This window comes from Magallana gigas, chromosome 3 (assembly GCF_963853765.1).
Source record: "Magallana gigas chromosome 3, xbMagGiga1.1, whole genome shotgun sequence".
NCBI classification, from domain to species: Eukaryota; Metazoa; Mollusca; class Bivalvia; order Ostreida; family Ostreidae; genus Magallana; species Magallana gigas.
In genome coordinates this window covers 23,077,828-23,222,006 of record NC_088855.1, presented here as the reverse complement: position 1 = coordinate 23,222,006, position 144,179 = coordinate 23,077,828, and the positions used below count along the sequence as shown (strand labels likewise).

The 144,179-nt window shown below is 35.0% G+C and overlaps 9 protein-coding genes across 19 annotated transcripts in view; 4 read left to right on the top strand and 5 right to left on the bottom strand.

Moving 5' to 3' along the window:
• Positions 1-23,787, top strand: part of LOC105328648 (syntaxin) — a 24,439-nt gene extending 652 nt beyond the window's left edge. The window contains exons 2-10 of one of the 2 annotated variants that reach the window (XM_020067373.3): positions 349-435; positions 11,701-11,800; positions 12,497-12,571; positions 13,185-13,258; positions 14,010-14,118; positions 14,709-14,782; positions 15,009-15,146; positions 16,107-16,217; positions 23,408-23,787. In XM_020067373.3, coding sequence (XP_019922932.1) covers positions 349-435; positions 11,701-11,800; positions 12,497-12,571; positions 13,185-13,258; positions 14,010-14,118; positions 14,709-14,782; positions 15,009-15,146; positions 16,107-16,217; positions 23,408-23,482 — 843 coding nt within the window. In that variant the 3' untranslated portion in view covers positions 23,483-23,787. Of the gene's footprint in view, positions 1-348; positions 436-11,700; positions 11,801-12,496; positions 12,572-13,184; positions 13,259-14,009; positions 14,119-14,708; positions 14,783-15,008; positions 15,147-16,106; positions 16,218-17,146; positions 17,894-23,407 lie in introns of those variants that run through there. The other variant, XM_011429617.4, reaches the window with a different exon arrangement.
• A 5,622-nt stretch (positions 23,788-29,409) lies between these two features.
• On the bottom strand, positions 29,410-33,971 carry LOC105328647 (uncharacterized). Its single transcript, XM_011429616.4, has one exon. The coding sequence runs from the start codon at positions 33,677-33,679 to the stop codon at positions 30,380-30,382; it is 3,300 nt and encodes a 1,099-aa protein (XP_011427918.3). The 5' UTR covers positions 33,680-33,971; the 3' UTR covers positions 29,410-30,379.
• Positions 33,972-36,631: 2,660 nt separating this feature from the next.
• On the bottom strand, positions 36,632-42,420 carry LOC105328646 (large ribosomal subunit protein uL29m). Its single transcript, XM_034481947.2, has 5 exons — positions 42,193-42,420; positions 39,915-40,000; positions 38,956-39,016; positions 38,720-38,816; positions 36,632-37,053 (listed from the first exon to the last, which is right to left on the bottom strand). Exons 1-5 carry the CDS (start codon positions 42,315-42,317, stop codon positions 36,661-36,663), a joined length of 762 nt encoding a protein of 253 aa, XP_034337838.2. The 5' UTR covers positions 42,318-42,420; the 3' UTR covers positions 36,632-36,660.
• A 350-nt stretch (positions 42,421-42,770) lies between these two features.
• LOC105328645 (prohibitin-2) lies at positions 42,771-47,601 on the top strand. Its single transcript, XM_066078982.1, has 8 exons — positions 42,771-42,946; positions 43,113-43,194; positions 44,000-44,079; positions 44,339-44,463; positions 44,646-44,831; positions 45,703-45,812; positions 46,504-46,579; positions 47,279-47,601. The coding sequence occupies exons 1-8, from the start codon at positions 42,826-42,828 to the stop codon at positions 47,381-47,383; spliced, it is 885 nt and encodes a 294-aa protein (XP_065935054.1). The 5' UTR covers positions 42,771-42,825; the 3' UTR covers positions 47,384-47,601.
• Positions 47,602-48,624: 1,023 nt separating this feature from the next.
• Positions 48,625-51,285, bottom strand: LOC117692816 (uncharacterized). 2 transcript variants are annotated; one of them, XM_066078981.1, is made up of 5 exons: positions 51,055-51,285; positions 50,763-50,889; positions 50,353-50,427; positions 50,075-50,090; positions 49,277-49,501 (listed from the first exon to the last, which is right to left on the bottom strand). In XM_066078981.1, exons 1-4 carry the CDS (start codon positions 51,162-51,164, stop codon positions 50,085-50,087), a joined length of 318 nt encoding a protein of 105 aa, XP_065935053.1. In that variant the 5' UTR covers positions 51,165-51,285; the 3' UTR covers positions 49,277-49,501; positions 50,075-50,084. The 2 variants fall into 2 exon arrangements, with proteins under 2 accessions (XP_065935052.1, XP_065935053.1); XM_066078980.1 differs by lacking the exon at positions 50,075-50,090 and having other exon boundaries at positions 48,625-49,501; positions 51,055-51,282.
• A 1,991-nt stretch (positions 51,286-53,276) lies between these two features.
• LOC105328642 (basement membrane-specific heparan sulfate proteoglycan core protein) lies at positions 53,277-120,394 on the top strand. Of its 7 annotated transcripts, none has more exons than XM_034481940.2 (91): positions 53,277-53,668; positions 57,797-57,956; positions 65,451-65,616; positions 66,141-66,292; positions 66,657-66,683; positions 68,267-68,776; positions 69,688-69,810; positions 70,308-70,427; positions 70,788-70,904; positions 72,983-73,102; positions 73,516-73,635; positions 73,884-74,033; positions 74,455-74,580; positions 75,078-75,202; positions 75,642-75,783; positions 77,167-77,271; positions 77,726-77,854; positions 78,218-78,331; positions 78,771-78,890; positions 79,380-79,496; positions 80,429-80,539; positions 81,011-81,121; positions 81,716-81,826; positions 83,307-83,426; positions 85,001-85,146; positions 85,576-85,717; positions 86,118-86,264; positions 86,666-86,782; positions 87,154-87,285; positions 87,393-87,680; positions 89,726-89,853; positions 89,969-90,151; positions 90,268-90,363; positions 90,463-90,546; positions 91,036-91,181; positions 91,515-91,626; positions 92,189-92,302; positions 92,569-92,696; positions 92,964-93,112; positions 93,205-93,275; positions 93,425-93,565; positions 93,955-94,137; positions 94,429-94,527; positions 94,976-95,059; positions 95,222-95,340; positions 95,526-95,637; positions 95,970-96,083; positions 96,314-96,441; positions 96,707-96,793; positions 96,917-96,978; positions 97,177-97,256; positions 97,416-97,556; positions 97,893-98,084; positions 98,443-98,538; positions 98,710-98,799; positions 99,074-99,415; positions 99,697-99,824; positions 99,980-100,066; positions 100,182-100,246; positions 100,363-100,635; positions 100,936-101,039; positions 101,302-101,476; positions 101,849-102,133; positions 102,502-102,783; positions 102,990-103,141; positions 103,240-103,357; positions 103,470-103,590; positions 104,177-104,334; positions 104,608-104,883; positions 104,986-105,087; positions 105,267-105,446; positions 105,909-106,172; positions 106,377-106,539; positions 107,043-107,143; positions 107,607-107,690; positions 107,795-107,974; positions 108,129-108,261; positions 109,318-109,445; positions 110,088-110,201; positions 110,500-110,682; positions 112,307-112,456; positions 112,664-112,882; positions 113,269-113,361; positions 113,501-113,722; positions 113,982-114,098; positions 114,820-114,900; positions 115,839-115,966; positions 116,238-116,544; positions 117,294-117,519; positions 117,841-118,034; positions 118,564-120,394. In XM_034481940.2, exons 1-91 carry the CDS (start codon positions 53,576-53,578, stop codon positions 118,719-118,721), a joined length of 13,293 nt encoding a protein of 4,430 aa, XP_034337831.2. In that variant the 5' UTR covers positions 53,277-53,575; the 3' UTR covers positions 118,722-120,394. The 7 variants fall into 7 exon arrangements, with proteins under 7 accessions (XP_034337831.2, XP_034337830.2, XP_011427908.3 ...); XM_034481939.2 differs by lacking the exon at positions 109,318-109,445 and adding an exon at positions 108,660-108,787 and having other exon boundaries at positions 53,279-53,668; XM_011429606.4 differs by lacking the exons at positions 66,657-66,683; positions 109,318-109,445 and adding an exon at positions 108,660-108,787 and having other exon boundaries at positions 53,280-53,668.
• Positions 120,395-120,914: 520 nt separating this feature from the next.
• Positions 120,915-137,696, bottom strand: LOC105328640 (uncharacterized). 3 transcript variants are annotated; one of them, XM_066078978.1, is made up of 11 exons: positions 137,561-137,696; positions 123,952-124,044; positions 123,697-123,869; positions 123,446-123,596; positions 123,168-123,334; positions 122,924-123,072; positions 122,402-122,583; positions 122,202-122,311; positions 121,858-122,056; positions 121,396-121,503; positions 120,915-121,312 (listed from the first exon to the last, which is right to left on the bottom strand). In XM_066078978.1, exons 2-11 carry the CDS (start codon positions 124,021-124,023, stop codon positions 121,055-121,057), a joined length of 1,569 nt encoding a protein of 522 aa, XP_065935050.1. In that variant the 5' UTR covers positions 124,024-124,044; positions 137,561-137,696; the 3' UTR covers positions 120,915-121,054. The 3 variants fall into 3 exon arrangements, with proteins under 3 accessions (XP_065935050.1, XP_034337837.2, XP_034337836.2); XM_034481946.2 differs by lacking the exon at positions 137,561-137,696 and adding an exon at positions 129,207-129,344; XM_034481945.2 differs by lacking the exon at positions 137,561-137,696 and adding an exon at positions 124,632-124,699.
• On the bottom strand, positions 126,145-127,845 carry LOC105328639 (coiled-coil-helix-coiled-coil-helix domain-containing protein 10, mitochondrial). Its single transcript, XM_011429602.4, has 4 exons — positions 127,660-127,845; positions 127,290-127,413; positions 126,774-126,999; positions 126,145-126,348 (listed from the first exon to the last, which is right to left on the bottom strand). Exons 1-4 carry the CDS (start codon positions 127,731-127,733, stop codon positions 126,338-126,340), a joined length of 435 nt encoding a protein of 144 aa, XP_011427904.3. The 5' UTR covers positions 127,734-127,845; the 3' UTR covers positions 126,145-126,337.
• LOC105347917 (macrophage-expressed gene 1 protein) lies at positions 137,582-139,866 on the top strand. Its single transcript, XM_011457168.4, has one exon. The coding sequence runs from the start codon at positions 137,582-137,584 to the stop codon at positions 139,808-139,810; it is 2,229 nt and encodes a 742-aa protein (XP_011455470.3). The 3' UTR covers positions 139,811-139,866.
• Positions 139,867-144,179: the final 4,313 nt, after the last annotated feature.

The following is a 144,179-nucleotide window of genomic DNA, read 5'->3' as shown; positions in this document are numbered from 1 at the left end:
CAGATTGTCATTTACTGTAATTACTAATACACATGATAGTAAAATTTCATTTATAAATCATTCATGTGAATTTAAAAGCGGACCATTCATGTTTAACGACTACTAAATCATATGTATATATAATTGTGTTACTGTTTAGCCAGCCATTGATATTTAAACAATTTTAAAGCACTTTATTGATTGGAAAGGTTGGAACTTCAACAATGTATGTTGTGTGTACAATTACAGCGAAAATTGGATAGTAGATATGAGAAATCAATTCTTTTCACCAATTTTCATGCACTTTTTTAAGACTAATGATGTTTATTCAATATTTATAAATAAAATTTGCATTGTCTGATTTAATAGGCTCAAAGTGACAATGAAGAACAAGATGACGTCCACACAGTCAGCATGGTCCAGCCTGGTGGTTTTATGGACATGTTTTTTGAACAGGTGAGAATCTGTCAGACACCATAATAACAGAGATGCATGTGACAATCATTAGAGGCAGCAGGAAAGTGCAACATGTTGCACAGGTGAAGGCGATACACATCTGATCCTGTGTGTTTGAAACATTAATAGCTACAGTTGATTACCGTAATAACTTTATTGTTGCTACATTTGTTGCATCAGTCATGATTTGACACTGGTATGAGATTATGACAACTTTTCTAAATCAGTGATCATGAAGAAAAAAAATATCATAAGTATTACTTGTATTGATCTCCTTTGTGAAAATGGATACAATATGTCATTTATTTTTAATGTGGTTATTCCATTTAACACTCTTGACAGGTGCCCTTTTAAATATGAATTGTATCGCAGATTTAAAATAATATACACTTTAAAAATGCATTAAAACATTTTTAATAATGAAATCAGTGCAAATACAAATGGACGAAAATGTAAAAGATGATTCAGTAGCACATTAGCTTCCTCATTTTTGGACTATTTATTTTTAATCATGACTGGAAAACACCTTTTCACCATCATATTATAGTATATGAATCCTGGATGGTATCCCCCCCCCCCCCCTCACGTCTTTTGTCAATATTCAAATAATTTCATCATAAGACTCCTCGGTTCCCCAGGGACTATCTAATAGTCTCGTTTTCTGTCCAGACTGTGTGTGTATTTAAATTATTGATATAATACAAGGATGAAGACTAGACTCCGAAACATATATAATTGACTAGAAAGGCAAAAGATTTGCCACCTGGATTTTGCTTTTAAGAAGGACAGAACAAGAAAAAGACATTAATGCTGATCGTCTGATTGTCTCATTCTTTGAATTGAGTTGCAGATTGTATACACTTAATATAAACAAATATGCTTCTGCAGTGCTTTCGCAAAAATTTGTGACCTTAGTTTTATACGAAGCAAATATTATTTATTGGTTAAAGTTCCAGTAAGTCGCTGTACAATATTACTCCAATGCTCCAAGTTATTGCATCAGATTCTGTCTTCATTTGTACAGAAATAGCCTAAATTCACACATATCTCTAAGTGCATGGCTTGTATATTGGAGTAAGTTAACTACCAGATGGGATTTTGTCATTGTTGTCTGCTCATCTATCTGTTTATCAGTGTTTATCAGTGTTTCTGCCTTCTGTTCACTGAGTGGAGATTAATTCTCTTTCTGGATTTTTTCTATAATATGTTCTTTTGATACTGGTCTGCATGGCAAATTTAGTTGAAGATGTTGTGTAAGCTGCCTTTTTGAATATATGGGTATCAAGTGCTGAAAAGGACTATATATGATAAGGGCCTAAAATGGCCCCCTAAAATGAACATCATCATTTTACTATCATTCTTTGTTTTCTTAGTACAGATACGTATGTGATGTGTTTACATAATATTCATTTTGGTTCAAGTGCCCACAATTTAGAAATATGACATTGTAAAGACAACCTTTTCCCGCCATTTTTGCATTTTTAGCGTAAAACAGCTTGTTTTCAAGCAGTTTTTCCTTCCGAAAACTTAGAGCGCATTCTTGAACAAATAAAATATTTTAATCAGAGAATTTTTCCTTGTTCAAGCATGCGCTCTATATTATCCAGACGTAAATAGGTAAGAAAAATGTCAATTTTTGGCCGATTTTGATTGAATTATAGAAATGGCGTCACTTCTGACGTCATATACTGACAGTGAGTGCACATAAATCAAATAAATAAATGAAAAATATATTTTATATCAACTCTTCTAAAAAATAAGTTAACATTTTATTGTACCCGAAACACTTAAAAAATGGCGAATTATGGGGGCCAAATTTAACTCTTATCATATATAGTTCTTTTCGATCAAAATTTCAAGTTTTATTAAAAGATTTGATATTAAATGAGTTGTAGAATCTGAAACCAAACAAACTACGGTTAAAAAAAACAACAACAAAACCAACAACAACAAAACAAGTTCAAGCCTGAAGGTTAGAATTTCTCTGTAAATCAGTGCTTATCAATGAAGTAAAGCTAGGTATTTTTTTTTTGCTTCCAAAAATTCTAGTACACTGTTCATTGCAAGCTTCAGGAGTTCTTTTTTCTGTTTTGGTTATGATGTCACATTTAGGTATTTTAAGCATCTACATGGGTGTATATTGACCTACATTTAACAGTCAAAGATATGAAAGCTAGACGGTAGACCCAAGGTAAACGATAAGAGGTGAATTTCTCTGAACTCTTTTTTTCTTCCACCATGTCCACATACCAGTATATACATTCAGTGTATACATTATACTCATTAATTGCATGGTAATATTATTATAGGTCAATGAATGATAAAGTTCAAGGTCATTGCAGAAGATTAAAACTAAACTGATCCTTTTTTCTTTTGTTAGATTGGTTACTAGTTCAATATGGCTCTTTTTAAGAGGAAAGTTGGAAAAAAAAAAAAAAAAAAGGAATGAAAAAACACAGCTAGTAATTGTTTAAAATTTAAGAGTTGCATTTTTGTGGATTATTGATGATGAGGGCAGGATGTTTGCAGCAAGTTATAGACTATACTATAAATATAATCTTCTTGAGAAGTAGAGCTCTGTAAAAAGATATTGGGAAATACCAGTATTTAAATTTTTAAACAACAAGTTTAATAGCTTTAAGGTGGCTCACTACACCTTGAAATATTTTCTCAAAACAGCAGAAAATTACTTGATTATGATAGATATCATAATGGATAAAAAGTATTTAAGTCAAATAGGCCCAAAAATGTGCAATTTTGGATGAAAAATTACATTTTCGAAAATTTAATTCCGTAGACATGAACAAAAGCTCCAGTCGGATTCGAAGTCATGATCTGCTGTTCGGAAGACCAATACTTTAACCACTTAGCTACGACGATATACAACCGAATTGAAAGATATAAACAATTTAACAAAACATTTAAATCGCCATCTTGCGACGTAGTATCTTAAAAAGTAAAAGTCTGGGTGTAGTGAGGTACCTTAAAATCAGATTTTTTTTAGGGTAGGTGTGATGAGTAATTTGTTGACCATTAAGCCTCCTTAATCTAAAGCGTTGCTGCATATGGCTGCATGATCACAAGGCATTGCATGTTTCAGTAATATCTGTAAGAGCTACATGTAGCTGCAAAGAAGTAGAATGGAGATACTGAATGGGAGTAAAGCAGATATCAACTTTCATTGCTATCAGCAAATAAACACAATATTCCTGTATAAACACCATGAAAAGCTACTGGTGGCACTGTCATGATCAAGGGAAGAGAGAGAGGAGACAAAAAGAAAAAAAATCCATACAAATAGGCATATTTGGTAATGTTACTGGAATTGCCATTTATAGCTATGTGTGCACTTAACCAATTAATACAGCACGGCCCAGTCTCTGTGAACACAGAATGATAGTGGTCTAAAACCATCATGGGAAAAAGCAAACACAGAGAGAGAGAGAGAGAGAGAGAGAGAGAGAGAGAGAGAGAGGGAGAGAGAGAGAGAGAGAGAGAGAGAGAGAGAGATGAAACAAGGCGAGGTTTACAGCAAAAAGCAAAGTAAAGATTCTATCAGACAGTATGGAGTTCCTCAATCAGCAGCCAAAGTCAGTCGTACAATAGGATTTCCCAGAAGTTTCAGTAATACCTATAGGAAATAGTTGCATATGGCATAGCACTATTGATTTATCAAGAGACAGGGATTAAAACTATGCACTGTCATGAGTTTCCTGTGGTTGTAACAATTTTGCAATTAAACTAGCAGCGGTATGCGAGGGCTATCTGCTACTGGTGTGTAGGCCCTGTTTCCCTGAATGAAAGTTTTCGGATTGTTTTAGGAGTTAAAAATCAATACACATTGTCTGACACATCATTACAGATTCATGCATCAACTAATTTTTTTTTCACGTGAAGAGTTGTCCTTCTTGTTTAGTTGTTACTCCACTTTCAAATCTTGCTCTTTATCAGCCAAATGCCAAATAATTATTTTTTAGATGAAAGGTAAAAAAAAAATTTTGTCAGAAACCTCAAAAATCATTTATATAATATCTGTTTTATATCATGCATGTTAACTTTATTCCATTTCCCTGCAGTCTACATTTTTCATTCATTAATAACAGCTTATCTTAGCTTTTCACACAAAACAAGCCAAATCTACAGTTTTCTCCATTCATTGAATCTGTTTCCAGTGAGTGAATTCTAAATTTAAAGGAGAAAAGCTAATCCAAAAGATTTCCTCGTAACTACCAGTACATATTTAATAACTATACTTTGCCTCCCTCCCGGTTTTGACATATTCTAAAATATTGATTGCATTTTAGAGCTATTCTTGTTAAAAACTAGGCCAATTTCAGCTGTCAGCATCCTTCAGTGTTGGCGTGTTTCTGTGTAGGAGTGTCCCCTATGAAACAAGCATTTGTCTAAATCTGTGACGATTTTTATACTATTACTACCATTGAATCCTATCATTTACTGTTGGGCTTTGAGATTTTCCAGGTCTTTCTCTGGAAACTGAAAACTTAATTACCCTTAATACTGCAAACAGAGAGTTTAATGATATGTACACCAGTTTAGGTGGACGGGATGTCTCTCGTCGTCCCTTGAGATTTTATTGAACCATTTCGTACAAGTCGACGGCTCTACAGTTGGAAGTCACTGAAAGTGCATGGACACTTTCCACACTTTCATTTCTGCCCTATCTTTTGCAAGCGTATGCAATGTATTATATTTTGTCAGTTAATAATAGGAGGCCATGCCAAAACAAGCCGTGTAGTAAAATGTGTTGATTCATGAACAAATTCCAATGAAATTGTAGCCTACTATTCTGGGATGCAATGTCAGAGAAATTGATTTTTCAGTGCGTTTTATTTATGGTTGGTTGGAACACCAGCTTCCCCCAGTCTGCTATTGATTGGAGCGGGCCGATCAATAAATATAAATAATGTATCTTTATTATGTAGCCGTTTCAAAGAAGTATCTTTTCTTGCATCAGTCTAACACAGAGTTTGGTACAACAGCGGCTTCAATCACAGACACTCGCTTTCAGCCAATCAAATAGAGCTGCTTTCGTGACAGTTGGGTCTTTATTTATACAGTGGTTTGATTTAAATGCTGGGGTAATCGGCATTTGCCTACACTGTATGTAAACACAGTTTTACGTTATTGACTTCCTCCCAAAGCAAACCTACCCACTGGGACCAAAGTTCAGATCTTTGATCAGTACATTTATCAAGAAGGACAATGCAATTCTTTCTTTACTTACACTAATTAGGGGTGTAGTTATTCACATAAAATCTCTCTCTCTCTCTCTCTCTCTCTCTCTCTCTCTCTCTCTCTCTCTCTCTCTCTCTCTCTCTCTCTCTCTCTCTCTCTTACTACTCAACTTACTACTTGTGTCTTGGTGAAACACTAATTAGGGGTGTAGTTATTCACATAAAATATCTCTCTCTCTCTCTCTCTCTCTCTCTCTCTCTCCACTTACTACTCAACTTACTACTTATTGTGTCTTGGTGAAACATATATTTCAGAAAATTAGTCAAGTGATGTTAATTTATCTTACGAGGAAGATAGTTTGATTTCTCATACCCATCCTTTTTCTTTCTCATTGAAGGCACACAGTTTTTGATAATAGAATGTTAAATCAAGTTTGTTCAAACATTCTATTTATAACAAATATTTCCTACCTATATGTATAAGTATATTTGCTTCCTTGCTAAGAGGTTTAAGGTAAATGTACATGCTTAGTGGAAGTTTGAGAATCATTTTACAACTAACAGATTTTGAATGAAATGAGTGGATTATTTTTTAATGTTTGATTTTTTTGTTATGAAGATAACACTGGTTAAATAGTTCTTGTATGAGGTGGAGGTATTTACTTTAATATGGATGATAATACCAATAAGATATTTATGAGAAAGTTTTCATAGTAATTAAATCACATTGACAATTGATTTTATTTTTTTGCAATGTGCATTCATGCATACAGATAACTTTTTTCCAGACAGTATTTGCTTCACTGTTGGTATCTTATGCTGTCCAAAGTTAAATAGTTCCACGTTAAATGTCACTAATGTGCATAGGTCAAAGTAAAATTCTTGTTTTGAAAAAAATTAACAAAAATCTCTAGTTTTATAAAGTATATTAAATCAATAAATTATCCTTTCTGGTTTAGTGCTAGTTTTGCAACCATAAGTACAGCAATGCGAATAGAAATATGTATTTAAAATATTTAGGGCACATTATAGATTATATATGGGATTGTCTTTATACCTACAGAAAGGACATATCTTCAAACAGATATAGTGTACATTGAACATGAACTTGAACATGACTGCTCACATCTAAAAATAATGTTTCTCCCAACTTAAAATATCTCTGCATACATTAGATGAATGTAACAATGCTGATGCAAATTCATACAGATCAGGCCTAAACCGTGTCATAATTCAAACTATTTTGAAGTTATACAAAGAATAGATGAATTCATCTTCCTAAATCAAAGGGTTAGGAAGTACTCCACTACTTGGAGCATATCAGAAACCCTTGACTTGGTAGGATGAAAAGAATTAGGTGGGTGATGAAAGAGAAATATGGTGTACAATGCTAGTTTTTAGGAGTTCTTAGTATTTGCTTCATTGCTGGTATTTCTTAGGCTGTACAAAGTTAATTCTATGGTTATTACAGTATCAAATACATTTCTCTATAAACCAATTATGTAGAAAGTTTAAGACTTTTGCCTATTCACACCAGCAGAATTTATCTCCTTTCAAAGTAGACATATTCAAAGTAAATAAAAAATTTTTACAAAAAAATTCTTAGAACATAAAATTTATTTTTAAAAAAGTCTCTCTGAGAAAATTAACACAATGACTCCAACCCTCCCATTGACCAATGTTGCATTGCGAAGTAAACATCCTGAGAAGTAGAGGCGTTACCTAGCCACTTTTTGTGTTTCAGACTTTTACCGGTCCAGCGGCAAGGTGACTTTTATTTTGAACTGGGTGCCGGGCTTCTCTCTCTCTGTACAAACATTAACCATCTGACTGTTGAAAGCTGCGCTTGCCATTGATCTGTGTCTATTGTTCAGTAACAACAAAAAAGTCAGCTCCACGCTTGTTGTGTTATATTCATACCTTTATACCTCAGGATAGCTTCTTGTATGCTTACCGTTGACAATCTATTTTAGACGGTTGCAGTGTCATTAACCTTTTATAGATATTGTAATAACACAATTGAACGATAAACAGATTGATATTTGAGGCTGCTTTACTTGTAACACACCTTTCAGTGCAAGGAACGCTGGGTTTAGTTTTGCCTCTAGGGAACACAGTTTGAACAAACTTGAACCTGCAATTGCAATACATGTATTATATCATGTGTATGTAATAATCTTTTAATATGATTTCGAAATCTCTGGGGGGGGGGGGGGGGTTTGGGTTGTTGTTTTTTTTTGCATATTTAAGAGGTCTTTAATATCACATTTTTAAAGTTTCTTTTTATGTTGCACTTTAACATATAGTTTGTTTGAACTTTCAGAGCTGTTACCAGGCTTGGGGTAATGCTAAACGTAATGGTAATGCATTGCAATGCATTACATGTTTTCAATGTAATGCTAGTAATGTGTAATGCCACAAATTTAGCATTACAAGTAATGGTAATGTAATGCATTACTTTCCAAAATCTAGTGTAATGCTGGCAATACATGGCATTACTTTGCATTACTATGCTTATTTATGCATGTTCACTTAAAAAAAATGTGATGAATAAATGAATAACTGAAATTGTATTTAATTAAAATTATTTTAAAGAAGAGAAAAATAATTCTTGAGAGAAAAAATGTTTTAGTTGAACATGTATAACATGTATTAAAAAAAAGATTTGAAAAATTAATTTTTAAATTTTTAATATTAATAGATATAACAACACAATTTAATAACCTTTTTAAGAGTGTTGTTATTAAGACTAAGAAACCATTCTAAAAATTTACTCCATTAGTTTGCACTTCAAAAAAGAATTTGTCAACAACACACTATGCCCCCAGGATTACACTACCTACTAGGATACACTACCTCTTAGAAACAATCTATTGTTTTAAGAAGTGCTAAACACCCCAATCCCCGTCCCTTGGCCATGTTATGTTCCAATAGAATAGTGGACAGACATGCACCTTTAAAAACAACATGAATGCACTGTCCATCCATGATGAAATCAAAATCACTTCCAATATTATAACCTATTTGAAAATTCTCTCTCTCTCTCTCTCTCTCTCTCTCTCTCTCTCTCTCTCTCTCTCTCTGTTGTATGTTAAGAATATTAGTTTGGACTGATAGAAAATACAAGATTAATGTATTTTTTCTATTATTCCACTTAATATATGATAAGATAAAGATTGCCAAACAATCTTTCAGTCCCAGCTTCAACTGTTTCTGCGGAACGTTTATTAAGTTTAGCTGGGAATTTTTTCAAACCTTACAGGATGCATTTGAAAGATGAACCCTTTGAAACTTTGATGATCATAAAGTGCAAGAGCAATCTTTTGTCTTAAAGTATCCTCAGTATTAAGAAATCCGGTTAAAATATATAAGGAAATATTACTGTAAAAACCCCTCTGTTCATATTAAAATTAATACAATTAAATGTCAACATTTGTATAATCTGGGGAAACATCTCTATTTAGCTTTTAATAACCACAGCGTTATACCATAATTATGATTATATATTGAGCAAATAAAGAATGTATCTTGTACAATGTTTAAGTCATGAAATTTGAACCTGATACCCAACATGAACCTGTAGAGATGTTAAAGAGTGTTTTATATTTGAAACATTTACAAAAACTATTTAGCTTTACTTTTCTAAGACATATTTTTGACTTTTCACAAAGTAATGGTAATGGTAATGCATTACTTTACTCAAGTAATGCTAATGTAATGCATTACTTCAAGAAAATAAAGTAATGGTAATGGTAATTTAATGCCCAAATTCATGAAGTAATGGTAATGCAATGCATTACTTTACAATGTAATTTGCCCCAAGCCTGGCTGTTACATTGAAATAGAAATGGCATTAACTTCATGCTTTCCAAATGATATCTTCAACATGTAGTTTCAGTAATGAAAAGTTATTCAATCCAAAACATGTAATATTTTTTACTTCCCAGTTTACACACAATAATTAGCTGCACACACAAGATAACAACACATGAAATCAAGATCATATTTTTTAGGATTTTTTTGGCCCCATGATTTTAGTATTTGCCCTTCTACACTTGCCAACCTTTCGCTCCATCTTGAATTTTCCCAGACACAGTTAGAAATAGATACTCTTCCTAATTAACACATTTTTTCAAAATTTGTATTAAATTTGCCCAGTCTTTAATTTGCCAGCAGACAACAAGGCGAAAAGGGCGAATATTGCCTTGTCTACAGCTAGTATCTATGACAAACTGAAGTCATGTCCATCTTGAGTCCTTCTGTCTTCCATCCTGTCTTCTGTCCATCATTCTTACTCTGTGTTTAGCCTATTGTTTACTAGTTAAGATGATTTCATCAAACTTTAAAGTCACTTGTATAAATGGGAGCAATTGAAATGTATCATAATTTTCTGACCCTGACCTTCCTAATGACTTTCACTTAAATATTTTGTTTTTAATACACTTTACTAGGTTTTCCCATACAACTTCAAAGATCCATATAGATGGGAGCTAATCAACCATATTCTAATTTGTTGACCTTGACCTTTCCTATAACATTGACTTCACTCTTTCTTTATATTATATGTTAATTTAAATAAGTTACTAAGACACAAATCAAGATTGATTGTTCAACAAATTCAAATACTGCTGCAGTGATCAAGCAATTTCATTACCATATTATCAGCATAATGAATACACCTCTAAGAGACCCCTCGCTGATTTATCTGTGTAATTGTCGTGTAGTTAAATTCTCCTTCCCTTCTTAATTGGCAGTGCTCTTTTTTTCCATACATTTTATAGGTGAAAATCAATTAATTGCCTTGTTAAAATAAGGATGTGATAAAACACTGCTGGTTTTACATTTGCATCACTTGCAAATTTATTCACATTGCGTTAGTCAACTTTGTACAGTCAAAGCCTGTAGTGGATAGAAAGCATGCCTGGTTTGCTTGTAGAATACACAGTAAAAACTCTAAAGTATAAGTGTTTCAATTTATGTATCTTATATTATTGATAATTTCCTCATTTTTTGATATTAGTGAATAATTGTGATATAATATTGTTTTAACAAGGAAGTTCTATTATAAGTAGATCGATAGATTGACAATGCTTTAAGCTGCATGTAACGTACAACTTACCGACACTAAAAAAAAACGCACTTCCCATTTACAATCAGCCAAAATGACTGATTGTAAAGAGCTAATTCTGAGTGATAATAAATTAATAACTCATGTACCGGCACTGTATATGTCATTTGTTACATGTATAATGTAATGTCCTAGGTAATTTGGGAACAACTCTCCTCATCACAGACACTTTGAATAAGCAAAAAGCTCATCAATCATATCTTAACACTCAGACAGATTGAAACTTAATTTTTGAAAAAAGAGTTACTCTACATTTTATTGATTTAAGTACAATAAAAATAGATGATTGAGAAGAAGAGGAACAAAGAGGAATGTTGCTGTGATTTTTATGGTGTATATAACAGTTTGGTACAAAATGGTAGCAACCCTTTGATATCTTTACGGGCGATATGGCAACAAATTGAAGGGGTGTCGGGCATGTCAGATTCTGGCTGCTGAGGCAGCTAATAGCTTCATGCAGTGTAAATTTCTTGGATCACAATTTTTTTTTAGCATTATGGAATCATAACCAATTTTTTTTTTATACCGCCAATAAAATGCAAGAAATATTAATAATGTTACAGTGTAAAAAAGAGCAGTATTGTATCAGCACCAAAATTGGTTGAATATGTTGAGGAATGCACTGACATGTGTCCAATAAAATCCTTTTATGCAGGCATAAAACACTTTTGACCAGTATATGTATTAGTCAAGTAATAATGCTATATTATCTGCCTATAATATTACGAGCAGTGTCTGGTTTTGACATATACAGCCTTTTACCTACATGCAATATGTTTGAAATAGTGGGAGTTTTATTGTGCCTGACTAAATGTCATGTAATTATCAAGTTTTTTTTTATATTTCTACAAAAAGCATCATGACATAAGTGTATGTACCAGAATTGCACCTAAAAATTGTAGAAATTCCCTGAAATTGTCTAATGTATATCTCTTCTTCCAGGTGGAAGAGATTCGGGGGATGATAGACAAAATAGCCTTCAATGTGGACGAAGTCAAGAAAAAACACGGTGCTATCCTGGCAGCTCCGCAACCTGACGACAGTAAGAGGTCCTTGTTAGCCAATCAGAACCAAGCTTACTTAATTGTTACAAACAAATTATATTCTTTTTTTTTTTATTGAGAAATTATGTCAATTTTGTATTGCCAGGCAAAATATTAATATGGTTAACCACTGAATGAATGATTTTATAATGCAATGGATAAAATTAAGATAAAAACGCTTCTGTCAGTTCTGAAGAGGTTCCAAACTGGGGGGAGTGGAAGGGGGAGGGGGGCAGTTCAAATTTAAGTTAAGAAGCATTTTATCAAATGATATACAAGCATGAACACATTGAGAAGGATTAAACAGAAGCCAGTATGCCTTATACCAATATATGTATTCTATAAAGGAGACAATTAGTTAAGGAACACATTATAAAACTACCTTGACTATCGGTCTTAATAAACTTGAGGTAGATTTAAGTTGAAACAAAATTGTGTTTATATCATTGGGCAATAAAAAAGCAAGAGTTCACTTTAATTCAGTATACAATGTTAATGGCATTACCTCAGTCACTGTACTTTTATTACAACTATTCACATCCTTACAGAATCCATTATGACTTTTCACTGAAGACTATTTGACTAAAAATCCTTATGCTAAATGTTTTTCAATGATTGTATTGTTTGGCTACTGACGTTTCAGTGTTGCAGTGCTCCTTGCTGATGCAAGCCTGTATGTGTGTTGTATTTTTCAGAAACAAAGGAAGAATTGGAGGAGTTGATGACAGACATCAAGAAAACTGCAAATAAAGTCCGTGCCAGGTTAAAAGGTACATTGGAGTGTTGTTATGAGTCTCCATTAAACAAATAAGGCCCTCTTTTGTCGTCCATCCTGTGAATATAGCCAACCTTGCAGACAAAATGAATAACTTATTTCAGTTAATTTTTCTGCAAAAATTGATTGCTACCTTCATATCCTGTATGAACCACCGAAGAAGGCAGTTTACTGTTCATATTTAATTTCTTAAAAAAATATTTATATTAGATTAATAAAATAACATAAATTATCCTTATTGTTGATTGGTACGTTTCAATGTAGGAAAAACCTTTTCTACCTTATATGGGAACTACCATACTTCACCTTTTTTATGCGTCTGAAGTCAGTCCACGCATTCTGTATTTTCAATGTAGCTGAAAATTTTGATTGATAACAAAATAATCGATCAGTAGGAAACCCCAGAAGTATCAAATAAGACATGATTAAACATTTGTCTTCAAAAATTGTAAAAAAAAAATAAAAATAAAAAATGTTAAATTTGCAGATTGTGTGTAAATTGGCACATGTTGCAAAATGTAAGCCTGAATAAAGGATTTTGCAGTATGAATTTATGCCATTTCATAATGACATACTTTTTAATTTTTTCTTTTCAATCCATTTTTTAGATATTGAACAAAATATTGAAAAAGAAGAACATTCAAATAAAACGTCAGCGGATTTAAGGATACGAAAAACACAAGTAAGTAGCTATCTCTTGCCAGTAATTCAGGTTCAAGGTTCAATTTTATATGAGTTTTTAATCTGATATGGTTATGGTGGGTGGGATTTTTCTCAATACAACTTACAATGATGTAGACTGAAGTGCAGATACTACACATATTTGACACACACTTTCGAACTGAAGACACTAATGAAGGAGAAATTTGTTATCTACATTTATAAAAATATTAGGGCTTATGTCCATCTTGGGTGCACTCTGTTGGGTTTTATTTTGAATAAAAATTCTTCGGTTTTGAGTTTTTTATTGAATTCATGTGATCTATTGTTAGATCATACTTTTCATCTGACCATTTTTTCAAAAAATATCTGTTAGCTATTTCAACCAGTTGACAAAAATGAACCCAACTCAATTCCTTAAAATTCAGTGTGAAATAAATAAAACTTAACCAAACCTAAAATTCTGGATTGGTACACAAACAAACATTAACAATAAAAGTGCAGCAAAACTTTGGTGTGTGGCAATAATGGCGTTGTCATGAAAATAATCATGTATATGTAATTATATGTTTTTCTTTGGTGATTTGTATTCTACAGAAACCTAATCACTACTTTTCTTTCCATGATTGTCAGTTGTTTCTTGTTTCCTTTGATAAGAAGAGAGAGTTTCACAACAGGACTAGGTGTGATCTTCTTTTTTATTTTTATTCTCTCATTACCAGCGAGTTCTGCGAGGTTGTGATTGATGTTTTTTTTTTTTACATTTTTTATAGCATGCAACACTTTCCCGTAAATTTGTGGAGGTAATGAATGACTACAATGCTTGTCAAATTGACTATCGGGAGCGGTGTAAAGGCAGAATCCAGCGGCAACTGGAAATCAGTAAGGTTTTACTTCATACTCTCCACACAATCTGCATTCGTCAGGGCTTCCCTTCAATCAGCTTATTATCTTCTTCAGTCGCAGGAATTTTTATTTGAAAAAAGATTTTTTCCATATGTTTTTCCACATAGTAGTGCAAAATGTTGTCACCCCTATTATTAAGAAAAATCTTTTTATATATCTGAGGATTCAGATTATTTAGGTTCTTAATTTGAATAAAAAAAACCAAAACATGGGTTGAGACTTCCAAATCACTGACTTATTTTTGGAGTTTAAGACATCAATATTTGAGATATAGATGTTAAAATGATTGAAGATTTTTAGTTCATCTTGGCCAAAAGCCAAAATTGACTTTTTTGATCACTTTTTTGTCCAGTTTCTGTCTGTCTGTAAAACTTACACATTTTTTACTTCTTCTTCAGAACCACTGGATAAATTCCAATCATTTTTAGAAAATGGGGATTTGTTATTTGTTAAAATAAACGACTACCGGTACATCCTTTTTCAAGGGGAGACTATTAAGAATCATTGAAAATTTTTATTCTTGGGTGTAATTGCATACCTGTAACCTATATCTTGTTTAATTACAGCTGGAAGAACTACAACTAATGATGAATTAGAAGATATGTTAGAATCGGGAAATCCAGCAATATTTACGCAAGGGGTAGGTGCAGCTTGACTATGGTACTTATGAACCATTATATGTTCATAAGAGAAACAAATTCATGATTAACAATTAGATATCTATCACCTAACCTAATAACTGTTATGAATATTGAAGATGATTTAAAAATATCTAAAAATGCTTTCATAAAATTGATAATTTTTTCTGCATAATTTTTTTTCAAGAATTTCTCATACAATATGAATGATATTCTACTGTATTTCAGATCATTATGGAAACTCAAGCAGCAAAACAAACTTTAGCAGATATTGAAGCTAGACATAATGACATTATAAAATTGGAGACTAGTATAAGAGAGCTACACGATATGTTTATGGATATGGCCATGTTAGTAGAACAGCAGGTAAGGAATTTCCCCACATATCACTGATGGATTAGAATACCATGGCTCTCAGTATAAAAACAGCATAAAAACAGCTGTTGTTGAAAACAAACCTCTTGCCCCCCCCCCCGCCCCCCCCCCCCCCCCCCCAACTCATATTCCTCCATCACATAAATACAAAACCATCGACTTGACATATAATATGTGGAAACAGCATTCAGGAATGGAATGTAAAAACAAACTTGAACCAATGACAGAGAACGAAACAAGGCATCATACTTTCAGTGTATTATCAACAATTGCAGACTCAATATCTAGCATACTGTTACTTTCTCTCCATGACCAACAGATGCATTGCAATGCACTGCATCTAAACAGACACAATGCATCTAAACTGGCACAATGCATGTAAACGGGATTGTTTTTTTAAGTGGAAGGGCGTGACAAAAAGTAGATTGGTCCTATTTGCTTGTACATGTACTCTTATAGTTTAATAGAAAGATAAAATAACAATATTTTTTTCTTCAAATGGAGGCCAGGCACCACAATTCCACCCCCACCCCACTCCCTCTCAAATGCTATATGCCTGGTAAATGTTTCAATTAAGGTGTAAAAGTGTCTGTAATTTGACAGACAACAATGATTAATGATGAGACATTAAAAGGAGGAAAATATTGCTCTTTTATTAGTCAGTAAATAGTGGTTGTGGCATGCTATGGATTCACTATTGTTTGTGGCTGACCAATGTTCGTGGCTTTCATAGGTTACCCTTGCCCACAAATTTATATCCCCACGAACCTTTACTCAATCATTTGTTGAATATTTATTAAAATTATCCAGATTACACCACCAACAAAATTATATCCCCACAAAAGAGGAAAAATTTTAGCTACCCACAAACATTGACCCCCGCAAATAGAATTGATTCCACAGTATACACGTTTATTAATATTTTTTGACCAATGTGGTTATGTTTTACAGGGAGAAATGATCGACCGAATAGAATACAACGTAGAACAGGCGGTGGACTATATAGAGACGGCAAAAAGTGACACCAAGAAAGCAGTCAAGTACCAGAGTAAAGCTAGGCGGGTAAGTCGTAAGTCAGAGAGAGGCAGCCATTAGTTAATTGTTCTCACACATATATATGGATATGTATTCATGGTTTATGCTACACACAAAGCAATCTCTCGTTTATTTCATAGATTTTTTTTTTTTTTTGCTTTAATTATATGTACTGTCATTAGTTATTTCCCCTTTCCTGAGTTTTCAGGAGAGAGGAGATCATCAAAGATTGAATGTACATATACAATGATTTTAATGTGTTAGATTTGAGATGTATATTATTTATGTTATTATTTTTGAAAAGAGGAACCTGCATGAACTCAAAGTTAGATATGCCACTTCAGCTCGTCATTCATAAAGAGAAAAAAGATACTGTAAATTCCTTATTTAATGCAAGGAATTAATATCTGCCTATAATCGCGAGAAGCATTCCTCGCGGATTTTAAAATCTTGCTTTTATTTTTAAGACAGTTTTGAGCCATATGAAATTATAACAAAACAATTGGTGCTCGCGATTTAATATTCTCGCGATTTTTTACTAAACGACGGCATCGCGGAATTAAGTACCTGGTACTCGCGTAAAATAAGGAATTTACAGTAGAAAAAAATATAAAATGATATTGTTTATGTAAGGAACTCGCATTTTTATCTTTTTTCTCTAAAGAATAAGATGACAATCTTTATGAAGACTTGACTTGACCAAAGTGGTTTACTTCATTAAATCAACGAATGATGTTTGAAAATATTGTAATTTGTTGATGAGAATACTTTACATTTTTAGAAAACATGCATTCTAAAAAAAGTAGATTTTAGGCAAATTCTAAGTTAATGCAGTTAGTATCTTTTGATGACATGCATAGTTCCTTGAGCACTTGTTTAGTACAACAATAAATTACTTGTCACTTTCGTGCTTTCCCGGCACTGTTTTAATTTTGTTCTTTTCTTTTTCTTTTCAGAAATTAATCATGATCATCATATGTGTTGTAGTCTTACTCGCTGTCATTGCAATTATTTTGGCTACCAGTCTGAGTTAATGCTGCATGTTATATGAACAAAACAAAAAGTTCAGCACACAAACTTTGATGTGGACACTTTTAATATTCAAATGGGGATCATTACCGAATCGTGAGGAGAATTTACTGCATGACATTTCTATGACTCTAGTGTACCAAATAATGTGTACCGGGCAGTGATATCCTTCGCACAACATGCTATAAAAAAAAAAAGTTCAACAAAAAAAATATGAATTAGTGAAACTGTGTTCAAAGCAACGATCCAAGGCAGTTTTAAATGGTTTTCATCAACTGAACAATTGTGTAGTGATTTTATTGCTGAAAAAACACAAAAAACTGCACCAAGTAGATGTCTGATTTTATTTCTCTGTCGGATAGAGACTTTGACGCAAGAACTTGTACTGTAGCATGGTCTTCTTCCTGATTTAGAATTTTGTTGTATTTAGAGACATTTTGTAGTATGAAGAAGCAGACAAGATTCTAAATTAGCGGTGTTGTTCTAAATATAGACTACTTTCAATCCTCAATCATTCCTACTTGTGCTTTATATGCGAGTAGAACTATAGAGTCAGCTGTGTCTAAATATATTATATTTAAATGTATGTATGTGAGTTCTGGTGAAATCTTCAAACTTCTATCCATGATTTTTTTTATTGAAACTCTTTAAATAAAACATATTTATTAACTGAATTGATTACCCTTGTATTTGTTTATTGTATATAGGGTTATTTTCGCCCCATGTTGTTATTATTCACTTCTTCACAAAAAAAATGGTTTTGCCATATCTTGAATTCGCTCAGACAAAATTGTGTTTATAGAGAATTAGTTGAGACAGAGGAATTCGCTCAGTCTTAAATTCGCCCACTGACAAAAAGGGCGAAAGGGGCGGAATTAAAACGGGTGAATATATCCCTGTATACAGTATTACAGGTTAGAGTTCATTGTTTCTTTCCACTCAAATTTTCTCCCTCATTCAATTATACAAGCCTACAAACTATCAGTCAATTCTCAACCAAATTTGGTATGTAGCATTTTTAGGGGAATAGAAACTTGTGAAATTCATTATCCCAACCCTGGGCATTCTCACAATGTCAAACCTTATTTGTAGTGTAAGGAAGGAAACAGCATCCGCCTTCTGTGCTTCTGTACATCTGTCAATACCTGAACTTGGTCATCTATGAAAACCAAATGTTAGTTCATGGCTATGATACACTAGTATATGAAATGTTAACCACCAAAAATGGGGATTTTTTTTGGTGCAAGAGTGGGACACTGTTGGTCAAAGTAAGATTTTGATAACAATGGTTGTGGCCATTTTTTTAAGTACACATTCTTATACATGTACCTATTAAAAAAGAATTTATTTTGTCTGCATAACACGATTGGCGTCATTATACATGTACATGTATATTGAAACAAAAATGTCTTGTAATTTTGAGAAAAGATGTCCTACACTAAAGAATTACTTCAGCTCGGTACGACCCTCTGGTATTGTCATCCCTGTACAATTTGATACCGTAAATGTTTTGCATATGGTTGTGTATCAAGCTTTTAGCGTATTTCGCTGTCAAATACAGTCAAACCTCATTATCTCAAACTATACAGTCGTTTTACCGGTAACGAATATTTGCCAGTATCGAATAATTTTCAGAAATATTATTGGTGAAAAACGAAGTTAAGGTTTTAAAAAATCCCAGATAGGTAATTACAGTGTATAATACAAAAATAAATATTCTATCAGTATGTGGAGTTGTTTGACATTTGCACGATTATTTACCGTATTATTTACAAATTAAAAAGGTGACCCAGACATGAACTGCCGGAAGTGTGTAAACAATTAAACCTAACTATAAAAATAAGTTTGTTATTTAACCCTCTTTAGTGGATAATTAGTAATTATAATCCATTTAATAAAATTATGCATCATATCAAATAATAATTGAGCTTTGAATGAAATAACGACTTCAGATAGAACCACGTGTAGTTTTCCTAGTGTCGGTTCATTGCGACAGAAGTATTATTTGGCTGGATATATTGATAGAGATACGGGCAAAACAAAGGCAAATGGCAACTACTTATCATTAATTACTACATGTATTATAAAGTGTTTTCTTGAAAATTCAATTTCATAATAATAATTTCAAAATGAAAACTGTTAAAGTCCATTTCAATTTGACGGGAAAACGGTACGATAAAAATTTGTTTAAATAACATATTTCCACAATTATTTTTCCTTCTTCATTAATAAGTCTATTTACATGTACCTCTAGTGCATTTTTGAAAATAATCCGCCCCAAAATATTCGATCAGAAGTGATAGAGGGCGCTTGATTCGATACTGGAAAACGTATTCGAAACTAGGAAAATGGAGGGGGTGTTGAATTTACTGTCTCCGTAATTCATCCTTTATATTTTCGGAAGTTTGATACTACAGTTTAGAAGGACAAAGAAACGTGATTTAAACAAAAAATAAAAACATTTGGAATTCCGATAATAATAGTCGCATGCACGACGAAACCGCATACTGGTTCGTTACCAGTAAAACGACTGTAGTTTGTCACAAGATATTTATGCAGCACATTTGGACAATTTTTAATAAAAGTATACCTTCCTGTGAAAGAAGTGCAGTTGAAATAGACGAAAGGGAAAATTTCTAAGATATCTTCATCGCCACATCATTTTTCACTAAAAAAATTCACAGGAACGAAAACGGATTTCTTACGGAGATTTATAATGGGGAATGTTTACATCTTTTTTCTATTCGGAAGTCACTCGGAATACCTCTCGCAATTTTTCTACATTTTCATCTGAGCTTGCTGCAATACAAAATCCCCGTAGATATCACATTTTTAAGCTGAGTATTGAAGCCTGGTATGCTGAAGAGGGCGTTTCAACTGAGAAATCTTGGATATTTTTCATACTTTTGAATGAACATCGTTTAACTTTGAGCTCTGAGGTGTTCATAAATATCGAGTAATGAGGCAAAATGTGAATCAAGGATATCTTGGGACAGAGTGTAGATGGGACTGTTTTATAACTTCGAGATATCCGATTGTTCGAGATATCGAGGATAAAATACTTAGAGTATAAGTGGTTGGGACATACAAATCACTTTGACATACTGTATCTATTGTATTCAAGATATCGGTGTTCGAGATACCGAAGTTCAACTGTATCATACACAATATAAAATGTAAGATGTAACAGTACACCCCAATGCAGGCACGTAGCATCGTTTTTTGAAAGTGGGGGGGGGGGCATCTCATCCAAAAATTCTTGACAAGCAAAAAAAACAAAAAACAAAAACAAAAAAAAAGGGAATAGGACTTTCCCAAAATCTTCAAAATCCTAATCCATGGGGGGGGGGGTAGCCGGCGTAGTATGTAACTTCAATTTCAGTCCTCATTTCCTTATCTTCATATTAATTTTTTACATGCTCCCAAAACAGTGGGGGGCCAACTCAATGATAATTCAATTTTTTATATGTAAATTTTAAAAAATTTAGTTGCTGCGAGAAAAAATGGGGGGGGGGGGGCAGGCCCCCCTGCCCCCCCCCCCCCCCCCCCCCCCCGATGCTACGTGCCTGCAATGGATGCCTGTTCACATTGTGATACTCATGTCCAGTGACTCCTTACGTATACATGATGTCATCCTTTGTTTTTTCTCATCTGACCGGCATTAGGGTGGATAATACTGGTGTGCTCTAGCCTATAGTCTGGGGCGGTTAGTTGACGACGTAATTCTATATTTTACATAATTACGTACTACCTAAGATGTGCGACTCTTTTGTGAAACGGTGTCCTGTAGAGCATAGTTAACGCGAACATCTATGTGTCAGAAGTCTAAAACAATCATTAACACTGAAAACAACCATTTATGATTGCAAGACAAAGATTATCTGATAAATATCGTTTCACGATTGTTGACGAATACAGATGTAAATCTATATTCATCAGCAAAATATACCGTAAACGTTATAATTAAACTAAACTCAGATAAACTTAGATTGTAGTTTACGAATCGTTTAATAATGTAGTTACTATAGTTAACAATAAATTATAGTTGACTATAGTTTGGCTTTCGCAAACAATAGTTAACAATCGATACACCATGTTTCTCATCTGGGAAACTTTATTTAACGCCGTTAATTTATAGTTCACATCTGTAAACACGATTTCCATGCTTCAGAAATTAACTTTAGAAAATATTTTACAGATATAAATCTATATTTATCATCAAAATCTATTTTTAACGTTATTTGCAGACAAATAAACCAAAATTATAATCCGTAAGTGATAGTTTACCGTTAATTATTGTTTAGATAATACCTATAGTTAACAAATCGTTAAATATAGTTAGCGGTTCGTAAACTTTAGTTACTAGTACCTTATTTATCAAATGTGAACAACGTTTAACTTATTTTTGTAAATTTAGTGTGCCATATATATACATGTACCTAAATTTCACTTTTCCTGTAGAAACACAAAGGAAAACAATACCGGAAAACCATTACATGCAGTAACTTGTAGTTTACAATAAAATCGAAGTACTGAAAGTACTGCCAGGGTCCTTCCTTACTAGAGCTATTTGATTTGAATGTGAGAGTTTAAATGATGACTAGTGCTAGTATTTTGGTTGTTTGAGCAATGAATATATTTAGGCATTTTTTCACGGATAAAAATCTAGTAAACAGCCCAAGCTAAGTTCCTTAATTTGAGAAATATATTTAAACAAATAGAGGTTGGGTTTATATAAAAAGGTGCATAATATTAAATTAATACTAGACTTTGACCCGTGCGTGCACGGGTTGACATTGCATTTACGAAATAGATACATTAACACACCGTATTGTTGACATTTACATAACCAAGCTTTAAGCCTACAATAATCCTATTAACACATGATTAATTTCTCTACACCCTGCTTATATAGTTAGAATAATCTAACTTTGTCTCGGGACAGGCCATCGCCACAGTTAAAATGCCTCCATATACCCGTAATGTAGCAACAAATTGCAGAAACGCTCCGAAACGATTTAGAGAAAATTAATGAAGCTGCATTAAACATAACAGTTAAATTATTCATAATAAACAATTTTGAGACTGTAAATATCTTTCATCTAAAAATCTAATTCATATTGTGAAGAATACAACACTTTTTCACGAACTTACACACCTTTGACGACAAATCTGAGTTTATCAATACAAATGATCTAGCGTAAATGTAATGCGCATGATTAAGATTGTAAAATCCAAAAAATCCAGATGGTTTTCGGATTTTTTAAAGGAATTTTCGTTGATAATTAATTAGCGAAGCTTGATTGGAACAAAAAATAAAAACAAATTGGTAATCTTCAAGTACCAATGATGTTTAAAATGTATAAAAACAAAAGACAGTACTCTTCCGATTTCTCGGTATTAAAGCCCAAAAATTCGAGTCTATAATTATAGTAGTATTTAATATAGTAGTAAAGATAATTTATTTTATATTTAAAATTTCCGCTCATAGGGTGGCCTCTGCAATTTCAAATGCGGGGAGTGTTGAATATTAATATTCACCGGTTACTTATCTTATGATTAGGTATAGAAGGAAACATTTTAGTTAGTTGCCATATATGTAGCATAAAACCAACGAGTTTCTTTGATATATGCGAAGAAAGGATTGAGAAAAAGGAAAAGTGTGACTCTGTTACTTACATTATGCCATACACTCAAGAAGCCAGCTAGGTAAATAGATATATCCCCAAAAATAGGAGTACATCACTGCCAAGAGTCAATAATTTGTTATGACAAATGTGTGATTGTTTTATTGTTGATTGTTGTATCATCTGCTGTGATTGATTAGCGATTTGAATTTAAATTTTGTCTGCTCTGAATAATTAAACAACTGTGAAATACAAAACTTAGGGGGGGGGGGGGCAAGCTGGACTCAAAGATAGGTGGATACGAAGAGGAAAAGAGGATCTGGTGTATAATTGGGACTGAAATAACTAATAATACACAAATTGAATTCGCGTTGCGTTTTATGCCTTTTCACTGTCTATATTTTTTATGTAATAGAAGTATGTTTGATAATGAGAAGACTCCTTCCTTAACAATGTTACTAAACTGCTTCTCGGCTATAAAATGTATTTCTATTTACAATAAACAGATACGCCGACGCAAATTCCTGACATGTATTCACGTATGTTTTATTTTATTTGCAGAAGAAAATCATGATCATGATTTGCCTGGCGGTTTTAATCATCATCCTGGTGGGTCTCCTAGGTGGCTTCCTGTGATGATGAGCGATCGAACGTCCATGGACTCACCCCCGGGGATACATCCTCCCAAGATATAACATCTCAACCACCTTCTTATTTCATGATACATCATAATGATCTTTAGCGAATAAGTAGACTTGATATTCTTGATATTCTATATCACTGTAGTAGGCATTCATTCAATAATTTTTTTCTCAACTCCTGTAAAATTGTACCGACCTTGGTATAAGTAAGACCAAGAAGAGTTATTGCTTTTGAGGTTAGGGCTTAACATGTCTGTTTTACCATTTTTTCATTTAACACGGATAACGTGGGTTTTTTTTTTTAAAAAGGCTTGAATTGTACATTTTCTCTGTAGTATATAAATATTGAGATTTATTATTTCTTCATCATTCGTATTGAAGTTCATAGACAAGCTTTGTTCAATAGGGGACTTTGTATAACATATGTATTGGGGTCTGTTTAACAGAAATGTCAAAAAACGTGTGTGTAAATTGTAGAATGATTTTTTAAAATCTTTGCTCATATTCAATTTATATTGATAAAAAGTAGCAATCAAAAAATAAAAATGCATATGAACATTGCAATGAATCTTTATAACAATCGAAACGAATCTAATTGTAATAATTACCAATCAACATGTAACCGTCTAACAGATTGAGATTAAAATGATATATCATTTTTGCAATTGGCAATTATCAAAAAAAAAAAAATAGAAGTTATTCGACGTGTAAAATCCTTTCATAATTTAATGTTTGTCTCTTTAAACTAACCCCGACATTGTAAAACCAGTGATTTGCATAAACGAAAAATACATGCAACACATGTGTGCGATATGTCCTGATTAAATCGGACGCGGTCATTGTGTACACAGGTGATTCGATATACCCCAAAATTAGGGAGATGGGGGGGGGGAATCAATTGTGTCTACATTGAACAGTTTTGTTTATATATTTAAAAAAAACTTTTACAGTCGCCGTTTTCGGACACTATCTCTTTAGGCAAGCTGGATCAACTGTCAATGAGCAATGCTTACACAAATCAACTCCATTCAGTACTTTCACTACTTTGATTTTGCGAAGGAGGGGGACGTCAGAATAAAGCAACGATCAAAGAAGGCTAAACAACTACCGTGAAAGAATTCTTTGTAATTTTAAGCTTTTCAAGGCACCATGCATACGAACAGAAATCTCAAGTCAGAAATCACTCAATACACTAATTTTAAGTACATGTTTGGACCAAACGGCCAAATGTGATATCCGATGGCGATATGACTTTTTAAAGTGCAAGAACTGAAAAAGAAAATGTACCTATCAAATACCAACTCGAATCCGCTTAAGATTTCAAAGAAGAGGCCCATGAGCCACATCGCCCACCTGATCAACAATACTTTTATAGTCATCTGCTTTATGTTATCAAATAAAAAGCATATGGACAATTAAAGTAGATCCAGTGTTCTGTGATGTCATACTTTTTTTGTAAAACTCTGAGTTCTCTTAAAATTTGTGCAAGATAGTTTTATCTATTTTATGTGAATATAATCACATGGATGTAATTAGAAATACTGTTAAGTTCAAGATATTTATACAGCTTAATTTTATCCTTAATTTCCACTTTTTTATACATTTTATTGATGATAGGGGAAATAACTCTTGTTCTGACTTTTCTTTCATTTGTTTGTCTAAATGCCATAGTTTTTGCTTATCCCAACAATTAATTTAAAATATTTTTGTAGTTTTAGTTTTCTGATAAAGTTGACAATAAAATTAAACAAGATAAACACATTTCTGTTAACAAAAAGTTTACTTTTAACCAAAAATATACGGTTTTCTGATGCTAAAATATGCTTTAGTTTATGTTTATCTGGCATCGCAAAAAGTGTGATGACATGTATATTTTTTCTAACAATTGATGAAATTTAAGTCTATTAAGTTGAAATCAGTTCGGTTTTTCAACTTTCCTCAGGGAATTTTACGAGTATGGAGTTACCTTAAGTGGATTAGACTTATTTAAAAAGATTTTTTTTTCAATTTCTCTATACTAGTTATAAACATCATATCCCTTTTTCTGCTTCAGTTTTTGAAAAGACAATTAATTTTAAAAGATTTTTCTCTATTTATTTCCATTAAAAAATACCCCCCCCCCCCTCTATATTGTGGTTCTACCCTATACCCTGAGATCATGATTTGGACAGAACCTAAGGATGCAGCTTTGCTGGCCTAATGATTTTTAAGAAAAATATTGTAAGCCACCGACTTTCCGTGAATCTTAATGGTCTCAAGGTTCAAACTTATTTTGACTGTTGTTTTAAATTTCTATAGTAATGCACAGAATAACAAAGAAAACGCCACGTTAAAATACGAGTCTTTAAAAAAATGGCTCAAAAAATTACAGTATTTTGGTGCAAAACGGATCCAGACATATTACTTTACATGGAATTTAAATACACACGACCAATTCAAAAAGATTTCCAAAGAGATGATAATATAACAAAACGACAATTTGAGCAACCGTTGTGGGTTTATTGCACTTGGTGCATGCATATAGGTAATCTATTTTTGGTAAATCATGTTTGTACATGCGTTCCGTTATATATTTCTTGATTTTCGTGATATCAGTTTACTACTTTTCATGAGGGATGCTATTTTTTGGTAATCATGTTATACATATTGACAGTCGGATATATTCGTTGTTTTTAATGTTTACATTTCGTCATCGTTTATCAATTGATTAATTAATAACTTTCTGGAATCAGAACTCTTTTTTTTATTTCAGATGGTAACGATTTGAAAAAGTTCATTTTCATTCAATAAATTTTACTCCTCACAATGCTTCACTAATTTAAACTATTTTTCGTGGTTAGTCAAAATTTGACAGAGCTCACCATTCTTTGTTAAGTTAGCAAGGCCCTTTAACGTTGGTCTAATATACTGATACAACTGTAATTAAACAGAAATATCATATTTTTTCCCACCTAGCCTTATTTTTGAATTTGCTTATTGATTGATGAACGTGAGTATCGATAGCAAAAATGAAACAGGAGCAAAACTAACTGTGTACAAGGTTGTTTCGAGCAGATTTTGCAAAAAGGTTTGTCATTTTCAATTTTCGTGTAAGTTTTCTAAGTAACACTCAATATGTTATATGTCAGCAAAATCGTGGCGTTGTCTTTGATTTCATAATATAATAATTTAGATTTCTTTATCTCGCGTCTAACTTTATGATTGACACTTGCATTTTCGTTGACCGTACAAAAGCCCGAATGAAGCATTGTAAAAATGAAAAAATAATATTTATTTTTTTTTGTTTAAATGTGAAATGTGATCGCGCCCCTTTAATTTGCATTGTAATGTGAATCTATTATAGGTGGTCTTGCTATTATCGTTAAAACAGAAACAAATAATAGAATATTTTTCCAGTATGTGAATGGGGCTTTGATAAGAAGTCTCGTCTGTGATCATATCCTTGGAGGTGCTTGGTCAGAAACAGAACTGGGTCAGCAGGTTAACCAATGATAAGACACAATCCCTTCCAGTGAACGCCTCCACCTACTTACGTACACAACATAATCAAAGTACTGAAGTACTAAAAGCTGGGCTGTTTTGGTGTGTCTTTATGCATATTGGGTAGTAAAGACTGAAAATCTCTCTCTCTCTCTCTCTCTCTCTCTCTCTCTCTCTCTCTCTCTCTCTCTCTCTCATGCTTTTATTGTCGACAAAGCGTTAAAGAGCGACCAAATTTTGTAAGCGGCTATAAACAAAAATGTCTGTCTAGTAGAAAAAATTCAACAGTTGCTGCCTTGAATTTTGCAAGAAGCGTTATATATTGAATCCCAATTTCTTCAACGCGCAGCAAAGTAGTTCATGGAAATTCATGCGCATTTAATGTGTCCAATATGCAGAGTCTTGTTTTTAAAACACGTTATTAATAAGAAAACTAAAAATGATAGACAATTCTCTCGAAATTAAAAAAAGAAACAAAAAAACAACACTTTTGACAAAAATTGGCTCTTTGTGTAACTATTTGGTATAGCGGAAGCTTTTACTTTGACGCTGTTTGGTTTTTTGTTTACTTTTGAAGTTGTGCTATTTATAGTAACATTGGCGATTTGCCTGCCTACACTCAGGAGCCCAGCTAAAATGGTGTTGTCCTTGGTAGAACAAATTACACAATCCTCCGTAAATACTACTGAATTACTGGTAAGAAACGGACACATTCAGAAATTTAAAATTGTTTGGAATAGATAAATAGACAATACTTTGATGTAATCAGTATGTGTATTGTTACATACTAGTATTATTTCTTATATTGCGTATATATTACGTGTTCTTTATATCTGATGAGCCATTTGGCTTAAGGATAAATAAATTAACTAAACTATCAATTCCAGTTTCTTCATACATGTGTCTTTTTACTAATCAACAATGTTTAATTGTCATCTTAAAATTGTTAATTAGTAAAAGACACATGTATTCTTTTCCATAGTTGTCTATCATTTGACATTTTGAAGAAGAAAAAAAGTATTAATTATAAACGCGTTCTTCACTGTGCTAGACTTATGCGTCCTTTCTTTTTAAAGTTTTCCAACGAACAGTTAATTGATTACTGGTATGATAATAATAAACAAAAATCAGGAATAAATAAGTATCAAGTATCTCGCTTTCCGAGGTCTCCTTCAAAGAAGATGGGAGAATGAGGCGTGTAAAATGCCTAAAAATATATCAACAAAAATAATTCTGTCCAAAATATCGTTCTTAACAATGTGTATTTAACATAACATCGATAGGGTCGATGCTTGGGATATTTAAGCATTGAATCATTATTTTTTGAAAGATGTGGTCTCATAACTGCAACGGTGTGTGCATACAAATTGAATAACACGCGCGAGCGCGGTATGATAATTTGTTTGCACACACCGTTGCAGTTATGAGACCACATCTTTCAAAAAATAATGATTCAATGTTTACATTTACGTTTTTAAACATTTATTTTCTTCCCGCAAATACGATTTGTTTTTAAAAAGCTTTCCTTATTCAGCGGAGTAATGCTAAATTTACGGAAGAGCCATTGAAACAGCCGAATTATGCTGACAAAAATAGTGCACAGCGTTTTAAATTCTAATAACACAATTTTATTTTTCTTTCTGTGATTTAATGGATTTACTTTTGGCATACTAAGAAATTAATCAGTTGAATTCATTTAACCGTCAAAATATATTTGATGAAATATTAATCAGCGTAAGTATAATATCAGGTCGTGATCCGGTTTGAAGTTCAAGAAATACTGAAGGAATACTGAATGTATTCCTACGCACCAGATTTGGTGTCTTCTGTGTTATGCGTAAATATCACTCAAATCAGCCAATGCAATTTAATAGAGGGAAAGAAAGTAAATGTAATATAATAATTTGAACCGCTGCATGCGTACCAAAATATTTAAATACTTTTCTAGAAGTGCCGTTTTAAAACCTTTAATGCCATTTGCTTTATGACTTTAGTGAGTCTGTGCTACAACATTTTGCCACGTACAGTCAAATCAATGTCTAACAACAAAATCTTAGAGAGATGACTAGCTATACCTTCGAAGCATCATTTAATTTGTATCCCAACTACTCAGCATTTTAAATAAGAAAAAGTCCAAGTTCATAAATAAATTATTGGCCAAAGTCGCATATAGAACTTATATAACTCCTCTGATGTGACTGAAAGGGCTCAGTGGACAGAGTACCAGATTTTATGTAACCTTAAAGAAATATGCATTTTAAGTTGAAGGTTCGATGGCACCATAATGCATCTTTAAAAAAAATGTGTTGATGAAAATACTAGTATTCAAACTGACTAATATAAATATTGATTTTGCAAAAATTTTCTTATCTAATTGCAAAATAGATTTTATTGAAATATCAAAATTTAAAATTGTATTTTACGATAAAACCAATGGGCATTTGTGCCATTTTATTCATGCATCTACTTTATCGACAAATTAACTTTGATATTTCAAATATGATTTGTTTATAAGCCATGAACTACAAAACAAAGCATTAACAATAAATAACAATAGAAAAGACATAATTAAACATAGATCGGTAAAAAAAAATTATTCACAGCCAATCTGTACAAAATGAAGTAATAACATCCGTAAAACTGTGATTATTTCAATTTAAACAAAAAAGGGAAAAAAAATTAAGATAGTGATAACAATTATAAAGAAACTTTCATACATAAAAAGGACATGCAAGCACAAAATATGCAGAATGAAGTTACGGTACAATGGGGGTACATTGTCTCCCTTAAAAGAAACACAAATCTCATAGCAAAAAACCATATAAATTAAATGTAATCACCCAAAATTAACAAAAAGTGCGAGTTCTGTCAATTTTTCTGTAAGGAACGCAGTAAGCAGCATTTCAGTTGAACTTCAGGTTCCGTTTGGAGATTCGTTAATTAAAAAATTAACCGAGGTATGGTGAACACGCTATGGTTTTATTGAACACATAAAAATATGAAAAGATGCGTATGAATACGATACGAATTATGAAAAATATAAATCGAAGTTCTGCAATTTTTTTTACATTTCTAAAACCGGACAATTTTAATATATACAAAAACGGTATCTAGGGGGAAACTGCAATTGTTACGTATTGATACATTTACTATTTACAATATTTAAAAGAATGAACTAATATGAAAAAAATATCTACAAAATTATCAAAATTGATGACAGTTTGGTACACAAATTAATATCACACCCACACAAGGTCCAGTTTTTCCTTGTAGAGTTTTTGTTCATTGTGACACAGGTCAAAATATCTTATTTTCAATCCATGGAGCATTACTGCCCAAACACGACTCTCGTTTCTCGCGAATACGCGAAATTTTCATCCTCGTCAACAAAACGTTGCTTGAAGCACGATCTCTACTTAACATTGTTGCGAGAATTGTCTTTCTCGGTGACCTGAACAATTTCGAGGGTGTACGTCCACGAAGTCATTGTGCTGACTGATATTCTGGACGATTTTAACACGTCTGGCATCGCTGTCCGTGTCTTGCACCTCAAAAACAATTTTTTGTAATAGGTCCTCACTCTTTTGTTGCAAATGAACGCAAAAAAGATAAACAAGCCCTGTGAACAGTTGAATATGATAAACAAAAAACTCAGTGCGTGTAAAACAGTGCAGATGGTGAACGTTGGAGTTCCGGCAAAAGCACTCACAATGGACGACGCCAACCCGGAAATCCAGGTGAAACCCATCATTGTTGACATGCGCACATAAAGTCTGACGTCAGATTTCCCAGTGACGTGATTTAGGGAGGATCGCCTCTTTTTTATGTTTGCAAGTTTCAGAGTTTTGCGAATGCAGTAAATTGTTTTCACAAACATGACGCTGTTTGAAAACAGAATGAGAAGCATTGGGGAACCGAAAGCGACCAAAGCTGCCACGGGTTCCTGGATCCAGCATCCCAAGTTCTCGTCCATGGACTCCATCCGGCGCGCCATTGTACTGTTCTCGGAAGAGTCACTTAAGTCGAGGTCCCTAAAACTATTGGTTGAAAGAGATCCCCCGCCATATCTTATTTTCACGTTTGGTATGAAACCTGTATAGTCAATGACGGCACACACAGCGACTATTATGGCCGGTGTTCCCCATGCGTACAATGCATAGCGCGGTAGGTATTTTGCCTTGCTTCTCACTCGTGTGAGGATGCACTTGTTAGCGAATGTTTTGTACAGATCGTAAGACATCACGTTCATCCAGAAAAAGGATGCCAAGAACAAGTAGTGTAGCACCATCCCTATGACAGGACACATCCAGTCCGGCTTCGGTGACCCGGATACAATAAATAGTAACTCGGCAAGAAATAGTGCAAAAGTCAAGTTAGCTGTGCTCACACCGGGCAAATTTCTCATTTCTTTAAATATTACATACGTCATTAACGACAAAAAAGTGACCACTGTTGAAATAATTCCCAAGACAAAGCTCAAGTAGCTCTCTGCAACAATTGCGTTTTGGAACTCCATTGCACAAGACGTTTTCAAGATGCTCGATGAAACCCCTTGGCTGTAGATACATATTTTAACATTATCGTGGGTGTCATCCACATAGTCGTACTTATCAGGGTCGAACACCTCCCCCTCGTACAAAATCGAGTTATTCATAAGTTTTTTGTAGAGGGTGGAGTTTAGAGTCAGTTTAGCACACTCAGATTTTTGAGGACGAGCCGGGGTATCGCACAGAAACACTAGAGCATTTACAGTCACATTGTTAATGTTTCCAAACTCACCATGCACATAAATGTAAAAATCGTACATATCCGGTCCATAGAATTTTCCGGTCTCATTCACGTACACGCCATGAACTGTGCGTCCGGTTCGACTATCGGTGGCATTCTTCATCTCCACGTCGTTTCCAGATTTCATATCCTGGGTTCCATTACACCAAGCGATCAAATCTTGGGACACGTTGTGGTGCTTGATCTCCGTTATTTTGAAATCGGACCCATTCAGTTCTAAGCTAAAACTCTGCGTTTTTATCATTTGGTTCATATTATTTACGACACTGGTTAGAGAAGAGCTGAACTTTCCGGACTTTTTCATGCTGGCTAAAAGATCAAATTTAAACTCAACTGTAAACGATGATTCTTTTGAAGCTTTGTCTTCTGTGTCTCCCGGTTCGTCTAATGACATATTTTTGTAAGTATTCTTCGCTGTAAACCTTTCTGAAGAACCTTGGTCCTTCACGCTAGAAAGTCTGTTTTGCTCCAAACGCCTCGGATGAGCAATCTCTATCATTTGTGAATGCGTAGTTCCGTTTCGAACGGAAATTGTCAAATTTCTTATTCGACTAGAACTGACGTTTAAGACAAATGCGATTTCTTCTTTGAGCATTTCCTCAGCGCCATCTTGTTCCAAAATATACAGTTCGTCTTTGGTTGCGTTTAGTCGAAACGTCAACGAGAGCATTTCGGCTGCGTTTTTCAGCTGCGACAACGAATTTCCAGAATTGATGGTGATAGGATCAGGATGACAGACGTTATTCTCTAAATGATAGCCTTCGTCACAAGTGACTTCACGGCAGTGTCCTTTATAGTACACCTGGTTTTGGGGACATGAGACAGTTTCCATGGGATGCGTCGTTTCCGTGCTGAATATGATGTGCCCCTCACCGTTTATACCGAAATTAATGAGAATCTGGAACGACAAAGGCATTTTCGTCTCACTGCCTGTCTGTTGGTTAGTTGGTATGCCTCGCGCGCGGCCGCCATGATTATGGCTCTTGGAAGGGTTTTCACAGTGCCTAATGACGTTTTGGTTGTACGGGAAAATTTTCTTTGAGCAGAATGCCATTTCGTCCATATTTTTCAAAAAATTGATAGATGTGTTAATGGAACTGTCCATCAGTTTAAGAACTGGTATGTCAATGAAGGCCAGGTCCGCCGTCCACGAGCTCACGTTTTTAGCGTCGTGACAGCGGGAACAGTAGACGTTTCTGTACACAATGCCGCGGAGGTCTTGGACAGGGATGTGTGTCAAGTCTATCACACACTTGTTTTGTTCCTCCTTGCCGTAATTTCTATGACACAACGCTACCGCCTGTTTGTCGGGTGAGTGAAATGGACAAAACGTCACCATGTAGATGGGTTTCGGGGAGTACATTGGGAAATCTAAGCATTTTCCGAATCTTTTATAGAAACTTAGCTCTTCGGTCGCTTCTTCTCCCTCAGCCTCAGAAGGGGATTCTTGTTCACCTGGTTGTAAATAACTCCAATCTAACTGGTTTCCGAATAGGTGATTTAAGATACCCCCTTTTAAAGGATACGGGTTGTTTAGTGCTTTTAAATCATCATCTCCTTTCAGTGCTTGTTCATATAAATGTCTCTGAAGTTGATTCTCCAGATGCTGAAGAATATGCGCATCTCGCTCAACTTTTGAAACGTTTGGCAAGTCATCGGAGTTGGTAGTGGTTGAAACAAACGGGTTACTGGAAAGATGGAAACACTGAACGGTTACAAAAGCAAAGACAACGAAATGCATCGTGATGCAGAAGTCACTCATGCTGACAGCAGTCAGATAGTCTATTGTGATGAGGCATTGCCTGGAGTCAACACTATTGTTGTCAAACTGGGCACAGTCTGTGTTCGTTCGTACTTTCTCAATCGGTGGTCTGATTGTCAAATGAAGATTGACGCTGCTCAAAAGTTTATCTACACCGGACATATGGCGAACTCTCACAATTTGTGGAGCTACCAATTTGTCCAATAAAATGTTTATGTCAATCGCACAGGTAGATGACAGATCTCTTTGTTATCAGAGATGGTTTTGCAATAAGTCGGACTTATTGTTGCAGATTAGAGCAAAAATCAGCGACTCGAGAGATAACTGTGTTTGCTGTTGGTATTAGAATCGACAGAGAATGCTAAGTGTCCATTTATTCACTTCCCTCCCGAGCCACCTAACAGCTTTTAAGACCCCTGATTAGGGATTCGGCGACAGTTGACGATGTGTATTCATAAACAATGTGATCTTGGATACACTCGACGGTTTTCGGAAACGATGTTTAATAATTTCTTGATGGAGAATTTCACTTTAGGTTCTTACGTCACAAAGTTATCCACACCTTAATTTATTAGATCACTAATTATAACATTAATTGGCTGTTTTATACCGAATTGGGAAATGAAAAGGAAGATGAACATATCAAACACTCGTTACCCCCCCCCCCCCTCCAAAAAAAAAACCCCAAAACAAAACAAAAACTAAAAAAAACCCTAAAAACTAAATGGGGAAAAAAGTAAAACTTGGCATTAATGATCAAAAGAACCTTTTGTTGTTATTCTACCCCACCCCCCACCCCCAATACCCCAAAACAATTAAGAATTGGTAATAGTCGTACACATTATACGTGACAAAATCAACGCCCGAAGAACGTCTGTTAAAATGCGTTTCAATGTAATTCTTCTTTCTTTTACTCAGTAATTTTTACATATTGTTGACAATGAAAAGAAACTAGAAATGTCAAAGAATTTACCGTAATCGGGCACACTAATTAAAATGCAAATAGGTATAGAAAAAATAATTCGCTTTGGTATAATATATATATACACAAAATAGTGACAAGATCCACTCAATGAGTCCTTTTTCAATAATGCATTGAAACATGCATTTCTGCTTTGTATAATACAGCACTTACGTGTTACATAATTCAAGAATAGTTTTGTTATCGGTAAAGTTATCAAAGAGGACACAATTAACAAATATCACATCAATAGATTTGGAATTTTAGAAGAAAAGCTATGATTCTAAAGATTTGTCGATAAATCGGTTTATGTTCGTCGCCATTGTGCACCTATGACGTTAAAGACCGAGAAAAAAACCCCACCGCCTCCTTTATCTAGTGAATTGAAATTCTGAGCGCATACGTCATGAAAACTGATATGAAAAAAGTACCCCCCCCCCCCCAAAAAAAAAAAAAAATAAAAAAATAAAACACGATAAAGGTTAAGATTTTTATTTTTTTTAGGACTGATTCGGGAATTAGTCATACAAAAAGAATTCTTAATATATTCTCTATCTATGGAATAAGACCCCCCCCCCCTAAAAGGGATAACAAATATGGCAGCTATGAATTTATGAAAAATCAGCAGTAATTCCAGTCGTAGACACCATGAGTCTCAACAGACAGAAATATGGAGATAAGTCAATTACTTAACTAGTTTATTCAAAGTACTCCCGGCTGAGATAAGTCCTTACATCCTTGAATATCCCTAGTGACCCACTGATCTAATTAGAATTGCTCTGTATGTCCCAGCCTTAATGTATCTAGTGCATAACGGAAAATAAAATCTTGGAAATAATAACATACGTTGTGATCAATACTAAAGTTTTAAAGGGGCATGGTCACGATTTTGGTCAAATTCTATTTGTCTGTTTTCATTATTTAAAATGCTTTAGAAATGCATTTCTAATAATCAAATGAAATTTGAGAGTCGGTCATTAAGCTACAAGCAAGATACAGAGCTCACAATTCTTTGTTATGTAAACAAGGCTCGTGCTCTGTTTTTTGTTTACATAGGTTCAATATCCTAATAAAAAATCTTTTTCAAGCTGATTTGTCTATCTTACAATAAACAGTTCCTTACGTTTAACACATTCAATTAAGGTCTAAAATTGAACTTTTCCCTTCAATATTCAAATTATAAACAAAAGCTCCGTTTACAAAGTAAAGAACTGTTAGATTTGTAACACGCTTATAACTCAGCAAAAGACACTCAAATGTTGATTGCATATTAAAAGTGCCTTACATAAGCATTGTTAACATTAAATTCGGAAAAATAATTTCTGATAGAAATCGTGACCATGTCCCTTTAAATGTAACAAAAAGAAATTACGCAATGGTAAAAACTGTCAAATATACAATACAAATGTAATTAACTAAGCCTAAGTTGGAAACATTTAAATTCATGGGGACCAATCTTCGTGAATTGTGGCATTTCTGCTTATTCGTGGGGATGTAATTTCGTAGATGCGTGGACCACGAAATTGAGCCACCGAGAATTCTCATTATTCCACAATAATGAAATTAACGATAAATTATCCTAACCTTATCTGAATTTAGAACATCCTTCCGAATTTCAACAAAATTTGTGTGGAACTGACTTCATACGAATTTCCGCGTTTCTTTTTGGGGGCTGTATTCCATAAAATCCTATTACATACACTGTCAAATGATGACATTTAATCAGTTGATGTTTTTGACCCCTCTTGCCCTGAATCTTTAAGAAACTCAAAACTTTTTATAATATTTTGCTTCATTATTAATTTTACAGTTTCATTTAACCCTTAAATTATTATACAAATAAAATTTAATAAATGGCACCTTTTTGTCCCCAAGGTACATTACGGATAAATTTGAAATGATATCAAATCAATGTTTTTTTCAATTTATATTAAAACCAATTGTTTTTCTATTAAAAATGAAAGTCCATCACGTTTGATACAGTACATGTAATATGATTATTTTACAAGATAAATTAAGTGCAGATGTCAAAAAGTTACAAAATATAATCCCCTAAAAATATGTTGTAAATAACATGTGTTAATATTAATTTTGTTAACCATCTTTGTTTGCCCCAAATAAATTCAATTCAAATCCAAACAAAAGACACTAAAAACTGGATTGACAAGTTTTATTATAAAAATTAGACAGAGAAATCTCGCATTTTCTTGCTTTTTTGTCTGATATAATTAATTGACCTGATTGCCTCTTTTTCGGAGATTCCATAGTTTTTCTGTAGCATTTTAGCTTGGTGTTTGTAATATTTCTCTCTCTTTTCCTGCTTCACTCGTTTCACTTCCTCATATTTCAAGATCCACTGGGCCATCCAGGGCTCGTATTTTGAATGCAATAATTTGTATTTTCTGTTCATGTATTTGGGCACTAGGTGTTCCGACTCCACGCGTCGGTACTTCATTCCCAGGGCGTTACGCGCCGTAACCTCACAGGGCTCGCCACTCAGACCTGTTTCCAACATATTTAGAGCAATGTCTCTCTCTTTCACCACAGTTAACAGGTTCTCCATGCTTACCTCTACCTAAAAATTACAAAAAAAAAATCAAGTCAAAAAGATATTAATACTTCTGTCTTACGATGTCCGCTTTCACATTGGAGTAATTCACATGTTATTGAAAGATCATTGCTACTTGAATTCAAGAATCAAAATAACACATTTAATGATTTCAATATCTGTTACAACTTCAAAGCCGTTTCAGAGAGAATTTCATTCAACCTTTTTAAAAACAGTATGATATCTTTTAAAAGCAAAGGAGAAAATTAATCAAAGTACTGAAAGTACTGAAAAGCGCTAACCTAGCTTGGTTCTGAAGGAAATTTACTTTGTGCAAGCTTAGTTAGAAATGAGACTTATCGATATAATGTTAATTAATATTAATTGAAAGTATTTATGCCAGAAGGGTCGAAATGGCGTTCAAGTTGTACTCATCCAAAATTTATCCTTATTTAATTTAATTTGGTTAAGAAAATTTGGTCGAAATTACGTTTCTTTTAAATATACATGTATACCCGGTATTATGATTTATCATATACACTAAAGTTAATTTAAATCAAAGCTGAACACGACTTCTAAATGGACACCTGCCTGAATCATGTTATATAAAAGCCTTTGATTTTGTTACACTTTATTTAACATCTGTACCTTGTGTGCGACGTGTTAAATACGTTTGTTTGACAAATGTCTGCACTTGTATTGTCGTTATACGCGTGCATTTTCTTTATAAAGGTATTGCATTGACCATTATAATTGATGTTCTGAATCTTCTTCTGCATATGTACTGCATTTATCTGGTAAGTTGTTGCGTCTAAGTAACAAATGTAAGCGACGTAAAATATACGTCCACACAGATGAGATCTACTATGCAAACTTAAAGTGTTTAGTTCCTTATATATGTGCTGTGAGGAAAGCGGTGAACACCAAGCACTATATGTGGCTATTAACAAGTCATTTTGATTTTTCTACATTCCAGCTTGTTTATGCACTCACAAAATTAGCTTTTTTAAAAGCTAAGAAACTCAGCCACTGGAATATACATTTTAGGTGACAAGAGACTACACACTCTACATGTATAAAAATACAAAATATAAATATTTTGAATAATAATATGCAGATGTACATATATTTTTATAACTGTATGTGAGGAGGCAAGTGTGTAGCAGTGTACACGTATACAATGCAGTTTGACCTAAACCTGACCAGTTTCATAATTAACTTCTTCGATTTTCACTAACACGGACTGTCTAGTATTTCCTTCCCAGAATTCCAATTTACGCAACCGCATTTGAAGTTTCACTATAACTTAATAAATCAGCCCGAAGGCTGACTATAATCACTGTGTAGCAGCCCCTGCAGTGATGTACGTAAGCCCTGCATATTAGATTCACAATAGCCCTTGCAGTTATGAGCGTAAACCCATGAAACTGGTTCCCCAACCAGTTTAAATGATGTATATTTCTGCTCATAGGGGTCAGTTATTCGATGCACCGGAAGTAGAAGTCTAACGCCAATAAAGCGCTGAGCTATGCTTAGCTCTTTAAAAATTAACAACTTTCAGGAAAAGATTATCATATGCCAACGTACATGTATATCCATTTTCACCAAGGATTCTTTTCTCAATATACCTTTTTAGCCTTCAAAGATTGCTCTACTCTCATGAAAAATGCAAGATCTGGTTATTCTGACTTACTTTATCCATTCTCCATGCATCTGTCATGTACAATCCTTGTCTTTCTAATTCAGATTCAAGTGTCATTATTTTATTTCTTTCTTTTAGAAGAATATACCTGCAATGGAAAACAATAAGAATAGTCTTAAATGTGCACACTGTATGACACTTTTTCTCCATTAAAACTCTGAAAACAATTATATTCTCTTGTTTCACTTCCTCATATTTCAAAATAGCACTCATCAAATATTTCTCACCATAACTTGTGCAGATCTTCATTGCTTTTGATTCGTAATTCATCTTTTCTCCATGGTCTACCTATATATAAGAAGAAATTTCCTTTACATATTTTGTTATGAGTACTTACTCTGTTACGAACTTTAACAGAAAGCATGTACAATATTCCCAATCAAGAAGGCCATCAGGAATATATTTAGTATCACTGCAAATGTAGCATCATAATAAGAAAAGACTTTTAAAAATTTCTCCTCATATATACACTGTATCTTTGTAAAATTTTGGTCAAACAGTCATGGCTTGTATAATATACAAGAATGCTTTCAACATAATATTGCATATCGCTGAAACAGACTTTAATAAATGTTTTTCCATTATTTATTGCTACATGTATATACCCGGGTATGTTAAATAACTTGTAACCCCCCAAATGGGCTTATAATCATTGCTCTGGGGGTCAAAAATTGAACAAACTTTAATCTACAATGTAACAAGATGGGATAACAGACAGATGGATGCTATATAAAATATGATCAGAAAAGCTCACATAAGCTACCCACTCAGGTAACTTATTTTCTTTTGTCTTTAATGATTAGTTATGCTCATACAATAGCCACCAGGATATTTTTAAACAAAATTATGAAAAAATTATCATTTTTTTTGATAACAGAGATAAAGACTCAAAAAAAAGTTCTTGAGCATGAAGGTTTGCTAATACATATTAACAAACATTTGTAACTTTAATGTAACGTTATAGTGAAAGAAATTTTGGAAAACATTTATGTATCACCTTTTTACACTCACAAAAAAATTGCAAGTGAAAAATTATCTACTGTGTTTTAACCCATACTTATTCAGAAAAAAATGATGGTGTTGTTTTTTATTCTTTACTTTGAATTCTGTCGCGTCTTAAAAGAATGAGTGTAAAATAAATAATTATCCTACTATTTATACCAACCATTCCCATGACAAAACTTACCACAGGCAACAGCTCCATCTTCCAAATCTTCTGTAGCATCAAAGAATTCCATCAAATCATTGTTTTTCCTTGTAGTGTGGAAAAACCTTCAATTGACAAAAAAAATTATAAGTTTGTGAATACTGGTATTTACGAAAGCCGAATAGGGCCACATAAAAAAATATTTTTATCTCGTAATTACGAGAAAAGATCTCGTTATTACGAGTTAATTATCTCTATATTATGTTATGACTATTTAGTTTCAGTCATGGATATGGATACACAAGATTTACCCGAATTTGTGTTTTATATGTTCATACACAACCTACATGTATATTGAAAATAATTGATTTTATATAAACATTTTTGAGTCTGAAAAAAAATAACACGTATCCTTCTTAATTATTGACATATAGTTCAATGAATTTTTTAATCAATTTGCTTTGCTAATTCTTCTAAAATTTCTTTAAAACTGCTTGGTCCGATTTTATATCAAATTATGCGTTTTAAACGATGATCACATGTGCTAAGTAAGTGTATTAATAGACATTGCAGTAGTTCATACACTTTAAATAAAAAGAATAGAATAATGAAACGCGCCATTTCAAAAATAGATCTTTTCTCGTAATTACGAGATGATTAACTCGTAATAACGAGATCTTTTCTCGTAATAACGAGATCTTTTCTCGTAATTACGAGATCTTTTCTCGTAATAACGAGATCTTTTCTCGTAATTACGAGATAATTAACTCATTATAACGAGATCTTTTCTCGTAATTACGAGATCTTTTCTCATAATAACGAGATAATTAACTCGTAATAACGAGATCATTTCTCGTAATTACGAGATCTTTTCTCGTAATAACGAGATAATTAACTCGTAATAACGAGATCTTTTCTCGTAATTACGAGATAAAAATATTTTTTTAAGTGGCCCTATTCGTCTTTCGTAGGTATTCAATTAGTTACAACTAATTGGGACACTGTTGTAAGTGAAAGGCTCTACAAAAAATCCCACGTTTGGACAATATATGATAAATAGTACACTATGCATGTAGTTTCAGCAGCTAACTATAAGTCAAATAAATCAATACAATCACTGTTCCCCATGGTCAGTCTCACATAAACTTACTGATCAAGCACCAACTCATTGGTTTTTCACTAATACCACCATTTATTATGGTATATATGTATATACACATATGCTCAATCCATCTGTGAACAAGTTTAAATTTTTGAGGCATAAAAAAAGAAGATACCATTTGTGAAATCTGGGAGGTTCCAGTGTCATTGCTAAATTTCAGGAAAAATATGATACTGGTCGTTTAATTTAGGAGGCTAACAAATTATCCATCCTTTCTATCTAAATTTCACCTTATTATCCTGTGAAGTGCGAAGGCAAAAGAGTGAAGGTGAGATAGCAGAAGTGCAAAGATGCTATGGCACAGTGCAAAGATAAGAAGGCATATTTTGTAGGCAAAGGAGTGATAGTAGTATCACCCTTCATAATTTTGCACTTTTGCCTTCGCTGTGCAAAGTCTTCACACTTCAACTTCACATCTTCTCACTTTTGCTCCTTTATCTTTGAACTTTTGCCTTTGCAACTTTGCACCCTGGCATCTTTGCCCTAACAGCGAAAGTGCAGGTGGCCCCAATGGAACACCATATAGCACAGAAGGTTTAGGATCGGACTGTTTCCGTAAAGCTGTGGAGAGAACGGGAGGAAGTTTTAGCCAAGTTCTTTCCCTTGTATGCTAAGACAAGGTACTGATCCTTCATCTTCAAGGAACTCCCTCAGACAAAATTGGAATGAATGTGCATGCGTAATGTGTGCATATCCTGCAGAAGTTTTGTGGATACATTCAGACAATGCATGTCTACTGCTTTATGGAGATACCGAATAGTCAATTTAAGATTATGATAGAATGGTTGGATAATATCTTTACCACCCAGCCTCCTTAAACGACAGTGAAAATAGGGGAACATTATCAATGTAATACCCAATTTCATTACAATATGAAAGTTCTGAAAAGCAGTGAAATCTAACGTCAAAATTAAGGACAATTTAATGCCTTTCATTTGATTTATCTAGAAAAACATCAAATAAGTGGAAAACATCATAAAACATGTTTATTGACATCATGAATTTTTATCAATATGCCGTTAAACGCATGGGAAAAGAGATACATGTATATACCCTATCTACATGATCTATATAAGTATAAATGAACTTCCAAGAGCAAACAATTTTTCTATTCAAACAATTCCAACTGACCAGCTGCTGGCCATTAAAACTTACGAGCTAGATTGGATTTCTGGTTTAAATCTGGTGAAAATACTTTTGTTTGTTTTCCCTCCTCTCAAAACTTGTGTAGCAACAAACTGAACTACTCGAGATAAACTTGCAGACACCTTCAGCGCCATGATAGTCGGTTCCAATTTGATTTAAATATCTGTAAATTCGGCCCTACGTCAGTTGGTAAAAAACTAAGCCTAATAACAATTTTGATATCTACTAAAGATTATATCTAAAATGTTTTGTATACACTTATTTTTTTCTACTAGAAATCATCAAATTAAATAATGGGAAAGGTCATCAAATTTCCAAGAAACTGCGAAGCAAATTGTTCGGGATAAAAATTGACCTTCATCATTTACCTAATACGAGAACCTTTCTTTCGGATATAAACGGAACTTACTTTAGTTAAAAAGTAACTAATTATAAGATCTATCATTTTAAAGTTGTATGTGACATAAAAGCGTGTTACCCATAAAGTTTAAAAGAAACTGATATGCCAAACATTTCCTTGAAATTCAACCCAAAGCATATAAAGAAATCCAATTTTTATTCGCTTGGTAATATTTCTATTTTTAGATAATATAAGCTTTTCAAGGACGTAGTTGTCCGGTGCACATGTGAATATTTTCAAGCATGGATCCCAAGAAATTGAAAGATTTACTTGCCCAAGGTGGTAAAAAGGGTGGAAGGTTAGGTGTGGGGTTAATGGCATTAGCTGGAGCTGCAATAGGAATCCAACAGTCATTTTATACAGGTGACATATCGTTAAAATATTTAATCTATCACAAATTAAGATTCAGTAAAAATCTTATGCAACCTAGCAATATAAAAAAAAATTGCATCATTATGTATCTTTTTAGAGTTTATAATTGCCGGTTTTAAGTTTAAATTCCAATTAGATTTTGTTTTTAACATTTCAGTTGATGGTGGCCATCGGTCTATAATTTTCAGTCGAATTGGTGGTGTCCAAAAGCAGGTCCTAGCTGAAGGTCTTCATTTCAGGTAGAGACAACAATGACAACAATTCATTGACTAATAACAATGATCAAAATTAACTGTCAAGTGTTCCTCTGACTTAAAATGTAAGCAAAAAGCTAATGTATCAAATACATTTAAATACATCTTGGGCTGTAAAAGACCCAAGCAGAGGTTATGAAATCTAATTGAAATTGTTTAAGACAATTGGGCTGACAACACAACAACTATAGTTAAGTGTCTTGTCTGACCATTTTGACCAAATTTTAATTTGCACTCTAAAAGACGCACATTATTCATACTGAGAGTTAAAAAATTGATTCAGGTGCAGTACTGCAATAGGTATGATTAATAAACTATCCATTATTAAGTTTGTTGTCAGGTTCCCACCAACTTTAAGATTAGCTTTTGATATGTTTTATAGTGTGACCTTTTGGGCGAGCAAAGCATATAATTATATGTATGCACACCCAGGTACATGTGTATTATTATGATAAGATATAAGATTAGCATGATTTATTTAATCCACATGATTTTAAAAAAATGAAAAGAAAATAAATACCTTTTTTAACACTTTATTTTTGAAGCATGAAGTTCTTAGAATATAGTTTTACCTGTTTTGCACAAAATGTGAAATTCATAATGGTAGCTGTCGCTTTAAGCTCGCAAGCTTCACTCGCTAAAAATACTAAATGACTTCGACGAGGTTAAACATCAGTCAATAATTTTCATTCGAAGTACTTACGTTCTTGTTTCAGTTATTTTTGAAGTAATATTTTTTTTCAATGTTGATAATAACAAGTCAAACTACTGTGTTTTTGTTCCTTTTCAGAGTGCCATGGTTTCAGTACCCTATAATTTATGACATTAGGGCCAGACCAAGAAAGATCACCTCACCAACTGGAAGCAAAGGTGAGTATATGGCTTTTAAAATCAATTTTAGTTCCTTTAGTTTTTCTGATTTTTTTTTAAAAATTGATTTGAAACTTACTGTGAAGCTTCAGAATGATAAGGTATGGATCAAGTTGGAGTTTTGTTTTGACTAATCAACAGACAATAAAGTAATTGATCTTAAAAGATCAGCTTTGTGATGGTAATATTGTTATAAAAAAATTTATACCTAACACTTTTTATTAGATGGGTCAAATAAATTTTTTATTTTTGATTGCAGATCTTCAAATGGTGAATATATCTTTACGAGTGTTGGCGCGTCCAGATCAAACATTTCTCCCCCAGATTTATCGACAAATAGGTACAGACTATGATGAGAGAGTACTGCCCTCTATCTGTAATGAGGTATGTCAAACTGAAGTTGTGATTGATGTCTGAACAATTTTTCCTGATCAAAGATTTGTTTGTGATCTAAATTATGATAGATGTAATTCAATAGATGGATCTGTATATGATTACCAGTCACCTTGCAAAGTTGAAGTCATTGTATAATGGTCTCAATTCTCTGTTCTAATTCCAATCGACAGGTTTTAAAGTCTGTTGTTGCCAAATTCAATGCCTCCCAACTAATTACACAACGTCAACAAGTGAGTATGTTAATCAGGAGAGAACTGACAGAGAGGGCCCAGGATTTCCACATCATTCTGGACGATGTGTCCATTACAGAACTCAGCTTCGGAAAAGAGTATACAGCTGCTGTTGAGGCCAAGCAAGTAAGTTGGTAATGTTATTTGCAGACTTTTCTGCTAAAATGTCCTGTCGTGACAGAGATAAAGAAACTTTGTTAAGGGATTAGACTGCAGATTTCATGCTGCTTTTATTATACCCCCCGCAAACAAAGTTTGGGGGGGTATATAGGAATCACCTTGTACGTCCGTCCGTCTGTCTGTCCGTCTGTCTGTCTGTCTGTCTGTCTGTCTGTCCGTCTGTCTGTGCAATCGTGTCCGGTCCATATCTTTCTTATGGAGAAACATTGGAAGTTCTTACTTCACACAAAGATTGCTTATGACCTAAGGGTGTGTCATGACCTTGACCCAAGGTCATTTGGGCAAGCTCAAGGTCACTGGCAGAAAAAGTGCAAAATTCGTGTCCGGTCCATATCTTTCTTATGGAGAAACATTGGAAGTTCTTACTTCACACAAAGATTGCTTATGATTAAAGGGTGTGTCATGACCTTGACCCAATGTCAATTGAGAAAGTTCAAGGTCATTGTTTCAAAAAAGCTAAATTCTGTCTGTGTCATGTCTTGTATTAATGGAAATATTAGAAGCTAAAAATTAACAGTTTTCAAAAATAAAGCAGTTGTTATTTATAGAAAATGGACAGTGAAATAGATTCATCCAATATTTTCTATAATAGCAAAAATACACGCGTTATGATTTTTTTCTTAGCGGGGGGTATCAATTGTGAGCTTGCTCACAGTACCTCTAGTTTTGTTCAACTGGCAAAGCAAAGGTAAAATCGACAGTGTTTAAATAGGCCAGCTGTGACACTATTCTTATGCAAGGCAAATTTGTATTTTGATATACAGAACAGTTGTAAGTCAGAGAAAATTTACATTAATTTCTCACTGCCCATATTTAGGTTGCCCAACAAGAAGCACAGAGAGCCCAGTTCTATGTGGAGAGAGCCAAACAGGAGAAACAACAGAAGATAGTCCAAGCTGATGGAGAGGCGCAGGCTGCTAAACTCATATCCTTTCACACAATTCATTACACAAAGCATATATATGTAGCTGTTAGTAACAATTTGAATGAAGGGTGCACATTGGTTTGAAGTTGCTGGTTGATCAATGATGAATTTTTTTCAGAAGAGCGTTGTGAACTGTTACTGAAGTCTACGCTATATCATAAAAGCCCTGTGTCTAACAGTCCTGGTCTATATCTCAAGAACTCTTTTGTTTTATGATTTAAAGCTGAACATGACTAATAAATAAGCACCTTTACACAGATATTTGAACTCTAAGATTTAACTATACCCAATTTTATACCTTAAACTCATGGTCAACATGTAGTATTCCCTACATTAATTGTCTTAGATTATTTGTCTGTATTTCTTGTTTTATGAGCATGTTCTGTTTGTAAATAATGGATTGACCTGTACATTTGATGTTACTGTCTCACTTGCTTGGAAGAGAAATAGAGGGCAATGCCTTTTATGAGTGTTGTTCAGCTTTAATAGAATTTTTCAAAGCAAAACCTATTAATATGTGAAAAGAAAACATTGCCGGTAGGATTGGTTTACATTTTTGATAGTTTTAGCCTAATTTGAGTAGCCGGTACTTCACAGAATATGTAATAAGTACATTTTGTTTCAGTATAAAAGTATTATATTATTAGTAATTACCCTGATATGTTTGATTATGATCCTTGACACAAAGTACATTGGAGAGGCTATTCAACAAAATCCTGGATTTTTGAAGTTGAGAAAAATTCAAGCAGCCCAGAAGATTGCTAAAACTGTGAGTAAATTGTGTAATTAAGGTGGCTAAATACACCCTGATATAGTTTCTCAAATCAGCAGAAAATTACTTGATTACTTGCATATTATGATAATGGATAAGAAGTATACATGTTTTGGATGAAAAATAATATTTTCAAAAATTTAATTTAGTAAACATGAACAAAAACACCAGGTGGATTCAAACTCATGATCTGCTGCTTAGAAGGCCAATAATGTAACCACTGAGCTATGGCGATATACAAACAAATCGATCAATGTAAACAGTCTTACAAAACATTATAATCGCCATCTTGTGGCGTAGTGTTTTAGAAAGGATAAGTCTAGGTGTAGTGTGATACCTTGATACATCAGAGGGTATCATATTGGCATGTGTCTTGAATTGTGATATTACCAGCAAAGTTGATAGTGAGACTCAAAAGATTCCTTGGATCTTTAACTTTCATTTTTGAGTAAGCATGTGGTTAGCTGGTACATTAAAAGTAAAAAATCATTGTTTATAAAAACAAGGTGAATAAAATGATATTTCCTCTAAAGAATATTCTTACATTCATAGAGTGTGTGTTAAATAAAGATTTTTTCCAGAAGATAAGCAGAGATAACAGTTACGCAAAGTGGACATTCTGTTTGCTATGCAGGGTCTTTATGATTAATGAATTTCACATGTATTTGTTTTTAAATGGGTTTTTTTTCCTTTCAGTTGGCTACTTCTCAAAACCGTGTCTACTTGCAATCTGGCAATTTGATGCTGAATATTACAGATAAAGACTTTGATTCAAACCTAGAGAATCTGAAGAGACGATAATCAGCATCACAGGAACAAAAACTAATAATGTTACGTACATTATGAATAACATTTTATCGTGACGAGTTGTGAAACATATGGTGAATTATGTTTGTAATGACTAGATCATACATTTTATGTATGTGGATAGAGAAATTGACTGTGTGTGAAAAAGACAAAAACTTCATATATCTTAAGTGAAAACTTGTAATCACATTAAAAACGTACACAAAATTTTACTCAGTTTTGTTAGTTTTTAGCTAACCTGAGCTGATAATCAAGTGTTTTTCTGTTCACTTTTTTCTGGCATCTGTCTGTCCGTCCGTCTGTAAACTTTTCACATTTTGGACTTAGCAATTTCAATTAAACTTGGTTGGTTTACAAAGGAGTGAATTGAGAATAGCTTTAAATTTTTTTTAATTTGAAAAAAAGATTCTTGATGATCTTATGTAAAGAAATTGGAAAACATTTTCCAAACAAGATCTTCAGTATTGGTAGGTGTTTTGTATTTGATAGCATAAATTGGATTGGATCACTGATCAGTAACGGTTACTGGTATAATTGCTCATGTGCGTGATGTGGCCCCTGGGCCTCTTATTACTTCACATGATGAATGCTCAAGTGAGCTTTTTTTTTTTTATCAAAATGTGTTTTGCTTACTGGTAGTCAGTGTCTGCCTTAAGTTTATATTTCATCATTTCCAGAGCCAATGTGTACTGGTCTATCGAGCTAGAAGGGGGAGGGGGATATGTTATCAAATTCAAATCATTGTCCAAAGCCTTCAGAAAGGGGAGATTTTTCAAATTTTTTTTAAACTGAAAAGGCAAGTTCTTGATTAATTGTACCTTGAAGTTTGTTTTAACAAAGCACAGAGCAATAACTGCACAAAGTATAAAGAATAGGAAAGTTTTTCCATATATTAAGATTCTCTTTTAAGAAATAATAATTAACAATTTGACGTCCACTGTTTATAACCTATTATGGTACATGTACTATATATTCCATAATACCGGTACATGTTACCGTCATGTGATCAAGAAAAGTCATGTGATCAAAATCCTGTCTCCCCTTAAGTATACAGTTAGAGTATAGGGGGTAATTATCAGTAACAGAAGATTATGCTGGTTTTTTTTTTACAGATTTATTGAAAATCTGCATTTCAACAGCTTCTGATGTGTTGGAGGAATAAAAATAAATAGTGCAATCACTCGCAGCAATGTAAGAAAATCTCCATGGAAAGCTATTTCTATAATATCAACTTTATTAATGCCATATATTTATACATGTAATGGTACATGTAATCATAAGATACATTTGAAACAGCTCTTCAACACATTTCTTTTATAGAAAACATAAAAAAAACCTTACACCATACTAAGGTTCCTGCATTTCTAAGCACTGAACAAACAAGGAAATCAACTTTTGATAGGAAAAACATGGAGAAATGTAAACGTAAATACTGTAAGATAATAAATTAATGAATGCATGGTATTCAAAAAAATGAAAATACATATATACCTAATGATATTTTTGGCAATATAATCATTAAAGTTTATTAAGCCTAAGGAACAGTGGTAAAATGACTGTTCTATAAGACTTTAGGTTATCTGAGGTGTTTGAGAGGGGGATGAAAACAATATGAAATGTCTTTTCATCCTTAATGATTAGTATACACTTTACATGTAAAATGCCTTTGCTATTTCTACATGCTGTACAAATACGTGGGTGATAACAACATTTACACATTTATTGCCCGAGACATACAACAGCAATTCAGTGTGGGGGGAAATCTACACAGTTCCCAGGACAGTGAATAAATTGTAAAATACTTGGACATTTCAAATGTTAAAGCCTTTGTTATTTTGTTTTATTTTTCTTTGATATAGATTTTCTCTCAGGTTTTTGCACAGTCTGTTTGGCAATGTTCGGCTCGGTAGCCCTGAAATTAACGCTGGTGGATTTCTGAGATCGTGCACTTCCCGGTATTGCCCCTGCCCCCGTTTGCTGCCCCCGAGCGCTGTTGAGGGATTCTGCCCTGGGTGTACCCCTGAGTTCTGTCCTAGATGACCTAAGGTTGGTTGGTTGTAGATTTTCTTCCCACAGTGGTTTGAGGCTTTTAACCATGGCCCAGTAATTTGACTGCAAATTAATGGAAAGGAGGAAAACTTTTCAAGTAATTCTGTTTGAAACATTTAAAACTTACCAGTAGTAGAACAACAGCCGTTTTATCATTCACATTTCTACATTGAAAGCTCAAAGTAATCTGATTAAATTGTAAAATACTTGATGGTTCAAACGGTAAAGACTTTGATATTTTGTTTTATTTTTCTTTGATATAAACTTTCTCTCGGGTTTTTGCACAGTCTGTTTGGCAATGTTAGGCTTGGTATCCCTGAAATTAATGCTTGTGGATTTATGAGATCTTGCACTACCTGGTATTGCCCCTGCCCCCATTCATTTTTCCCCCAAAAAATGTTAACATTTTAAATTTGTTTCTATTTGCATGAATGATAAAGTTTATATGCATAAATTCAACTTTGAATGTACCTGCAGCTGCTAGCACTACAAACAATTCCACTAATTAAAAAAAAAATGAAAGCATTATTCTGGCAAAAGGTTTCTTTTTCTTGTGTGAAAGCGCTTGGAAATCCATCACCAAAACGAATCCATAATTAGATAATACACAAGGCATAAACATAAATTTTTCCTTACTCGAACAGATTCAGAGCTGACAAAAAATGAAGAAGTTGAGTTAATTGATTCAGAAGTGCGTTTGCACCTACAACTGGTCATAAAATGCATTAACTTTTTTTTTTAGGTGCATAACAAACTAAAGTATTGGACATTAGATGGAACAAAAAAGTAAAATATTTATAATACTATAGATAAATTTAATTGAAGTACATCACAAACAAAAATTAAAAATCATTGATTTTCATTATCAAATGCTTTGGTGTTGTTCAAGGTCAAGAGATCTCTATCAAACCAACCTGAAGAGTGGCCAGTCTAGGGCTTACTGGGTTGCTTTCATCTACTCTCAAATTCTCACTTATTAGCATAACATCCTGTCAAAAAAAAGTTAGTTTTACCCAGTGAAATTTCATTGAAAAAATCTGTATTAAAAATTGACATATTCTGTTAAAATTTATTATCAAATTTGTGTGCCAGTTTACTTGTAAAGACAATTCTGTTGATTGACTTGTACATTTGATCTTCAATATCTCGAATACTGATATCTCCAATACAATGGATACGTGGAAGTGATATGTAAATCCCAACCACTTATTTTTTATCTATTTTACCTTCGATATTTCGAACACTCGGATATTCCAATTTTTTAAACAGTCCCATCTAGCTTGAGAAAACGGAGTTTGACTGTGTATTACATGTTCCTCCTCACCTGTAAGTATTTTTCATTCCTTTGTCTGGATTTTTCGATATCTACTAGCTGGTTTGTTTGAAGTCTCTTTGCTCTGTTCTGTGCATAAGCTAAACTATAATTTAGATGACTCTCGCGTTTTCCCACTCTGTCAAATAAAGAGATCTAATATTTAGTTTTATTGGCATAAAAATAACCATTGCAATTGAAATGCAATATCAATTCCTATGGAAAAAACTGTTCTGTGTTGTATTGTATTATTATGCATAAAAAACAATAACAAACTGAAAACATAAAAAAAAAAAAGGTTTACATTTCCTCGTGCAGTCGGGATAGTTGTAATTCCCTATCCCTCCATTCTGAAATCCTCGGACCATACAAATCAGATACATGTAGTGGGTCTTTTTCAAAGGTTTCCCTCATCTTTAAAGGCGAAAACTTTGGCAAAAATCTCGTCAAAGAGCGTCATTGACAATACTGTGGACCGGAAGTCAGGCAAACCTATTTTCCTGAGCTAAACCGGACGTCGGGTTCCGGCTCTACGCTGTGAATAAGAAACTCAAAAACAGAACAAAAGTTTGCGTTAAAAATTGATTTTGCTCACTTGTAAAATGAATTTGCATGGATCCCTTTATTATAAACGCAGTCAATCATTGAGATTGGGTGGGTTTTAGTGCCCATTGGAATATTTTATTTTCAAAAAAGTTTGAAGCCTCCTACCTTTCTAAGGAAGCAATATTCTATCCCTAGTTTTTTTTTTGGGGGGGGGGTGTAACATTTTAACATTTTATTTGTTTGTTTTTCCGGGCTGTCAAATCATCTCCTCTTTTCTGACTGTATAACAAACGTGCTTAACAAGGGCTATGTTTGATTTTTTTTTCTTTTAATACTGATACGTATTAGGCACTGAAGCGCACATGCTAATGACCTAAAGTGGTGTATGTCCGCCTACTACCAACTCACTTTCAAGAGCTCCTTATCAAAGGGAAATAATTTTACCAAAAGTATGTTTCCACAAAAATATTTCTTTTGATAATGCGTTTCTTTCATCCAGTTATGCTCCTAATTCTACCGGATAAGATATACATTCCTATACGATGGCAATGACCCTAAAATGTGAACGTACTGTCGTCAGGAAAATTTAATTTAAAAGGAACAAAAGCTGTTCAATGAAAGTTAACAGGGCGAAATAAGAGTCATGAGTATATACATATATGAGTTTTAACTTTACATATATATATAGTTTGCTATTGATTGTCTCTGGTGGGTTATGGAGACTAAACTATACGACACAACCGATGAAAGTAAAAATTTATTAATTAAAGGGCTCTGGTGTGGTTAAGTTACATTAATATGTACCTACAGGCACGTAGCATTTGGGGGGGGGGGGCTGGCTTCCCCCTTCTCCACTTTTTTCCCAACAAACAATTTTCTTAATATTACATATTATACATAAAATCGAATTTTTCAATTGTCACATGTCACCTACTTTTAAGGAGCAGGTATAAATTTACGCTTATAGTGAAGCGATTTACATCCCACTGGAGTTTTTAACATACATGTGTATTGTGAAGCTTACATATATTATGAATTGCGTTTATAACGATGCAAAATTGCCCTCCCTGTCACTTCGTTATAAGCGTGCTTTATTGCTACTCATCCACCCTCCTCCTCCTCCTCCCCCCCCCCCCCGAATAGGATGTTGAATGTTTGCTTGTCAAGATTTTTTTGGATGAGTCTGCCCCTCCCCCTTTTTTTTTTTAAAGATCGATGCTACATGTTTGATATGATTATTTGATTTAATTTGCTAAAATGTCATTGGTTTTCAGACATCGTCGTCCTCTCTCTCTCTCTCTCTCTCTCTCTCTCTCTCTCTCTCTCTCTCTCTCTCTCTCTCTCTCTCTCTCTCTCTCTCTCTCTCTCACTATATCTATAAAATTTATATTAGTCAGCTTGTCTTTTTGTTTTCTTGATTATTTGCTATTTCCGACTTCACGATAAAAATTGAATTTTGGATGAAAACCGTATTTCAATATTAATCATGAACTCTTTCCAAACTACATTGATTCGGAAGTTTTAAGAGAGTAAATAATTCTTCTTTCTTTTTTTTTTCTTTTACTAAATATCAAAGACAATCATTTAACTATAGAGTTGTGTTGCTCATTTAATGTATCATAAAACGCTTGATTAATTAACAGCTTTAATTGCAGACCAAACTTATTTTCTTTACGAGATCAGGGCAATAAAAATTCTAGACAGATATGTGAAGTTATATGTAATTTATCTGTGTCAATCTCGATGCAAATTTTAATTGAGGTCTTTTATCCGACAGAATTGTCCCCCAATGTCACTTGACAGTTATTGACCCCCATAAAAAGGTTGACTCGACGGTGCTACCCGTAATTCGATCACATACCTTATCAGTGTGCAAATAGCGTCATGCAGTTGTCCTTTTTTTGTTAACTTTTACAAGTATTTACCCACTTGTAATGAATAAGAAGAAAAAGATGACGAGAATGTTAATTGCATTATTGCAGCTGTATAGAACAATAAACCCTAGTAACGAACTTATGTAGGTCACCCGGTAAATTTCACTTCTTCACGTGTACATCGTATACGAGGGCGTGAGAGCAGACGAGGTAAGGGTTGCAGAGTATCACTTTTGTGCTCAGCCGAAGGCGAAGAGACTTAGATGTGTTTCAGGCGAATGCGCTGAACACAGAGCGTTTGTTTTCTTCCTCTCCTTCACAAACGCAAGACACGGGTCGTTTAATTGCGAAGGGACCTGAAAGTGGGGGAGAATAAGTGTTTGCACCTCTCTCTCGCGGAGGAGGATGTCTCCAGTGAAGTCGCTACCCCACGGGCTCCTATTAGGATTAGTCTTTGTGTGCTTAATTGTCCATGGACCCGTGAATGGAGAGTCGGCGGTAAGTTATTTTTGCGCAATTAAGATATAATTTAACACAAACTTAATTGGGAAGATTGAAGGATTGGCATTTAATTTTTTTTTCTTTCCTAAAAATAATTTGACAGATCTTAAGTTTTGCGTTTGTACGTAAATTTTAAACACTTTTTTTTTTTATAAATAATTTTCCCGTAGTAAGCAATTTTAAAAGGTGAATAGATATCTATATTAAACAACGTTCTGTTTGTATAAATTACCTGTCCTAACTTCGACGATTAACACCTGGATGTCTGAGAGGTTGAGTGTATAGCTACACCTGTAAATATTTGTACAACTGAAATTACCCTCTCTTGAAAAAAAAAATGAGGAAAAATGTATGATAGTTCTACACAACTAAGGTAGAAAAACAAACGCTAATGCATTTGATCTCAAGGTGTCCCTATATTTTCTGAACCCAGGCACAAGCAGAAGCATTGGTGATTGACAACTTTGTTTTTGACTTTTAATGACCATCTCTTGAGCCTCTTGAGAGGGGGAATGGAGCATGGATAAACATCTAAATGGGAATTTCTTGGATCCTGTTGCAAAAATATTTTTGTTCCTGTTGCTTTCATTAATAATTAGGACAATTCCGCTTTGAGTAGACCAAAGGATTAAGCTAGACGAAATAGAAAAACGAAGAAAAAGTAAAAATTAAATCAACACAGTAATTTGCTAAATAATGCAACATGCTGAGACTGTGTGGTCTAGAAATATTAAAACTACCCACACAGCATCTGTTTTCTCTACATACATCTCATTTATAACCAGTAGGGCTTCATCTCATACAAGACAGGAAAGAAAAATACTCCCAAACTTCTTTATTATTTCTACAAAGAAACAATAATGGATTTTTTTTTCCTGGAAAAAAAAGAATTTGTACTTGTACAAATGTACGTATCTAAAGTGCAAGCAGTGCAGAATCACATTATGCATTCTTTGAACAATTTGCTAGTTCTCTGGGTTCATGTATGGCACCTAAGGTTTCTGTGAAGATGTATGATTGAAGATAGTTAGACTTCCATTACATGAAGCAATACTTCGTAGGATAAGAACCATTGCAAAATGTCAGACTTCAATTGCAATGCCAGATGTTCAAATGCATTGCCAAACTGCAGCAGATTTAAACTCGAGACCTTTTGGTGAATTCTATGACCACAGAGCCACAGCCATGCACTCTTATCAAATATAAGTTTCTTGTTATCAAACGGCAACAAGACCTCTTATTTCATACCATTTTTCACAGGGAAGTAGACCTTTATTTTGACCATTTAAAGCTGTTGCCTCCTTCACAGTTTGTAAAAGATATTAGGGGGATCTATTGAAATCCTGGATCAAGCTGTGACCCTGTTCTTTGATAGTTACTGCACTACCTTTGCATCTGACAGATGACTCAATCGTGTCACTGGGTATATGATTTTATATAAATAGTGCCTGTTTGGGAGGGTAACAGTTGAAATTGACACCCCGAGAAAACCATTGTCAACCGACGCGAAGCGGAGGTTGACAATGGTTTTCGAGGGGTGTCAATTTCAACTGTTATCCTCCCAAACAGGCACTATTTATTTTGTTATACTGAATGTCTTTTTTAAAATTTTAAAGAAAATTTTACTGCTTTTATATAGGAATAACGTGAATTCTACAGCGAACCGTACGCGCATAATTTTCGCGCATGTAATATTTTTTAATGTTACCCGTTGCCAAGTGCGTTGCTAACGCTGAGGGTAATAGTAAATATTATTTACTGCGTCTTAACCAATCAGATTTCAGTATTTAACATGAAAGTATAACAAAAAATTTTGCTTCCTTATCTATAAAATTGGGAAGCACTACACATATATATGCCAGTCCAGACATTTTTCCAGAAGGGTCCAAGGGATATTGGGAGGGGAGGGGGTTTGGACCTCCTTCCCCATCTTGCCCACTTATCCGCATATGCTACATGCTGGTTTGTTGTTTGCATGTTTTGGGAGAATCTATCATAGCCATTGATGCGAGGTAAAACACAACTTGTCCAATGTTCACCTGAATGGTGATAAAACTTGGTCTTTTTTCTTTTTTCAATGGTGGACACATTAAACTTGACATGAGAGTAGGGAATATTCAATGTCCACAAATGCATTAAATTGTCTGGGATGAATATACCTGGCTTTAAGTGTAATTTCGGGACTATTGTCAATCTGGGTAGATTAGGTACTAAACTAGACACCTGGCCATTTCCCAGGCAATCAAGATCTATGTACCATAAAATTGGGGAATGGAGTGTAAATTGGTGTTGGCTTGTTGGAAACTGGAAAGTTATAGTCCAGAGGTCTAAAGCTTGTTAAATAAACAATTGGGCAGGCTAAAATCACCAAGCTTAGGACTTTCTCTCATTGTAAATGAAAGATGTTGATCTGACATATTCACCGAAACATCCCCAATAGCATATCGTTTGTATGTTGCTTTGTTATCAGCTTGTATTAGAGACTAGCTGATTTGATAAGAGTGATGAAACGAAGAATAGACTTTGCTTTCATAGAAATATTTCTGGGGGCAGTTTTTATCCTTTAAGCTTGTGAATTGAACATAGCCATCTCTTATGAAAGAGAATTTTTTTTGTTGAAATGGGACTCTATATTGCACATGAATTGTGCAGAACAAAAACAGCCTCTGTTCGCTATAAGCTTCCATGTTCAACCACAAATAGATAGAAATTTGTGCAGGTGTGTGTGCCATAACCATGTTATGACTACATGTAATAGGAATGTTAAGTGTATATAGTGTATGATGAAAAAATAATCAGGCTTGAAGAGAAAAACAAGTTTTGGAACAAAATATAGATGTAATATAAAATTTATGAAATGTCTTTGTTGGTAATGCATGTAATTCCTGTCATGCAGACATGTACTTGACAACTTTCTTACGAGCTTTGTTTTGGAGAAACCACAAAAATGAAACGGTGCACCTCAGTCTCATGGATTTATATTATTTTTTTTAAAGGGGGGGGGGGGGGGGGGTCCAATCTCCAAGTTCAGTGTGAACAAGCATATTGTACCTTATAATTAGATGATCTTCTCAAGAAACTTCGCTTGAGACTTTCCTTGGTGTCTGAAATGTTTAAACTATTTTGACTTTCAGGGTTGAGATTTTCAGACTGCCTGATTTGAGTAGCTAGCCCGTCATTGTGTAAGAGCTAGTATCTTGTTGTGTGGTATTGTGTATGTCAAATGCTGCCTTGTCACAGATCACCTAAAGCCCTATCTTCCTGTTGGCATAACGTTACTTGATAAACATGTCACCTCTCTCTGATAATCTGGGTAGATTGTATGCATGAATTCATCAATATTTACCAGATTTAAAGATCACCCAACAATATGACACAGTGTCTCACACTTGCCCAACATTTTGGGTGGGATAGCATTGAAAAGAGTAGAACCTGTATTTACTACTATTAAAGAAATATGGAGCCAGACTAAACAGCTTTTGAATAAGAAAATAGATTAGTCATCTGGTAAGATGCTGTGAAGATAAATTTTGGGCAGGTCTGACTAAGCTTTTAATTATTTTTCTTTCGGATGACGAGGGGATTAAAGGGTATAATGTAGAAGTGCAGGAAATGCATCTCAAGCAAGATCCCAGAATCCTGGAAATTTCAAGAGTTTGCCAGACTGTGTAATGTAAATCTTTGTGTAGGGTTAATCACTTCAATTTTAACAAGGATTTTGCAAGAGAGAGTTTGATGCTGATCAATCAAAAGAGGGAATGCACAGAACTCTGTCTTCAGAACTAGGTTTTAACATTGAAGATTACAATATGACAAGCACAAAAAACACAAAACTCTAGAATTAAAGGCACATGCATGATCATATTTAAAAAAGAAACGAAAATTGGGATTCCTATGAAAATATTTATGACTTCATTAAGAGGAGATGTACATCGTTTTTTCTTATTTTTTAAATCTAAGTATGTGTTTTTCAATATTCTGCAAGTACGCAAACAGCGTTAAACCGACTGGCATCAAATAATTTTGTTAGCTCTTGATTTATTTGACACAGGTATAAAAAAATAAATTCAGATGACAAGAATTATGCATTGAACGATTTGCATCATTTATTATGTTCTATTGCAGGAGAAGGACTTTGAATTTGAGGACGCGCAGGTTGTGGTCCAGAAACGATCAGTAGAAAACACTTTAAAGGATGACGAGGATTTTTTAAAGGACGAGGGGTCAGGAGATGAGGAGGGCAGCGGAACAGTGACAGTGATCAACCCCCCATCCACAGCACCAGGTGAGTGTGACGGCCCACAGAGGCAGAGGGCTGATGGGAGAAAGATCAAGAGATTTGTGTGGGAGCTAGCACTGCATACTTTTCTTACATACAAATACCACCCTTCTTTTAATGACGATGTTATGTATATATATATATATTTATAAACCTGGAATATTGCTCATGTTTATGATATAATCTAGAGAAAAACTGCAGAAATCTAATGCAGGTGTAATATCAAATAACTCGACTGGTGGAATATTATTTATATTTTTGACAAATCGCACATGCAGTGCAATACACCACACAAAAAAACTCTGAGATAAAGCCCTTACAAAATATGTCAATATGTAGATAAGAAAATTGCGCTCTTTAGCATCTGCAGGTGTAATAAATCCTTCACCTGTTGTTAATGGCAGAGGTAGGAGCAGCGGGTTAACAGATTAGCATTGTTTCATTTGCTGACTCTCGATCTGATCCCCTGATGGCTCATCAGACTGTCTACCTTGAGACACACAATGCTACTTCAGTGGAGGTCAACTCTCACACACAGACACGGGGCCCCCAAGCAACTGGCCGTAGACCAGCCCTAGTGACTGTTTATGTATTTACCTTGCAGGTTAAGATAAAAAGTATACAGGTTTTTATGAAGTTTTTTTTCTTTCTTAATCTTCTTAATGGATCTCTTTACACAAGATAATATACAGCCACTTGACTGCCATCTGATCTCGCGGGGGCTCCAGATTAAAAATAAAAAAAACCCACACACACAAAAAAACCTACTGGGTGTTGTGATGTTGTAAGCATAATTAACACAATAATCTTGTTGTTTGTACACTAGCCAAACTGCTTCTTTATTTTCATCACTGACTAATGGTTGCTGGCTGAGTTCTGAGCCACGAAGAAGACAATATGTATATATCTATCGATAGCAAGCGTGATGTCAATCTTGGCAATTCTCTGTACAGACACTGTATGCTAGTGATTAAGGGCCTTGAAATGTTCCAAGAGATAGAAAATTCCTAGACATATGAACATTAAGCTATAGTTTATAGTTTTTCAAGTATCAAAGAGTACATGCATATGTCATCTAAAATTATTTTTGAGGGACATACCGGTATTCATGGTTATAATAACATTTTGAAAAGTTAATAGTCAACTCCAACCGGAGTCATTATATTGCCTTAATAAGACTGAATTATATATAGTTTTTGTGTTAGATTTAAAGTACCGGGTAAAGTATTTATAACATTTATTTTGGATAATGGACAAGAAGTATGAAAACTATTTTTAGAAAAATGATCAATGTTTTAGCTATCATTGCAGGAATAAAGTTATTACTTTGGGATATTCCGGTAAAAGAAAAATGACATTAGTTTTTCCTTGATTTGCGTTTGCTGCAAACCCAATACAAGTGACATTCATATACTGTAGATTCCTAATTAAATGTGAGGAATTAATATTCATGTAAAATTGCGATAAGCACCCTTCACAGATTTTAAAATCTCTTCATTATATTTTGAATAAAAAATAAGGGAAAAAGTTCTGTGTTCACAATTTTATATTCTTGCGATTTGATGCCAAAATAGCAGGATCGCGGAATTAAGTACATGTACTCGCAAAATATGTGGAATTTCAGTATTTTGTGAGTATTTTGTGAGCTAGGTATCAGTGATCTCTCATAGAATCAGTGTAAATTTTCCCTGTAAGATTGTCCCGCTGGTAGAGGAAACATATGATTACAGACTACGGTACTTTTCTTGTCTGTATGTGAACTATATCCGATGTTTGTCTAATAAGGATGATGCCAATATTTCAAATACCTGATGCAACTGTTAGAATATTATGATTTTTTTTTCTTCCAAAGATTAACCCCTTATTGACAATACAATGGCAACTTATGGCTGGGGGGGGGGGGGGGGGGGCTTGCTATTTGCTATCCTTGATTGAGAATTGACTAAGCATTTTTTAATCGAGGAGAAATTTATATCACAAGAAGACACAATACATAAGTGTGTATTTAAAGATCACATCTTCTGGGGTCAAGAAAATAAAAACGGTGAAAGTTTATGATTGAAGCTGGCATTGATCTGATGTCAATGAAGCACTGCCATGCAAATGTGTAGGAAAATTCAGAAAATATCTTCCTTCAGTTTAATTAGAAAAGCTATTTGTAAAGAGAAAGTAAGGGATAATTAGGCTCTATATGGTGTACATAAAACAAATAATGCAAAACAGCCTGTGAACTGTAGGAGAATATTTGCTAATTGATGAACAGCAATGCTGGTAGTTTGTGACAAAGGAAGTTAAGAAACACCAAACTTCTGTCAGAAGTATAAAGTACGAAAACAATTGGATTGGCATTTGGGGGGAGGGAGGGAGGGAGAGAGAGAGAGAGAGAGATATTGTGCTTTAGGACCTAATTAAGTTAGTTTACATCTTTGTTTATACATGTATATGTCTGCTGATGAAAGGTAATTCAAATGGTGTCACATCATGCAGTTTATTATTATTTTTAATCACTATAAATGCTTTATGAACAGAAATGCTACCCTGTCCAATGATGTCTGACATTAATAAAAGTACATTGTACCACAGGGACATCTTTACCCTTAAAAGATTATTTCGATCACAATTTAAAACCTTATCTATTAAGTAACCCGAGCTATCCACATATAAAGGCTCATCTTGGCATTAGATAAATTCTTTCTGTGAACAAAATCTTATAATCAGGTCAATTCTAGATATCAACCTGCTATAAAAACTTACACTGATCAATATGGATTCTTTAAAAGACTGTACACTCCCTGTTTGATGAGATTTGAAAATGAATTTTATCTAAGTAGATACATTCTATCTCGCTTTCTTGATGCCGTTAGGTAAAAGGTTTATAACCATACTAGTAAATAAGAAGATTTTTTTAATTAGTTGATTAAGACACTTTATTCAAACTGAGTTTGCTTTGAAGTTGACCTATTCAGGAATGATGTACGTGCATTCCAATAACCATATAGACCCCAAACATGTTACAATTAATATTAAACTTTGTTTCCAAGACTCTATTAAGGTGGTAAAGGACACCTGTTGATATTAATGTGGATAAAAGGATATTAAAAACAAAGTACTTTTACTGGTTTAAATTTGACAACATTTGACAAAAAGATATACATGTATTTTTAAATTTTTTTGGAAAGGTGAAAATTATGAAAGTAGCAGTGGGAATTGAACTCATGACTTTCAGATTCGTAGTTAATGCACTAGCCCATTGCGTTTCACTATTAGGTAACATTATAAGAAAAGAAAGCATTTGTAAAATTATACTTGATTTTACTGTTTATTTCGATATGAAGTATGTCAATCAAACTTCCATAAGAGATTATTTGTACCAAACGAATCTCTGTATGCGGAGACACAGAGGACTATGGGTAGTATGGAAGTGTCCTATACCACATAAATATCCCCATATAGCTACATAAATTGCCATTATTTACTCTTTTTGTTCATTTTTATATGGCAGAAGAATTCAATCTGTCTTTGGTGAAAAAGTCAGCTGACCTCGCATCTATAATAGTGAAACATCATCCATATGTGTTCTTACTTGGAAGTCATAAAAAAATCATTTTTCATGATGTTGTCTAGACAAACTTTTCATGGTGGGGAATTTTCAAACAGAGAAATTTCAAAAGAACTTGGCATCGTTTATGATGGCAGTCAGATTTCGAAGGTATATAAGGCAGGTGTTATTGTCATGTATTCATACAGATAACTCGGGGATCAGATACACTTGGTCCCAGCATTACACACCTGGGGGTGAATTCCATCTGACTTTGGCTCACCTGACCTTAAATATTTATGGGGACATGATATCTCTCTTGAAACTTGTCAGAAAAATTCAATGAAGAAAATTCATGGATGTGAAAATTGAATACATTATAACTTTAGCTATAGTAGCTCTGTCACTATATTTAGGGTCTCGCTCTTTTTAGCCCCATAAAAAAGCCATTTTTAGACAAGTTATTTGTCAATACTGCAAATAAATTGGAGGGGTCAAATGCATTGCTGCATTCTGGAATTATAAACTTCTATAAAACTATGGATAGGATGAAATTTAAATATTAGGAAAATGATTTTTTTTCAACATATACTTAAACTGCTGTTCACATTTTGACGATAAAGGCATTGTTAACAACAAATTGGCCAGAATATGAGGGAGGAATTGCACATTGACATATGTCTGAAAGTTTATCTGATTTAAGTTTTTGATCAATTGTGAAACTTTAATATATTTGGCCCATATTGCGTGGCCATTATTCGGAGATGACTCAACATATAAAGGACTTTTTGAAATTTTTTCAGAATTTCATTTTTGTCCCGTAAATCACTATGTTATAAGCTAGCAGTATTCATTATTTGTGCCTTGAAACTAGATTGAAACTTGAATACCTTCCTGAAAGAAAAGTTTTGTCGATCATTACAGAGTATTGCATCTGTCTCTAATCAGGCGTGATTCACTGCAAGCTAGCACACAAAGAAAGTGCCATTTTCTGTTATATTTTTGAATCCTTCATTTGGAAACAGTAAGGGCCCAATCCCCAAATAACTGATTTCAAAACTTGCTGGAATTTCAAGAGTTTACTACCAACTAGTTGCTTGCATGCTTGTTTTCATGCAAATTTTCATTTGCATGTTTGTAGGGAAAACACTGGAATGTTCTATGTACAGACTCTAAGTGTTTTGATACATAGAGGATGGTGAAGCATTGATATATTCTACGCGTTTAGTGGAACGCAGCAGCTATTAGTTTGTAATCTCTCGCATATCAGCATAAAAAATTACTGAGTTTCAATTTCGTTATTTTGAATTGGTTGGAAGATATATGGAAAAATAATTATGTATCATTAATAGGTCTCCCATGAGTTTGAATTAGATTATCAGTATATTCAACAAGTTGTGTTTTTCAACTCCTGAGGATGGATATAGATAAGTAATGAGTAAGAAAAAATCATCTATCTAATCACGAACCATGGGGGGGGGGGGGTTCTTTAATGACATATGTTCTCACCCTTTTTTTATGAAGGCCAAAATTGATTGTATAAATCGTAAACAATATATATATACTGCATTTTAAAGAAATTCAAATGGTTGCTAGCTGTCAAATTACCATTATTTAGATATGCAGATGCATTATATAATTGTGAAAGAGAATTTTTCAAGTTGTTAAGTTTTGTGATAGATGGGTTTTTAATATACCAAAAATCTTTGCGTGTATTGTGTGAATTACGTCAAATAAAGTCAAATTTTGCAGATTATGTAATTTCTGGAACACCGTGGGATTAGATCACAATGGATTAATCAGCAGATATGTGATGAATATCTTTTATGCATGCTGTACCTATCTTTTGTTGGCACTATATATTCTTCTCTTGTTGTTGTAATAAGTAGCTAGTGAGGAACTAAAACCTGCATGAGGTTTCTCGAGCTGAGTTTATGACATTACGTGATTTGCAAATACCTTTAAGTACCAAATTAAGAACAACAAATGATAGTAAAGATTTATATTGTCTTCTCCAAATGTTCTGTACTTTTTAAATAAGGTTTCTATTTAACTGTGCAAATCATGATTGCAGCTAGTACATGTATATGTACATGCTGCAATCACAAAATTGAGGTGTTTTTTATATGCTACGCAAAAAAACCCCATAAAACCCACATATATGTTTGTCAGAATATAAGATCGCAATAGTTTTGACAAATGAACACAAAGTGGCTTGTTCTACTGTTTTTAGTGAACACTATAAAGTATTATATGATTATACTCAGTGTCACACAGAGATTCAAGACCCCATGCTATATCTTCTGATGGTTGGAATGTCATTGGAATGTATGATCAAAGAAAATTTGCTACTGTAAGAAGTCCCAGTGGCTGAAGGAAATTTGTACTGTTTGTTTTTCACCAACAATTAATGGAATAATGGCTTTATATCTATAAAGCAAGAGTTCTTATTGCCTTGTCACAGACGACAATTATCTGTACTGCAAACGCAAACTCAGAGCTTGTGACAAACAGGTTACCGATGGCCTTTGTGTATGTTTAAACAATAAAAGGATTTCTTTAGTGATTCATGTGTGTTATGAAAGAAGCTATCGCAGGTTATGTGTACTTTTTCTGCAATGATTGCTACCTTCATAACCAGCATGAATCATCAAAGAAAGCATTTTATTGTTTATATTTACATCTTTCCTTTAACAAATTATAGAATTACCGTAGGTGAAATTAACTATATTATTGTTAACGAACTTAACTATATATTAGAAAATAGAAATAGCCAAGTCCTTTTGGGAATAGGATTCTGACATCATCATGATTATTTCGTGCAGTCCATGATTTTTATAGAGTTGCTGAAGGTTTCAGTCGATCGATAAACTGCATGGTTATAGATCTGGATCATGTATATAGTTTTAAGCCAGCTGTCAATATCTAAAGCTCTGTGAATTTACTGGTACAATCGATTTTCTAAATTAAGACATAAAGGAAAAAATATTCTGTAGATGTAAATATGACTTTGAATGCCATAAATTATTTTGTGCAATGTTACTTTAAGCAAAGAAAAATAGATATATTTTTGTTTGTACCATTATTACTATATATTAACATCATCACTAGGCCAGGGTATTTTGGTCCACTTTGCTCCATTTATGATGAGCAGAGAAGACCAAAAACTCTTGGCTTGCAAAGATGGATCACTAACCAATATGTGGTTTTAAATTGGTTTTAATGTTAACAATTTAGTTTAAATTAAAAAAGCCTGCCATTTTCTAATGAGAAAAGACAAGAAGTAAATGAATCCAATATTAGCTATACACTGATGTATTGAACTTCTCATATATGTGACCGTCAAATTTTTAGATCATGTGCATGCTGCTGCGATATATTATGTCTGATAATTTTGTACAAATGTCAAATATTGTAGCAGTCGATGCTTGAATTTTTCCACAGCTAATGCTTTCATAAGTTTCATGGAATATTTAAATACTGTGGAATCATTTAAATTCGTGGGGGCCAATTTTTGTGGATTGTTGGTTTTTTGCTTATTCATGGGGATGTAATTTCGAGGATCTGTTGGTTTTCAGTTTAAGTAAGAAAACTTACTCTTTCAAAATGTGTTTTCATAGAGGACTTAAATTCGTGGGGGAGGGCTACCCAGAAAACAACGAAATTTGAGCCACCACGAATTCTGATTCCACAGTACATGTACATTAAGACAGAAATACAAGACTTTTCCAGTGTTTTAATAGTCTAGAAATGCTTTAATTCTATGAATTCAATTCCTATGAGCCAAAACAGCATTATCTTGGGAGCAATCTGCTGCTCTCCTCTTTCAAAAGAATGAAAGAATCATGTAAAGCCTGCATGCATGTAGACAAACAATTTAGAATGTAGTAACAAAGAGAAAATTTTTGATGCACCTTTGAGTTTTGACCAGTTGCAGTCAGTCTTTGTTTGTTCTCTTACAGAGTTTTACCGATGTACAATCAACATCACTAGCCTGCAGTACCAAGATGAGCTGGGCGATACCTCATCAGTGGCATTCAGGGAACTGTCTGGCAAAGTGGCCTCCGCCATACAGCTTCAGTTTGATGGGGTCCCAGGACAGCAAACCGTGGTGGTTTTACAGTTCAGGTGAGGAAAACAAATTTGAAAAGAACACCTACATTTGTAACATACAGAGTTATATATTAACTGAATTTTAGATTTTCAGATTGATATGGTATTTCCTTACTTCGAGTTCTTAAACACCTGTTAAATATCATTTCCCCTGTGAAAAAAAATTGACAAGTAGTGATTGATTCGTTCATTTTTTTTTTTGCATGTACAGGGTTATTTTTTGTATATTAAAAACTAATTTAGTATAAATGCATGGATGTTTTTATTCACATTCCACATTGTTCAGTTGGAGGAATGTATGATTGTTAGTTATTCATTGTACTCCAGGAGCTTATGCGCATTATACAAGTTAATTAAAGAAGTAAATTAGTGAAAGAAGCAATGAGCAAACTTAATCCTGTTCAGAGCAGTATAAATAGTCAAACTTAAATTTCTGAAATTTGAATTAAAGATATATTGACAAGTACCAATATTCTGATTCCATTAGTTATTAATTAATATTTGTATATTATTAAGCATGTTTTCTTTTGTTTCTCCAGCCCGGGGTCGTTGATGGTGACCTTTGATTTGGGATCTGAGGGATTTCATGACCGCTCAGCTCTGTTTGATACACTGAACAATGCACTACAGACTGGAGTTATTTCCCCTTTTACTGTTAGTCCTGTCGGATTTGAATTCAGACCCTTAAAAGGTAAGCTAGAAATATGATTGGTTTTTTACCTTATTGTTATGTTTTTGATAGCTAGTTAATAAAAGTAGACATAATTTATTTCTCAGTAGATGAAGTTAAATCCTGTAGTCATGTTTATGAAATTAACCATGCATGCAATATTTCAAAGTTGAAAAATTGCACTTGATGATCAAGATTATTTTTAATGAAGTTTTAATATCAAATTTAACAGTGGTTAAACTATTGGATCAGAGGAAAGGTTTGGAGAGGGAAGAGCTGTCAAATTCTCTTTAGTTTTATGATATTGTGATATATTAATCCTTCATTACTCCAAAAAATATGATTTAGGAGAATTTTAAAATTTGTTTTTATGTGTACGCTATAGACCTCACATCAAAGTTGATTCTGCAAGGTTTGTACCAAAGTTTGAACTTTCTAAATTGAATGAGACTTCTTTTTTTCTGCGACAAATAACAACTTTTTTCATCCATTGAGAGAAGTGCGTTTTATGAGAATGGGAGGTGACTATGTGGCGTGAAAATGATTTTTTTTTTTGCTCCACAATAACCAATATGCTCTGTACCTGGTAGCTCTATTCTTATCGTTAACTGTTCTGACAGCTGCCTACCAGTTTGTTTCTCATCAGAATCATGGGGATGAATTTTAACTGATGAAGAATGCTGGTTAAATATAGGAATCTGCTGTGGCATAAGCTAAGGAAGAGTTACTGTTGTGTAATAAATCATACTTGTCACACGGGATTAAAGTTGATACAGCTAACACTTTGTTGGTGGGATAAACCACATTTTAGAAAATGTGCAAGTCTTTGGAATTGTCTATGTACAAATGTATCTATATAGAAAACCCTTTAACAAAATGAGCAAGTTTATATAAATGCATATCATATATGACCTGTCTGAAGTGTTGATCCTATCAGAATGACTTGGCAGTATATTTGAGCAATGAAATTGGAGAGTTATAATGGAACGGAATGATTACTGCGTAATTCTGTCAGCCATGGTATCGCAATATTTCAAATTTTTGTCACTCGCAATTCTACACATCAGCATAGTGTTTTTTTGTGTGTTATTTTTTAAAAGATGTGGCATGTCTGTTTGTATGTGTTTTTTGGTCTATCTTTGTCAATATATCAAAATGACACAGAACTTAATGATTATCATTGATAATTAATTCATGGTTTATAAAGCTTAAACTGTCTACACCAATTAAGTTTATATCTGTTTGAAAGTATAATTTTTTTCATAAATGAAGAGCAAATCATGTTCAGCTCAATTATTAAGCCCCTTGACTTAATGCATCATGGCGCATTTTTCAAAATCTTTTGATGAAAATTATATTGTAGTTAACAACAAGGACCTTTATAGAGTAGTTACTTCAATGAGTCAACTGATAAGATCCATTTATTTAGAACTATTCAGTCGAAAAAGGTTGAAAGTGAGAGTTACCAGATCAGCTTTCATATCTAAAAGAAAGCTATTTTTGAATTTTAATTTAACAGTGAGGAGAAATGTTCCTTCCATTGTTTCAATCACTCTAAGTGTACTCAACATTTCTTATCAATATAATTGGCAAATATTAGAATTGAAGACTTATAAGAACATTGTGAATTAAGTTTGAAAGTGCCTCGTTTCTGTGCTTTGTCGTGTGTTTTTGTGTTTTTACTGTATTGTGCAAGTTACACGTAAAAATGATGGAATTGATGCAAAAGTAACGTTTGACCGCAAACTTGTCATAATTGTTTTTACAACAGACAGACCATAAGAATTTTGGCAACATATCAATTATATAAAAAATCAATTTTTGAAATTAATACAGTTTTGTCCCAAATCAAGGTTTCAAGTGTAAGTGCATGCATGTACAAATGACACGGTATCCAAATTCTTCTATTTCAAAAATTTGTAGTACAGTGTATCTATTTCGGGTTTGTTTCAGTGTATCTATTTCAGTAAAACAAATTTGCTTTCATTTCCATAGATGGCAGCATTTGTCCGGAATACGTTGGGAGAGATCCGGAGTCTCTGCCCCGGATCGGAGACAACAGAGCCAACTTCCTGATCAATAACATCTTCCCGTGCCGTGGCTATGTCATCGCCTGGCAGTATTACCGAATCATTCCACGATACTCAGGCTATGTGGGCATCTGGAGGCAGACGGATGACTACAAATTCTCACTCATCGGGAAAACGGAGTTACCGGCAATAAACACGGTGGGGAACATCACTGTGACACTCCCCACCCCTCTCTTGGCCGAGGCAGGGGATTTCATTGGTGTGTTCTACTCCAGGGACGCTGAGGAGGGTGTGGTGGCTAGTGCTACAGACGAGACCCCGGGAATCTCTATCAGGGAACTTTACACAAACTATTACGCTACCGCTTATGATGAGGATTTTACAGTCGGTTCGGAATTCAACTTGGAGAAGACTACTTTTGAGGAAACTAAAGCAACCTTTGCCATCAAAGCCATTATGGACTATACTTCTATAGGTAGGAAAATAATTTTGAGCCTTTTCTGCAGAAATATAATTTGATTATAAATTAAAGACAGTACCGGTAGAAAAAAAAATGTGAAAAAAACCATGGAAAGACTCTTTGACAAGCAGCGTGATATCCTATCAAGCTTTTTCCGTTGAACTAAACAAGAAATAGATGTCAAACTCTGTTACCTGAGGAGTGTAGGTCAGAGATACCAATACATAAACTCTAAGGTCATTCAACATTATCTGAATCATAAAGAATCTTGATGGTTAAAAAGAGTTCTTATTTAGTAAGTCTACACATTGCTCAGTGCTCACAGGCAGGTCATCTTTTAATTAGAGTATATCAGAAATGATAATTAATATTAATTATAATATACTAACAGTAAAACACAGTTGTAGCATACTTACTTATAACAAATCACACAACAGCAAAGTCAGTCTCATTCTCCTTATTTTAATATTAATTGTATTATAAATTTGCTGAATATGATATTTTTAATGAATCATCATATCATGGAAAACAATAATTTGTAGAATTGTAGAGAATGATAAAACCAGGGATGTTATCTCTGTATTAATGTCTCCCATTAAACTTCGTTTCTATCTATGAGGTTTGGCTTCATTGAATATAATGGATTCCATTGTACAAGTATACTTACAGTAATCTGCAATTTAACTGTTTTGCATTAAATCGCAAGAATAAAAAAATCAATAATTCAAGTATTTAACATAGTTTCATTTCATTTTATCTGTCCAAAAAATGAAAGCAAGATTTTAAAATCTGCAAGATGTAATTGTGCGATTTTTCACAAATATTAATTATTCGTATTTTATTAAATAAATAGGAATCTACAGTAAACTACTTGAAAGCATGGCCAAGTACTTTGAGAACTGATTTTTTAATGTTATTAATTGTAGGTAAAGTCCCAAAGACGTGTCTGATCGGTCAGTACCAGTGTGATAATGGCGACTGTATTGATGCCATATTTAGGTGCGACAGTCAGCAGGATTGCTTTGATGGATCAGATGAAAAGAACTGTCGTATGTATACAGTACTTATATGTTGTGATGCTTTTATGAATATAAGTATTTCAAATATATAATAAAGGAATTTAAAAATTGTTGATAATATACAGTACACGAAATCACTTAATGATGATGTAGTTATCATACAAGGTAGTGCCTTGAAAAGCACCAGTTCAAACATGCTGTTACAAACCTTATATCCAAACTTGACAACAGTTCTGTTTACATCTTTGGAAAGAAAAAAAAATTTAATCATTGTTAATTCCATCATATAACATAGGTTATTAATTAATTATTTTATTGTTTTGGTGAAATTGTTGTGCTTTGTTGTTAGATTTGAAGCACAATAGTCAGCCTTTGGGTTAAGTTTAGGTATGAATGTTATGTGACTTGGTCTGCAGTTATGTACAGTGTACAGATGTTGTAGACATGATCAGCTGTATTGTTATATGGGTTGTTTATCTTGTGTTTTGACATTGAGGTAGTGACTATTTGTTGTTGACTTGTTGTAGCTGTGACAGAGTGCGGTGTAAATGAGTTCAGATGCAATGATAACAGACAGTGTATTCCTCTGGCCTTCGTGTGTAACCTGCAACGGGATTGTCTGGATGGCAGCGACGAGGAGAGATGTGGTACGTGTCATATTGGAATCATGAATGAACCATCCATCAAACCAATGCTGATTCTTTGTTTTATTAACAGGGACACCCTTGTTTAATTTATCTTAATTTGTGAACATTATAAAAACCTTTTAACCCATCAAATCCATGTAAGTAAGTTTTCATGTCGAACACCAGTCACAAAAAGTTTGGTGGGAATATATACAGATTTCGTAATTCTAAAGCATGTCTGTCAATTTGTGGTCTTTTGTGCACAAAAAGTTTCAGCATAAAGGAGTGAGCTAACATATGATTCAGTCTGGCAGACATTCTGGTAAACAAGTGAGACATAATAAGATCTTTGTTCATGTTGGCTATTTTTATGTGTTGTAGATCCCCGATGCTCGGCGCAGGAATTCCAGTGCAGCAACGGTGCCTGCATCAATCGGGATTATAGATGCGACGGGGTGCCCAACGATTGTGAAGATAACTCCGATGAAACCAACTGTGGTATAGTTAACATTAATTCTATCTCCAAACTCTTGTAAAGTGAAGAGATTGTCAAATGATATATTGATGGATCAGGGGAAGGGGCAGAAACACAAGGAGAGAAACATGCATGTTCATAATTAATTTTTTATTTTTTTTTATTTTTTATTTACAGTTTTTCATTTTATAATACATATAACACATTCATACACAATACATACAAGTCATGATCTCATAAATCTAAAAAAACTATTCAAGTTGATACAATTTTGCATAAACTGAAATGAATAAAGCTCTTGAAGTTAAATATTAAGAAAAAGATTTTTCCATTCATAATTAAATTAAATTTTTTATTAGATTAAGCAAGTGTGAATGGTTTTAAGGATGATGTTTTTGGTATCCTAATTAAAATCACGCATTTAAAAATGTAAATTTTTGAAAATGGTTGCATTCTTTTCTACTATAAGTTTAATTTACTCTCATTTTTTTTTTTTTTTCCAATCCGCTTATATAATATCCCGATTTCTTGTTAATTCTTTAGCCTAATGATGCAAAAATGTTCGAACAGTATCAAATGCAGGTGTTAGGTTTTCATAAATTTTTCATTTCTGTATAAAATTAACCCAATAGAACGTTGAATGTCCTTCTAGAGTTTCATTTCAGCTGTATAAAGAATTCATGCTTGGTTTTTAATCCTTTTTTTCCTGCATTGCATTTTTTCAATTGGTAAATAGAGCTTTCAAAATAAAAAAAAAATTGATTAAAAGATAAGTTAAATGCCATGTTGTAAATATATGGATCTGTTTTCGATTCATTGCTTACCTGCATGGTTCAAAATTGATGAAAATTGGCATTATTATAGATCTTTTTGAAATTAAGACATAATTTTGATCACATACTGGTACTGTACCAGTTATCGGCTAAGACCAGTTATCGGCTAAACTGAGAGTTCGGGTTTATAGCACTCGACAATCCAAGATTTTTTAATTCAGTCGTCTTTTTCGAATAAAGAAAAGTAAGTTTGCTTGAAAATTTTCTTGAATATGTTTTATACATGAGCTTAAACGATCATTGTTTACCGCTGATTTTACATCTTTGCACTTTCAGCAGTGGGGGAAGTGACGTAATAAGTTAAAAATAGAAAATTACCTCTTTGTGATACGTTATTATATCCTTTCTTTGATTTGACATATAAAATAAATACATTTAACATGTATAAACAAAAGGAATTCACGAATTTCCGAGAGATTCGTAGCGCAATTGAACGCCTGATTGCACAATTATGTATTGAATAGTATACGATTTGGTGTAATACCGTATGATAATAAACGAATTATTTTATGAGCTTTGTTTATAATGTATCATGACCCCGAATACTTTAGTCTGACCTCACAAGGGGCATAATTCAAACTACATTTAGCAGAGTATAAAATCAACATGAACACGGATTTTTACTATGTTATTATCACGAAGCCGATAACTGGTACAGTAAATCGTAAAAACTCGGCAAATTCGGGGCGTGCTTAAAAGCACAAAATAATATGTTTTGGGTTCTAAATAATGATATAAACTAACAGATTGATAAATAAGGAGTTCACTTTTTAAAGTATGTCAAATTTTATCCAAAAATATCAAGAAATAAGGGATTACGAAAAGAAAACAGTACATTTTAGCCAATAACTGGTACAGTGCCAGTAATGATCAGCTTATTGAAATGTTATGTCACAGTTGCAGTTTATAATCCACCATAGATTTGTTAGATGTTTTTAGCAGTTCAGCTATTCAGATTTTCATGCACCCTTGACATCTTAAGTACCGTTTCTGTCTGCCCTCACTCTGTTGTGCCTTTGGAAAGGGGGAGTGGGATCTGTGAGAAATACCTCTAAGCCATCATATGGATATATATTTTGATGACAAAACTCAAGCTATTCCACATGAACCATGTTCAAACCCCTTCTTTCACCCCCTCCGGAAAAAAAAAAATCCAAATTATGTAACAGTGTCACAAGACAGTTATGAAAACAAAAAATTTAGTAACCTGCAAAGATGATAGGAATACCTGATACTTAATTATAGGAATTATTGTGATCTGTTATTAGGTGGTACATCTGTGTCCTGTCCCGAGGGACTCCTCCGATGTGAAGATGGCACCTGTGTCCAGGGAAAGCGGTGTGATGGAGTGATCCATTGCCTGGACAGATCAGATGAGAACAACTGTGGTAAGCTGGCCTAGCTAAAGTATGCAAAGCTCTAAATGTACTATTTATGTACAATCTATAAACAATCATACCATGCTATCTCAAACTTGATGAGAGCTAACATTTGAGATATTTTGGTTATACATGTAAAGTAATACAAAGACTTGGAAGTCAATTTGACATATATAAGGTTTTTGAGGTTACAATGTTTTGAGGGTTTGACTGTAGTTGTGGAAATTCCTACTGTTTGTCCATATATGTACAGATAGTTTTCATAGTTTCCTGTAATAATACTAGCTCTCTACTAAGCCCTGTCAAGTGAAAGAAATTGAAATCCGAGCACTATTCAAAGTTTGCTGGTCGTTTCTTTTCAATGATGTGCCAAGTCTGATATACAGATGATCTAAACTTGTCAGTGGTTGTTTCTGTCATAGGTGGTACCCCAGATACATGTCCTGCCGGACAGATACGCTGTAAAAATGGAGACTGTGTGGTAGGGAAACGGTGTGACGGATTACCAGAGTGTTACGACAGCTCAGATGAAGATGATTGTGGTAAGCTTATCTTAAACGAAATTTGGAGAAAGTGTATTGTGTAAATATGTAAAATATGCATCGTCACAATCTTAATAAGAGTTAGGTGATTGTTGTATTTAAGCTCATCTTATGAAACAAATTTCCCAAGGGGTACGTTGCTTTGTAAGATTAATAATGAAAGAACACTGACCATGCAGTCAGTCATAGTGTGTTTGATGTTTCATTTGCTGTGATGTGGGACTATTGTTCTCTCTCTCTCTTTGTAGTGGTGGTGACTGTCCCTCCCACCCTCCCACCACAAATCTGTACAGCGGACCAGTTCCAATGCAACGACAGCATGTGTATCCCATCGGACCTGAAGTGTGACGGAACTCCCGACTGCGATGACAGTTCGGACGAGTTCCTCTCTCTGTGTGGTCAGTAGATAAAAATCTGAATTCACTCGGCCATGACTGGCAAAATTGTAATCTAGTTATGTTATCATCTTTTTGAATCCTCTTAATGGAGGCCCAATGAAATTGATGTTTAGAAAAGTATGCATGATTGAACTATTTCAAACAGTCATCTTTTTTCAATCCTTTTAATGGAGGCCAAATAAATTGATGTTTACAGAAATATGCATGATGGAACTATTTCAAACTGTCATCTATTTCAATCCTCTTAATGGAGGCCAAACAAATTGATGTTTATATAGACAAATATGCATGATGGAGCTATTTCAAACAGTCATTTTTTTCAATCCTCTAAATGGAGGCCAAACAAATTAATGTTTAGACAAGTATGCATGATGGAGCTATTTCAGCTGTTATGTTAGATAGGATCTTTATGTTTTGTCAGGCACCAACACATTTTGTCCGGAGGGGGAGTTCCGGTGTGATGACGGCCAGTGTGTAGGGGGGGATACCCTCTGTAACATTGTCAGGGACTGTAGGGATGGCTCAGATGAGGGTGTCAATATCTGTGGTAAGCAAAATCATCTACACATGTACAACAGCATTGTGTTTTTGTCTTAGGTTGCTGTATACATCATGCTGAAGACAACAATATTTTTTAATACATGGCCCCACAGTAATCAACTTTCCTCAAGTCACTACTCAGCCTCAATTCCAAGATTTTTAAACTCAAATTCATGCACTATTGTTTCAAGCAATTGAATTGTGAACTGAGTTGATTGATGTGAAAATTTCCGTGATGGCTTGGCCAGGCCCCGCATTCACCCAGAGCAGTTCTCAACTCAAATCCTTACATTAAGATTTATACATGTGCATAATTTGAGGCAAACCTCAGATTTCAGACTGAAAATTAAGATGATGAAAGTTAGCCATTGTAATTCACACTTTCTTGCTTTATATTTTGGTATACCTCGGATTTGAGACTGAGAATTTAGATGAGGAAAGTTGGTGACTTTGGGGCGAGATTAATTCATCATTAAACAAGATGTGATGTTTGATGTTTTGTAGGACAACGTGTTCGGCTTGATATTCAGCAGTCCCAGCAGATTTATAACGAGGGAGAGACAGCTGTGTTTGACTGTGTCGCAACAGGAAATGTCGGGGTCACCATTCGTTGGAAGACCAAGGATGGGGTACGTCACATATAATTCTACTACAAGGAAAAGGTTTTTTTAGATGCTTGATGTTATGAGTGCTGTTCTAAGGAGCAACAGGAGTTTATTATATTTTACTATTACATGTTAATATAATTTTCCTGAAAGCAAAAGCCAAGTCTCCTTCAATTTCTTCCAATTTCAATGTATTTTCAAGTTTGATGAGCATTTTACTGAAGTTATGCTATCATTTAAACATAAAGAAATTTGGAATTACGTTGAATCGAATAAAGAATTGAAAAACATTACTGGTAAATTTTTGCTATTAAACTTACATTGAAATCATACAATCCCCCTATTTTACCATCATTTGTACTTAAACAATTGCCTACAACCTGAGGTTAGAGGTAGTGGAATATTGATATTGCTGAGTAACCCAGAGTGTACAGACTAATCACCCTGTTGTTTTCACACCCAGGCTCTACCTGCCAAAGCCGTACTTCAGGGTGGGCGACTGTCCATTCCAAGCCTGACCATGAACGATGTGACGGCCTATGTATGTTACACAGACACAGTAGCAGGGGTGGGGGAAGCCTCCGTGGATCTCCTAGTCATACCAGGTAACATAGGCCATGTCCATGGTCAGCTTAGCTCACCTGAACTGAAATTTTGAAGTTGTGAATCAAGGGTTTACTTTTTTGGCTTCTGCTTACGTTCAGTCCTCAGATTTTTGTTCTTCTATATTTAATTGTTTAGGTGTGGTAATCCTCTGACCATTTTGTTAGTAATTTCTCATGATAATAAAATTTTAAGTTTGGATAGTACATGTAATAACTTATGATAATCAAATTCTAAGTATGGAGAAAGTGTCTTTTGTGAAATGTCTTCTTAGTCTTAGTAAGGGTAAGAGGATGGATTTAATTAATTTGAACATGCAAGTACAGGTAATTGAGTTTCACAAAGACATTTGAATATAACGTTCAAGTACAGTCTGTAGTACATGTTTAATAATGATGATCTGCAGATAATATAAAAGTTTCTTAATTATATGCTGCTTTGGTGATCATTAAAGTTCATTATTTTGCATGCTGTTGCTGCTGGGGTGGAATATACTTTCAGTTGTCACCTTCGTTATTATGTCAAAGTTCATGGTTCTAAGCATATTTGTATGTGAAGCTTAAAATTTTCTTGGATTCTTCAAAATTTGCTATCAAAGACAAAAACAGTAAAACATGCTTATAATGAAGTAACAGGGATGTATAATTTTGCTTTGTTACAAGCGTAATTCGTTATATCTGTTTTAAAGTGTTTAATATAAATATAAGTTAAGGGAATGAAAATCATTCCATTATAATTGTCAGTTCATAATAAGTGTGTTTGCTTTAAGCGTGTTTTACTGTATTTTCCTTTATTAACAATACAAAAGAATGTGTACTATTACTGTATTTTCCTTTATTAACAATACAAAAGAATGTGTACTACATATTATAATATTTATCTATCAGTCATTGGAAGGTTAAACAGAACTGTTGTTTGTTTTAATTATACAACATGTTTACATGAATTATCTAGACATCACTATATGTACAAGCTTCTTTATCTTATGCTGTGAAATATCGTGAGGTGTCTGCCATTTCAAGATGCCAAAAGTGTTTTCGATGTTGCTGTAAAGTTAAGATTTCTTATTTTACGCAAGTACTTCATTCCGCAATTCAACCCTTTTGCATAAAATTGTGGATGCCGAAATCTTTATCTTTGTTTTATATAATTTACATCTGTTTGAAAAAAAAAGCAAGATTTAAAAATCTGCAAAATTTGCCTCTCGAGCGTTTATGCGGATATGAATTCCTTGCATTTAATTGGGAATCTACATAACCTTCATTCACTGTGTGTACATGTTTCATCAGAACTGATTTCTAGTCCATTATGATGACTCCACTATAAGTTTTATTGTCCTCTGTGTATCATCTTTGCTTTGCATGCCTCTTTTGTTTTTGCGCCAGCATGTAAGGATGACCAGCTGCGTTGCTATGATGGGTCATGTGTAGACAAAGCTTATCTGTGTGACGGTTTCCCTGATTGCGTGGACGGGGCCGACGAGAGGAACTGTAAGTCTCAATCACTCTCATTTTTATTTAGACACTTGTACATCTTTTACCATGTAGCTGTATACAGTATATTTGCAAATCACCAACTTTCATGATTTTTCACATTGTCTGTTTTCGAATTGATCTATAAAGCGTATGTTTGTGGTTTTTGCACTATGTTTTGTTGTTGTGGTTGATAGTCTTACATACATGTATCTGTAAAATTGTATATTTTGACAGATAGAAAGAGCAATATATATGAATGAGATACATGTATGTCAGAATATGCAGTACATAGTTAAGGGGGGGGGGGTACATTAATTTGTTCTTTCTCTTTAGCATTAGAAATACATGTATAACATTTTGATACCCAAAGTGTACACATTATGTATTAAGCTTCTTGAAAATTTGATTTTAGGTTGGAATATCAACTTTTTAGCAAAGTTATATTGTATGACACTATTTCTAAATGTAGGCACCACCACTCGTGACTGCCCTCAGGGTCAGCATACGTGTGACGACGGAACCTGTGCACCCCCGGGATCTCAGTGTGACGGAAAGACCGACTGTGGAGACGGCAGCGATGAGTTCCCCAGATACTGTGGTACGAAACGGTTGTTAAACATGTAGTGCTGTCTGTCAACATTCCAATCTCTAAAACTCTGTACACTTGTTATTGGTATTTAAAAAAAAAAAATTGAAGAAAAATAGTAGACAAAAGGGATTATTTACATTTGTACATCGAATATGTGGAAAAAAAGTACATGCATTTGCATGGATTCAAAGTCATTAAGTTGCATGTTAGCTTTGTTTAAGTGGTATAGTTTGTAACACAGAAAATGGCTTACAATTTTAGCATTAAATTTATTCTTTTAAAAGCAATTATGTTGTAAACTTAGGTTAAATAGAAAAACACATATGTTGATATTGCACGACTATGCAATCATTGACATGGTTTATTGTGCAGGTTGTCGGAGTGGTGAGTTCATGTGTGCTGATGGAGAGCGCTGTATACCCAGTGCAGCCGAGTGTGACGGCCGAATCAACTGTCCCGACAGATCCGATGAGCATGCCAATTGCAGTAAGTTCCATCTTTAAAATTTGAGGGAGAGAGAAAAAGAGAAGGAGAGAGAAAAAGAGAAAAGAGAAGGAGAGAGAGAGAGAGAGAGAGAGAGATATTTGAACGGTATCTCTGTTTTTGTTATACATGTACATGCATATGAAAAATGTGATCAAAGTTTGAATTAAAATTTTGCTTTATGGCACTCACATTGACTAATGATTTAATTAGATATGAACTATTTTGACTCTTCTCATGCATCCACTTTCATTTGGGATAATCAATTTTGGCAGTGACATACAACAATGGATTTATAAACACAATATTTGATCAAATATTTGTCATTTGGAGTGAATGCATTTTGGCTGAATTTTTGTATAAATTTCCAGTGTCTACTTTTCAATTCTTAGATTTTAAGTTGGTAAATGAATTTATTCCTAGTATTCATTTGAATGTTTAGCTGTATCCTGTCGCACTGATGAGTTTACGTGCAGGAACGGACAATGTATCGACAGACGACGACTTTGTGACGGATATCCAGACTGCAGCGATAGATCAGACGAGGAGGACAGATCATGTCGTAAGTTAATCTAAAAATTAACATAACTTTACTATATATGGATAAAACTTATTTGTTTAAACCGTGTGTCTATAATTAGTGGAAAAATGTATTTGTTGACTTAATCTTCTGAATGGGTTAAACAAGTTTCGTTGAAATTATTAATTATTTCAAAACTTTTCAATCTCCAATAAGAATTTGATTTCTTCCAAAATGTTACGTACTAGATTATTTCTTTCAAATTTCATATAGATTTTAATTCAATAGCAGAAAATTGAAATAGTTTCCAATTTTCAAAATGTTAACATTTTTTTTTTAATGCAGCTTTAAAAAGAGTTTTTCTAGCTTCCAAACATATTTTTAAATTGCCTTCCTTGAGCCATTATTACACATTTTGTAAATGAGATTTGTAAAGGGTAGAACAAGAGTTTTGGCCAAGCGAATTCCTTTTGTATAATGTTTGTACATGTATTGTGTTTTGTGGTTGTGACATCTTTGCCCTTCCTACAGGAAAATGTGACAGTGCTTCCCAGTTTACATGTGTTTTTGAGCATCAGTGTGTAAATGCTTCGCTGGTTTGCGATGGTTTTGACGACTGTGTTGATAAGTCTGATGAGATGGACTGCTGTAAGTGTCTTGCCTGGGTTTTTTTGGCTTCCATATTGATTCGGCACACAGAAACTCTCCTGTCTGTTTCTTTTGGCTGCCGTATTGTTTCTGCAAACAGAAACTCTTGGCATAGAGCCAAAGCACTGCATGGCATGAATTTCGCTGTTTGGTGCACTTTCTTACATCATTTTTTTGTTTGTTTATACAAATTTCTTTACTGTTTTGCTGTCAATGATGATAATGGGCTTTGGCAGAGTGTGAGTTTATTTTCAGTGTCAAGTCTAGAAGATCTATAAATACACTTCAACACTCTTTGTGTATATTTTGGTACATGTAAATCTGATAATTTGCAAAGCTCAATGTACTTTGTTTTCACCTTATCAAATGAGCTTGATTCCAGCACTTTTTCACTGTGTGTGTTTATTGAGCTGACTAATTTAACATATTTTCAATGTGAAAACTAAATAGCAATTCTTTTGCGAGATGAAGTTTCATTATCTTTGCTGCAATGGTTAATTTGCACAATGCTGTGAATGATTTCTTTGCTAGACACTTTCCAACTTTAATTTCTAAACTTTTTAGTTATTATGTACATGCGTTTCATATATTTCTTTATTTTCTGCAAGTTTGTTCATGTTTCATGTAGATTAATTAATATCTTTTGAATGTGTTCTATAGGAACATGTTAATTGTGGATCATCAGGGAATAAACCTGTTATCAATTAAATTATATATGTGAACTAATTGTAAGATGTGTGTACATTCCTAGAGCATTATCTTTATACAGGGGAAAACCCCCATATAATGTACTATAAAATAGGTTAGTCCATATATATGTAGAATATATTATATGCGCTTTTTGTTTAATGATAGTCTGCCATTAGATTTCATGCAGATTTGATGCATCTGACCAATGATTGCTTGATTGATTGACTGTCACTTTCTTGTAGCTTGTTCACCCACCAGTCAATTTACCTGCACTAACGGCCAGTGTATAGACATCAGGAGGCGGTGTGACAGAGTTACCGATTGCTTTGATGATTCTGATGAAGTCGGTTGTGGTAAGTTTGAGTTCACTCTCCTTTTAATTCGAAATCAATCACAGAATCTTAGTCTGTAATTTTTCATAGGTCGCTGTAGGTTTCAATCAATCGATAAACGGGGCGTGTAGATTTCAGTCCTGTTAGTTTCTGTAGAGCTATGAATTAACTAAAGTTACCGTAAGAAATAGAGGGAATCATACTTGGTAGATATGCTATCCAGTGAAAGCTCACAATTACAAAAAATGTAAAACCATTCAAAATGGTAACTGTTTGTCAATTGCAGAGTATTGTTGTTTCAAAATTCATTTCTATTTTCAAGACTGAAAACAGAATCTTTTAATTGAAAGAAATAATCTTGATACATATTGTATTGTGTCACAAATATCATTAAACATATCAATACAGCAAACAATGTATCATTCCAGTCCTTCTCTAAGTGATATCTATTGTACTAGCTTTATTGTATAGTTTTCTTACATGATTTTGTAGGTTGTCGTTCTGATGAGTTTACCTGTTTTTCTGACAAAGCTTGTGTTCCACTGACAAGTCGCTGTAACAGACAGCGAGACTGTCAAGATGGCAGTGATGAATTCGACTGTCGTAAGACCATTTTTGTTTTCTCCTGAAAAATTTATTTGAAATTTCTCATAAAAATTAAATTCTTTATCTTTGTATCTTATAATAGATATGATAAATTACCTGTTTTGAATCTTTGTTAAAAGTTGTCCTTTAAAGGTATATTTAATTTTATTTAACGGTACTTGAAATTGTGGAGTTCTAAATTATTGACCCTTAGAATATGTCAAGATATGTAGAAAATATTATATGCACATTTTGTTTGATGATAGTCTGCCATGAAAAATAACTCTTGAAATTTTGCTTTTAACAATAAAGTCAACTTTTTTGTTGATTAATTGTAAAACATGGTGTTTTGTCAACATTCATGAAATATATCTTTTAACCGATAACATAAAAATCACTGTTTGAGAACTACTTATGTAAATTACATGTTAATTCCTACGCAGTGATTATAGTTGTTGCATATAGAGGCATTTAAAGATCAAAGAATTTAATGGAAAAACACATTAGAATGTAAATATATTATTTTAAGAGTTGAATTGTAGCCCCTTGTTAATTTAAAGACCTGGACCATATTTTATTGTATCAGTGATAATTTATTGTTAATGATTGTAGCATGTCTGGATAGCGAGTTCACGTGTTACTCTGATGGGAAATGCGTGCCCCAGACAAGACGCTGTGATGGACGACAAGACTGTCAGGATGGCAGCGACGAAAATGATTGTCGTGAGTATAAAACACTTCAATTTAACTCGCATATAAACCATATAATAAATATCTTAAACTTATCATGCACTACGTGTATTTTCAATACCATCAAGGCCAAAAAAGATATTTCATAGGTTGTATTTTATTTCCTCTTCCGCCTTCAAGGATTTTGAGGTACCAGGAACATGTTATCTTTTACTTTTTTTTCCCTTTTAAAAATGGTGGGAAAAATCTTGCTGTTGATATTTATGTATTTTCTATTCAGCTTTTTAAAAATTTTTTTTTTGATTTTGCTATAGTTCCTTTAATTTTAATTTTTAAAGGCCGAACATTTTACAAACGCCCCCTTTTTTACCTGTACAAACTTCAAAATGATGTCGCTTGTCAATCAAGTTTGAAACAATAGCACCCAGTTTGATTTACGTGATCGTCCGAGCGCGGATTTCTGTTTACTAGCAATTAACAACGTTATCTTTGATATCTTCCATCATGTATGAAAAAGGGGGAAATGAAAATTGATTTTAAACATTATCAGTATTAAAATGGATTATGAAAAATAATTATTCAGTGATTGAAAATACGCACAACTTATATTTGAATTATGTTGCATGTGTGTGACCTAATTAATTCCATGAAAATGGACAGCTCCAAAACATATAAAATTTTCTTTTTACACCAAACGTACACTATGCTACTAAAGCTGTATTTACTGGCAATTCACTCAGTTGGAAGTTGGTGCATGTAAACGTCACTCCATGGAAAAACGAACTCCATTAATTGTCGATGTATAATGGCTGTCTTTACATTCCACATTCTTACTGATCGTATGGTATTCTTATACTATTATAATTGTTAAAATTTACTTTTTAAACAATGTCAAGTGCTAAACACAATGTACTGAGCTATACTTTTATAGCAGAATTAATATAATGCATTTTTTTCAATTGTGCTTTACACACGTGTGCTTAGAGAAAATTCGGACGACACATACCATTTACGTATAAAACCGCTTTGTATGGTCATTAGAACAATAAGATATTTAACCTAAGACCAGTTCTGACTAATTCTTTATTTCCTGTGTATTAATTTGCCTCCTGTGTATAGCGATTAGCAGCGTTCACGACCACAGGTAGACTGCAAGCCCCGGAGGCTTTCACACCTCTAATAATTAAGCCCCGCCCTCACCTGAGATTTACCACCCGGTAAAAATGTTCGGCCTTTAACCTTTTTTTGCATATTTGTTGGAAATATTTTAATTAGCGTTTTACACACTTTGTATCCATATAAATATACGGTACACAGATCAAAATCAGTGAAAATATCGTAATCTGATCATGCATATATCAACATCAGCTTATATGCTTTATTCTAACCTTTTATATACCGGTAATTATTTATTGCTTCATGATGTTTATAATGTGCTTTTTCATGTTACCAAAACGTGTCCTTGTCTTACGTGTTATTAATTCACTGTGTACAATGTGTTTGTGTCTGGAAGGAGGGGAGAGCTGTGGCCCATTTGAGTTTCAGTGTAGAGGAGGTGGCTGTGTGGAGTCCATCAAGCACTGTGATGGTTATTTTGACTGTCCTGATGGCTCCGACGAGATTATGTGTACCAGTGAGTAAGCGGGCCTGCCACTGCGTCTGAAGTTCTGTTTTGTTTGTCTGTTTGTGTATGTGTCTACAAATGTCTTGTCTGGTCTAGTTGTTTGACTTCTCTGACTTTGGAAGTCTTTTTGTAGTGTGTTTGTTTCCAATGTTTTGTTGTTATTAAGCTCACCTTAGCCAGAGGCTCAAGCAAGGTTTTCTGATCAAAATTTGTCTTTAAATAGCTGTTGATTGCTTATTTTGATAAATGAAGTGCCCTGTCCCCTCAATGAAGGGAAGGAATATGAGAAATAAGAGAATTTTAAAAGATAAGGTTGGGAGTTTTTAAAATATTTTTTTTTCAGAACATAATGACTATAGTGCTAAAAAATGTTTTGTAGAGAACAAGTTTTCTTCAAATGTGTTCAAACAAGGGGTAAAAAAGAGCCCACAAAGAGAGCTTAAAGTTTATTATTAGATCATTTATAAGGCTTTTTAGGAATGCATCATTAGAATTAGGAGGGGGTGAGGAAAAATCATATTTCAAGCATTTATAATTAACAGTATGATAAATTTTACATTTTTTGAAATCAAGATTCCAGGTGCCAAGGTTTTGAACTCTATTGGGAAATCAGAGTTTGATAAAGAAAATATTGATGAGGTTACAAATTTTAATACTAAACCAAAATCTCTCACACAGGTTAGGAATGTGGCCCATGGGCCTGATTGTTTTGTGGGGAAGGAGGGGAGGTGGATATTCAGAGTTCTGTCTGCCTTTCTTGTATGTGTCAGGTGACTGTACAATGACTCCTTTTCTATTCCCTGCCATGTCATGTGTCTGCTACAGATTTAATTTACTGTTTTAGAGCATGTCTATCATTTCCTCTGCCTGTATATTTAAACTACGGTACCTTTTGTATATGACTTGACTTCTTGTCTTTACAAATTTTGTGAGTGATGCTGCCTGTAATGGACCTGTTGATGGTTCAGTTTGTACATTTTGTAGTTAATGTACCTTATCATCTATTTTTCCCTTTTATGCTTGTTGTTTAAGCATGTGTACATGTATAGCAAGGTACAGGCAGTTAGGTACATTCAGGTTTTTTTAAATGACCAAGAGCATAATTGTACCATTTATCTTTCCATTTACATGTATCACAATAATGCTCAAAATTTTGAGTGTGCTTCACTCAATTTTTTTTTAGAGGTTTAGGGTGCTGTTAAGAGAAACTTTGCTATGAAATAAGAGTAACATGTTTGTTGAATAAAGCATGATTATTTACTATTGCAGGCAATGAACTGATATTTTTAAGGCCAGTTTATCACCTGTCAAGAAAGATAACTCTGACTTGGAAAAATAACCATCATCACTGTATGAAAAATTGTCAAATGTGAAAAGGGCAATTTCTGTCAAATTTTTATCCCAAAGGGTGTAACAAATTCACGTGCATTTCAGTTATGATTTTGGAGGTAAAAATGGATTCTATTTCACATATACAAACAAGTCTGTTTAGATAAATGTTTGTAATTAACAGTATTATACATTTGTGTCTATGAATCAAATTCCCCCTCGACTGACAAATTTATTTTTTATTTTTCTTGAAGCACGAACCACTGTAGCCCCAACAGAGCGACCCCTGATCATCACTGTTTCACCCCCCAGTCTGAGGCTGAGGGAGGGACGCCAGGCACAGTTCAGATGTCAACCAAGCCGACCGGTCCTTGTCCGCTGGACTCGTTACAGCAATGGGGTACTCATCTATTCCCCCCTTGTTTTTTTAAAAAATGAATTTAAATGATCCCGCTGGTTTGTATCAATTCACGAGAATATAAAATCGCGAACGTGCAACTTTTCTCCTTATTTCGTTTAGTTCTCAACTCTCAGAAAATAATGGCGAGATTTTGAAATCCACAAAGGGTACTTCTCACGATTTTACGCACGCAAATTAATTCCTCTCATTTAATTAGGATTATCTACAGTACATAAGTAAATTTCAAATTTCGTTTGTGATGTTTATTTATGCGTAAGAGGCCTCCATCTATCATGTACACATTTGATTTAAAAAATCTGCATCTAGTTCACTTGTCACCATTACAGTAATTGTTATATCCAATCAATTGATGACAATATGTGAGCATACAGAAATTTACACGATGATTCTGGTGATCTTTTTGTGTAGTCCCTGCCTTTCCGTGCGTCTGTAGAGGGCAACCTTCTGACCATTCCGGAGCTCCAGATGGCGGACTCCGGCTCTTACATGTGTTCCGTGGTCGGACAGGAGTCACGATACTTTGCTATTGCCACATTAGATGTTCAGTCATGTAAGTGTTGAGTTCAAGTCATTTGAAATGTTTATAGAAGTACTTGTACTGCATTTAATTTCCTCTTTTCCATTTGTTTTCTTTTCTCTATGTTCAGTTTATTTAAAGATTTTCTGTGTTTTCTTCAATTGATCACCTATTTTGGTAGATTTTATTGTCAGTGAGTTGATGCATGAAATTATTTTTTTTATCAAAGTTAGAAAAATTATGATATGGTCTAGCTGTTGGTAGGATTATTGTATATTTATCTATCTATCCTTGAAATAAATTTTACCAGAGCCTTGAAAATTGATGCTCGTTTGTAACTACCAAACTATACAATACAAATGGTCATCTGCTTTTTTTCCCATAGATTTGAAATTTAGAAAACTTTAAAAAAAAATTTGATGTTTTCGTTTAGTGACTCCCCCCACCCTCCCACCCACGGGAATTTGTCGCCCTGGGGAGGCAGTGTGTAAAAACCTACAGTGCATAAATGCTGACTACCGCTGCGACGGAGACCGAGACTGTGAAGACGGATCCGATGAAGATCCAGCCATCTGTAACTGTACGTATATAAATACAACCTTTACTTACGGGATTGTTGGACTTATTGATTTTAGTCCTCTCATTCTGTACATTGTATGCATCTCCATAACATTATCATGATTATGCTTTAAATAGTATCGATATACTGATATGCTGCTATATATTTGACAGCATATGAAATACAAAGTGCAAAATATAAGTTATTGTGACTGATGTAAAATTTTGCAAGCATCCATATACATGTATAATGCAGTTTAATTTACAGTTTATAATTTACAGTTTAATAGATATATATATAAATTGTTATAAGCAAACGTTTCTGTTAATTATTATTCAACATATGTAAAATGACTCTCGTTAAGTTGTTAGAACGTCCTGTATTTTTTGTTTGTTTTTCACATGCATGCCTGTATTTATTAGTTGACAAACTCTGTGAGCCCAATCAGTTTAAGTGTTCCAATGGAATGTGTGCTATGAAAATCTGGCGATGTGATGGCGACAATGACTGTGGAGATGGCTCCGACGAACAAAATTGTCGTAAGTTCTCTTTTGAAATTCTTTGTAAGGCAAAATGATGTATTATTTGGTTCTCTGGTCAAAACCTTATATTATATCACAGGCAGGTATTTTATATTTGATTGCAAGATTTGCAAAGGGGAATACCTTAATTTCCATTTTTTTTTAACTTAAAATTGAAAAATTGAGTTTTCCCCATTTTCAATATAGCAGTAAAATAAATGTGGAAATACCTGAGAACAAAAACATTTATTTAAAATTTTTTTTTTTTCCCCTAACATGAGTACATGTACATGTACTCTGAATATACTATATCTACACTAGTATATTTAAGAAAAAAACCCAATACTTTGAAATTAATTTGAATCTATTAATTCTGAATCTGATTTCAGCAAATCGTAAGCCTGGTGACCCATGTGATTCCATAGAGTACCAGTGTACGTCAGGGGACCAGTGTGTGCCTGCCTCTTATCAGTGCGACGGAGAAATCGACTGCCAGGACAGGTCCGACGAAATTGGATGTGGTGAGTACTTATTGCATTGCTCTACTCAGAATTTGTTATACCCAAAATATTATGACAATTTGTGAAATTTTTAAAATTTATATGTTTACTCTTTTTTCTTAATCTAGCTGCTCCATCCATTAACATTGCTCCGCCTCCAAACATAGAAGTTGAAATCGGAGGATATTTTACGATCATCTGTGAGGCTGTTGGCACCCCCACCCCCCTAATTGTATGGAGGCTGAACTGGGGAAACATTCCCACCGGAGACAGAGTCCACGTGTCCAGTATTAATGGCCGGGGTAACCTGACCATCACTGACGCTAGGGTAGAGGACTCGGGGGCTTACACGTGTGAGGCCATCAATGTCAGAGGAAGCATATTCGCCTCTCCTGATGCCATCATCATTGTTAGACGTAAGTTAACAAGATGAGGTTAGCATCTGTAACAGTCTTAGTATTATTCAAATTTGTTTTTAGCTGCTTCATTATACGGTTATCTGCCTTAGACATCCATTGGCTCTCAAGATTTGGATAAATGATTTGTATATGTTTGAATAATGATGCCAAATTTTTAATGCAAAATACAATGTACTTTTAAAGCTAAAGCAATATAAGAAAATGTTTTCTTAAAAGGAAGTAGGGACAGTCTTTTTATAAAGTTAATAAAAACACAATCATGGAATAGGGTAATTTAACCCCATCATACATGCAAAGAGGGAAGATTGGTATGACCGAGTTTTACTTTCAGGGTTTGTAGTTGTTGGTGAGAAAAAGGTTACAGACCTTTCTCGCCAGGAGTACCAAGGTAGCTAATTATATGTACATATATGGCAATTGGGATCAGTGGGATCAGTGGGATCAGCACTGCGTGATATGCCTGGGTCTGTTGCTTTTTTTAGGTCACAGCAGATGTGAGGTTTATCTTAGGTTTAAGGTTATGAAAAGAAGCTGCTATTCAAGTTTTATTTCCTGTTGTAGATGAATGTAATACATTGCAGGTACTTTAGATTCCGTTTTTTTACGTGAGGACTTTATTTCATGATTTAACCATTTTGCAACAAATAGCAAAAATATAAAATTGCAAATGGCAAATTTTTATCATAGTCTCATTTAGTTTACATCTTTCCAAAAAATAAATGAAAATTTTAAATCTGTGAGATGTGCTTCTCTCAGTTTTACGCAGATATGAATTCCTCATGTTTAATTAGGAATCGAAAGTAAATAATTCATACTGTTGGATTGATATTGGATAATTAAACATTGTAATGGTGGATTTCATTTTATTGTTCCTGAAATGTGGGATAGGCATTACATGGCACTGATATATACATGTAAATGTATATTTGGTTTTCTGTAATTTTGTTAACGCATCGTTTATTCTTTATGGCACGGTGACATGGTTGGATGATTTTTGTGGGTTTTTTCCTTTCGTAACTTGGAGATCTAAACGTACTGTATATATAGCAGATAAATTGAGATCAATCTTAATTTCTTTTGAAATTGATAACAATACATGTATATTACATTTTAATGTCATGAAAATGTTTTGACCAGTCATTGAGTTATATGGTCACGTTGGATATGAATACCATCAACATCATCTGGAAAGAGGTACGTCTTTGCAAAATCATCAAGGCATTTCAAAGAATTCTTCAAATTTAAAATTGAATGCTGATGCTGCCATTTGAGAGGAAGATGTGATTATTTTTTTTTCCCACAGAAAAAGTAAAGGAAGTAGTGGGTTATAGTAGATTTGACCAGATTCGGTGTCTATCAATTCACGGGAAACGCCTGGCTTGCAAAAGAATTTGCACCTACCCAAGTTGTAAGAAAGATAAAAGATCAAGCTTTATTGGACGAAGGATGTATAAAATATGATGGCGGTGTGGAAAGTGTTAATTCATTAGTATTGCTTGTTGGATCTTACAACATATTGTATGTGTACTTGCACATCAAAGGTGAATTCTGGGTCAGCTAGGTTCAATTGTCTCTGTCAATTTTTAATGTTTTGGTGTTGGTCAGATATTCTGTATGGTTGAATAGGGAACATGTTCATGTTTGTGCTTCCTATTTCTTGCTTATAGTTATAAACACATACTGTTGCAAAGTGGACTGTCCCTCAACAGAATCTAGGCCATTGCTTCAAAGCATGCACAAATGTTTACCTGTATGAATTGAAATATCTTTTATCTTCATCCATGCTCAGGTGTAGTCTGGAGCAGATGTATCGTCATCCCTGTTGTATGGAAAAAATGGTGAAAAGTTATTGGCAAGATAAAATATTGCTACAGCCATTATTCTTCACCAAAATTGACTCAGACCTTGGCTTTCATATTCAAAGCAACATTTGTTGACCATGGAGGTTCATTATGCATCATCCATGAAAACCCTTACTTCATTTTTTTAAATGCAATACAAATATTACTATTAGTTAACAGGGTTATATGACATGATTATAGGTACTCCCCAGGGCATCTGTGAGCCTCCCAGATTCAACGTAGAGGCTTCCATTGACAGCGACTGTGTGGACTGTTTCTGTTTTGGGCACACTACTCAGTGTTTCAGCTCAGATCTGCAGATTTCCAAGGTGAGAGTTCGTCAGTACAATAATTACATACTGCTAAAGTTCCATCGTTTCAGCTAGTCCACAAATTCTTGTAATGTTTCTTTGAAAAGGGAAAAATAATGTGTTGTAATTGTAGATTGATCTGGTGGGTGAAATGAAAATGGTGAACGTGAACACCTCCCTCTCGATTGACGAGCGTTACGTGGAGTATCTGCCATCCGGAGACTACGGCGGCTTCTATCAGGTCGGAGATGGACTCCGATTGGTTCCTCCGGGAATCTACTATTGGTCACTTCCTGGAGAGTTTTTAGGAGACAGGGTAATGAAAGAAAGATTTCTGTTGTCACTTGTGGGACTTTATTTTGGGATTTGACTGAATTGCTCTTGTTTTGTGTATCTTATTGATTTTGTATATGGTATCTTCTCGGTTTTAAGCTCACAAGTTATGGAGGAATTCTGCGATATGATATTTACTATTCACTGGGTCGGGAACTATCTAGAATATTGGACCAGTCAGATGTGATTATGCGGGTGAGTTGACTCCTTTGCATTCTGTCCAGTAATGAAAATTGTATTTGATGAATCAATAAACATTCAATGATTTCTATTGTATTTTTTATTCGATTTCAGGGTAATGGTATTACACTTTACCATAGATCTTCCACCATCGCTGTGGCAGACGGAAGAACTCGATTTGAAGTCCCTTTACTTCCTGTTAGTATTACTCTTTATATACAGTAAAACAGGGTTATTACAAACATGCTTATATTAAATTCGCTATTACTTGACTGTTATTGCTAACTTAGTTTTGCTGTTTAAAGGGAAATATTCGCCCCCATTTTATTTTCGTCCCGTTCATCCTCGTTGTTAGCATGCGAATTTAAGACTGGGCAAATTCCAATCTCTCATATTATCTTTCTTTAAACACAACTGTGTCTGGGTGAATTCAAGATGGGGCGAAACTGTTTTACAAGTGTAGAAGGGCGAAAATGACACGAGGTGAAAAAATAACCCTGTATACAGTCTTCCCCCTTATCCAAAAATGTATTAAAAATAGGATATAACAAATCAAAATCGATTATCCCAGGCACTTGAACCATATTTTATTGTATACATTTTATTGTTCAATATATTTGTTTGTAAACTATATCATTAATTTTAAAGATTTGACATTAAGCAGTTTTGATTAATGTGATTTGTCAGAATGCGTGGACTAAGGGTGATATGCCGCGTCGTGGGGACACCCCTGTGTTTGAGTACGCCAGCAGGGAGGACCTAATGATGGTCCTGGAGAATGTGGATTATATCTATGTCAGGTCCCACTATGATGCAAGCATGGCCCTCACCAGGTAAATAGAGAGAGAGAGAGAGAGAGAGAGAGAGAGAGAGAGAGAGAGAGAGAGAGAGAGAGAGAGTCTCTGGAGTATATCTATATCATGTCCCACAATGAATCCAGCAGGGCCCTCAACCGGTGACCAGGCTATTCATGACCTGGTTTGTACCTGTAATCTAAAACTGTATAAATGACATCTTTTCATCAAAACTTTTGACATACTTTCTTCAATTTCAAAATGTATTTTTTCCAAAAGTTTTTGAGTGTTTGAGGTAAATTTTAAATAGGAAAAGTGATTTTTCAACTGATTTATAAATGTAGAAATAATCTTTTGAATTGGGTTTTTTAGGATCGGCAATGTAGAATTGAGCAGTGGTGCCAGGGAGTCGACAGGCCTAGGTAGAGCAGTGTATGTGGAGAAATGTGAATGTCCCCCAGGATACTCTGGCCTCTCCTGTCAGGTACGCAACTACCGGTACTAATCTCCCATTTTGTACATCAAAATTTCATTCTAGCCCCCCCATTATTTATGTCAACATGTCATATATGTCCCACATTATAGGTCCCACATGTTGTATGTCAACATTTTATGGGTCCTACGTTGTATGTCAACATGTCATTACAGGTCCCACATGTTGTATGTCAATATGTCATTATAGGTCCTATGTTGTATGTCAGCATGTTATTATAGGTCCCACATGTTGTATGTCAACATGTCTTTATAAGTCCCACATGTTGTAGCCCCCATATTGTAAAAGTATGTCAAGATTTTATTCTAGCCCCACCCCACCCCCATGTTGTAGTCAATATGTCATTATAGGTCCCCATGTTGTATGTCAATTTGAGTCATTTTAGGTCCCCATGTCATTATAGGTCCCCAAAGTTGTATGTCAACATTTTGTTCTAGGACCCTAACTTGTTTGTCAACATGTTATCCTAGGTCTCCCATGTTGTATGTCAACAACCCTGATTTAATCCACAGATGACTATTTGCATGTTCTTTATTGTGTATATTAATTATAGGACTGTGCTCCTGGTTACACGAGAGTACAGAGCGGGCGGTACCTGGGTATCTGTACCAGATGTAACTGTAACGGACATTCAGCAGACTGCGACCCTCTGACCGGAGCATGTAGGGTAAGGCTGTGATCTCTTAGTGAATTAAAACTGATAACAATTTTTTTCTTTACCTTTTTACTTCTGTACTGGCTTTTAAAGATCAAGTCAAAGGCAAGTCACCTGGTTAAGGTTCAAGGTTATTCATGACTTTCAAGGTCAAATTGATGATAATGCAATGAAAATGTCATGATACATAAAGGACGTAATGGTGTGAATGATTACTTTTCTTTGAGGAGGAGCAGCTATAGAAATAGAGTTAAGTTGAATGTCACATTTTGTTTCAGTTCTGTGATCACAACACAGAGGGTAGCCAATGTGAGCGTTGTGCTGTTGGATTTTACGGAGATGCCAGGGTGGGTACCCCTGATGCCTGTCAGCGCTGTCCTTGTCCCCTGACCACCCCAACCAACAGGTGCATAGTCATAAAAAGCCCAGAATATATTGTCATAACACATTCTGTATAGTTATCTTAAATGAAACTAATTAAGATATGTGTAGACTGGTTTATAAAGAGAAATGTTTGTAATTTTAATGTTCTCACCAACCTTTCAAAATTTTCTTGCATGGGAAAAAAAAAAGTTGGCTTTAGGTACATAGATTGCTCACACACAGCAGAAATTATAAGAAATTCCAACAATTCGATTGATCAGCTGACTGTTGACTTCCTGGCTTGTTATAGTTTCAGCGACACCTGTAAATTGGATGTAGATGGCAGACCAACTTGTACGGCTTGTAGAGCAGGCTATACTGGCAGGAACTGTGAGAGATGTGCTGTCGGATACATTGGCCAGCCCTCGGTGATAGGAAACTACTGCCGCAAAGTGGGCCGTAAGTTATGGATATTCGCCTGTTGAATTTCATCAGTCCAAAAGATTTGGCCAAGATTTGTAGATCTCAGCTGTTTTTTAAAATATTTTTAGTACCTGACATCTGTGATTCTCGGGGTAGCTACAGCAGACAGCCTGACCCAGTGACTGGCTGTAGATGTAAGGTGAGGCTGCCATGTTCACACCCCCGGACATCAATTTTTTTTTTTACCATCTTGTTAATCATTAAAGCAGAAAAATATCAGCTCTCTGTATACATATATGTACTTACACACATACCCTAAAAGGTTCAGTTTTGATTTTTTTTTTCCAGCCTAACGTTGTGGGGAAGAACTGTGACCAGTGCCAGGAGAATACATTCTTCCTGGACGCTGACAACCCCTACGGCTGTCTGCGCTGTTTCTGTATGGGGGTGACCAAGCAGTGCACCAGTACCTCATGGAACAAAGCCCAGGTAGGATAACTCACTGTGTCTGTAATTAGAGATGGCTGATTACAGAACTACACAGTCTAGTGTCATAGATTGTAGATACATGTATTTCAATCTACATGACTGTACAGAATACAGATTCAAAACTACGGTATATATATATATTAATTAGTCTATAAGACTTTCCAGTAGATAGTTTTGATATGTTGGCTGATTTGACTTAACTTTCAAATCTTTTTTTAAATTGCATCAAATTTTATATTTAATGTTTCCAAAATCTCCAAAATTAAAATACATTTATTTCGATTAAGTATATGTAAGTATTGCATAACTGTTTGATAACAAGCAATAAACAATGCATTCAGTCACAATAGTTGTTAATAGTTGTCATTACTTCTTACTTTCACTTTCAGATTGGTGCTGTGTTTTCAAGAAACAGCAACGACTTTGTGCTGACGGACTTGCTTCAGAGAGAGACGATATCGGAGGGATTAACCGTTAACAGCAATGTGAGGGAGCTGGTGTATCGTAACTTCAACAACCAGAGGGAGCAGGTGTACTACTGGTCACTGCCCAAACGCTTCCTCGGGGACAAGGTCAGTCAAGGCCCAGCAGCACATGTACAGTGAAACTTGCCCTTCATGTAGCCTAACATATACAGTGAAACATGCCCTTCATGTAGTTAGACGCATACTGTGAAAATTGACCGTCATGCATATATACAGTAAAACACAGTGAAAATGAGCATGCTTACAGCAAATCACACAGTTTTATTCCCTTAATCTTTGTGTTTCATTGTTGGAAAAAATATTCTTGAAGATGATATATTTCTAACTATTGGTAACTAAAAAGTTTGTTCATAACCTGATCCTGCTGTCTGGTTGTAGGTGATTTCTTACGGAGGGTACCTGAAGTTTGTGCTGTCCTACAGACCGGGGCTGGATGCCTCCCCCAGTGAACTGGACGGTCCCCTAGTGGAGCTCATCGTGAGTGTTTTGTTCATTGGTTATTATGCTTACTCTTTGTAAAAGACTATAAAGATACTCTAACTTCGTGATAAAATTATTTCATCTTTTTGATTCATATTATTTACTATAAAACAACTTTTACTCCCGTCAACTTTAATTTGTGATCAATCAAAGGTTAACTGGTTGGTTGCGACAAATTTTCATGACAGAACCTATGTGGATGAACTTGAACATTTATAAAAATCATTTAAAGATTTGAAAGGCTGTTCAACATTTAGAGTGACATACATGTATTTGTAATGAAGACATCCTGTGAATTTCAAAAACTTTTCTAGCTCATGTAGCTAAGGTGGTTTACAGCATTTATTATTGTGGACGGCTTAATATGAAGTGAGATTTAGATACAAGCTCATTCACTGTCATTGGTGTTCAAGAAAATAAATGTAGAAAATGTATGTTTTTTTAGGGAAATGGAGTCACCCTTATTCACAGGTCCACACTGGAAAACCGACCGAACACTCCATCCTCCTACAGAGTGCCATTCACTGAGGTAAGGGGTGTGTCAAAATCACTCGAGAACTTTGATTAATCAGGCAGTAATTAAAAAGAAAATGTAGACTTAGGAGCATAACTATCCTCTGAAGACAAAATGTTTACAAGACTTTCACCAGTGGTCAAACATTCTAAGTCTATATAATGGTATTTTGTACAGAATGCTTGGACTGCCTTGGATGGATCGGCAACAACCAGAGAGTTCTTGTTGATGGCTCTGGCAGATCTGGACGCCATCTTGATTCGAGCAACATTCACCAGAGACACAGATGAAGCAAGGTATAATTTTTTATCGCTAAAAGAAAATCAGCATTTTTAAAATAATTATCATTATTATTATGCTTAAAATATTGCTTACCAAGATATTAGCATAATAGAATTGGGATATTAGATAAACATGATTATTCACTTTTTAAGGGTATAAATTTTTAAGCTGACTGAATTTTGAAATGCGTGTCTTTCAGCATTAGAGATGTTGTCATGGATATCGCTGAAGACCGGGTCACAGGACAAGGTCGGGCTTCCACAGTGGAACAGTGCCAGTGTCCCAGGGGTTACAAAGGACTGTCTTGTGAGGTAAGGAAAAAAGGGATTTCCGATTAGTGTCTTTAATACTCTGGTTTTCTCAGTATTCCTTGAAGACCAATTTTCATGGATTTCATTGTTTTTATCCTTGAAAATAAATTTTCATTGAAGTGCAATTTCTAATAACATATTGTATTGATAGGATCATTGGCCACAAATTACAAATCCTTGAAACTTGGCTTGTCACGAAATCCACGAAAAATTAATGTCCATGAATATTAATATTAATGAAACCACAGTATATGTCATTTTGTGATTGGTATTTGGGATGAAACTTGTGTGTTAAAAATCAAATGTCATTTCATAAATTTTCCACCTTCTAGGACTGTGATGTGGGCTACACTCGCAGTGGAGGTGGCGCTTATCTCGGGACGTGCGAGCCATGTCAGTGTAACGGCCACTCAGGGGAGTGTGACCCAGATACCGGACGCTGCAGGGTAGGTAACACAGTCTGTGTGGGGTTTTTCTTTTTCAATCAAAATTCATTTACATGTATTGATGTTCATTTACTTACACATTGTATAATGGCCAAAAAATTGAAATTATAAGAAATTAAAGAAAACTTGATTTTGCTTTTTTAAGAAAATTATGATAGTGGTAAATGATCCCAGGAGAATGATGTTAAATAGTAGTAGCCGTATTACATTTATATATGTCTCTAAATCAGAATTGTCAACACAACACGGATGGAGAAAGCTGTGAAAGATGTGCCACTGGTTTCTATGGTGATGCCACAAGAGGGACACCCAGTGATTGCCAGCCATGTCCTTGTCCTCTGACACAAGCTCCCAACCAGTTAGTATGCCCCTCTCTCTCTCTCTCTCTCTCTCTCTCTCTCTCTCAATTCATTTTCTCTCTCTCTCTCTCTCTCTCACACAATTCATTCTCACTTTTTATCTTTCTCTTTCTCCCTTACTCTCTCTCCTTTCTCTCTATCTCTATCTCTCCCAATTCTCTATCCCATTTCTCTCTCTCTCTCTCTCTCTCTCTCTCTCTCTCTCTCTCTCTCTCTCTCTCTCTCTCTCTCTTAATTCATATGATACGTACTTCCTTTTCACAGGTTCAGTCCTACATGTGAGTTGGGTAGAGGTGGACAAGTCAGATGTACTGCCTGCCCTGCAGGTCACACAGGTTCCAGATGTGAGAGGTAAAGTATACAAGATTCCTAAGTACTAACTGCTCATAATTAATACATATAAGTACATATCTTTGGTTATTAGTTTTTTTTCGGGGTTTCTTTTTAACTATAAATTTTATTTTTATTTAATAGCTGTATTCAGGGATACACTGGAAATCCAATGCAACCTGGAGATTACTGTAAAATATCAACTGGTGAGACTTTCTGCTTTTTTGCTTAATCTACACCCAAACAGTGATAAACAGAACATTTTTATTTCACTGCAATGTGGCATTGAAATAAATGTTCATTGTACTTGCTATAAATTTAGTAATTTAAGTTTCATTTTGTGTTAGTCAAAAATGGTGGAATTACTTAAAAGCTACAGTGGTTGAGTGTCGGCTTATTTTCAGGCCCAGATTGTCAGTGTGACAGCCGTGGAACTGTCCCCAACACCCAGTGTGATGTAGCCAGCAGACAGTGCCAGTGTAAAGTCAGTTCTCTTTCTTTACAGTCAGGTTTTATATATAACTTACCCTAGTTCAATTTGATGATGTTTGTATAACACATGGCTCAGCAATATTTAGCTGCATATGAATTGTACTTTTATTTTTGTATGGTTGATGTGTATGAATTTATGGGTTATTTTTAGGCAAATGTTCGAGGTCAACAGTGTCGTTTCTGTAAAGATGGCTACTTTCACTTGAGTGAAGAGAACGCCCAGGGATGCTTGTCTTGTTGGTGCTCGGGTGTAGGGACTCAGTGTAGCTCCTCCGCCTTCTATAAAGACAGGGTAGGTCAGAAAGTCACTACTGTGGAATCATTAATATTCGTGGTGGCTTTTATGGATTTCATTGTCAATAACATATTCCAGATCCTTACTACGGTTGATATTTGTTAAAAATGCATGAAGGGGAATTCATGAATATTATTAAGCCAGATGGCATGAACCTGGTAAAAACCAACAATCCACAAAAGTGCCCCCCTTTCCAAATTTGAATGAAATCATTATATTCTTTTGAAAAAAAAAATAAATATTGCATTATGTTAACTTAATTATCAGCTTAAAGACATTATACATGTAACCTTCATTTCATATATATAACATAAGAAATATCACCATCTGCAGATTTATCCAAATTTCTCGGGATCGGACACACACAACTTTGTGCTGACCAATCGTCGCCTAAGTAACTCCATAACCGATGGATTTGTCATCAACACGGATAGAAACGAGATCCTGTTCAATCAATTCACAGGAATTCAGCGGGAACGCGAGAGCCTCTTCTTCAGTCTTCCACCCAAATTCAGAGGAAATAAGGCAAGTCTTTGTTGTCACTTACACTGATTAATTCACGCAGCATTTCTTAGTTATTATTTATTAGCTTTCTTATTTTACACTGAAAACAAATTTCTTTTTTTTTTATCAAATTGCAAAAATAAAAATTACCACTGCCGATATTTTATCATTTCATATACATTTAGTTCATGACTGTCAGAAAAATAAAGCAAGATTTTAAAAATCTGTGAGCGACACTTCTTGCAATTTTACATGGTCATCTACTAACATAACAGGATACATTTGTCCAGATAAAACCAAGAATGAACTGGGTGTTTTACAGTATATGAATATGCAACTATCAAAGTCTAGAAATAAATGTGGATTTTGTTTCATACAGGTGACTTCCTATGGAGGATACCTGAGTTTTACACTGGAGACTGTGGTGGCCCTGGATGGAGGTCAAACATTCCGAGATGTGGACATCGAAATCATTGTAGGTTTTCCTTGTAATGTAAAGCATGCTCAACACTCTTGATAATTAACAAGTGTATCAATTCATGTAGAGCTCAATTTTTGTATAACAAAATATACAATTATTAATGATGTGATTGTTTTCTTAGGCAATTGATTAAAGTATAAATATGATGGTTTCTTGTTTATTTAGACCCCTGGCCAGCGACAGAGGATGTATTATCTGTTTGACCCACCCTCCCAGCCTTATCAACCTGAATCTTACAAAATCCATCTGGTGGAGGTCAGCCATTGTTATCTTCAGATTCATAAGAATTCAGACTGAAAGTTAAACCAGAAGTGAACTTGATTATTAAAAGAAATAATGTTTTACACAAAAAACTTCAAATCTACCAAAAAATATATACAATAAAAGTTGAGAGATTTTGATGGTGATTTTTTTTTAATGCATTGTATGAAATAAGGTTTACAAAAAACAGTATTTTTTTTTTGTCATGTCAACACATCATTTAACAAAGAAAAGTTAGTAAAAGTTAAAAATTATTTTGTATCAACAGAGCACCTTTAGAATGTTGGATGGTACCTCCCCGTCACGGGAGACCTTCATGTCCATCCTGTCCAACATTGAGGCCATTCTGATCCGGGCCACCTACCACACCCTGATGGGCAGCGCCTCACTGAGGGACCTGTACATGGAGACCTCCACCTCCAACCCAACAAACTTTGGCCGCATGCCCCAGATCGAGAGCTGCCAGTGCCCTGAGGGTCACACCGGGTCCTCGTGTGAACAGTGTGCCCCTGGGTACCTCCTCCAGGAAGATGGAGTGGGTAGACGATGTGTTAGGTGTAGCTGTAACAACCATGCCGACTCCTGTGACACCCGTACCGGCCAGTGTCTGGTAAGTGTCTAACAAGGAATGTCCCTGAAGATGTTACACACTAACAATTACTTTTAATTTATTCATAGGAATGTATGTTAATACTTTATGCCCCTAAAATGATTAGATTCTCTATTTCTGTGTATGTATTTCAAGATATCCTTACATTATGAAAACAGTAGATGTATATTAATTAAAACATATATGCATGTTTTTCAAGTTATCTTAAATCTTAAGGGACAATACTAGATGTATATTAATACATGTACAAGTACATAATCTGCTTGTTTTTTTCTGGGTAGAACTGCCAACATAACACCGAAGGTGACCGATGTGAAAGATGTGCCGACGGTTTCTATGGCGACGCCACCTCAGGAACAGCCTCTGACTGTAGACCCTGTCCTTGCCCCTTGACCATCCCATCTAACCAGTAAGTTCCCATGATTCATCACCAATTGATTGTTGGGAAAGTAGTTTTTAATGACTGTGAATTATTTTTAGTTTTGGAGAGCATTAATTGGTTTGGCTGCACTTTTTATGATTGGAACTGGAGAAGTAAGTGCCCTGTTTGTTGTATGCTTTCAGATTCTCTCGCACCTGTAGACTGGACACTGATGGCATACCCACCTGTGATAGATGTCCTGTGGGGTACCTAGGCAGGGACTGTGGAACGTAAGCCATCTCTTTGTTTATCTTGTAGAATGATATATTTATATATCTTTATGTTATGCAAGCATGCCCGTGAAGATACTGAATCAGGCATCAATTTGTTCTTTTCTTATTTAAGATGTGACACAGCCAGAGGTTACACTGGAAATCCCAGAGAAATTGGTGGATCTTGCACACAAGGAGGTATGTTTCTGTGAAGTTGTGTACTGGTACATTATAAAACATCCATGGGAATTGAAATTATCAAATGCCCCATGAGTTGATCACATTGTACATTCTCTGATTTTGATTATACACAGCCTCATTGGAACCTGTGGTGGATGTTGGCCCAATAAGGGTAGAAGAGCCCGTTGGGCACACCGTGATATTTACCTGTGAGGTCAGTGGGCCCGGGCCGTTCAATGTCGTCTGGACTCGAGCCAATCGCCAGCCTCTTCCATCTCGAGCCAACACGAACTCTCGCTACACCCTGACTATCAGAGATCTAGTGCAGACGGACTCTGGACAGTACATATGTACCGCCACCAACATTCACGGGAGTACCAGAGGAATCGTAACTCTGCAGGTCACAGGTAATGCTAAGGATTTAGGGTCAGTGGGAATTAAAGGGAGAGAATACTATAAAGTGGCAAAGTCAATTTTTTTTAAGATTTGCTGTGCTATTCTTCATTTTTGACTTTTTCATAAAAGAATGTGTTTACCCCTTTGCAAAAGGAAGATTTTTCAAAGTCTTTCTTCGCATAGAATTTGAATTTGTAAATTTGATGTTAATACATGTAGGTCTTGAGAACGATTTTGTTATATGACTGTTTTACATGTTTTTACATGTATGTGAAACATACTTGTAATTCTTGTACATCTTTTAATTAAAGGTCGAGAGCAGCCTATTCGTGTGAGAATCGATGAGCCAACATCAGTCACCAAAAGCCAGGGCCAGTCCGTACGATTTGTCTGCACTGCCTCAGGATCAAACACTGTAAGCGACGTAAAATGACAGATTTGATTTACTTATATGACTATATGTTATATTCTTTTCTGAACTAAAAAAAAACCCAGATGTCTGCATACACCTGTTAAGACTTTACAGGCAATCATGGTGAACGAAATAGTTACATTCACAATATTCAGTGTAACCAGCACTATTATATTTTAAAATTGATACATTAAACATTTAATGGGCTGGAAATGTTCAGGCATATTTTTCTTGATATCTGAATGAAATTGTTTTTTTCTTTCAGATGACCTACATCCTGGCATGGTCCAAACAAAGTGGCACCCTTCCATCTAAGGCCACCGAGAGGAATGGAGTACTGGTGATCCCCAATCTTCAGCCTGAGGATGCTGGGACATACATGTGTACTGGGTCTGACATCATGTCCACTGATACCGCAGTGGCTGTACTAACAGTCAGTGGTAGGTACTGGTACTCTAATGGTACTCTACAGTTGTCCAGCTGGTCAACAGTTTTACATTATCCTCTCAATTAAGTCATCAGCTCTTGTAGAGGGATTTTTCTTGTGTTTTTTTTTTAGAAAAAAAAATATCCCATACAGAAAGTTTGAAATTTTTTAAGAAGGGATTTACCTGTTACCAATAAAAAGTGTTTAGCGGTAAATTAAAAGTTGGAAATGAGAATTTTTCAACTTGAAATTTGTGTATTCTTATTTTATTTTTTGATCATTAGTGATTCATCTTCAGTTCCTCTAGATCATTCACCAACTGTGCATACTAGAATGTGGTGATACTGAACTTGGTGTTGTTATTAATTCTAACATTCTACTTTAGCCACAGAAACTGCTCCAGAAATCCGAATTGAGCCCCGCTACCAGACCGTCAAGGAGGGACAGGAAGTTGTGTTTACTTGTCTGGCGGTCTCTGGCCGTCCAACCCCCACCCTGGAGTGGAGAAGGAAGGAGGGGGGTAGATACCCAATGAATTCAGCAGCCACTTTCAACAACGGTGTTTTCAGGATTCCCATTGCCGTACAGTCGGATGAAGGAGAATATTACTGTAAAGGAACTAACGTAGCAGGAATGTCCGAGATACGCACCATCTTGTTTGTTCAAAGAGGTAAGCAGGCAGCCCTTGTGAAAGAAAAAAAGTTAACTGTTGATATAATGATGAGTAAGTAGTACAAAATATGAATTACGATAATGTAAGTACGGTAACCAATGTCATAATGTAAATTCTTAAGTTTTCATTTGTTGCAAATTACACCAATCCGAGGTAAAAACGTCGCACAAAGATATTTTTGATTGAAATGTATCTTTCAGTGAAACACTATGAATATTACTCAGTACACAGAAATACATATATGTATGCAAATATTTTTTTGGTCTATTTTCTGTAAATTACTCCCTTGCTGATATTTCCTAGTTGAAAGTATTCTATTTACTGCTTATAGAAGTCATTTCTTTACTTGTTCTGTTTTGCTTTAGATGAGACAAGGCCTGATTTGACAGTGCTGGTCAGACAGGGTGTCGTTACTGTGGTGGCTGGTGGCACCGCTGAGTTAGTTTGTTACGTTGATGGGTCAAGGCCACAGTTAGTGTGGTCCCGATCTGGTGGTCTCCCCGCAGGCTCCACCCAGACAAACGGCGTCCTGACCATTCCCAACATCCAGCTCTCTGGCGGCGGTCGATACATTTGTACAGCCATTGCCCAAACTGGAGAACGCGGCACGGTTACCACCACCATTACTGTCAACCCAGAGGTCATTGGTGAGTGTTCACTGTTTGGGGAGGGTACTATGCAGCCATGAAAAGGCCCCAAATATTTTTATGATAATTGATATGAGATTTACATTTAAGATCAATTAAAATGGGAATCTTGTTTCAAATGTGTGAAAATATTGAATTACAAAATAATATTAAATAAATATAAATTGTATGCACGATTTCTGATGACTGATGAAAATTTTGAACAGCTGTGAGGCCAACTGCTGTCATTGATGCGCCGGACCAGAAACTAACCATCGACCAAGGAACCACGGCAACCATTCGTTGTGAGGTGACGGGAACACCACAGCCCACCATTACTTGGAGCAAGAGCAGAGGAGACCTCACTGACAGACACAGAGTAAGGTTTCCAGTAATGGCACCACAATAGCTAAAAATATATTACAGTTTTTTACTTTTTTGTGTGTTTAACGCACTTTTCAAATAAATTTTGTATAGGTGACTGGAGGAACCCTGAGAATCGTGGGAGCTCAAGTGGAGGATCGTGGAATTTACCTCTGTCTGGCCGAGAATTCAGCAGGCCAGGATCAGGCTTGGGTCATCGTAGAAGTTCTGCGTAAGTTATTTAAATATTTTGCAGAATTTTTTGTACAAAAAACTCCTAAAGATTACCCAGTATATACCGGTAAGCTTTGATTTCGTGTTTATCCTCATTTCTTCTATGTTAGCAAGAGCAAAGCCAACAATAACGCTGTACCCTGAGGAGACTGCTACAGCCTCCATAGGAGGGAGTGCCATGTTTGTGTGTAGAGCCTCAGGGGAGCCGCAGCCCACAGTTACCTGGACAAGGTAAGTTCTTGGATTGTAGCAGATGTACAAGACCTCACAGTTTTCAGAAAAATGGTAGTGATAGGTCAAGTGTAAACATATTACCATACATTTGGCTGTATTATCTATTTAGTATTTTTGGTGTGGAGCATAGCATCAAATATATCAAGTACATTATTAAATGTCACGCATATACACTGTAAAGCAACTTTTACTTGCAGACTTTATTTCGCCATTACTTGTCAATGAGATGAACTAGTTCACAGGGTCTAATTTTTCCAGCTATGCCTTATCAACACCTATGTTGTTTTAAAAAAAAAATACGACAAAGACTGGTTTGAGGCAAGAAATAATCCCGATGAAAAGACTCTTGTGAACCTTGAAAAAATTTCTTGCATGCAAATATAAGTCGGTTTATGGCCTGTATGAATATATAAATTCAGAAATATGTGAAAAACTTTGCTTATTTATTAAAAAATCAATTTCCACCAAGTATACACTTATGGAAAATGGATTGCTGCTAAATGTCACCTTGACACCGACACATACACAATATATTGCTTACTAAATATGATATGTTTACAGTAATTTTGATTTTTTGGTACAGGGCTGGGGGAGAGTCATTTGAGAGAGCCACCACAGAGATCAAACCAAACGGTGTGCTGATGTTCACCAGGGTGACAGGAGAGGAACAAGGCAGCTACATCTGTACTGCCACCAACTCAATGGGCTCCATCAGTGCCTCAGCCACCCTCCTCATTGCAGGTATGCGTCACTGCTCCCTTTGTGTTCGTTACAGTATCAGAGTCATTTTTGGGTTGTTTTTTGGGGGGGAAAATTCAGAAAGTTGGGGTGGGGGAGAGAGGTAGGTTAGGGAGAGTAAAATATGTTTCCAAACATTTTATTGAATTCTTAGTCTCAAATTTTTAGTTTTATTAAGAGGTTTTCTCTTCTGTAATTGAAATTACATTAAGTCAGTGGTATCATTTCATGATGCTAGAAATACTATTGGAGACCCTTTGTTTCAATATTTTACAGGGCCACCAAGGGTAATCATTCAGCCCAGCAGAACCGTGTACGCAGTAGTTGGACAGAGAATCACCTTGGAATGTATTGGTCAGGGCAGCCCCACCCCCAGTGTTTACTGGCGATATGACTCCGCCCCCAACAGGGGAGACCTGCCAATCAACTTACCGCAAGGAGCAGGCTCTGCTACTCTGACCATTGAATCCGTGGCAAATACCGACTCGGGCAACTACGTATGTGTTGCTACCAATAATGTTGGTACTACAGAGAACACTGCACAGATTATCGGTAACCATGTTGTTCAGTTTTACTCTGTGTTTGAATGAGATGAATTATTGACCGATTCATGGTATATTATGTGTACTAATTTATGAGTGTTGGTTGTTGCAGTTAATGATGAAAATCCCAATGTGCCCGGTGTGACCATTGAGGGCCCCCAGACAATGTCGGTAACAGAGGGGCAGTCAGTCACACTCAGGTGTGACACCACAGGTAGGAAAAGACCATTTCATTCTGTTATTCAATTCCATACACATATGCATCAACATATGTAATTTTACATAAATTCTTTCCATCCATGGTAAAGTATTGTGTTAATTCAGTTTCAAGTGAATTCTTACTATAGAGGGTTAAATAATGCATTAATTCAGTTTGACATGATTTCTGTGTAGGGTTAACCAATGCGTTGATTCAGTGGCGGCGTAAGGAAGGACCACTGCCCCCTAACCACAGAATCCAGGGAGGTACTCTTTACATTCCACGATTCCAGAGGGAGTACGCCGGAGAGTACATCTGTACAGCTACCACACCAGCCAGAAACTATGAAACATCTGTCTTCATCATTGTAACAGGCAAGTCTTTATACTAAACAGTTCATGTGTGACTGTTACAATAAATTGGGGTTTTTTTACGCATTGGGGAAATTTGTTATGTGGTAGGCTTTGAACCGCGTAAAATACCCCCATGCATGTGGTAACAAAATAATACTTAGAAGAGTGGTTAATCATACAACCGCGTATTTAATACCCATGCATTTTGTTTGACTATAAAAAAACGTGTACTTAACCACCAGTGTAAATATATAACCTCTTTTACTGTAATTTGAAGTCCAGAAACATACTAAAAGTAAATAATGATTTTTTAATCTACAAATCCATGTTCCATTTGAGGAAACAAACTTGATATTTTAGTCATTTTCAAATTTATTGAAACTTAATTACATTCTCTTGAATCTTAACAAAATTTCAAAACCCACAAAATTTGCCCCCACAAATTTAAATGAATCTGCATTATCATTGTGTGTATTTTTACAGTGACCCCCATCTTGAGTATCTCACCCGCCCAGGTAGAGGCCAGGGCTGGACAGACCGTGAGGCTTAGATGTCAGCCTGAGGGCCAGGGACCTTTTAACATTGAGTGGGTTAAAATGGACGGAATTTTGTCCCCCTCAGCAACTCAATCTCTGGACGGCGTTTTGGAGATCCGACAGGTCACTGCGGCGGATGCTGGGCGGTATAGATGTGTCGCCACCAACTCTGCAGGATCTTCAGATGGCTTTGCTGTTGTTATTGTACAGGGTATGATTTTATAATAACCATGCATATCTATAGTTTGTGTGATTGTTCTTTTTGAGAGTTTACTGCAAGAAAAACATATCTCATTTTGATAATTTTAAGGTAGATCTGATGGTTAATATGTTGATAGCCCAACCATCTTTTAAAATGTGTTACCATAATGATTGTAGATATTCTGACTCTGATGGTTTGACTTTTACCTTGCAGTGCCTCCCACTATAGTGGTCTCCAACAGAGACCAGTCAGCCCGTGAAGGTGAGACGGTGTCCATGCGGTGTCAGGTCACAGGTACACCACAGCCCCAGGTCACATGGGAGAGGCTAGGCGGGGCATTACCCCCTAACTCCGACATCAGGAACAATGTTCTCACGTAAGATTTGTAGTTGAAAGAGACAGTGAGAGTTACCAAGATCATGGCAAGATGAGATGTTTTTTCATTGAAATTAAAAAAAAAAAAGAACAATGATATTCTAACTTTAAGTTCTTGCATACTCTGGTTTCCTCAGTATTATTTTGTTGAAAACCAGTTTTTGGGCATTGAGTTGTAAAGTCAATGTACAAAAGGAAATGTTCATCAAAGTGTTATACATGCATGTGATAACAATTTATTGGCAAGACCATTGTCCATGAACTTATTTATCCTCAGAACTGGGCATTTTGCTATATCTACGGAAAATTGAAACCCCAAAATATTGATGAAACAACAATATTTGATATGAAAAAATATGAATTGTAAAATATGATGTCAGCAATTCTGGGAATTTTTATTTTATTTTTTGTCTAAAAGATAAATTGTATAATTGCTGAATCACATATTTGAATATTTGCCCTTGATTTTAACTAACATTGGAGACCTTGACTTTTATTTGTCAGGATTAACAATGTGAGACAAGAGGACACTGGACGCTATATATGTAGGGCTAGGAGCTCAGCAGGGTCAGCCCAGGGCGACATCCTCCTCACAGTCATCTCAGGTCAGCGGCTACTCCATGTCTTGTTCATCACGTCATCACCATTGTTTTAGTTTACACTGTATTTTATTGTGATTTATTGCTTCTATTACTCTTTATAGTACATTGATTAAACAATCTGTAATGGACATGTACTTAAAAACACAACAAAAAATTGTTCTTAACAAATTACATGTGCATACAGCACAGTTTGAATGATGAAGATCAATCATATTTGTGTATTATATAAAATATGACTTTGATTGAGTATGGTTGTAGCTAAACAAAAGGACAGGTGATTTTGATTCATTATGAATGTAATTTTATAAAACGGATTAGATCAATACAATTTTTGGATTAGGGGAATGAAACTGACTTTGCTGAATGTATGAATTCATTACAAGGATGTTCGTTGTAAGGGTGTGTTTTACTATAATCATTATCCTGTCAAGCCTTTAGTTTCATTGAATGCCTTTTCCACTTTTAGGAGGTGGTGATGGAGGCGTTATCCAGTATGATACACAGACCGTTAATGCCGGTGAAAAAGTGGAAATGGAGTGCGTCTCAACAGGTAAGCGTATTATTAAAAGAATTTATGCACCAATATTCTATATGAGGTAAAATGAAAATGAATTTCAGGTTCAATGTACAACTTTGATTGAACTCTTTGAACAGGGTTTCCGCTGCCAACTGTCACATGGTCTCGGGAGGATGCTCCTCTTCCTCAGAGAGCCATTGTTAACGAGGCGTTCCTGATTATCCAGTCCATCCGTCCAGAAGATGCAGGAACTTATGTCTGCACGGTAGAGAACACTGGCGGACGTGTTACAAGAAAAGTCACACTGTTTGTTAGAGGTATAATACAATATCAAAAAAGAAAAATAAATAATATTTAAAAAAAACAATGTTGTAACTTTTTCCCATAGATCAAAGAATCATGTATTTATTTTTTGTTATATTAATTTTGAAGTTTTTTAAAGCAATTTGTGGTTTATTTTAATTTTAACAGCAAAGCCGGTTATCACGGGTGGCACTGAGTCGCTGACCGCCGCCCTGGGGTCCAGTGCGTCTATGTCATGTCAGGCCGCAGGATACCCTCAACCCGAGATCAGCTGGTACAAACGTGGCGGATCCATGCCAAGGTAAAGAATATAGATGTACACTGCATATACATCAAAGGAAACTTTGAAACCGCTTTATTGATACGGGATGACATGTTGCATTGTTAAAAAATGTGTCCAACAATGAATGAATTCAGTATTGTTAGTGTGGATTTTTGTTAATTCTCTGCGTAGAAACTGAATAAATTATTATCTGATTGAATGGAGAGATAAACAGATGATATGAGCATTTTACATACTGGTATTATGTGGGTAATATTTATTCATTAATGTAAAGGAAATATATGCTAGACGTTTTACAATGTTACAAGGGTGGTTAAGCATAATTTAGATGCTGAAATATATGAAGAACCTCACAGATAGAAATGTGTAAAATGATTTTATACCCACATACATGTGAACTCTCACTTGATTTATAGAGATTACTCGGTTGATGAAGGTGCCTTGAAAATCGACCGATTAAGACCCGAGGACGCAGGCACCTACATATGTAATGCGCAAAATGATATGGGCAAATATGAGCATTCGACCAGTCTGGTAGTAGGGGGTAAGGCCTTGACACACGTTGCTGCCTTCTATCGCTTGCTGTGTATCTGTGCTAACAGGCTTTGTGGATCCTGTGACTGGAACTGAATTATTTCCATATCATTGTTACGAAAAAATAATTGATTATGACTATAAAGATAATATAATGCATGCCATTCAAAAACTGATAATTTTTTTTTTTTGCATTTTCAGTATTGTTAATGAAAGGGTAAAGAATACAACTGATTTTCTATTGAAAGTCAGTGGATCTGGATTTAAAGATTATCGAACATGTTGATTAAAAATCTTATAAATTTTTTTTGTTTATAACATTGATGAATAAAAGGTAAATGTAATGCAATTATGGAATTTATTTGGTTGATTTCACTATTGAAAGTCACTAGATCCACTCCCTCGCTTTTTTCACTCAGATTTAGCTTTGCAGCAGGTGCCCTGCCCAGCAGTCCTCTCTCTCACCGCCAAGTTACCATGAAAACATGGCCACTGTCCTGTGTTGATCTGTCTCTCTCACTGTTGTCTGTCGTTTTTCAGAGATTACATGGTAGATAACGGAATGCTGGAGATACCCAGGCTCTACCCAGGAGACCAGGGCACTTATGTCTGTCAGGCCCAGAATGATATCGGTCAAAATGAAAAAGATTATAACCTTTCTGTTGGGGGTATAGTCTATTAATTCTTTTTGCTGTAATTTTTTTGTTACTTATTCGATCCGTGTGTAGAGATTAGATGTTACCACTGCTGGTGAAGGGATATGATATCCATATGTGTGTGAATTTAGATGTTGTGTTAATTTCTTGATTAATAATTAATACATTTCTATAATAGAATTACATGGCATTGAAACTTTTCGTTCTTTAAGTGATGCCACGAATCAAATATAAAATGCAAGATTTATCTGTCTCACAGCTAGTTTACTTCAATTCTGCTACTTGTACTGCTATTTTTCTTCTCTGTATATAATCTCTTTTTGTATATCAAATCTTGAAAAACCAACTGCACATATACTGTTCCTATTTAAAATTCATTTAGCTATTTAATTGTTGAAGAAATTTAAACAGTTATTTATTTTGATGAAATAAGTGGTACTTAGTACACACACATATGTACATTAACCACATTTTTAATTTGTAAGGATAAAGATAAAAGAAAAAAAGAAAGATAAAAACTGTCTTGAATAAGTATTAATGGTTGTTATGAATATCTTTGAAATGTTTAAAATACTTCAAATGAAAGCTAATTTAGTTCATTACTGAATGCATAACATGACAGAACTTAATGAGCCTCTCTTCAATCTTGTCTAGATTTGGTTCCTTACTTTGACCAAGAGCCAGTCTCCTACATCAGCTATCCTCCAATAGAGGACCATCACATCAACTTCGAGATTCTCCTCTCCCTCAAACCAGAAACCACGGACGGTAATTACACAGAAATCACAGAAAAACCTGTCTTACGCCATCTCTATCCATCTTTTTTCAATCCAACATTGTTGTAGTCTAAAACATAATTATATGAGTTTGAGATCATGTTAGACTGTTATGATAATCTGTTCTTTACAATGAATCAATCTTGTAGCATTATAGATATACATGTATAATCATCATAGACAAACTTTGGTAAGTTCTAAAAGAAACAATTGCATATGCTACCTTTTGAGAAGTGTTAGGAAATCTGAGATGTTCTTTGTTACCTGTTGTTGATTTGGGGATATTCCAGGCTTGGTACTATACAACGGTCAGTATGACAGTGCCAGGGGAGACTATGTATGCTTCGGAATGAGAGGAGGATACCCAGAGTTCGGATTCGACGTCGGTTCCGGTCCAGCGCTCATCCAGGGCAATAAAACTCTATCTCTGAACCAGTGGAACTCTATCAAACTGAAGAGAGAAAATTCTGTTGGTGAGAATTTTTAATTGATATGAGATTTTTTTTTTAAGGTGTAATATCCCTCTGCTATTAATTTTGCCATAAATTTTTAAAAATATTTCATATTGATTTTCATCAAAGTCAATATCAATCGATTCATATGAAACAAATTTTAAGTGATGAAGCGCTGCTAGATTTTTCAAAATTTGATAAAATGTCTAATCATGATATGAAGAAAACTAGACATAGTGATTAGAAAAAACAAAATTTTACCATCGTAGCATAAAATTAAAAATCCAAACTGTATATGAAAATAATAATTATATAGTTATATACATTTTCAATTCATATTACAAAACATATTGAAGCGCTGCATTTTAGTTCAGAATAGCACTTTGTTGTATAGGTTTGCCACAAAAATTGCTTCAATCAGCAAGAGTTATCTTTCTTTATCATATTACATACATGTTTTACACACAGTGAAAGAAAAATTGCCACAGTTTCTTTAATTTCAGAAAAGGTTTTCTTTTTTTAATTTGGATAAGATAATAGTAAATGGATATGTATATTTAAGAAATCCTAAAAATGTAAACCAGAGCATTTTGTTATGTAACACAAAAAGGGGATCAAGTGAATAATCTTCCAGTAATTGGTATGATATCAATACAGGGATATACTGTCTTGAATCAAATGAGCTGATATATTAGGTTTTTTTTTTTTCAATTTGTTTTCCCATATCTGCTCCCTCAGAATAAAAAAGCTTTATTCAATTTAAACATTTGAAATGTTATAAGTTTTAATTAAACGATTTCAACTAAGTCTAGAATTTGTAATTGTCTTGGTCACATTTTTGCCCAATTATAATTCATTCAGCTCTGTGAACGAGTTATAGATAGAGAAATAAAAATATTCAATCTAAATATTCTCTGGCCTAAAACATCAAACATGTACAGGACTGAACATGAACATGTACTGAACAAGTACATAAAATTTAGTTATATTTAAAAAAAAGAATAAATCCATCGGGGGGAGGGGAGAGAGGGAGGAATACTCATGCAGATATTGCCTCATAAATACTTTATCATAATGATACATTTCTTGTAATATTTTGTAAAAGTTTTTTTTTTTACTTTTTTGCCCCCCTGCTTCCAAGGAGCCATGGGGTTCAGTTCTAATTTTCTTTTTCTACCTTTGAATTCAAATAAGTGTATCGCCTTCCAACATAAATTGGGACCATGCACCACCTCCCTTGTTGTAATATGCATTAATAATTGTGAGTTAACAGAAACAAAGTGATATTATTTTCTACAGAAGTTATCTCTCTTATCAGAGGGACATTCCACCTTAAGTTAGATATTTTCATACATTTTTTTTAAATACATAAGTAAAACATAGATGCACTATGAGGATTTTTCTGTTTTTTGTAAAATTTTGCAGTATCGTTTCAAAGGCAAAAAAACAATCTATTGCAAAAAAAATAGAGGTTTTTTTTGTGATGCTTATATTCACCAATTTAGAAGTCGCAAAGAATTAAACAGAAAAATCTGTGATGGCAACTGTTGTTTCACTCAAAAAGCAAAAATTTACAACCACAAAAATAATTAGTTATAGTGTACTTGGAATCTACTGTATACATGTGTGAAACAACTAATTACAGGAACCCTGGAGGTGAATGATGAACCAATATACACTGGCTCCTCTTTGGGACAGTTCAGTGGTTTGGATCTGGGTCAAAACATGTACCTGGGTAATGTTCCAGATGCCAACAATGTTCCTGAGCCTGCAAGATTCTCATCTGGATATGTTGGTAAAAAATTGTTTTGTTTACGGTATTTTAAATGTTCTTCTTCTCTTTACAAAATGTGGAATCTACTGAATAATTAACCAAGTTCAGGATCTGAAAAACTTGTATATATAGCTATCATAGAAAACTTTTAATGAATATGTTTTGGTAAAAGGTAATAATGTAAGTAAGGAAAACAATTTCTAAATTTTAAGTCTGACAATTTTTCAGGTGTTATAAGTCAGGTGATAATAAATGGGAAGGATCTGAACCTGGGGGCGGATGCTCTGGAACTGAAGGGTATTGAACCATACAATGCTTGTAAGGACCGACCATGTCTAAACAGGGGCAGGTGCCTTCCTGCCAACTCTAAGTACGGATATAAGTGTGACTGTCCCACCGGGTTCACTGGAAGTCGCTGTGAGAACACAGGGAGGGGCTGTTATCCAGGTGAGTCTTAGACTGCATGGGCAAGCGGGCAAGGAGTCAAACATGGGATTTGTAACTATTGATAAAGCTATGGCTATATATGGACTGTGGATATCAGCCTGAAAAGCTCAGTGGTAGAGCTTTTGACTGGAGTTAGAGGGGCCCTTGGTTCAATTCACAGTCCAGCCATTTTCTGTTTATTTTCTGATTCTCCTTCTTTCGTAATACAAAAGTTTAAATCTTGGTGGATTCAGTTAAACATACATTAAATGCTTTGAATTTATTATTTTGGGTATGAAAGTAGGAAGCATTGCAGAAAAATACATAACCTGAACCACGCAAATAAAAGTTGGTTTACAGTAATTAAAATTAAATGGGTGATACATATATGAGATTTGTATCTGTAGGCATTTGTGGACCAGGTGGCAGATGTCAAGATTTAGCAGGAGGTCACCAGTGTATCTGTCCAATGGGAAGAATCGGCTCTGGGTGTCGTCAGCGTAAGAAAATTAATATTGTTAAACTGAGGACTTTCCATGCATGCATTTTTGATTTAAAAGCAGTATTTTTGCACTGGTATTTTCTTCAGAAAGTTACAATATTTAGAATGTTAAAAGCTTGATATATCATACATTGCAGAAGTACAAGTGATCTACCCACAATTCAATGGCTCATCATTTTCATCCTACGATCCAATCAGAAATGCTCGTTTCCAGCTGAAAATTGAAATAGAGATCAAGCCGCAGTCATTGGATGACGGAATTGTGCTGTACAGCGGACAGAACGAAGATGGATCTGGAGACTACGTGGTTGTCCTGATGAAGGATGGATATCTTGAGTTCCGCTACAACACTGGATCAGGTAATGTCTCGGATCTCTTCCTTGCTTCAATTTTTGCCGATACTGTAACTGTTCGATAGGTTATATAGCTGCCAACATTTACAAGTACAGTAGAGGTGGTCCAGTATCTTCTATTAAACAATAAGTGTAAACATCAGGGTAGCTAGATGGCAACTGCACCAATGTATTGTGTCAGTTTTATTTGAAGCAGAGACAGTTTAGTTAAAGGATGTTGTGAACTGAATTATTTTGGTAAGTAGAAATGTCTTTTTTTTTTCAGGTGAAGCTGTGCTGAAGAGTAAGAAGAAGCTGGTGTCCAATGAGTGGGTCCGAATCACCGCCACCAAATCAGGACAGGAAGGAAGCCTCATTATTAACAATGAGGAACCAGTCAAAGGTAGGCTGGGGACTGGGAACCAGCAACTGCTTTATACCTGCATGAAGCAAATATGCTCAACCTTAAGGAAATAAAATTTCCAAAACTACCGGTATAATGTAGAAAATAAACAAGGAAAAAATCTTACTTTAGTCTTATTCCAATGTACAATGCACAAAATGATGATTTCCTCTGCACTATAGAAAAGACATTCTCCTAATAGACAGTTCTGCTAACTATTTAGAATAGTTTTGCATTGGATGCATAAAAAGGGTTATTTAAAGGATTAAAATTATTCTGACATAAGATTGTATGGCTCCTTTTGCTTTATCAAAATATGCCATTTTTAATTGTACCTACTGTACATGCTTCAAAAGATTCCGACATGAAATATATGTATTTCAACCCATCAAAGGAACTTTTTTTGAAGATTGGAATGAATTATTTACCAGCATGGTACTTTGACATTGAAGCTTAATTTTTATTGCAGGAGGAAGACACTGTATGTGTAGATTGTTCAACAATTGTTCAAATCTGAATAAATCTGTTAGTTTCTGAAATTAAACACTAGGAAATAAAAGAAGCTTTTTTTTTCATATTGGGAGCTTTTTTATAGATTAATCAAATAAGATTTCTTAAGAGTTCCGTAGCAATACAGTTTTACTTACAGCGGAAATAGACCCTCGCATGTAATTTCTGTGTGTCATATATTTAATACAATATAACAATACTTTGACTTTAGTTTGGCCCTGGAGCTACTACAACAATTTACGCAACAACTACTACAACTATTATTTGCGTAGACGATATCGATACAAGCGAGGTAAACATGTTGCACAGGAGGCTTGGCGTTGCTCAGTTTGCTCTATGTTGCCAGCGTTGCTGCATTTCAGCAGTTTGACTGGGTGTCATTACTTTGCATGTGATTACACATATATATTGGAGACAAACAAGGTTTTTTTTGTATTCTCTCTGGAAAGCCTTCTGCCCTTACATGGTTTTCATCACTTCCACCGTGTACCCCTTCACATGCGCCATAGACAGCTTTCTCTTCATCAGTGCTCTGTTGCTTTCTGTTTAAGCCAGTTAAACTCTTCATTTGATGTATTCTCACTCTGGTCATTATGAATCAATGTCACAATTCTGTAACCATGGTAACCTGCCACTGGGATTTTCATGTTCACAAGCTTTCAAGTACTTATTTGTTACGATTGGATGTCCTTTCATGGAAAGAGTATTGGTGAATTGTTCCTCAAAGTTTTGCATGTCAAAAAAATGCTGTTCATAGATTAACCTTAGCCATAGAAAAGCCAGGTTGATACAAATTCGGTTCTTTTGCTTTGAATGTAGGTCTTATATTAGTTGAACTAATTTAGTTCCCTTTTCCTTCTGTATAAAAATATGCTGTAAGTTGAATAATGCTTGAACAAAAGATCAATTATGCAAAGGTCTTAGAAATAATATGAGAAATTTATTAAATTCATTCACTGTTTAACACCAGGTTTTGCATGTCTAGGAATGTATACCCATGCACTTTTTTGTGTTGTTATTGAATAGATTAGTACAGAAAATTATATGATAATCAGGTAGTCTACGAATTATTTAAGTAATAAAAGGAAAATTTGCATATCTGTAACTATTCCTTATATGCAAACCAAACTGTTGGGATATATTATAATGTATCTTCGTGTCAATAATATCTTTCACCATGTACAAGAAACACATGGTCTTTAATAAACCTTTTCTTTCTCAAATTTCCAGGAACTTCTCCAGGCACGTACATTGGATTGGACTTGCGAAGCAGGCTATACTTGGGAGGAATGGATCCAGACGGAAGGCTTCCTGATGATGTGGATGTACAGAGTGGATTCCACGGATGTATTGCGGAGGTCAGTAATAAAGAGAGAAACACAGTGGAATGGTTTTGAAAACAAGTCTTGTATATCCGTAAATAGTTTTTGTGATAGCAAAAACAATAGATATGAGGAAAAGCAGCACTTTGTAAGATTTGCTCAATATTTACACAAGTCACCTGAGCTCATTATTATGGGTTACACCCAAAAAAAAATTTGTCTAACAACAATTTCAGAAAATTATTTGTGGGAAGAGAGATGCTGCCATGCAACTTTTAAGTATTGTAACTTGATATTTATTTTTCAGTTGAAAATAAACATGCTGTCTATGGATTTGACCAGAGATGCCAGAGAGACCCTGGAGGTGCGCGACTGTGGAGAGACAAACATTTGTAACAGACACATCTGTAAGAACGGAGGCACATGTTTGGAGGGCACTGCGTTGGGGTACAGGTGTAGCTGTCCAGCCAGCTACACAGGCGAGAAATGTGAGGTCGAGATCAACCTGTGTCTGACTCAGCAGCCATGTGGCAACAATGGAGTGTGCAGCGTCACCAGCACCGGCTACAGATGCGACTGCCCCTTAGGATTCATGGGAAAAAATTGTGAAGCAGGTAATATGATTTGATTTGTTGGAGAATTGTTGGAGTAAACGTAAATATGATAAATCCGCTATGCCTTTTATTACAAGTTAGTTATACAGTTATTACAAATTATGGATATAGCTGGAAGTAATCATTGTGGTAGTTACATATAACATACATGTAGCTGGAGATTACTTTTAAGAAGAAGCTGAAGCATAATTAGGGCCCTGCTTTGCGTGTGACCTATAGTGATCAGTCTGTCCCATCTGGCTCATACTTAACCCACAGAAAAGAATGTCCAGTGACCTTGAACTAAGTTTCTAATTCATAGTAGAATTATCTGAAAAATCTTTCTCTGGAGCATATATTATCTCCCCTTGGTCCAATCTGGCTCATATTTCACCCTCAGAGTCCCTTTGATCAAAGGGTGTGTAGTGCATGTGACCTTGAATGACATTTCTAGGTCATCTCTTCCCTTAGCCCTATCTGGCTCATAATTCACATATAGAGAGCTTTTGGGTAAAGGGTGTGCAGTGAACTTGAACCAAGTTTCAAGGTCAAATGTGAAGGTCATAGCAAATCTCTTTAAAATCCAGTTTTAGACCAACTGGAAAATTTCTAAGTAATAGGTCAATGTCAAAGCAAAACCCTCTGAAATGCTTTTATCCTATTTTCCATAATCTAAGAGGGGCCCTTTGAGAAGGTTACCATCTCAATGTATCTAGTTCATTTACATGTATATACCGGTACATTTCATTCACATTTTTTCTTTTTCACAGTTATCCAACTGGGAGAAAACATCGAAGTGAACCGTGATGGCTTTGTTGAGTTCAACAAGTCTCTCCTGTCGGCCACTCCCCAGCAGGAAGAAGTCATTAAATTCACACTCAAGACGACGGAGAAGGACGGCCTGGTGCTGTGGAAGGGGCAGCCCACCCCTCTCCAGCGATCCAGCAGCATCGACTATCTATCCATTGGATTACAGGACGGATATGTCGTATACAGGTAACCAAAGAACTGGTGGAACAGTACATATCACTTAGCTTACCTAAGGAACTTGTGGAACAAACTAGACAGGAATTATGGTCCATCTCTTTTTATGGAGCAATGTCTAGTTTTAGCATAAATGTTTTGATATCAATTAGAAATATGGATCTTTCATTGACCATTGATAAACAGGTTAAGCCAGAGTTTGTATTAACTTTACAGGTTCACTCGTACCACATTATGTTAATTGTCAACATTCATAGGAGCATGTTATTCAATAACATGACATAATGCTAAATGCATTTCAATTCTCTGATTTCTCTATTCGTTCTTTTGCAGCTTTGAGCTTGGAAGTGGTCCTGCCAGAATAAGATCGCCAATCAGAATTAATGATGGGTATGCACATATCATCCAAGTGACGAGGCTAGGTCGCCAAGGAAGCTTGAAAATAGACAACAATCTCTCTTATTCAACATCTGGCCAGTCCCAAGGGCCATTACAGAGCTTGAATACCGCAGGAAACGTGTACCTAGGTAAGAAACACCAGTGCTTTACATTTAAAATACAATCGAGCTAGCAAAGATTTTTTTGAAAAGGGAAAACTGATATAAATTTAAAAATGGAAAATTTATGGTAAAGTAATTTATAACCTAAATCAACTTATTATTCTCATTTAATGAGGTAATTGTCATAATAGGATTACTTGTATACATAAGACCAAATATCCTTTTAAATTTTTTTTGTGTATAGAAATGTTTCTCTTAAATTACATTATTGACCTCCATAAATAAATATGGCAAAAATTATAATGAAATCCCCAAAAATGTGAACAATCCCTGTTTGAATATATAGGATTTAAAGTTTTAATGTACATTTGTGCATACATTTGTTTTTTTTTGTAACTACACTGAGGCATAAAAAATAGCAATTTTGACTGCATGATATTTAGAAATTTTATGAATTTATCTTGTTTGATTTTCTTTTTAAATTCAGTCTCTTTATTGTTTGTCTTGGTTGCAATAGATTGCAGCACTGTCCAATATTTGTGTTTGATTTTTTAAGGTGGCGTGTCGCTGGTTTCCACAATCACTAAGCAACAGTACACAGAGAACTACAGTGGCTGTATATCAGACATATACCTACAGGATAAGGGACCACTGCGTCTCCCCGAGGACGCCGTAGGGGGATTCAATGTCCGCCCTTGCCTAAACAAGAAGTAAACCGCCCACACTAAATGAACAAAGTCGTATATAAAATGTGTGTATCTAAAAAATGATTGACCTTAGTTGTGTACAATGCCAAGTCGCATACTGTACAGGAAATCACAACCATTTCAAGTTCTATGCATGCAGTTAATTAAGATGAGAGAATTTTGTTTTGATCGGTACAGTTTTCACATGTACGCGAGTTGCATTCTCTGTTTATTTAGTTGTACAATTCTTTACGATGTGAAACCACTATCTGTATAAGTTTTTTATGTTGAAAGATTTTTAGCACTTTAAAAGTGTAGCTGTGACACAACTGATATATGTACATGTATATGTATGTCTGTAGATGGCTCCACGTAGGTATTTATGTTAATTTGAACTTCGATATTTTTGTACCCGGTTCTAGAGTTTTGATTTTAATTATCCATGTATACTATATTTTAACATTATATTAAAGGTGCTTTTTATATGCTCGACTTTTAATGCCCTAGACGATATTTTTTTTTTCTCATGCCAGTGTAATCAAATTGAGTGTTTTTGATATGATATTATGTGTGAGAGACTAAATCAAATCAGTGACTGCTGAAAAGATTTAATGTTCACTGTAAGCACAGGCTCATGACGTTAAAACTTTTTTTTTATAGAAAGAAAATTTTCCATTCTATTCTATCATAGTACAGGAAGTTATCTTACTATATAAAGAAATAATTTTAACGCCAGGTGTCGATGACTGTAACTTACAAATTGTGTAGTATCCAAGCACATTCATGCGCGGATCTAGAGGGGGGGTCGGGGGGGTCCCGACCCCCCCTGGAAAATGAAAATTTATTAAATTTACATAGTAAAATTATCGCGAAAATATGCCTCGGACCCCCCCTGGCAAACACAATTATCCTTCGGACCCCCCCCTGGAAAAATTTTCTGGATCCGCGCATGACATTCATACATCTTTGTATAAGTCCTGCTAGCTCTGTCTTATGTGTATGTACACTGTTATAATTTTTTTTTCATCATGTTTGTAACTCTCAACTATTTTTTCCAATACTCTAAGATAGGGAGACTGTGTTTACGGAGCAATGGACTGATTCAGATCCGGTACAGAGGGTAAATGATTCAAACTGACGTGTTTTGAGGTTGTTTATTTTTTTTTTTTTGTATGAGAGATGTCTTGCTCCAGCATTTATTATTATTATTCAGGTGATACCAAAGAGGTCCCATTTATTGATCAAATTGATTGAATACTCACTTATTTAACAGCTGGTGCTATATGAAAATCAACGTTTAATAATCAGAATTTCTCCTTTACTACTACAGCAGGTCTACCTAAAAAAGTTGGAGTTTATAATTTTTTTTCTCTCAGTTGTTAAAGGTTTAGCATTTTCCATTATTTTTTCTTTCATGAATGATTTTAGATGCTGTTTTTTTTTTTTTTTTTTTTTCTTCATGTCTTTACACCCATGTGTTGAATACTTTGTTTTGATAGTCCATTTATTTTTTACTCTCCTTTTATTGTAAAGAAGCATTATGTTTCAAATTAATTAATTTTGATATTTTACATCATTCTCAGTATTAGCAACATTAAAATAGCTGTACTGTGCTTCTGGGTTAAAAAATTTATTACTTGGATATGAAATTGTTAGATCTGTCATGCTTCAAAATTTTATAATAAAGTACTATAAAGCTTAGTTTGAGTTGTTAGAGTAGCTGGCTTTAGTAGAGATTCAGACAGCGATTTGAGTTCATCTGTCCAAGTAGCGTAGTGGACAATGCACTCACTTTTCACCGCTGCGACCCGAGTTCGATCCCCGTGATCGACAGTGGTTGCATGTGAGAGGGTATGGCGGTTGCCCGCTTGGATACGTGGGTTCTCTCCGGGTACTCCGGCTTCTTCCCACACCAATGACCCCCTTGCGCTAACACCCGTGCCAACAAGAGATATAAATATAAATTGTAGAACTTGTTTATCAATCGTTGTAAAATAAATAAAGTTCAGTTCATCTTCATTTTAAGGAGGCTGGGTGGTTAACAAACTAACCATCTGATCTGCCTTAAAATTTTACAAACGATAATTTTGGCCATAAACTATTTATTAGTAAAGAAAAGATCCAAATATTTTATTAATAAAATTTGAATTTTTTTCTTTATCTTTATATAGAACTTTTCATTTAAAGGAGATTCATATAGCCCAAAAATGACAACGACCATTTAGTCTTCTTAATACGTGTAAATTCAGCTGTCAAAAAATTGTCTTGTGCAAAACAGTCCATAAGAATGTGGTTTAATAAACTGATTTTGGAAGTAAACAAATCTTAAGAAATTAAACTTGTTCACAAGTCTTGACGCAGTCAGTAAAACATGGATTGAACATCAGCATTAACATGAGGACCAAAACTGGAGGCATTGTATTGTTCTTTCCGGAGTTTGGTGGAAGACACTCCCTCGGAGTAGGGCAAGAACTTGATGGTCATGATGCTCTCAGCCAGTTGGCGAGCAGGGAAATCCTGCATGTCGTCACCGCGAACATACATGCCGGTCAGATCGGCGTTAGTGTTGGCAACGCATCCAAGGTACGAAGTGGGGTCTGTTCCAGCTACACAGAACACCTGTAAAAGTCGACAGAAAATGTGTAATCAAATTTAAAGTAATTAGAAAAATTCTGAACATTAAAAAAATGTTATGGACATACTACGTCAGCGTATCTCTTGACGTTTGCCATGCGAGTTTCAGTACTGTCGATAGGAACTTTGGATTTCAACTTCAGAATGCTTCGACTGTCGTGGACTCCAACTATTACCTGTTTATCAAAATAATTAGTACCATTTTAGCAAGAGCTTGGGCTTTGGCCAGTTGTGTCAGACAGCAATGTGACGTTGGCCTGTCTATTTCATTGCGAGCCACTCAGTCATGGCTTGCAATTTAAAATCAACACGACTTGTCTGGCATTTGAGCTAAGACTACGCAATAGATGTATATTTCACTCGAAATCAGCGTCATTTTGACATGTAACTTGTTTTGATGCAAGAAATATATACTGCAGTAGTTACATCCTACTGTAAGTCCAATGTCTTGTAAAATGCTTGTATCATAAAGTGTACTGTGATGGTGAAAATTGTTGTACTTGGTGAGAAAAAATGCATGTTTCCAATACCTCTTTTCCTAATTTTCGCATTCTTCGCAGCAGACGTACGTGTCCCTGGTGAAAGAGATCGAAGCAGCCGACGGTGTAGACGCGATCTACGCGGTCGTCATGAGTCTTAGCGTGTGTGAAGGAACGCCGTCTGGGTCGTTTGGATTGGTTGTTGTCTTCCTCTAGTTCTGTGCTCTCCGATCCACTGGTTGACTCGATTCTATAATCCCAAAATAATTAGCAAGAAATGTATTATTTCAATAAATAATTAGTATGTATTGCTTTAAAAACATCAACTTCAAATGCATATTCCCTTTTTGAAACGTGTATCATTTCACTTATCCCATCATTCAAAATCACTTTACCGTCTTCTATTGAGGTTGTCCTTTTCTTTTTTTATGTCGGTGTTGCCAAAAAGTTTATTCTCTTTCTCTGAATCGTCGTAAAAGTCAAAAGCTGACATTGCTCTGGAAATCTGCGTTCGAAATAGACAACTTGAGAATGGCGGGAACTCACCGGTACAACAGTGATTGGCGGGTTTTTTTTTTTTTACAGATTAACTTACTGGTTTGACGTCGTCTGCTGAGTCAGCTGGTTTTTCGGGGTCTGTTTTGCCTTCGTCTTGGAGCTCCTTGATACCTCCTTCTTCTTTCTCATTGCTGGTTGACCTGGCATTCAACTTGTGTTGAAGACTTGCGTGGGCCAGGCGTATGGACAGAAGTAGGCAGAGAATCCCTAGGATACCAGCTTAAAACAGGGAAAACATGCTGTAGATTGTACTTAATTTACGATAATCACACATCTTTTTGTTCAACGCACCAATACTCGTATACGATTTAAACAAGTTGGTCGACACATAGAAGTTTGGTTTAAACTGCTCGATATTATGAAAACAATAACTATACAATGTATTTGATTGCAGAGGATAGAAGCTCTATACATATATGTTATGTGCGCTAATACTTTGCAAAGTCGAAAACTTTCTGTCTCGTTTGGTATTTCCCATCTTTTGTCTCATTTCAGTTTTTAGTTATTTTACCAAATCTGAAGCGAAAACGAATTATGTCATATGTTGTACTGTACTAACAGACAGAGTTGGCGGAACAGACGTTGGCCTGGGCTAAACACAGACAGGCAATGCCGGTGGATTCCAGCTTTTCCTTCAGCTTCCCTTCCATCACTGCGGCAGTGCTGCTTTTGGACATGTTGCGAGAGTTATCCGATTTGCCATACAATCTAAAGAGGAAAAAATGGCCAACGTAAATTTGTTCATGTCTTGAGGACGTGCGCGGTGGATAGCACGGATTGTAATAATTACTGTTAAATCGAACCTTTCATAATATGCTGCAAAATAGTCCTGAACCCTAACCACGCCCAGGATAAACTCATAGACTATTATAACCCCACAAGCTCCAACGTATAGCCAGACTCCTGTTGAGGAGAATTCTCGGAAATCCGTTACCAATAGTATTGACCAAAGCGCCAGAACGTTTACAATCTGTTTTAAAAAATATATATAGTAGAGAGCACAGAATTACAAAACAAGATGGAATAAAACTTTAATCTTTGAAGAATTGGAAGCATATGATATAGTGTCGATATTAGGAACCTTGTCACAGAATGCGTCCATGAATCCGCCCAGCAGTGGATCGTCAACCTGACCAAACATCTGCCGGTGAGCTTTAGCCACGATTCCATCCACGTGATCCAGGAAGTCATGCAGGATGACCAATAGAAACGCTGTCGTATGGAACTGGTACCTTGTGTATTTGCATATCATATTTAAAAAAAAAATATTAACTAGGGAAAAAAGAGCAGAAATGTCAGGTACTTTTGAAAAGAAAGCAACTATGTTCATACTTTAAGCATATGGCAATGGGTATGACCAAAATTGTTCGGGAGTAAGACACAATGTTTGCTGTAAATACTGTGTAAGTCTTGTTACTGAAAACCACAGTTCGTGGGATCTTGCAGACGACAGGTAGAAGTGACGTCTGCAGTGGAGTGTACAAGAACTGGTCATATAAATCCATCTGAAATTGTATAAACATATGTTATATATAAAAAAAATATTTAAAATTGTGTGGTGGTCCAAAATTTGCGCATAATACTCACCAATTTAAAAAGGAAGAACTCTATGAAACGAAGAATCAGCCCTACAGCCCGGGAAAGAAACTTAAGATACATGCTGTACTGTGTTCTGTTTTGCTAGAAAATAGTAAAACCAAGAAGTACTAGAGTTGTCCTGCATTATAATTACGTGTATTCTTGCTGGGCCGAGACCCAAAAATAAATGATTTTACTGGTTGTTAGCGCCATCAGAAGTTTTGGGCGCGAAAACGAGAGAACACATAGAAAAAAAACGTTGCATCCTTAGCTCGTTTTTCAAATAGAAATATCATGTTCAGTTATGATCGATTCTTATTTGCATCCTTAGCTCGTTTTTCAAATAGAAATATCATGTTCAGTTATGATCGATTCACATAAGATAATGTTGATTTATAGAATTTATAATCCTTGGAAGATCATTAAGTTTATTCACAGACAGCTCATGTGACGTACCATACGATATATACCCTGTACTTGTATATATAGCATATTATAGAGTTACAATTTTACAATTCTCCTTTTGATTAGATTACTACGGTGGTTGCCCCCAATCGTTAGCACATTGCATGAAACAAATTTTCAGAATTCCTAAATAGTCGTTATGGTGACAATTTGGCAAGTTCTGTAGAAAATATAAACCCTGGCTGATATTTATAAATAACATACAATAAGCGATCTAGACTCACCCGTATACCGTGTATATATTGCCACTGTTTCTGGCCGTCTACTTAGTGACCAGTCTTATGATTAACAGATTATTTACCTGATGGTGTCAACAAACCCACAGATAACGAGAGATAAACATTTTTAAAATAAATATTTTTATGATGAAATTTATTTTTACTGAAGGCATCGGGTACAGTCTTAATTGCTGGTGAAATTAATAAGTAACAAGATAAGAATCGCCAACCTCTGAAATCATCATAAGATTAATCTGAGATGTAAATTTTACACTTTTAAAAAATCCATCCGTATATTTTACACATTATTTTACACTCTTATCTGTAAAATAATCTTTTGATGATTTCAGTGGTGGACGATGATTATCTCGTAATTAATTTATTTCACCAGCAAGACTGTGAATTTTACACATTATAAAAAGTGTAAAAATTACAGATTAATTTGTAACATTTACAGATTTAAGTGTAAATTTTTCACATTAAATTGTTGAAAATAAAAAGGTGTCAATGTTGTACTAATTATCATCTGTCTTTCTCTATATGGGTTGATGAGAACTTAAAGAAGTATTTTCGTTGAATGCTATCTACACGTTGAAACTTTACAATTTTTGTCAATGTTTTATGTTAAATTGTATATCAACGTTTTTTCCTAATAAACGGTTAATAGAATTGCGCTGACTCGAGACATGAAATTCTGAAACAAAAAAAACCCCGCATATTATTCTCGATATCTGTACCAATTTCAATCATAACATTGATTACGTGTGTAACTTAACTGGATTTTGCATTTTACTTGTCACTATATTTGTCTAGAACATATACGTATATCCAAAAAATTATAAAATCCCCAAGCGCGATTCGAACTCATTAATTACATTCTTAGTAACGCTCTAACCGACTGCGCTAATTTATATTTGATCTTACAGTTTATTTCAATAGAGAGTACGTCATAGTACGATGGTGTCCCATACCACCCTAATCTAATCTGATTTAAACTAATTCGCCATGTTGGAGAACGGTCACTGCACTACCTGAAGATGCTTCTATACACAAGTTGTATCTTTTCTGACCGATCAATTTTTGTCTCAGATTTTTGAAAAATACCAATACACTTTCACCGATTCTTAATTATCACCCCCTCGAAATCTCCTTCACTCTGCATTATGTCAAAATTGGTTAAAATTAATCAGTGGTCCTGGAGAAGAAGTCAAAAATGTAGAAAAGTTTGCAGACTGACGCCGAACAAAGGAAAATGTGATCAGAAAAGCTCACTTTGGCTTTCACCTACTCACTCAGGTAGGCTATATGTTTAAGCCTATTAATCAGTGTTTCAATGATTGGCCTTTTTTCCCTTATTAATACATCATCTTTAGCAAGTGCGTGCACATTATGAGACTATTATTAAACATGTTTACATAGCTTAATAACTTGGAAGGGCTCCAAATTCTCTAAGACAGTTGCATAAATCCAGTTTCATAACAATTTTCCTGAGTCACACAAGAACAAAACAACACAGTCGGTCTATGCATTCATAATTTATTAGTGTTCATTTGACTGTACAAAGATATGTAACAGTGCATACACTATATCATAGGATGGTTTTAATCGTATTTACACACAAAACAAGTTGTTTGGCCTGCCCCATGTATTCAGCACATACAAAATCACTTTCTTCGTCTCCAAATCACAGACCACAAATTTAGAACAAAGGTTTACTGCATACCTGTAAAATACAGTATAAAGGATGATAAGTACATGTAGTACTAAAATCACTTATTTTTTTCTGTTAAGAAAAATAACATACTTCAAACCAACTTTATTTGTGACAATTTTTTTCTCTCGCAATTTACTGGAGAGAAACTGGTTCTTATAACTAATTATTGCAATCAAATGAAGATTATATTGGATATTCCAGTGTAATTTATGACTGGTTTGCCGGGAGAAATATTTGGGACCATGAGGCTCATACGAAATTTCCTCACACTTATAGCATGAATTAAAAATCTGTTTTATGTCCATACATAAGGTAAAACAAGTATGAAATATTATAATATTAAAGGTGGCCAAAAAAAAATATTTAGGTACCAGTTTTTTAATACAATTGACATATTTAAAAATCCTTACTCTGAAAATAAGTTAAAAACTTACCGTATTGTAGTTTGCAGTTCTTCAGAATTTCATTGAACCCTTGACATAGAGAAATGTCTGACTGAGTTTGAGTGCACTCGATGAACTGTTTGAGTTCGAACTGACAGGCTGGACCCTGTTGATACTGATCCTGGGGTGTTTGGTAGGCAGGCTGAGCGGGGGCCTGGGCAGGCTCACTGTGTCCGCCTCCCATTCCTCCTGTCATTGCTGCTCCGATGGTATGTCCCTGAATGTGTAATTGTTTTTAGGTTATTTTGAGTGATTATATAATTATTATATAACTGTTACCTTTTCTATATGCAAACACTTATGTAATAAATTCTTTCATAGTTTCTCATTCTAAACATGTTGACAGGACATTTCTTTTATAATGGAGTTACGGTATATCAGTGTGTATTCTCTCTAAACTAGTACCAAATGAAATGCTCAATGGTGTAATATTTTAAAGGGAAAAGAATAATGTGAGACAAGGACAAAGGGGGAGATAACTTCTTGAAGAACGTAAAAAAAACTTACAACTGCTGAACCAACGGCTACACCAGCTGCTGTGGAAGCCATGTTTGCCATCAGGCCAGGCTGTCGGGGCTGGGCAGGGGCTACCATGGGTGGTGGAGGAGGGGGTGCTGTCCGGGCAGGGGGTCTGAAATAAATTCATTTTCTACAGATAAAAGTTACATCATCGCATTTCATGAAAAAATACATAAATGTGTTATTCACCAAAATAAGAGTCACACAGTTAATAAATCAATTCAAATTCACACATTTCTGCTTTGATATTTTAATAAATATTATGATTCAATATATGGAAGTTATGCACATGAAGATTTCGTCATGTGCGTCTAGTGGCCATGTGCGTTTATTTACATCTCTTTTAACAAAATCTTACCCTGATCTTGCCCCAAACATTCCACCTGATCCTCCGCCAGATCTGGGAGACGAAGCTCGTCCTCTTCGTGGCATTTTTACGTCTTCAATCAAAACTTAAATACTGTATTTCTTCTTAATAACCGTTCTCCAATAATGACAATGTCAACTTCCCCTTGAACTTATACAACGAAAGGTACAATGTCGAACATTCCAAGAAGTTTCATTGGTCGTTCGCAATCTACGGAAAAATACGTCATAATCGTGAAAGTCCGTATTATAGGGAGAAGGGTAAAAGTAGTTACCAACGATAACTAAGGCTTCGTTTTTCAAAAGAACGCAGCATTGGGGGAGGGTGGAGAGGGATTTTTTCGGCGCAGCAAAGATTTTTCTTAAATTTACATATAAAAAAGTGAATGATGAAGTTGGCCCTCCCCACATTTTTGGGACCATGTAAGAATTGAAGTGAAATAGAAGTTATAGGTATATCTTTCTATTTTTTTTTCTTCATTTTTTCCGCTTTTTTTGCCCTCTTGTCAAGAGTTTTTGGGATGGGCATTCCACTTTAAAAATTGATGCTAGGTGCTTGATGTTTTCACCATGCATCGGACCCCCCCCCCCCCCCACTCCCTTATCATTTTTTAAATTAAAATTTAATCAAAGTACTGAAGAACTGACGGGAGTTGATTTTGTCGATGTTTATTTATTTTAAAATCAATGATATGTTATTTTGCATGACAAGTACATGTAGTTTCTAATTTGTATTTGAATTACGCACATTTTTATAATATGAATTTTTGAACTTTTCGACAAGAATGTCGAGAAACCCCCATATGAATCATGTTAAATAATATTTAAAGATAAAATTAATTCAATCAAACTATATATCAGTAATAGAAATAATTCTCGAAAATTGTATGGATCCAAGCAATATCGAACTCTAGTCTCGTTCAACCAAACGCTCGGCTGACACCGTAAATCTCCGACAAGCAAGAGAGACTCTCTGCTTGTCGGAGATTTACGAAGACAGTCGAGCGTCGAGTTGAACGAGACTATATTGAACTTTGGCGTAGGAATACATATGACTAAAAAAAATATCTAAATTGTTCGTACCATTTAAAATCTGACTATTTTCAAGGTATTTATAAATAAGTTTCCTGGAAAAACAATGCTTTAGTATATATTACATCGAATTTATCAATTATTTTCAAGAACTAAGTCTTGTCAGCAGCGATGATTTGTGCTGAGGTCCAAACACTGTTTCACTTTCGGTTTGTTTGAGTAACTGCATGGGAGAGTTGATTAAAATCAACTCTCAAAAAAGAAGATAAAATTTACATTTTAAAGTGATGAAAGTAAAAACCTGATCTACGAATGTGTTGTAAATATAATGTAGGAGTCATAGACAATCTCAATTTTCTATAGTTTCTACAAGTCTGTTATTTTTTCAAAATGATACGATGTTGTAGTAAATAATTTTTAGGGTGCTAATGGTGCAGTTACTTTGAACGATTAAAATAAACATGGTTATTATTAACACAATAATAACGTATTCATTATCAAACTTACTAGTGAGTGAATTTCCTTCCATACAGTTTCAGATTAACTAATCTTTACCAGGACATCATTATATACTATGACATAGCAAATAATGCTTATAACGAAGTAATTCTTAGGTCCACTTAAGTTTGCTATAAGACAGTTTCCATGTACACGGGTAATGTAGTATTCCCATCAAGTTCATCTCGGTAGTCAAGGGTGACGATCCACGACGTTTTCCTATTCAATCTGATAAGGGAGAATATACAAGAAACACGTGGATCGTCATACTTGGCTAACGATTATGGAAGTTACACCACAAACCCGGATTTTATTTTCACCCTACTTTTACAACTTGCATTAAAAATTCAAATGACCTTGTATTATTTCAGAAGTAGGTAAATCAAACTTCTAACATATCGATTTTCATTTTAAAACCCTCCCCACTACCACATCAACCCCCCGCCCCCCCCCCCCCCAAAAAAAAAAAAAAGAAAAGAAAAGAATTTAAATTGAAAAAAAAAATAATAAATAAATAAAACGGTTTCGGAATTCGATATACTAAAAAAAAATCTATTACAGGATATACAGCTTAGTCATTACGCGTGTAACGATGACAAAAATGTAACATTATGCTAAAGTGATAAACGTATTTGTAGAAGTCTCATTCGACATATTGGAGATCACTATAATTGTTGCTAACAATCATATACTGAACATTTCTCAACCTCCCCCTTCAAACCATATATGGCAAGAAATTAGGACTATGTTTTGAGGTGATACTTTTGTACCCTTGGGTACACTTCTATATCTTTAAGGAGAAAAATGGTTACAAGAAAGGTACAGTGTAAAAGCATTGGAAGATGAAAGTAGCAAATTATCAAAGATACTTGTAAGTCACTAAGGTACAGAGGGTACAATGGTAACGATTCATTCAATCTTTATTTCCTCTTTACAGTTTTTCAAATTAATATTATTTGTTGTAAATAAAATATAACTTGATATTAATTTTTATTTCTAGGTGGGTCAGTTTTCTTTATTTGATATAATTAAAAGTTTTTCTTGAAACTAAAACTATTACCTTAAAACGCAGTCCTAATTTCTTGCCATATCTACTTCAAACACTCGCACACACACTCTTTTACGGTAATATACCTCGTAAACTGATTGCCAAACATTACCGGTATATCTCAGTCCTCTGGACATGTAAATGATGTGTATTTTGGTAGACGGTTTGAAAACGTTTCATTTACATGACATTGTGTAGTCCACACTGACAGGTGCTTAAAGACAGGGCCGAGACCCCTAATACACAATATGTTTTATCAATATTGTCGACATCGCAAAGTTGACCGATATCGAGTCTAGATTGTGTTTATATCAAATTAGTTTTTGCATCGTACCCCCTACATCACGTTTACATCTCCGACACCGTGGTGGACGCTGCAATGTTGGCCTACATAAAGTCTAATCATGTATGCATCGCTCCCCTTACAACCTGATCACATCGATATCGTCGACATTGTCGATATTGCACTAATTGCCGACATCGATTTTACATCGTATCTACATCGTGTTTCTCTAATACCTTGTTTACATTGTTGACATTATCGACACATCGCAATGTTGATCGACATCGAGTCGACATCATATCTTCATCGTACATAAATTCGACATCGTTTCTATATCGTACTCCTCCTTTCTTGTTTACATCGTCGACATCGAAATGTTGATCGACGTCGTGCCCATCGGTTTCATTTAATTTACATCATCGACATCGCAATGTTAGCCAACATCGAGTCGACATTGCGATTCGCATTTTGCGAATATTGTACATGTAAATAAAAAGGTGCAGACGAAATCCATACAATGGCAATTTGTTTAAACAAATTAATACAGAAGAATGTAAACAAACTTTTCAAACTGTCGCTAAGTTTAAGTTCACCAGGAAACATGCCATACGGGGAGTACAGTTCATGTTGAAAATTGCAGAAATGCACAATATTGAAAGACTTGTAAGAAACACGAAAAGAAATGTATTGTAGATATATATTTAACTGAAATTAATGATATATTTGCATTCAAGTTGTGTAATCCATGATTAAAATATACAGATAAAGATAATTAAATTGTATTGTAAAAAATCCTAACTGAAATATTACATTGTGAATATTGTGATGTCTACGTTTACAAAATAAAGATGTTGATCGACATACCACGTGAACTCAATATTGCATTAACATAGTCTACATCTAGATTTTGACGATGTCAACGTCAAAGACATATCAGCAATTTCGACGATGTACACTCGATATTGCTTAAACATCGTCGACATCGCGATGTCTACAATGTCGACAATGTGAACGTCAAAGGAAGTATAAGCAATGTCGACAATATAAACTCACAAATGAATGTTGTTTGAAGTACCAAGTGTTGATATTCTGACCAGAATGCAAAATGACTTGTTGTCTACACATTCATTTATGATGTATTGCAATCCTAGAAGACATTCTCCACCAACACGTCTCATATATTAATTAAATAAAACAAAGAAAATATATTCAAAAAGACCTTTTTATTCCGATCAATCTCAAATCGTTAGATTCTCACCATAGTGAGCATCTCCTGAACCAAAGAGGACCAATCTTGCCTTGACATCTTTCCTGGACCCGTCATGCAACCATATGTTGCTTTCCAACAGCTAAAGAGTGCTTCTTAGCTTTAGAATCATAACACCTCTATTTTGTCGCAACTGTTTGTGGCATATTTATGATCTCTGGATAAGTTTTTGAATAAATCTGTGACAATTCTACACTTACATTATCTTCGTGGACAAGGTAGAACTGCCTACATAGGCATTACAGTTTTTCCGACCCAAAACTAAATGGTTCGGCATTTTCGCATGCACAGAGGCTCTATATTCCATATAAGAACTGCTAACTTGTTTAAGATATTTGTCCTATTTTCTTTACTGTTTTTAACAATAAGATGCAAGCATGCAATACATATAAAACAAGTGATGTAAAAGTTGATCTTTCTAATTGCGATACTCTTTTTTTTTATATCTTGCAAGGCAATATTAACGTTTTTAAAGACATTTATATCAGATCTACAAGACCAATTGTTAACATTTTTTAAATGATGCTTAAAATACAAACATGAGACTCTTTGGCATGTCAGTCTAAGGGCTACGGTACTCCAGTGACCGTCACTTCTGTGGGTCACTTGTTTAAAGAGGTTATAAGTCCTGTCTTTAATGTTGATACATACTGGTACATGAATTTGCAGTCCCAGGTAATGGTTCACTGGCATGGATTATGCTGGCCTTCCTATCGTGAACCACACAACCTGATGTTTTTGCTGGTTCAAAAGGGAACTATTGTTGGCCTACTCATGACCTAGCACCAGTACCTTCTCCTACTGATGGAAAAAGATCCTCATTTGAAATTATTTATTGGTGTAAGCAAATTCCAGGAATCGCTTTTGGAAGACCATCTCCTTCTTGCCAACGGGATTGATATACATAGGTGCTCTGAATACAACGCCAGATTCTTCAAGAACACAGTACCATCATCCAAAAAATGTTAAGAGGAGGATTAACCAGGAATGGTACTTCACTCAACACCAGCAATTGTCAAAGATAAAATTGGTCCCAGCGGCTGGAGGGTTTGCGAGCAAGCGAGCGAACAGAAAGACATGTAGCGCAGGTTACGCAGGTTATGCTTGCAAAGGCAGCCAATCCACAAATGCCCTTGTGAATTATTTTATGACTTGGCCAATAATCAGGTTGACAAATCTGGGGCAAATGCTAAAAGTTAATGTATAAAGCTTTTAATGAATACCGTGAAACTAGCATTTCTAGTGTTGAAACTTCATTTGAATTATCAAGTTCTTCACTATTTCATGTGTTAGTTGCAGAAACTAATATTATTTTACTAGTCCGAGAGGGTCCGGGTTCTAAAAAAAAATATCAGCAGCCGGGTTCTACAACTAAAAACACTCTATTGAGAAATACCCTTAAAGGCACGAGAACGACAAGAGCTACTAATATCAGTATATCACTAGGTCAGGAAAACTCCTTGTTATTTATGGGAGCCAAATTGGACCATCATGACCATTGAGAGAAGATTATTGTTGCACCATGATGTTGCTTCACAAACCAAACTGGAGAAAAAATAGTGAGGTGAAGAGTTGCACAAAAACATGAGAGGAAGCATTTTGAAATTTTCCTCTTCAGAGCCATGTCCAAATTTCATCAGGGCAGATGATATGGCCAGGCAGCGTGAAGCTGAAAATTCAGAAGTGGAACAAAACTGAAAACTCACACACCCTGAATTATAGATGGATCTCCTCGCACCAATTCCTTATTATGATGATAAGAACCCAGAGTTTGTTTTCGATGAAGGTGGACCGGATTGTGATTGGAACTTTGAGAGCACACCTTACCCTTGTTTACCCGAGTTTATTGAAAACCTCATTGTGGAGAAAGTCAATACTAGTACCTCTTCGTTAAATCTCCTGGTGGATCTCCTCTGTCTATAAACAATTTTCAAACCTTAAGGGCCTTGCTTACAATTTATGTCTTAGAAATCTGAAACAATACAAAACTGTTCCTTTAACCTTTGAGAATGATTGTTGAATTACGGAACCTTTTCAATCAAACAAGGCAGTGCAAGGTCTTTGTCCCACTTGTAACATTGCTAATCTAATTTAAGGAGCCACTTTTCAAAGTATTCTCCAAATACATGCAGGACCTAAATTTGCAAAAGAAATGGCTTCTACTGTACGTAACACATTAAAGCAAGTAAGATAGGGTATTTTCACAATTCGTTGATGAACGTTCCCTTGTGGGTTGTTTTATCTAGGATGGATGGAATATATGTGTCGATATTGTATAAAGTCTGGATTTCAGTCTTCATTATCATGGTGCCCTTCCAGAAGTTGTATTCATGGGTGATGATATTCAGCAACCATCAGTCTCTGATCCCTCTGTATATACTATATGCCACTGCGATATTACAGTTTGTCCCCGAACAAACGTTTCAGCTTCAAACTTCAAAAAGGGGGGTCATGGTCAATGTTAACTTGACAGAATGACACAAAATGGTTTATTTGTATTCCCAACCCATGCAGATGGATGGGAACACAAATAAACAATAACTTCTGAGAGCAAAAGAAATTTAGGCTATTGCAAAAATACAAGCTAATTACCATGGTCAACAGTGTAAGACAGCATCCTCTGGATCTGATAATGGTCTAGACGCCGTTTCACAGAAGCATCGTAAATTACGAGTTACGACATACTACTTAAGTACTTTTTCTCAAGTATTACGTACGTCCTTAGTTAAGATAGTTTCACGAAAGGTGCGAAGAAATGACGTAAACATTCGCAACTTAAGAACGAAGTAAATGTACCGAAAGTTTAGACAACATGGCAGACGGCTTTATTAAAGCTATTAAAAAAGGAAAGAAAGAATTTAAAAACTGTTCAGCCAGAGAGGTAGAAATCCTTGTGGAGGAAGTTGAAGAGAATAATCCATTTATTCTTGCCCCCCCTCCCCCCAACACTGACACACACAACGATGTAAACACCAAGCACCGAAAGAATAATTGCTGGAAGGATATCTGTGGCGTGTATGTATTGAAAATATTTTGCCTTTATCGTGTATAACATCATATGCACGTTGGTAGTAAATACCTAAATTATATAACGTCAAAGTGCACATGACATTACTATTTATTGTGACGTTATCATAAGTAAAACGTCTACAATGCTATGTTTATCTTTGCATTCAGTCTAGAAAAACCAGCAAAAGATGGGTTTTTGCTCTATCTGACTTAAAGATTAAACTAACCACAATAAATCGCGACAATTGGTGCCTTGACCGTAGGAGAACATATGCAAAATGGATGTATCCAAATTGAAGACGATGCGTTAAGGGCATCCAGTTGTAAGTAATTTAAGAATCTTGAAGAGATTTTTTTAATGAAGATGAGAAAGGGAAAGCCGAAATGATCAGGGTACTTGAGGAGAAATGGTACACATTATAGAAAATCAACAACAAGATCTTACAAGAATTAGTCAAAGAAGAGGAGATACAGACGAAGACCGAAGATTCAGACGAGTACATGTTAGAGTTAAGAATGAGCAAAAAGTGCTTTATATAACAAGACCGTAGAAAAATGTCATCAATCTACCTCCCTACATTTAAATGTGAATGCACCGCAGTTTATTCTAAGCCATGATTCGGTAGAATTTAGCTTAGGAAACACCAAGACTCATAGCCATACATTTCCTAAACTACTAGTAAACCTGGCAATTTTTTCAGGAGTACATTTTGGGATTGCTATAACACAAGTATCCATGGGAACAACTGTTTATCTTATGTAGAAAATTAAGCTTCCTTCGATCGTTGTTGTGTGGAGAAGCACCTTGCATTGCGCCATGATTTAGTTTAACCAATTAAAACTACAAACAGGCATTAAATGTCTTTTTTGAAAAATATGGCCAAAATCACAAAACTTTAAATGCGCATACACAGGCTCTTAGCAGATATTTGGAAGAACATTAGATTGCAACTGGGATTTAAACTCGTTGAGAAGAGCAATTGAGAGGGAACTTGGCGTTAAAGATGATGGACATGCTAGCAGTCCGAGATCAAGCCAGGAATCCTAGGAGTTCATTCCAACAGCTAACTTTGTTGCACGGTCAAGACATAAGAAAACAAACAAGCCAGAAACTTCTGTAAAAAATGTTTGTTCTGTAATGGGAACCATTCACCAACAACTTGCCATATCATCCAAAATTATGATGCGAAAATATCGATCATCAAACAGAAGAAAGTCTGCTTCAATTGTTTCGGAAAACACAAAGTAGTAAGCGAAATTCAGTGACATTTCAAGTACAGGAATTGTAAGAAGCTTCATCACACGTCAAGTATTTGCCACAATTCTCAATTCTCATAAAATTCCTTAGAGAGAGACCTGTTACAAATTCCGGGAGCACGCAAACCAAACAACCACATTAAAGAGAGCAGTCATTCCAGCTTCACTCTACCCTCACTAAAACTGCTGTGACACCAATTTGGTATGGAAATCAAGAAATCAGTTGTAATGTATTTGCTAGCTACTAGCCACCGTCTAACAATACTTTCAGTACTTTGATTTATTTTGTTACAATGGGAGTGGACACAAGTTCCAAAACAGATTTTTGTCAGCATAATGAAGGCCAGTTATACATCAAAATAGATACAATATCAATTTTTTTATCATACAATATCGTAAAGTTTCTAATACATTTACATATAACACATATTTAAATTAAAATTAAAAAGTAAACGCGTTTTTAATATCCTATGGATTATTTAATGAGAAAGACCAGGGCATTCAATATCAATGCGTTGTCACTTACTTACTGGCAGATGAGTAGTCAAAAATTCTCTCTCTCTCTTTCTCTCTCTCTCTCTCTCTCTCTCTCTCTCTCTGCGTATCACCACTTTTTAAAAGTTAGCTATTGCACGAATTGAATAGTTTGTGCAGGCACGTAGCATCAGGGGGACCAGCCCCCCCCCCCCCCCCACCCCACACACACACACACACACACTTTTTTCTCGCAGCAACTAATTATTTACATATAAAAAATTGAAATTAAAATCGAAATTTTTTTTTAATCAAAATGGTGACCACGCCCCTTAAATATTTGCAGAAAACTTTGTTTTCTAAACATAATATACCGTTTTGCGCTTCTGATGTAAACACGACACTAAGATATTTATATTCATTTGTTGTGTTAATTATTTGGTGTTTGTAATAAAATTTTATTTAGCACAGTCACGGGTTTTCTTTTAGACATAAATACATGAAACAAAATTGCTAACCTTTATCTATTTTTTTCAGTAACTGAATTATATTCATGAAATAAATAAAAATTATTTTATCAATAATTGATTTTTTTCTTTATAATTCTCAATAATGTTCGGGTTTTTCTATTCAGGGGAATTCAAACATAAATCAGATTGATATCTAAAACGAAAGTACGTAAGAAATATAAGTACGATACTGTTATAAATATAAAGAGGTACATGGTGAACATTATCCTCTCAGTGAACACTGGTATGTAACAGTCAGGCGTATTGATACTGTTATCTACTCAATCTTCCGGCTTGTAAACATTTACTATAGCGATGTTTTATATTGGTGTACATTGAAATACAGTTAGAACAATCAAAGATCGTACGATTGAATATAAAAATGTAAAATTTAAACAAACCAAGCTGGCGCCTCAATTTGGCGTCATTTGTATTATGGTTTTTTTTATAGTACAAAATCGATACGTAGTGTTATCACAGGCAAAGACATTGGAAAATTTAAATATATTTACTTACACCATATCGAAAGTCGCAATCATGTTAGGCGGTCGTGTACTGCTCCTAGTTTTGGTGACCATAGAAATAACGAGCGGAACCGAAGTGGATGGAAAACCAAAACCCCCACCCCCCGTGAATCCTTTCACCCCCGGGGACTCAAATTGGTGCGCGTTTAAAATGGGCGGGAATGTGGCCCGTTTTGAGGTGCTTCCCGGCCTCGGCTGGGACAATCTCCAGAATAAGGAGGCCGGGATGCTGGTCCAGTACAACTACTCGGAGTGTCGGACGACGGACGACGGTCGGTACCTGATTCCTGATGGAGTCTTCACGGTCCCCCTCAAATCCAGTCAGTTAGAGGTATTTGGAGAACTGTTCCAGCACTGGAACAACTTTACATCAACTACTTCCTCTTCCGTCAATGTGGAGGCCGGACTACACCTTGGATCCTTTGGAATCAGCGGGAAATATTCTCACGAGTCGGAAAGCGTGCGTAAACACCAAATAATGGACAGGTCCGTGACGACGCGGGTACAAGCGCGGTACGCTCGCTACTCCGCCCTCCTACAGCCCGACACCCCCCTAAACCCGGCCTTCAGAGACCGACTCCGAAACATCGCTTACTACATACAAACAAACAAAACCAACATGGCCCGATACCATAGTCAACTGTTAGTGCGGGACTATGGAACTCACGTTATTTCCAGCGTGCAAGCGGGTGCCATCATCTCTCAGCTTGACCAGATTAAGACGACGTTCAGTAACAGTTACAGCATGGATCGCCGACAAGTCGTGGCCGCGGCCAGTGCCTCGTTTATGAACGTGTTTAACGTCGGCGCCGAGTACAAACACAGCACGTCTACTGAAGTCATCGACCAGTATCTAGGGAATCGAACACACTCGGTAATCAACGCGATCGGTGGACCGGTTTTCCAACCGAACAACTTCACGCTGAATCAGTGGGCCTCTGGTCTGAGCGGAGACCTGGTAGCGGTAGACAAGTCTGGATACCCTATCTACGAGCTGATTTCCGCCCAGACACTTCCGGAACTCCCGCCTTCCATCCTGTTTCCTTTGATCCAAACCGTAAAAAGCGCAGTGGAGGAGTATTATAAATTTAATATCTACAGAGGGTGTACCGATCTGGACTCGCCCAACTTTAGTTTTATTGCGAATGTGGACGACGGTACATGCGAAAGTCCGGAAACCAACTACAAGATCGGGGGAGTTTATCAGCAATGCAAACAGTCGGGGCAACTCAGTCAGAATCTCTGCAACGGACTTGTCCAGAAAAATCCTCTCACTGGAGCTCAGTCGTGTCCGAGCGGCTATGAGAGCGTTCTACTTAACGAAGGTACAAGATCCGCCACCGAAAGCCGGAGAAGTTGTCATCATTGTGGATTTTTGGGACTGAGTCACTGCTGTGACAATAACAATGTCTACGGGAGCGCTAAATATCAGTCATTTTGGTGCGTTGCGCAAGATCACGTGAATCAGCAATCTGGATTCCAGTTTGGCGGGATATATACAAACAAGATCGATAATCCGCTGACCCAGTCCCGCGGGTGTCCCCTCTATTTCCACCCCCTGAAACTCGGTCTCAGTATGCAGGTCTGTGTCAGTGATGATTATGAGCTAGGGTTTCGCTACTCCGTACCTTTCGCTGGTTTGTTTAGTTGTATGACCGGAAATCCACTCGCCGTTCATCAGGATACGTCGTTTAAAAATCCAGATATGTTGCAATCTCTCTCCTCTTACCCTAAAGCGTCGAATAACTGGCCACGGGGTTGCCCGACTGGGTACAGCATGCACTTAGCGACGATAGAAAACTCCTGTGAAATCAACTACTGTGTGAAAGCTAACGTCTTCTCCGACAAAGGACTTCCGCCCGTCAGACATCCGCCATTTATGGATCTGCCGGGAAATGCCTATGTGGATTCTGGAATTTCCGAGGAATACATGATCAGCACGTGCGGGGAGACTTGGACCGACTTGACTCTGGCGAACCAGCCCAATTCCGCGGAAGAAGCAGACCGCAGGGGCGACTCCCAAGGGAACGAAGACGGTCTCTCTTCCGGTTCCACTGCAGCCATCGCCATAGTGATCACATTGGTTATCTTGGCAACCGTAGCCATGGTTACGGTCATGTATAGAAGACATCAAAGGTCAAGACGCCCGTATCACAGACTGCCAAACCCTGAAACTGGTGCTGAGAATCGGCGAGAATACGAAGCGACTGGACACACTGAAGACTCCCCCCAAACAGCGTGAGCGGACTAAATACACAAAGTCCTGGCCAAGGAGTACTGTCCTTTTACAAAAATTTTGATGATTAGGGAACAAAATTTATAAATGAAAATTGATTGTCATGTACAGACTTTGATTATATAATATAAGAAGGTTGCTAACTTCGTCCATCTAGAACCAACGGAAGTAAGGGTTTATCGCAAGGAAGATAACTCGTAACATATTTTTATTTTTATATTTTCTCTTTTATGTCTTCCACTGTAATCAACCCAGTATGAGTGCTGTAATACACCCAGTATGAGTGCCTTCTTTTAGATTTTCCAAATCCCAAGACGATAAAAAAGTTTTCGCGGCTTGATTAGAATTCATTACGGGCCGCCGGAAGGCGGTCCGTTATTTGATACACATTTAAATATTGTTACTGCGTTTCTGCGGGATAGTTCTTTTTTAATAGAATTAATACTATGCTTATTTTTATGAATTAAAAGTAAATTTGCATGTAGAAATATGTTTTATGCCTTTTAGAAAATATCACATATTATTTGTTTTACTCGTAAATGAAAAGTAGGTCATACTTAGTACATTGTCGTATTTGGCGCGTTGTTATCGAGACTATAATCTATTCGGAAAATTTCGGAGTTCAATGCACCAGGATCGGTATGCGGGACATACTTAATACCTAAAATACTAAAGACCTGAATGTCATTAAATTTTATATAAATGATATATTTGAATTTCCATGTGCCATGTCAAATAAAATGACGTTGTGTGTGTATTTATTATATTTTCATGTAAAAAGTGGTAGAGAATATCATGAAATGACATTTAATTTTATATCAATTATTTACGCAAGAATATGACAGAAATGAAAATTTGATTTGACTGGAAAATTTGAACTAATCCATTTTTATTTTATTATGAGGTCCCTTGAAATCATATATTGAACTAATGCATTCATTCAATACAATGCAGCAACAAAAAAACCAAAATGGTTTAAAATACATAATCTCCAGGAGAAAAATGATGAGTTGAACTTTGTATTAGAGTAATGTACAAATCATGCAGTGTCTTCTCCATTACTTCATACCATGGCAATGATCATACAATTTCCGTTAGAAATGCTTACAGTAACGAAATCGATTCTTTATGATAATAGTAAAATGTTAAACTTCAAAACAAGTTGCTGAAAGTATATTAAAATTTACCATAAAAATTAGTACAACCAACTCTTATTTTCTTCTTTGTGGTGTGTTTTTATGTAAACAACCAATGATTCATACAACAAATATATTTTTTGCGGCCCATTTGACGCTTGCGTCAATATGATTTCTTGTACTTCTTATGAATTGTACTTTTTTCGAGTTTGCCATGCAATTTCATAAATCTCTCAGAGTTATCTTCCTTGCGATAAAACCTCACTTCCGTTGGTTCTAGATGAATCGGTTCAAAACTTGCAATTTGTCGGTGAAAATTGTCATATTTACCTAATAAATGTATTTACACGGGCATGGCATGCAGATATTCAGTGAAGAGAATTATCGGGCTACGACATGAGGTCAATGTTTTAACTGGTAGATGTAGTTTGTATGGTGGCATATCTCTGCCCCTTGTGTGCAAGTAATTTTTCTATTAATTATGTCGACATGCAAGATAAAGATGTTGACATGCCAGTGGCGTAGCTGCTGTTAGGCACTTAAGGCACGTGCCTACACATCATTTTAAGACCAAAAATTAAAAATGTTAAAATATCACATTTAATTTTTAAAAAAAATTAAAAAAAAAAAGCACCCAGCAAATATCTTTCTTTTCCCTATTTCAAAACTTTGATTGTTTGAGGTCACAAATATTGGACGTCGATGATGCTAATTATTGCGCAGTCAATCAGTGAAAAACATGTCGGGCAATAAACCAAAAGTAAGACCACTGGATGAAATGTTTAAAATCATATTCATAGATCGAGGCATCTCAACTATCATTGCCAAATTTGCGCTAATAAAAATGGACACCTTGACTTCTTGTTACATCATGTACGACTTTAAAAAAAACCCAAAACAATATTTCTGTTTTCTTATTACTATCAAAATTTAAAATAACCATTACAACTGTTTTTGAATCATGACATTCAATTACAAAGTCTTAATGTTTTCCCTTTAATAGTAAACTAAACTATAGAGACAGATAATAGCTTTAGTGTAAGAAGATGGGTGGATAAGGCGTGTAAAACCTATGCACGGACGTAAAAGATACTGAACAATTTAAATATCAATAAATCTGATATTTTTAAAAAATATATTCAAAACAATAAATATTTAACATATCCTCGATTTTTAACCTTTTTAAAATATGTTCAATACTTGGAATATGTTGACTCAAACAGGTGTATACGTATATCAAAACTTCTAATAGTGTCATTTTTTTTTTTTACAACTTCAAGGTCTTTTCTTTTTTATAGTGAGTCTCTGCTCCATATTTTTCTCATAGTCTAAATAAGGTTTTATGGAAAACAAACCGATTTCTATCAACAAAAACGTGGAGAGATGACCCACTATACAATAAAAATTTCATTTTGTATCTCAGCAATTGAACGTTTTGAAAAAATAATTCGTCCGTAAATTCGTGGCCAAAGTTCAAGGCACTCGTAATATTTAAACAACCTATTTTGTTGTGTGTGAAATGACTCAGAGGTTAGAGCACAAGACATTAGCTAACCTTACAAAAGTAGGGTTTTTATGTTGTGGGTTCGATTCCACCAAAATTTAAGGTAATTTTTTTTCTATCGTTTGTTAAACATAATAAAAACTGAATTTATTTAGAAATTGTGCTTTTGCAAACTTGTATTATAATAGATTTGAATTGATTTAATTGACAAAATAAATTCAAAATTGTATTTTACGTATGGGCATTTGCCCTATCTTATTTCCCCATCTTCTTCCCGCCATTCACTTTGATAACGCTTAAAAAGAGACTGCTGGTGAAAACAATGTTGGATTGTATTAAAAAATGTTTTTTGACTTTTTACTACGAAAAAATCTTTTACAAAACTCAAAATTTTATGTGCGAAAAGTGCCTAAAATTTGTTTCTATAAAACATGAAATCCGTTTTCCGTTGCCCTGGACCCGCTGGGGGCCTTGAGCGGCCCCCAGACCCCTCGCCGTATTTGGTGCCTATACTTCATTCTAGCTCTAGCTACACCACTGCATGCAAGATAGTTATGTCAACATGCAACATAACTATGTTGACATGCAAGAAAACTGCAATCAAATAAGAGTTTAAAAAATCTCAAATATCGTCAACATGTGACATCCAAGATGCTAGATACGCTACCTCTTGATGTCAACATGCAACTTATTTATGTTAATTAACATGCAACTTCTTTATGTCGACATGCAACTTATTTATGTCGACATGCAACTTAGTTATGTTAACATGCAGGATAAATATGTTGACATGCAACATATTTATGTCGACATGCAACTTAGTTATGTTGACATACAACTTATAAGTTGCATGTCAACATATTTATCTCGCATGTAAACATAACTAAGTTGCATGTCAACTCATTTATCTCGCATGTCAACATAACTAAGTTGCATGTCAACTTAAATAAGTTGCATGTCGACATAAATAAGTTGCATGTTGACATTTATAAGTTGCATGTCAGCATATTTATCTTGCATGTTAACATAAATAAGTTGCATGTCGACAAAAAAAGGTAGCATCTAGCATCCCTGGATGTCACAGGTGGGCGATATTTGAGATTTTTTGAGATTTTGTATAATTCTTTTCTGATTGTAATTTTCTTGCATGTCAACATAGTTATGTTGCATGTTAACATATTTATCTTGCATGTCAACATATTTATCTTGCATGTCGACATATTTGATAGAAAAATAACTTGCACACAAGGGGCAGAGATATGCCACCATAAGTTTGATAGTACATGTACATTTCAACAAATATTCATCGGCAGTGCCTCTCGGCTGGCAGACGAAGTTAGAAACCTTCTTGTAATATATGTACATAGGGTCTGATTTTTTTCCCCAAAATTGTTTGTTTTATGTAATTCTGGGCAATGGATGAATAAATTAGATTAGAAATATGTCATAAAAGGATAATTTAAGAAAAATAAAGTCCCGGGGGTCTATATATTGGGGCCGGGGGGGGGGGGGGGGGGGTCGATCCTGTCCTCAAGCACCTGTGAGCTGATCGACACTGTTTTGTCATTTTTGCTAAATCCTAACGTATTAAAAACAATTTATTAAGGAAAATGGCCTTTCTTCTTCTTGGGACAGAGTAATAATAATACTAAAGTTGTACAATTTGAAGATTAAAAAATAATCGAGAACCCGACCCCCCCCCCCCCCGTAAAAGCTGTAGGTTTTATTTATTTTT

Bases quoted from the DNA above. Each gene is read 5' to 3' on its own strand.
- LOC117692816 (XM_066078980.1), bottom strand. From the start codon at position 51,164: ATGAGGGAAACCTTTGAAAAAGACCCACTACATGTATCTGATTTGTAT. The intron at 50,428-50,762 runs GTGAGGAGGAAC...TTTTTTTGACAG, and splicing joins GGAATGAAAAATACTTACAG to GATGTTATGCTAATAAGTGA. The intron at 49,502-50,352 runs GTTGGTTTGATA...ATTAATTTGCAG, and splicing joins CTAGACTGGCCACTCTTCAG to TCAAATTACTGGGCCATGGT.
- LOC105328640 (XM_066078978.1), bottom strand. From the start codon at position 124,023: ATGTATCTTAAGTTTCTTTCCCGGGCTGTAGGGCTGATTCTTCGTTTC. The intron at 123,073-123,167 runs GTTCGATTTAAC...TTTCCTCTTTAG, and splicing joins TTTGCAGCATATTATGAAAG to ATTGTATGGCAAATCGGATA. The intron at 122,584-122,923 runs GTTAGTACAGTA...CCCTGTTTTAAG, and splicing joins CTGTTCCGCCAACTCTGTCT to CTGGTATCCTAGGGATTCTC.
- LOC105328646 (XM_034481947.2), bottom strand. From the start codon at position 42,317: ATGGCGCTGAAGGTGTCTGCAAGTTTATCTCGAGTAGTTCAGTTTGTT. The intron at 40,001-42,192 runs GTAAGTTTTAAT...TGTCAATTGAAG, and splicing joins CCAGAAATCCAATCTAGCTC to GTTTTTCCACACTACAAGGA. The intron at 39,017-39,914 runs GTAAGTTTTGTC...TCTTATATATAG, and splicing joins AGATGGAGCTGTTGCCTGTG to GTAGACCATGGAGAAAAGAT.
- LOC105328647 (XM_011429616.4), bottom strand. From the start codon at position 33,679: ATGTCCGGTGTAGATAAACTTTTGAGCAGCGTCAATCTTCATTTGACA.
- LOC105328642 (XM_034481940.2), top strand. From the start codon at position 53,576: ATGTCTCCAGTGAAGTCGCTACCCCACGGGCTCCTATTAGGATTAGTC. The intron at 98,539-98,709 runs GTAGGTTTTCCT...TTGTTTATTTAG, and splicing joins ATGTGGACATCGAAATCATT to ACCCCTGGCCAGCGACAGAG. The intron at 105,088-105,266 runs GTAGGAAAAGAC...ATTTCTGTGTAG, and splicing joins ACTCAGGTGTGACACCACAG to GGTTAACCAATGCGTTGATT.
- LOC105328645 (XM_066078982.1), top strand. From the start codon at position 42,826: ATGGATCCCAAGAAATTGAAAGATTTACTTGCCCAAGGTGGTAAAAAG. The intron at 43,195-43,999 runs GTAGAGACAACA...GTTCCTTTTCAG, and splicing joins GCTGAAGGTCTTCATTTCAG to AGTGCCATGGTTTCAGTACC. The intron at 44,464-44,645 runs GTATGTCAAACT...TCCAATCGACAG, and splicing joins TGCCCTCTATCTGTAATGAG to GTTTTAAAGTCTGTTGTTGC.
- LOC105328639 (XM_011429602.4), bottom strand. From the start codon at position 127,733: ATGCCACGAAGAGGACGAGCTTCGTCTCCCAGATCTGGCGGAGGATCA. The intron at 127,414-127,659 runs GTAAGATTTTGT...AATTTATTTCAG, and splicing joins ATGTTTGGGGCAAGATCAGG to ACCCCCTGCCCGGACAGCAC. The intron at 127,000-127,289 runs GTAAGTTTTTTT...TTACACATTCAG, and splicing joins TAGCCGTTGGTTCAGCAGTT to GGACATACCATCGGAGCAGC.
- LOC105347917 (XM_011457168.4), top strand. From the start codon at position 137,582: ATGTTAGGCGGTCGTGTACTGCTCCTAGTTTTGGTGACCATAGAAATA.